Genomic DNA, 144179 nt, shown 5'->3' on the forward strand with positions numbered 1-144179 from the left:
ATGGCTCCAGGAATGACAGAATGCTTTGCTGAAGCACCTAGTTTCTACATTCATATGAAGAAAATTGTTCTTCCTGACTATAACAGGAAGACTGTAGAATTTGTCATCAACAGTAGTTAGGATATCAACAAACCTATTCTGTTTTAAGGATCAGGTAAGGTCATGATTTGATGAGTGTTAAAAGATGCAAAGATGTTCAAATTCTGCACTATCAAATACATTGTAACTAATGAATGTTGCTAGTGGAAAAGGTATGTAGGAAATTACAATACAGCAGGCTGACATTACATGAATTGTACAGCTGGTTCTGAGCATAACAGGAATAAGAACCAGGCTATCTACACCCAGAATATTCCCTTGTGTTATAGGCATATCTTGGCATTGATAATGTTTTTAAGTATTTTGCAGAAAATCTTTAACCTTCGTGTCACAGCAAGCAGCCTGCTTCTTTAAGATTGTGTTCTGCGTTGTGCATGTGAGTTACTCTTGCTGGTCTGGTTCTTAGTGTCCAGAAGAAACACTATAAACTGAACAAATCTGCTTCAAACTCATTGCTGACCAGTTATCTGAGGTGACCTGCAAAACCTATGGAAATACAGTCAGGATAGATGCTGCCATAGGAAAAAGTGTTGTGATGTTTTCTACAATGAGGAGTTATTTGCCTTTTGTACATATTTATTTATTGATTGATTGACTGATTGACTGATTGATTGATTGATTGATTGATTGATTGATTGATTGATTGATTGATTGATTGATTGATTGGCATTTGTTTACTTTATTTCAACAGGCCAGTTATCAGTGGTATTTAATATAATTTAACCAGGTAAACCCAATGGCACAGCCTCTTTTCAGGGTCAGCCCAGAAGCACTGTCTGGCTATTTGACTTGTTGAGAGTCACACAGCAATCAAATGGAGGGTGAGGGGAGTTATGTCTGTGTCGACTGTCAAGTGCTTAGCTTGTGAAGCTTTATTTTAATGATGATTTGATTACCTTATTTTAATAGTAAAGGATTTTTATCTGCTGCTAATACTTACATCTGTATTAATAAACAATTTTCTTATTTTGCATTAAGTTCTTTAGAATTTATAGCAAACACTTGCGTTTTATATTTTATGTGTTTTTATCAAACTGTGTTTGGGTTACTGCTCTCCCTTTGTAATTTTCAATTATGCTTTTCCACATTGTACTTCGTACATGCTGAGTATTCATCTAAAATAGCGTCCTGCTGTACTTAATGTGCTTTGCTTGTGGTATACCCAGCGTATTATGTTACATTTTTATTCTATATCCTGCCATAACTGCATAGACAGTGATGAAATAGAAAGATTCCAATAAACCACAAATCAAGTTATAAGTTGGTATGCTTAACATGTACACCTGTAAATGTCACATACAGTGAACATTACCTGAACATTAACTCATGTATATTGTACACACATTTAAAGTGGAAAATACACTTAGTACAAGAAATAAACAGGAAGAGTGAAATGTAGTTAAGATTTTTAAGTACCATGTATGCTTCGAAGTGACTAAGAATCAAATTCCTCCCATTTGGTGAGTATTTTATTTTGTATGCATTAGAGTATAACTGCAGATTATTTGCTTACTGGGTATAATTCAGTGTCATAACATTAGCATTGGTAATCTTTGTGCCTTAATATGACATTTTTATGATATACATATCACATGCATTATACACTGTGTGGCTTTTTCCAATATCAAATTTCAGTCTGAGTGAGTGAAAGTTAACATCTCCTAGACTTAAATAATAAGTATAACACGCAAACACTAAAGTGAACACAAAGCAATAGTTTTCTTACATTTCACAACTTGTGGGTTTTGGAATTTCTGTAAAAGAAATATCTGATCCAGTCTTGTCATAGTGTACTGGAAAGATCCCTCCAATAATGACTGTTCCATCCTTTGTGAAGTCACCAACCACTGGTGAGTCCAGACTGCAGCTCAGGCATTTAATGTGGTGGACATAACCATTTAGTAAAATTAGGATCACAGTTACCTTCATATTTACAGACTGATTAACACTTGAACTTTCATATAAACCTGCAAAAACAGTAAGGGCCAGAAAAATATTGCTATGCAGCTGCAACAAACTGGATCCCTAAAACACTCGCCTGAAAAATGTGTCAAATATATACACATGATTAAGGGCTGTGTTTTGTATAAGTGTTTATTTTCTGAAAAAAGTAATGGCTATTCCTTTGGGAATATAATCCTGTCAAGGGACAGTGCCAGGTGTGCAGTTTAATCACATTTGGAAGGCAATGATTACTGGCAGCTGTTTATGTGTTTTCTAAATTTTAGTGTTAAAAATGCTGAAGAAAAACAATGCAGTATTTGGAGCAGATTGATCTGATGCAGACATTTACATTAAAGTATTTTGCTGTTAATTTGAACATGAATACACATGAAGCTTTTTTCTAATTGGGAATTTTATTTTTGCCAGTCTGTTAAACAAATTAACAAGACCTATGAAATAACTGCAGCACTGTAAAGACATTATTCAGTCTCAGAATTTAAACATAGACATTTACATTAAGGTAATTTGCTGTTAATTTGTAAATTAATACATATGAAGTTTTTTTTCTAATTGTGAACCTTATTTTTATGGTCAGTTAAACTAATTAACAAGACCTATGAAATAATTGCACCACTGTATAAAAATTATTCAGTCTCAGGACTTTAAACATTTGATTTAATTCATTTTCTTTAGACTTTTGACTGATTAGTTTCACAAATAATTGGCACTCAAAGTAAGTTTGGTTCAAGCAAGAAGTCAACTTTTGCAGAAAACTGGTATAAAATGCATATGTGTTTATATTTATAATTTAATAGTAAATTAATAAGCCTTTCCCTACAAAATACAGCCAAAGGTTGACAGCATCCATATTTTATCATCATGCAGAACTGTAGCTAGATAATTTCAGGATTAAATTGCCCCTATAAGTGCTCATTTAATCCAGGAGATAAAAGGGCACCTAGTGCTGTTACTTCCTTGTTAAAAACAACTTGCCAGCCTAATTTAATTCTGTGCTGCTTATATTATAGGTCCATATGTTCATAGGAGATTACTAGGCTAATGTCTTAAGGGCCCCTACAAACCTAGCCAATATAACCCGATTTTACCCAATATATGGCCCCTGGGGGCAAGAGGATGGAATGGATTTGTGCCTGTGCATTGAGTATCTTACAGATTGCCCCAGCCCATAAGGGACATAGACACTACCCCATGTGTGAATTTATGATTCTCTATCCACTGATGCAAACTACATTTGAAGAGGGCCATGGAAGGGCTCTGCTTAATGTGAATAGGAAGCCTGTTCCAAAGAAGGCACACTCTCTGAGACACATATCTGTTTCTTCAGCATGTTTTGTTTGAGTTACTGACTAAGTTTCCCTAGATTGGGTGACCCTCATGCTGATAGACCTGTGGATGTATAGAAGCTCTGTCTTGGCTGGATTTTTGAGAGCCTTGTATGTCAGACATAGGTCACCCCTTAATAGTTGGCAGGAGACATAGTAAAGGGATAGGGCTTTTAGTTTATCTACACAGTTCATGTTGTTTACACCCTGCATTTTCTTTGTGGGGAAGCTCTGAGGGCACTCCAGCTGCTGATAAGTGCCTAGTGAAGTACATGCCAAATGGCACATTGTAGTCAATTATTTCTCTAATGAGGGCTGAGTACAGCGGGACTATAATTTCCTTTGATCCGGATGCTATATTTACTTATAAGTTATGCCACGTAAAAGGACATCCTCACCACTGTGGACACATGGTGGTCAAAGTTCAAGCTACTATCTGTGTATCTAGATCTCTCACCTCTGAGTCTCCTCTTAGGGGAATGCTATCAATGGTGTAATTTGCAGGGATATTTGACTTCCCAAATGGTATGATAATGGATTTTTTCACATTTAGATTTAGGCCATGGTTCTGGAACTAATCATTTGTCTGATTTAGATCCTGTTGAAGGACATCTGCATTATTGGGGGATTCAGTGATTGCCCCCAGCTTGCAGTTGTTGGCAGACATTATCGTCCAGTGGCTTTCCACATTAGCCATGACTTCAGAGAAGTATATTCCATGCAGGAGTGGTCCCAGCACTGACCCTTGTGGCACACCACTAGTAACTGACCACTTGCTGGATCTGGATTCACCCACTTTAACCATGTGTCCTGTCTATGAGCCAGTTGGATATCCATTTGGTGATGTAGGGATTTATGTCCAGTTTTGTGAGTTTATTTATAATACTCGAGTGGGGAATTTTGTCAGATGTCTTGGCCAGGTTGAGGGAGGTTGCATGTACTGGTTTACCCTCATCCATGGCCTTACTGACTTTGTCAAAGAAATCCACCAGATTTAGTAGGCATGACCTGCCCTTGACAAAAGCCAAAGTGGGTCAGGTCCAGTGTTTGGTGGTTTCCTGTTTCATTATTTATCAGGTCTATGATTATTCTTTCCATGGCCTTATATATGAAACTAGTCAAACTTATGGGTCTGTAATTTCCTGGGTCAATAAATGGTCTCCCCTTTATGCAGAGGGATGACTGTTGCTGTGCTCTACTCTATCAGGACAAAGCCAGTCCAGAGGCTGTGGTTAAACAGAGATCCTTATAGGCCTGATAAGTCCTGATTTAAGCTGTTTATGAGGCAACCTGGTATATCATCAGGCCCTATTGAAGCCATGTTTTTAGCTGTGACAACCTGTGCTTTGGTGATAATTGGCAGTGTAGTGGTGAAGGGTATTTCTTGTTGGAGAGTTGGGAGTGATGGGGAGGTGAAATCTGAGCTGAATTTGTCAGCCAGCGGATTTGCTATATTTTTCAGCTGAGTATAGATTACGCCATCTACAAGTAATTCCACATATTGTTGGGTGTAGCCCTTAAGACTGTGGACATAACTGAAAAATGCCTTATGGTAATCCCTTACTTTGGAGGCTATTTTTACCTCAATGTCTGCTTCAGAGACTTGACTAGCTCCCTGATTCACTTTAGACTAATGAGGAACTTTTTGCTCTGCTGTGCACATCCCTGTTTACTTATTGACAAGATTTTCTTTCTTTTGTTGTACAACCTGTTATTATCATGAGTCCACCAGGGTGGCTTGCTTTTTGCAGTTTGACCTGGGTTTATTTTAGTCTGGTACTGCTTTTTCTATGCAGTTGTTTATATGGTCATACAGAGCTTTTGTGTATGCCTCTGCATATGTTTCTGTGTTTTCTGGATTTGGTAGAGCTTGGAAACTAGTTATGTCGGCCCTTAATGGGGGGTAATTTACCTTAGAGAAGTTCATAAAGGTTTTGGGATTAGGTAGGGGGGTAGTTTTACCTTTATTTTAAGGGAGACCACTTTGTGATCTGATCTTACCAGAGAGTACATCACACAAGAGGGGTACTGCACTGTCCCATATTTGTGGATACCAGATCTAGGATATTTGTTCCCCTACTGGGGATGCAAACTAGCTGCTCGAGGACATTTGAATTTATAAAGTCAAGAAATCTTTGGGCCTGCATGTTAGTAGTCATGTTTGCCTCCATCACCCATGAGTGTGGTATTGAGATGGATGTTGAATGATTCTAGTAACTTCAGGTATGATGTATGAGTTTCCTGGTTCATGGTGGGGGACCTGTAGCTGGCAAGAATATGGTAATGGGTTTTTCCCATGGTTAGTTGGATATAGAGTAGCTCAAGCATGTAATATTGCTTGAAAAGCATGGAGATGTGCTTGTCCTTTATGCAGATAGATGCACCTCTACCTTTTTTTCTTTAATGTTCAGTGAGTGGTCAGAATGTATGAAAGGCATTATAGGTATGCAGCAGCGAATGCTTTCCATGGCTCTGAACCACATTTCAGTAACTACACAGATGTCAGCATTCTGCAGGGTGAGAAAAAGCTTCCAGGGAGTGCAGTTTCTTGTTGAGGGTCCTAGCACTGAGCAGCAACACCTTTAGCTTGTTCGGAGTAGCTTTTGTTATGTTGGAAGTTTTGTCTATTTGGCAATGCCTAAAAAAAGGCACTATAGGGGTGGATAATGTTTAGGCCAATATCTGAAAGCCTAGAGGTGACAGGTGATGACTATCCCTGGCAAAGCAATGTGGCATGTCAACCATGTCCTCCCAGGCTGATAAGAATTTGACCCCTTTGGAATGAACCAGTAACTAGGCCAATTGTTAAAGTCGATCATTTTCTGCTGGTATTGTGGCATCATCCTTGGAGATGGCAGAATGCTGTTCAGTGTTATTCTGATACCTGCCTGTGACACATATTCAGGAGAGCTCAGTCATGTCTCTCTTCATGTAGTGCAAGAAGATGCATCTCAGATACTTCATGCCCACATGGGCTAGGACTGAACCATACTGCTACTTAAGGTAAGTGACTTGAGTGCTTGCGTGCTCTGGCAAATCCTGGTACCTGACAGGCAACTAACTGCAATCGTTCTCTTATCCAGCCTGGTAAGAGGAACACCAGTGTGTCTCACAATGGACTTTCCTATGACCAGAATATTGGGTTGTGGAGTGTTTCACCTTATGGGCTTGGAGGGTGAGGTACAATGAGTTGTGGGTTATGTCTTGTGATGGGAATTGTCTTGTTTATGTACATGGACTGTGTCTGAGAAGCCTTTGAGGTTTGGGTAAGTTACATGTAAGCACCTCCATATATGTGGGTGTATTTGTGTGGTCCTTTGTGGGTGTGGTGAGCAATGTGTGTGAGTCACTGACAACCTATGTCCAGAAACATCACTCAATCTGGTAGGAGATTAACAATGTTCCCATTAGGAAGTTTTTTTTCCTACATATCCACAATGCTGAAAATTTTGCTAGAAAAGTACTCTGCTTGAAAAGGTTTAGCATCATTTTCAACAAATGAGAGAGAAATTGATTTAGGTGTTCGTATGCTATCTAGTATTGTTGATATGGTATTATGGTTTAGGTTTCTCAAGCAGGTTTTGGCTTTACTATTAGTTCTTCTTAGACAAAGATAATAAAAAGAGTGCTGGATCATTCAAAGCATAGAAGGATAAGCAGATATCAACCCTCAGGAGTGTGTATGACACACAATGAGTAGAGAGATAAGGCTTTCAGGCTATCGGAGTAGAGAACATAGATCTTTTTGGTGAGGAAATATTGAGACTGTTAAACTAAATTAGATGCTTAGTGAGGTAGATGCCAAGGGTGTATTACATTCAATGCTGGTTCTAAAGACAGACAAATAAAGTGGTAATTGTAACCTTTTTGGGCCACGTGGACATTACATGAAAGATATGCTCTCAGCACAGGATTTTATAATCTCCACAGAGATGTGATAGTTAAAACAGAGTCGGTTAACATTTATTACCAAGTCCCTGATGAATGTATCAAATTTAAGTGGAAGGCTATCTATATGATAAATAGTAGTGATGCTGGATATACCAAAGGAAATGATGCTGCATTTTTTGGTGTTGAGAATAAGCACATGATTAAAACAACAAACACTTGTTTGGTATAGCCCTCTATGGAGAATTTGTGTTGATTGTCAGAACAGGATTTGATAACTGTCCCCAGTATGCAGTCATCAACAAATTTGGGTAACCCTAGTCCTTTCTTATCAACTTTTATATTACAGAAACATATACTAAAGAAGAGGGAGACATGGACAAAGCTCTATGGGACCACAGTGGTGACATTTCTCTGTCTAGAGCACATAACACCACCCTTAATGTTATAGGTTCTGCCAGACAACCAATAACCTATCCAGTGAGCTGCATGTGGCTTAATGTTGAATTGGAAGGGAGTCAATAATGCCAGCATGAGGAGAGCATCCAAGGTCTAGAGTACTGCAGTGGATTATGTGCCCCCTTATCCAGATCCTCAATAATCCTTTCAAAGATCTTAAATCAGTGAGCAGGCATGATATGCATTTTACAAAGCCAAACTGGTGTGTATCCAGGGATCCAAAGTCACCTATATAACTGTCTATGGTTTCATCTGTAATACTCACCATATCCTTGCATTGGTGTAATTCCCAGGGTTAGTTGAAAGACCTTATTTATGTAAGAGCACTACAACTGCCATTCTCTCAAACTTGGTAGCATAACCAGTACAGAGACTAGTGTTGAAGAGATGATGGAGGGCTTTTGATAGGCAGAGTTTTACATTTCTCAGCAGGCATTCAGTGATATTGACAGAAACCATGAAAGTAGTGCTTTTAATTTTGCAAAGTGTGAGGTGCAATAGAGACAAAAGAAGGGAAAATGGGTGGAATGAAACTGGAAGAGAATCTGTCCACAAAATATTATCAATGTCCTTGGTGTAAGAGATGATACTGTAACAGATGAATTCAGTCTGAATTATTTTTATTTCTAAGCTGCCTAATATTGCTGAGAAAGGTATTATGGTTGTCTTTTTAAATTAGTTGCAATCCTAAGTTCATAGCTGGCTTTACATTTCCTAATGATACGTTTGAAAGACTTACCAATTTTAAATCCCTGTTATAGTGATGACATGGCATACCTCTCAATAATACAGCTTTTCACAGAATATCCAGATTTTTGTCTCATATTCTTGGTCTGTTTTTCATAAAATTGTGGTTTTCTGGCAAACCACTGAAGATTGAAGTCAGAAAATGATGACACAGATTTGAGTTTCAGACTTCATATCCTTCAGAACATTCATACTAACGCAAAACTTGCTATTCTATTAACTTTAAGCAATATTTAAAAATTGTCCCTATTTATGGTCCTTTGCCCCCCCCCCATTATTTATGGCTTTGTCCAGATTTCTTGCTCAAACAGGTTGAGAGGTATGTGACATGGACATCTTGTAGTGATGGCCAGGAGGTTTTTTTTTCTTTTTTCTCTTCTTGATGTGGTAGTTTCTGAGAATGGTTTTAGTTTTAATCTTGTCATTATACTCTTGCTTGATGGATATGGATAGCACAATACATCTATTCAAGAGGAAATAAAATGCAGAGTAGGTAGCAGCCTAGGTTTCAAAGTTGGCTGGACAGCTGTACTATTTAATTAGTAAACAAGTGGATTTGGACTAATACCTGATTATAAAAGAGTTATTAGGGGTCAAAAAGCAAGTTTTCATGTAGAAATCCCAATCCGTCCAAGCAACCTAGGGACCTAAACCTTGTCACCACAATAAACAGGACATGCTAGAGAAATAGATTCCTGTCCCAGAGACTTCCCATACTCTGGAACAGGCTACCCATCTATGTCAAGCAAAGTTCTTCAATAGCACTCTTTAAGAAAAATCTTGATGAGTGGATGGGAAATAGGAAATACACCCCGGGGATTACTTCTGTGTCTCTGCTCGACAGTGGCACAGGAAAATAACTTTCGTGGGTGGCGTAAGCCAGGGAACCTTGTTGGCTAGGCTTATGTAGGCCCTTGGGCCGATAGCCTAGTACCTACCTATGAACCTATAAGATCACAGCAGGGTAAAAGTACTTGAGGAATTTCTGAGTTTATAATAGTTTATTCTTATCTGCAGTTTGCTCTTACATGGGAGATAATATTATAGATTTAATGTAGTATTTTAAAAGGAAGAGAATGTAAAAAGAAGCTTATACTGTGATGGGTAACCAATTTATTATTTCTTAAATTTATGCAGTAGTGTTCTGTAATGGGGCTTAAGGGGATATTATTTCATTTTTTTTTGTAAAATATTTGAGCTGTGATGACAAAGTGAAGATGTAACTAAAGGAATATTTAAACCCTGGCAGGAGTATATTAATTGTAATGGCTTGTCTGTGATCTGTTGTGAGAAGTTGGAGATTTTATATGCTGATTTTAATTGGAATAGTACTGCATCGCACTCAGCTTCAGAGTATGATAGAAAAGATATGGTGAGCCAGGATCAGGCCAAAATATCTTTGTTATCTGCTCCACGTAGTATTTGTCCAATTGGGTATGGTACATAAACTGGTATGCTACTGGCAAGTCTTTGGTAGCTAAAATCATGAGTGTTCACAGACAGCTTATGCTTTTTCAAACAGTTCACACCAGCACTAAATCACTTTGCAAGATAGTGTTTGCTTTTGCCTGATTTTTCTGATGCAGCATATATTAAACAACTTATGCTAGCTATTTCTCATGGCATATCATTAATAAACAGTACAAGTAACAGTGGGCCAAGAACAGTGCCATGTGGGACATATGTTAAAGGTAGTGGTATTAGTTTGCAAGTTATTAGGTGAGACAGTACAGGTTCTGCTAACTAGTTATAGACCTCAGTAGCAAAGCCACATTGTTTTTTAACACTGTTATTAAATTATCACTTATAACATAGCCACACATGCATTAATAGGAAAGAAAACAATACATAGTAATGTTTTTTCATGCATTTTGTATTACATATATATTTTATAACAACTAGCATTAATTCCAGCATTACATAAATTGTTTGGTTTCTGCTTTCCCTTAACCTCATTCCTCCTCTTGAACATTATTCATTCTATATTGTTCCCACAAATTCTATTTATTTCCATGCAATTTACAACTTACCCTTTCTAAAGATGCAGCATCCAGTTATTTTATCTCTTTAACAATATTTAATTACAGTTGGTTTAGATTTTCATTTCCATTTTTAAGTAAATGTTTCTTTGGAAGTCGATGGCATTAAACAAGAAAACCTTACTGAGTCCAGACAATACAGATGTGGTGTCTCAGCTCAAAAGGATCATCTCTTTTGTTACAGCAGTTTGATCCCCCCAATATTTCTGACAGCATACTCTCTAAAAAAGCTTTAAAATCTACCAGCTGATTTTATTCTGAAAAAAAAAAGTTCCAACTTACCTAACTCTTTCCTATCAAACACTTCCAGGAACTATTATCCCTCTAAGGAAAAATCCTTTGAAGTCTGCTTGAGGTATAAAAATATTTTCTCAAATACTTCCAAGCAAAAATCTCCAATACTCTGAACTTTCTTGCATACTTGGGAGCCATACATATGTCCTTCCTATGTTCCTTTACAAATTGTTTTTACAGTCTTTCTTGCCAGTATTTTCTAACCTTCTCTAACTGATTCATATAATTATAATGCTGTATTTTATATGCCCTCCTACTTATCCATTTTTATCAGCAGCTTCTGTTCTAGACCCTACTAAAACTTTGTCAAAGGAGACCTTTTACTAAGGACTCCCCTTCTTCTTTTCACCTTTACTCTGATATCAAACCCTGGTAGGAAAAGAAATGTCTACCTGCAGTCTAAATTTCTTCTTGGCCTCATCTCACTCTGTTACATTTCTCTCTCTTGTTATTTGGTCTCAGTAACCTTGGTTCCTTTGCACAGTTTTCTCCAGTAAATTCTAGACCATTCTTGCTTACTTTCTGTACTCTTATTTCCAGTCATACCTGGTGGCAAAAATCTCTTTTCTCCATTCTCGAGTTGACTTAGTTCATTGAATACCCTTTGCGACTTTAACAACCACTATACAGATTATTATATTTATATTCTCCTTAAAGATCTACATCCAATATTTAACTCTCTCCTTATATGTTGAACTTCCTGTGCTTCATCATTGTCCCTTTACAGTTTGATTTATAGCCTTCTGCTCATGTTATGTATACGAGTCTTAACTGCATAGCTCTAAAATATCAATACAAACCATGTAATCCTAAACCACCTTATTCTATGGAGATAATCAACCCATCCAATTTAACTATCAGGGTCTTCCCTCACTAAATAAATTCTTTCAATTCTTTAAAAAAGGACAGAGAAGCCCAGTTGTAGAGTATAGGAGTGAACAAAACAAAGCAAATATCCAGAACAAGAAACGTAAACTCCTAACACTGCAGAAACCACACTGAAGGAGCAAGAACCAATGTAAAGTCCAATGTAAAATCCAATGTAAAGTCCAATGTAAAGTCCAATGTAAAATCCAATGTAAAATCCAATGCTCTTTATTGTAGGTAAGCACTTTCGCAACCAGCCCTGGTTGCTTCCTCAGAGCAAAAATTACAAAAATACATCTATCCAAACTTTAAAAACTGTAGATCCTGTGTCACATGACTATAACCAATTAATTAATTAAGACTTCTCACACAAGAATGTTCCTACAGGTAAAGCAGTGCACGGCTAAAACGGGTAAACATCCAAAAACACAGCCAACACTTGGAGAGTATGTTAGACTCAATTTTAATTATAAACTAGCAAGACAAGCAAGACAAACCAGTTTCAGCATAAACACCAAAGCCTTCATCAGTGTAAATGAAGTGAACACCAAATCATGTTTAAATAGGTACCAAGATAACAAACAGTAGTTGTAATTGGCTGATCATAATTGACCATTAAGTCCAGGTGGGAACAATCCCCCCAGTCTAACTATCCATTTTTTTCTCCTTATTATTTAAAATTGTATGTCAGCCAATAACATTATTTCTTATGCCCTTAATAATATCAATAATAGTGAACTTAAACCTGGCAGAGGAACGTACTGAAACATGTTTATACAAGGCATTGCTAATCCTTTGATGTTTAATATCACTAAAATGATGACTAACCCAAAATTTAAAAGGCCTAGATGTTTGACCCACATAAAAAGCCCCACAGGAGCAGGTAGCAAGATATACCACCCAATCTGAGGAGCAATTAACAAAAAAACAAATGTCATACACCCTGGCCGTATTGCGAGTAGTAAAACTATTAGCTCAATTGATGCTATTACAGTGGACACAATGACCACATGCATAGCATCCCATCGCAAGCTCACCTGTTAGTGTTCTCTGCATGGGCTCTCTAGTTAGTCGATACTTATAATGATTAAGGTATGCACCCACTATTTTACCTCTCCTGAAGCTAAAATGGCACCCGTCATTAACCAAGTGCCCAAGTTTGTGGTCAGCCTGCAGTATATTCCAATTCCGATGAATAACCTGACAAAACATGTCTGTGTTCATAACATATGTAGTTGTAAACTGAAGCTGAGTAGAAGCAGTAGTAGATTTAATCTTATATTCCATTAATTCTGACCTAACTTTATTATATACATGATGGCAAGCCATAGTGATAATCCCAGGCTTGTAGCCCCTACATTTAAATCTCTGAACCATATCCCTCCTGGAATTTTCATATTCTGTGGCATCAGAACAAATCCTCTTGAGCCTAATCAATTGTGATTTGGGAATGCTGTGTGTAACATGTGGTGGATGAAAGCTGGTAGCGTGTAAAATAGAATTATATTTGGGGAATTTATGGAAGACCTGAGTATTGAGGGTACCATCCAAATTCTTGGTGATCAAAACATCCAAAAAAGTTATCCTCCCTATGATCACAGATGCTGAGGTAAAAGCTGCCCTCTCCAAAGCAAAAAACACAGCATCAATGGGTCCAGACGGTGTCCCGGGCTGTGTCTTACATGAGCTTCAAGAAGAACTAAACCCTCACTTAAAGACACTGTTCAATGTCAGCCTTACTACAGGATATGTACCAAAGGAATGGTGTACAGCAACAGTGGTCCTGCTCCACAAAGGTGGTGCCACAACGGACCTCAGAAACTATCACCCTATAAGCCTGACCAGCCTAGTCTGTAAGGCTATGGAGCGCATCATCATGGAAATCATAAACATGGACATTGGGAACCTCCAGACACTGCATAGTACCCAATACGGCTTTGTTAAGGGCAGATCTTGCCTCTTGAACCTGGTTGACATCTTTGGAACTGTTATCACAGCCATAGATGAAGGGAAGGTTGTCCACACAGCCTACCTGGACCTTGCAAAAGCCTTCGACACAATACCCCACTCGGGCATCATAAATAAGCTCACCAGCTTAAATATCAACCCCTATGTCACAAGATGGGTTGCAAACTGGTTTAGGGATAGAACCCACATGGTCAGAATTGCAGGTGCCATGTCAGACTCTAAACCAGTTACAAGGGGCATCCCACAAGGCTCAGTCCTGGGACCTCTCTTGTTCGGTATATATTTCTCCGAGGGACAGGCTAATATGGGTGGACTATGGCTGACAAAGTTCGCAGACGACTGCAAACTGGGTGCCATAATTGACTCTCTGGCTGACACGAGCATCCTCCAAAAGGGTCTCACAGAGATGGATAACTGGTGCCAGAGCCATGGCCTAAAGCTAAATGCCAAAAAGTGCATTGTCATCCCCTTTGGGAAAAACAAAGTACCCCCAAATTACCACATAGGTGGTAATCCATTAAGTACGGAAGAAGTAATTAGGGACCGGGGACCCAAGTAGATAGTAATCTCTCCTTTGACAATCCCGTTGCCAAAGTTGTTAGAAAGACCTTCTATATAGCCCACCTTATCATGAAAGGGTTCGCATCTAGATCAAGAGAGGTCATTGTGCCCCTCTACTCATCACTTATCAGACCCATAATTGAATACAATGCCCCATTTGGGATGTACCTTACCCGACACCTGCAGCAACTGGAAAGACCCCAAAGGTACCTCATCAAGAGGATCAAGGGACTCAAACAGATGCCCTATGCACTTTGGCTAAAGAGACTCCAGCTCTACTCAATTGCATACCACCTACTCAGAGGCGATCTGTGTCTGATGTATAAAGCCATGTCAAACCCAGAATTAATGGACATGCTCCACCTCAAGAAATCCAAGTCCCTTAGAGCTACATGCTCCAGGGACCTGAACCTCAGCACAGAAATAAACAGGACATGCTGGAGGGACAGATTCATATCTCAGAGGCTCCCCTCACTCTGGAACAAAATCCCAATCCATATTAGCAGAGCCCCTCACTGACCCTATTCAAGAGAAATCTTGACGAGTGGATGGGAGACTGTAAGTTTACTCCTGAGATCTCTTCTGTGTCCTTGCTAGACAGAGGTACAGTAAACTAATTAATATGGCTACCTTCTGTGACTTACTATACAGAGACACAGTCAACTAATCTAAAAGAGTGGCAAAAGCCAAACACACTCTGGCTAGGCTTATTAGTGCCCTAGGGCAGATAGACTAGTATCAACCTATGAACCTATGAACCTATAAGATTAAATCTAGTAATGCTTCTATTCAGCTTCAGTTTACAACTACATATTGTAGGAAAACAGACATGTTTTGTCAGGTTATTCATCAGAATTGGAATATACTGCAGGCTGACCACAAACTTGGGCACTTGGTTAATGACAGTTGCCATTTTAACTTCAGGAGAGGTAGAACAGTGGGTGCATACCTTAATCATTATAAGCATCGACTAACTAGGGACAGAGAGCCCATGCAAAGAACACTAACAGGGGAGCTTGTGATGGGATGCTATGCATGTGGTCATTGTGTCCACTGTAATAGCATCAATTGAACTAATAGTTTTACTACTCATAATACAGCCAGGGTGTATGACATTTGGTTTTTTTTTTTTTGCTAATTGCTCCTTGGATTCGATGGTATATCTTGCTACCTGCTCCTGTGGGGCTTTTTATGTGGGCCAAACATCTAGGCCTTTTACATTTTGGGTTAGTCATCATTTTAGTGATATTAAACATCAAAGAATTAGCAATGCCTTGTATAAACATGTTTCAGTACGTTCCTTTGCCAGGTTTAGGTAAACTATTATTGATATTATTAAGGACATAAGAAATAATGTTATTGGCTGGTATACAATTTTAAATAATAAGGAGAAAAAATGGATAGTCAGACTGGGGGGATTGTTCCCACCTGGACTTAATGGTCAATTATTATCAGCCAGTTACAACTACTGTTTGTTATCTTGCTACCTATTTAAACATGATTTGGGGTTGGCTTCATTTACACTGATGAAGGGTTTGGTGTTTATGCCGAAACCAGTTTGTCTTGCTTGTCTTGCTAATTTATAATTAAAATTGGGTCTAACATACTCTCCAAATGCTGGCTGTGTTTTATGAAAATTAATTAGGACCAGCAAGCATTTTTAGTTGATAATGCTATATAATAAAGTAGGTTATTTATCCATGTATATAGTATTTTAATGCTTTTTGAATTATATATATATTTTTATTATATTATATGCTGTTTCTCTATATATTGCCTTGAATGAACTTCTGTGTATTTTGAATATACCTGTTCCTTTTATTCACTTAATTAAATAATTGTTTATAGTCATGTGACACAGGATCTACAGTTTTTAAAGTTGGATAGATGTCTTTTTGTAATTTTTGGTCTGAGGAAGCAACCAGGGCTGGTTGCGAAAGCGTTTACCTACAATAAAGAGCATTGGATTTTACATTGGATTTTACATTCGATTTTACACTGGATTTTACATTGGACTTTACATTGGACTTTACATTGGATTTTACATTGGATTTTACATTGGACATTGCACTGGATTTTACATTGGATTTTACATTGGACTTTACATTGGATTTTACACTGGATTTTACACTGGACTTTACATTGGACTTTACATTGGTTCTTGCTCCTTCAGTGTGGTTTCTGCAGTATTAGGAGTTTACGTTTCTCTTTCAATTCTTTATTAATTTTTGTCCACTACATTTCCTGTGGTTGATAAAAAATATGCCTGACCTGTATATAAAACTGTGGAACTAAAATATTTCCACTGCTTGTATTTTATTACCTGTATCCAGAAACAAGAGCTTCCAGTTTCTCAGTTTTGCTATTATCTTTTTAGTTTCTTCCCACATATCCTTAGCTGCCATAACAGAACCATTTTTATTCTATACACCTAAATACTTCATCTTATCATATCTCCATAAAGATGGGTATTGTTGAACCAATTCATGTGTGAATGCATAATTTACCATGGTTCCCTATTAGTAAGTCGAACGCTTACTTTATTGAATCCCTAAACGTCGACCCGTCCTTATCGAAATGCAAAATCATCGAATGCCCAGAAGAGCGAAACCGGAAATGTCGAATTGCCATGGTTGGCCTTCTGCGGTATAGCTCCGTAAGGTAAGTGTACAATAGTTACAGACCTTAGCGTTAGAGCATGGGTTAAGGTAAGTGCATGGATGGTAATTTATGTTAGATTTAGTGTAGGGTTTTGTTAAGTGTATGTGTGTCAATTATTTACTTTGTTTGGGTTTAGCTTTTTAAGGTAAGTGTGCGATAGTTACAGACCTCAGGGTTAGGGTGCGGGTTAAGTTAAGTGCATACTTGGTGGTATATGTAAGATTTAGTGTAGGGTTAGAAGTAGGGTTTAGTTTAGGGTAAGATGTAGGGATTTGGTTCGTGTATGTATGTGGTTTATTTAGTTTGTTTGTGTAGGTAGTATGTAGCGGGCGGTGGGGTGGGACAAGTATGATAGTTCAATGTTTTGAATTTCGTGGTTTAGGGCATTCAGTGTTTTTGCAGTTCGATGAGGACAGGTCAACGTTCAGGGATTCGACAAGTTAAGTGTTTGTGTATATGATATAGATCCATTAACCACTATATATAGCCTTATATCCCCAAAAGATTAGAAACTGTCTCAAAATTTTCAACAACACCAAAATGTCATTTTCTGGATTTATCCAGTATAAAATCATAGCTACAAATAAATTTTCATTTTTCAATGTCATTTTTGATTACCATACTATTATAATCTTGAATTTCTGAGTCCATTATTTTCTCTGCCAGTGGCTTAAAAGCAAATAACAAAGGAGAAAGAGGACACTCTTGACAGGTTCCTCTGTTCAAACACAGTTTATCAGAGAGGTAGCCCCACCTTAATTCTTGCTGTCAGTCCTTCATATATCCTCCAAATTGACCCCTATTATTTCATCAGGGAATGCAAATGCTTCTACTGCTCTGCTCATAAAATCCAATCTTAGTCTGTCAAATGCTTTTTCTACTGCAAGACCCGACAACAAAAGCAGTATTTTCTTACATTCTACTTCCCTTTAGATTGTCATAATTATTTTAATGTCAGTACATTTTTATCTCACCTCCACAAAACTACATTAATCCACATCCTTCAACTTCAGAAACACCTTTGCCATTGTCTTAGCTAGTATAGACATAAACATCTTGTAATCATGGTTTGAAAATGAATTGGGTCTTTATTTATTTATTTTACTTATCCTTTGTTAGACAGATTAGTCCCATTAGGCCGATAGCCTCTTTTCAGGGGAGGCCTGAGGTAGTATTTATACTACTTAGGAAAATTTGGTCAGGGCATCAGTGACCTTCCCCTACTCTCTGGAGCCACTATATAAAGCCAGTGGGGTCCTACAGTAGCAAGGAAGAGGTCTAGGGGAAGCAGTAGTATGGAGAAGGAGCAGAGAAAAGCTATGGAGAGTGACATTTTGGAGAAAAACTTGTTTAATATGGAGCTTCACAATGTAAACAGAGATTCCTGTGAGATGGACATTACAAATGAGCAACGTTTAGATGTCTCCATGCAGAAAGATGTAAGCAAGAACATGACGTTGTTGTTTTTCTTTCTGCTTTTCCCGGTTAGGGGTCACCACAGCGGAACTCCTGTCTGCTAATGACTGGCAGTAGATTTTTACGGTGCTAAGGTGCCAGCTCGATGCCCAACCTTCAATGAAGGCATGCCTATTCACACATGTCTTTCCAATGCTACTCAACCATGGGGAGGACATGCAGACTCCACACAGAAGGTGCTCCAGCCAAGAATCGAATGGGAGAACCTCTTGCTGTGAGATGACAATGCTACCGCTGCACCACCATGGCTTACAGGTAAGCAAGAACATGATGTTCTGTTAAAAATAATCTAGCAGGGTAATTCAGGTGACAGTTCTGCTGTTTCATGGTGTGAAATGGCTGATAACTTTTTAAGAAGTGTGGATGATGTGGAAAAGGAGCCAGGGAAAGTGGCAGCAGAGAAAGTAGCAGTGACAGAAAGTAAAAGAAAAAAGCATCAACAAACAGATAACGGAGTAAGTAAAACATAAGCAACAATGATGGCAAGCAAGAAAGGAGAGCCACAACAAACTATAATAAAATTATTTTTTAATGTAGGGTCTCTGTGAAACTGTTGATAATACTAGGAAAGTTAGAGATGAGCAAAACTTATGGAATGGAGGGTGGAGGTTGGAAATTGTTATGAAATGTGAAAACAACATGGTGAAAACACTTGCCAAGTGCTTTATATTTGTGCCTGTTCATAGAGGGACATAAAGATATGCTGACCCACCTAAATCACATTTCTTTTGTGTGGACTTTCCTTATTTAATGATTATGAGAAGGTAAAATGTAACTAGTGTGGTAAGAAAGGACACACTGTAAGAAGGTGTGTGCCTGAATGCAGGTTGTGAAAAAGGGACACATTTGGATGGATTGTCAAGAGCAAACAGAAAATAATGAAAAAAGAAGGGGAAGGGAAGAAAACATGCATGAGCAGGGACAACAAGAGCATAGAGAGAGAGAGGGTAAAGTAGGTAAAGATGAAACTGTAGAAGACAAAAAAAATTGGAGGGGAAATATGAGGGGAGAGTGTGCATGCAGACAGAGAGGTCAAGACAAGGGATTTATACTAATATTTTTGAATTCTAACTCAATGAAAAATCTGATTATTTGTACACAAATCCCAGAAGAAATATTCATTTGGAGAAATGGTAAAAATAAGAAAACGAAAATTTAAAAATACTTCCCCTAAACTTAAAAAGAAGGAAAATCAAAAATGTTAAAGTATTTTAAGTAAATGTGAACAGTATTTATTATCACTGTTAAAATGATAGGGATACTGGAATGGTATGCTAAATGTGATGTGGATGTCATTCTGTTAAAAGATGTCAGATTCCTGACAAGTGAAGAATATAAACAGAAAACATGTGGTGGAAATATAATATGGTACTTAGGATGCAAATGTTGTACTAGAGTGGCTGTTTGTGTAACAAAACAGTTACAATACTAAATGTAACATTGGTAAAGAGGAGAAATGCTTTATCCCATGCATAGGTCCCCTCGAATTATCTATGGTATGATCCCAGTTATTCTCATTAGGGGTAATATATCGACAATGGAATGGATATGGCCAATCTCTGACTAAAAGGAATAGGTTAATTCAAACACAAAAAGGGAGGCTGGTTAGGCTTGACATGGCCTGCAAGGGCAGTTAGCTTAGTACTTAACTATGAACCTATGAACCTATGTAAGGTGAAGGGAACCTGTTTATAGAATTATAGCATTACATGCACATATGACTAGCAAGGAAAGAGAAAACCTGTGTCATCAAATATTAGACTATGTAGTGGTCAACATGAAAATTATAATTCCCTGGGACTTTAATTGGGATTTAGTGGAAAAATGTAGAAAGAAATGTAAAGATGTTACAAAATACAGGAAGTGATAAAATGTGACAAATCAGCTCCGTGGAACAAAAGTCAAAGACTTACAGAACAGGGGCACTTGGATCTGAAACTGATTATTGTGTATTATCAGAAGGCTTGGGGTAGCAGTTGGTGATACAATTGTGACATGTTTTTCAGACAATTTAGCAATATGGGTGGAGATCATGAAAGAAAGAGTGCGAGTAATACCAGGAGTCTTTCAAAATCACCTGCAGTGCTGACTGATAATGATATTGCTATGAACATTTTCAATATTTAAAGTCACAACATAAACCCCAAGGGATAGTCAAGACACTTGATTCAGCTTTGGCAACTACATTGTTGTGGCCAAGACTATGGGGGGAATTCAGTAATCCTCCGTGTAGGATGAACAAAGTCCTACTCAGAGACTGCCGTCTAAGAGTTAGATGTCAGCGCGTCATGCATATGCATGAGGGCACGCTGACTCAACTCCCAGGCTAACACGGAGCGTGTAGGAGTGCAGGGAGCGTGTCAGACTGCCGGGCAGTCCAAATATCCACGCCCCTGCAAGTGCCTAACTCTGCAAATGTCAGCAGATATGAGCGAGTCCACTCAAATGTGTATACCCCCAAAACTACACTCCCCCACATTAAAAAGCCCTGTATAAATGAAATAAAATGTAAAACAATTATTTTTTATTATTCACGATATAGCTGCCCATATTTGCGCGTGTGTGCATGGGTGTGCCCATTGCTTAGCTACAGTTAGCAGTTTAGACATCGAAGAGGATAATAAACCACTAATATGCAAATTAAGCTGATTAGCAATAGTGTAGTGGTAGAGCCTTCGCCCAAAGAGGAGGCATTCCCGGTTCGAGTCCCACCACTCCCCTCTCCTATTTCAGTAGGAAATCCATGCATAAAAATAAATCCTGACATTTACCTTTTAAATCGTATTAAAATACATCAAAATGGCCTATGTAGTAGTGAATGATATTATTAATATATATATATAAGAAAGTGAAACGTTCATGCATAATAATGAATGCATAAGTAACCTATCTTAAGCAATGTGAAGCACTGCTAAGCAACATTTACCAGTATTAAGCACATTTAAGAATAATTGCCCATAGCTAAGCACTGCTTTAACTAGCGCAATATAATTGCCCATAGCTAAGCACTGCTTTAACTAGCGCAATAGCTTTATGTGAGCTGCATTCCAACTAGCGAAAACCAAACATGTTTGCACGGAGGTGCGCACAGCGCTAACTAGCACAAAGTCGGGCAACGTACAGCAATGTAGAGCAACGTTGAGCAACATTGGGCAAAGCTGAGCAAAGTCGGCTAAACACAGCCACAGCCCCTACTGGTCATGCCAGTTGTAAAATAAAAAAGCAATGATAGGTCTTGAACCCGGGATAGTGTGCACCATAATCATAGTACTAATACACTAAGCCATGACAGGATTTGATGTTCATAGACTGTCAACACACATACACATATGAAATAAAGTTTACCCAGTGCTAAGCAGGTGTGCACTCAGTTGAGAACTTTCAAATCAGGCCAATCACAAATAAGTGCAGGAAATGAGGCATATTTAAGCTCCATAGGCAGGAATACTCACCAAAACTGGTGGCAGCTCCTATCTGCAGGCAGCAATGGCTGGTGTTGGAGAGGGCTCTCACTTCCAAGTGCAACGATGGGGCATTGAGGAGTCAAAACTGATGGTTTGGCTCTTCGTCCATCGTCATGATGCTAGACTCCTGCAGGACCAGTTCCAGAGCATGGAATACAAAGCGGAGGCCTGGAACCGTCTTGCACATGAACTCACCAGTGCCACAGGCATCCCTTGGACTGGTGAGCAGGTCAGACATCACCATGCAGACCTGAAGAGGCGCAAGCAGGACCTACTGAACCAATGGATAGAGGAGGCCCATGGGATGCAAAATGCCCCACTACTGAGTAGGTAGCCATGGACTGAAGTATGTAAAAATTGCTAGTGTAGTGGATAGTATGGATAGGTATATGTCTCAATATCACTTCATTTACTTCACAGCTGCAGGTGTCTGTGCTGCGAATCAGCAAGCCTATGCAGATAGGCTGCTAAGGCTGCACCACCAGGCAGGTTAGTAATTTTTCTCCCTGGCTAAAAGTGTCTCAGCCCAATAATAAAGGTATAATAAGGGTTGAATAACCTCTCTGCATGAACTGTTATGTAAAATAAGTGAGAGAGCCTGAAAAAGAGTGTTGTAACCCATTAATAAAGGTATAAGTCCTGAATTATTTCCCTGCCTGTATTGTTATATAGAATAAGTAGGAGAGCCAGGAAAAGAGTGTTGTAAACCATAAATGAAGGTATAATACATCCTGAATAAGATGTCTGCATGCACTGTAATAACAAATAAATGAGAGAGCCACTAGAAAAGTGTGTAATGTAATTAATAAAGACATAACAGCTGTAGTGTGTCCATGTCACTTTCTTTGAAATGTTGATGTACTCTTGCAGTATAGAACCAGTAGTGTTGTATTAAGCGCTGTCAACCCACACTTGGCTAGGCCCATAGAAAGAGTACGAAGGGAGTGCCAGTATCCCTTAAGCATATATACAGTCCTTAACTGTAGTTTCAAGCCTGGCATGTATAGGTAAATCTGGCACATGAGTAGCTTGTAATTGTGTGCACCAGAAATGTCAGTGTGCTGCAAAAAATGTAGGGGGCTGTTAAAATTTAACTGGTAATGTCACCTGAACACATCCAGATATGTAGACATATGAATATAAATAAAAAATATAAATACGTAGCAGTAACATCTGCATCCTGGACAGTTTGTATATTAGATACAGGTCAGGTACATAATGAACTAGCAAAACACATCCCACAACTTACTGGACATTGCCCAGTGTAATAATACATGTAGTGGATATATACCTGCAGTCAATAGCAATGTAGTGTAAACTATAAGTTCATATAAATTGTTAATGGAGGTATATTTTTACACCCTACTCTATGTGCATAAACAATGCAATTCCACACCTCAATGGGTATGTGTAATCTCAAAACATTTGTTGGGACATATGTCCAATTGGTTTATAAATATCTGCATAACTTTGATGCATGTGCCCTGTTCAAACACCACAATCTTGGTGGCCTGTTGCCACCAATCATTCCTGCATGCTGTTGGAATGTCCACTGTAGTTTAATATATGCATGTGTTATGCTTGCTGTTCAACAGTTGGAACTCTGGTGTGTTGGGTTAATGGGAATATTACTACATGCTGTTACAACCAATTTGGAATGCTGTTGGCTATGTTGTCATTAAATACACCTAAACACAGAACGTATGGGAAGGCCAGTCCCAGCGGACCCACCTGTCCCACCTCAGCTGACAATTGCACCTGGCACCAGCAGGTCTGGATTCCAGCCCGGGACCCCCTCCTCCATTGGTCCTGTGCCACCTTCAGGTGGAAGCACTGCAGGGGATGGGGTTCATCCTCACGTGCAAGCGTGGCCGGAGGAGGGCCACCTGTCACTGTCCGAAGGGTCCGGGCTGTGGTGCATAGGGAGATCCAGCGTTCAGTCGCTGATCCCTGATGCCAGCTCGAGGCAAGAGTGGCGCGACTCACAGGTGAGCCTGACCCTCCTATGCAGCCCCCAGCACAGCCACCCTCCGGGCTGTGAAGGTGAAGTGGTGACTGCCCATGAGTGGGAATCTCAGTTCCACTGTTACCATCTGTGGGCTCATGGGCTTGTAATTTCCAAACATCCTTCTCCATCAATTGTGTTCACCCATCCCATGTGTCATATTCCACCCCTGTATGCATCTTGTTTGTCTTGTCTGTTTACTTCCCCAACCTACCTCCCACAACGTACCTACTTCCCCTACCTCACATTCCACTCTCACCTGAAAAAAAAAATGGGCAATCTGCTTCCACAAAAAAATTTACGCCCCATACATAGCTGCCCATTTTACACAAATGTCCTCTGGACACAGACACTGAAATTCAATTGGCAGTACAACATACTTCGTTGGCCTCACCCCTCTCTCAGGGGTGGAAGGTTTCAAAATTCCCTCCAAATTACTATTATATGCACAGCTGTTGCTGTTAAAGAAATGGGCAGCTATGGACCTTCCTTACACCCATCCTGCACATCCCGTGCTGTTTTCCCTACTGTCTTTCCCTCTTTGTGCCCCTTTTTCATCACTTTCCTATCTCCCCATTTTCTTTTATTTCAAAGAAATGAGCGTGGGGGTTAGTGGGAGTAAGCTCTTGTAAGCAGTAGTAAGCGGGTTTGAGCGGGTGTGCGCATGTGTGCGCTTAGCTAAGTATTGCTAAGCTTCATGCAAACCCACGAAAACCCGCTTACAACTGCTTAAAAGTGCCTTAGTTACCCTGCATATGAGGGGCCTTGTTCAGCTCAGCAGCAAAATAAAACACCGCTGACAGTCTCGAACCCCGGACCTTGGACACACTAGACTGCATGAAGTGCCACTAGGCCACAGTAGATATACAGTAAGATGTTGCTGAAATATATATATATATCATGCATCAGAATGTGTGAATATAAAGGAAAGGTAGGAATGCCATAACACAAAACCTGTTCTGTGGAACTATACCAGCAGTTGTTGTGGAATTGCATTACATGACTGTGATAACAGAACCAGACATTCTATCAGTAAATAATGTTACAGCAGCACTTCACAACCCCCACACAGTATCATAGCAGGACAATCCCCACACAAACGTACAAAATACCAGTGTGTTCAAGGTACAGCAAGGATGTAGGTAGGCATACTCAATACTGGAACTGTCCAGTGTCATGAGCATCCTGTGATAATGTCAACAAAATAAAAAGCACAAACAGTGCAGAAATGAGTACATTAATATCCACAGTATAGATGTTCCCAAACAGTTCATGTGCCAAATGTAAACATCACAATAACTACATATGTATGGCAGCTAATTGTAGATGTTGTAAAGAAACCCCATACTCCCATATATCTTGTGTTAGCATTTCTAGGGGTGAGTACAATTCTACACTGTCAACTGAAAATTGGAAGAGGCAACATTCAGGTCTGAGTACAACATACAAATAACTGGCTACACCTTTAGCAACAGTAAGAAGAAGTATACCAACCTTCTGACTTACACTACGGTGTCCACATCAAACAAGCATGGGCCCCACTTTGGAAAGCTTAAAGGCCTATGCCTACCTGACCTAGCAATTTATAGCATTGGGTTGCTATGACAGTGAGTACTGCAATTACCACACAGCAGGCTGCATGCAATTACCAAATGGTGGCCACCAATTGGTGCAGAGGCCATCACATGTACATGTGCAGATACCTCAAAAGCAGGCTGTACTTGCTGTCCACACATGCAATCATTTCAATGCAGCCACGGAGAGAGAGAGAGAGAGAGAGAGAGTGAGAGCGAGCAAGCAAGAAAGAGAGACACAGAGACACACACAGACAGACAGATACCAGCAACAACAGCAACAGCCATAGCAACAGCAAAAAAAAAAATCAACATAAAAAATTATATATATATATATATATATATATATATATATATATATATATATATATATATATATATATATATATCAATAAAAAATATATTACTGCACACACGGAACGTAATAATACAAACTCATACAAAGTAAAGATATATAACGGATATGTATTTACTGGCATGTAGTGGATGTTTTTGAAGAGTACTCTACATACTTTGAATCATACATATGTGGCAGCAGTACGTATCTATGCACAGATGCCCTGCATAACTACTGCCATGGAGAAATCAGTGTGTAGGTGTGTGCAGTGGGAAATGACTGTGATATATGTAGTTCAGCATTAAATGTCAAACATCTGATCCATGTTATCTTTGTTCTGTACAGTAGTGTGTACAATGGCTGTTTGGGGGAGTATCGCATACAGTTATATAAACAAAGATGTGACAGAGTAACAAATGCATGATAGTCATATTAATGTATAGCTTAGCATTGGCAACTGTACCAGGCTAGTATGTCTAGCATTTGCAGCTACATATATATATATATATATATATATATATATATATATATATATATATATATATATACATATATACACCCTCTAATATTACTGTGTGCTCACATATGTCAACCGTGAGGTCCATGGTCTGGACCTTGTTTGTGTATGGCACACACATATGGAGAGATCTGTCTGTGTCACATATATTAGCATCTGTACATGAGAATAGAGCAAGGGACATACTGCAACTGTTTGTGAAGGGTGGACATATATCTGTTGCTGAAGGTTGTTATGTGCATACTTATATGTAGGTTGTAGTGTGTGGCAAACAAGACAGCATACAGTGCTGGATTATGACATGTGGTAGTTAAATGCTGTGAGTATGAATTGTGAGGTTTGCAGTGTTGCAGCCAGTGAGGCCTGCCAAAGCTACATGTGCTAAGAACACCTTCAATGCATTCCGCACAACACTGTGCAATATTAGTACATAACAGTATACCTCACAACCTTTGCATAATTGATATTCCTACCATGAAAGGTGGACCGTATATGTGCCTATATGTATATCTATATGTACACCAATGTGTTAGTTTATATTTCTGTGTGTGTGTGTGTGTGTGTGTGTGTGTGTGTGTGTGTGTGTGTGTGTGTGTGTATATATATATATATATATATATGTATATATATATATATATATATATATATATATATATATAAAGAGAGAGAGAGAGACAGGGTCATATTTACTGTGGCAGATGCCTGGTGACAAAGCCATGGACTCAAGCTCAATGTTGAAACTGCATTGGCATCCCTTCTGGCAAAAACTCTGTACCCATGAACTACCACATAAGTGGTAGTCTACTTAACACCAAAAGTGTGATAAGAGACCATGGGACACAGGTGGACAGTAGTCTCCCCTTTGATAATCACAATGACACACTAGTCATGTAATCTGTTTACCTGCCACACCTCATCTCACAAAAGGTGTGTCATCCAGGGAAATATAGGTCGGTGTTCCCCTCTACTCATCACACATATAGCCCATTATAGAGTATAATGCCCCATGTGGTATGTACCTCACAAGACATCCACAGCAACTGGAAGCGACAAAGACATACCTCACAAAGAGTAATACCAGCCTCAAACAGATGCCCTAAGCAGACCATCTCACAAACCCACAACTACACTGTGTCACATACCACCTACCCAGAGGTGACCTCTGCCTAACATACTAAGCTATGTAAAAACCAGAGCTGTTGGACATGCTGCACGTAAATAGATCACAATCTCTATGACCTACATGCTCTAGGGACCCAAACCTTTTGACCACAATAAACAGCACATGCTGGAGAGATAGATTCCCATCTCAGAGACATCCCATACTCTGGAACAAACCAACTATCCATAGCAAACAAAGCTCCTAATTAGCAGTCGTTATAAATAATCATGAAGATTGTATGGGAGATAGTGAATACACCCAGGAAATCACCTCTGTGTCTCTGCTTGACAAGGCCATGTGAAATGCAATGGCCTGTGTGTCAAAGGCCAGGGTAGCGTATGGCTAGGCTTCTATAGGCCCTATGGCCAATAGCCTCTTACCTACCTATGAAGTGATGCACACCCACATGTACTTGTTGCAATAATTGCTAAGTGAGTTTGACTGAGTGTGATGGTCAATGTGTTGGTGAATGTGTCAGAATTTGGTTTACATGTGATAGCTTAGTGGGAAACTGTTTCTGTCATGGTATTATGTGTCCTAGCTGTGATCCCAGCAAAAGATGTGTATACAATTGCTAGGCTGAAAAAGCAGTATGCCATACATTCTAACATAGTCCCTTGTTGTCGACTGGGGTGCCCATTGTAGGCTAAAGCAGTACATGCATGCTTATTGAGTGTTACTGCTGGTGTATCCAACCCCTGTATGAACTGTAGTACTACCTGAAGCTGTATGCCTAAACAGCACAGTATGGTGTGCATCCACATTTATTGGAACCACTGTTCCGTGTGTTCCCTGTAGTTCTCACAGATTACATACCTCAGGCATATGGTCTCATAACTACTGACACACAGTACTGGAAGGTACACAGGTAAAGGACCTGTGTTACCATACCTATGTGTCTGGTATGTATATCTGGTGTGTGTGTGTGTGTGTGTGTGTGTGTGTGTGTGTGTGTGTGTGTGTGTGTGTGTGTGTGTGTGTATGCCTGTACCATGGCCTCAGTCATATGTGTGTTACAAGATATAACTGCATATCTAGCAACATGTATAGTGTAGTACAGCAGTCTGCCACCTATATTCACGAATGTGCACATATGTTAGGCAGGGGTCTGCCATCAACAACTAGTGTGGTATACTGGTGATACTGTCACTGGACTTTACAATCATTGCAATGGATTGCACTTTTCATGATGCATTAGCATGATATATACCTCCTGTAGCTAGGTTGTGCATTGTGTCACACACAGTGTGGCATGTACTGCTGTATAGTATTACAGACTGTTGTAAGTTTGTTGCTGTGCAAAACATGGTTTGATATATAGAATTTGCCAGGCACTGTCAGTCAGTTGTGGGTTGAGTACTGACATGTGGTATTGAAAGTGTGCATCTTCTGACAGCCAATAGGTTGCTATATATGGCACTTAATTGATATATGTACATTAGAAATATACGTGTGCCTCATGACTTGCTCACACATATTGTTTCATTGTCTTCCAGGGTTATGTCCCACCATCGTAATCCCGCCTATAGCATGGCAGAGGAAGAAGTTATAGCATCCAGCCTGGTGCAGCAGTATGCCCTGCTGTTCTCTAGAACCAGCCAGGACCAGCATGAGCAGACTGCACTGTGGCAAAAGCTTGTTCGTTGGGTATATGACATAGGCATGCATAACCAGACATATGAGCAGGTACGTCATCACTGCAGTGATTTAATTAGACATGTTTGGCAGCATGCATCTAATATCTGCAGACATCAGCTTGCCACAGGTGGGGGGTAGCCATCTATCCCCCCCTCACCAGAGTGGAGGAGCTGCTCCTGAGCCAGGTGGCTCTTGGCCAACAACAACCCCAACAACTAATGTATGTCATCACGGAGGCCGGAGTCACCTAGCTAGCTGACATGGAGTGTGCAGGTAACATGGCATGGCTGTAGACTATTGTTACCTCTATTGTTAGAGCATGCTTATGTGAGATGTGTACTGTGTAGTTAGATGATGTGGTACCAAGTGTTGTGCAATAGTAATAATTAGGAATAGAATCTGTAGGCCTGTGAATGTCAACCGGTGTACTACTGTACGATTGCAAACACACAGTAGCAATGCCACAGTTGTTGCCACTGACAAAGTGTCTCATATCCTTGTAGGTCCCTCTGGTGTGAGAGCAAGGCAGCCGACCCATGCTGGTAAGTGTGTTCTACCTTTAATACTGCTAATTAAATGTGCATGTCATAGGTGAGGTGTAGGCCATGTACACGTAACACACATACGTATAATGCATGCTGTGCATGTTTGCTGTGAGACTATGCACATCCCAGTAACGTGGGTAGCTGCCTAAAACATATACAATACACAGAGCATTCCACACAATTGTGGCAACACTAATGTGGATATTGGATAGGCAGAGTTGATACACATGCACACAACATACACAACACTGTCATACGCAGTACACGTTAACATGCTACACATGGTGTATTCAGACGCCCGCTGTAAGGTCACACTACAGTATCCCACGCTTCATCCACACAGCACACATAATATACCTGAGGGGTAGATGCCTTACATGTGGCTGTGCAAACCTCTTCAACACATTACACATTCATGGCAGGCAATGTCCCCTATTGTGCACCTTACAAACCCATGTAACAACTGGCTGTGAAATGGTGAATGTAGCCATGGTACTGCAGTTCTGGTACAGCATGATACATGCCGGTCTGGCACACATTAGTAGCCTTGAGTGACCACATGATGCTGCATGATGATGGCTCATGGTAGTACACCCCTTCCAGTTACAGTGACCACAGTACTACACATAGCATTACCTGCTATGCACCTCAGTGTTGTGTGTGTGCAAACATAGGCACCTATACACAATATGCATAGCAATCACTAATTGTACAAAGTGACACATATATGTTTAGTAATGCTATTGAGTTTATAGGTCACATGAAACACACTGTGTCTGTGTGATGTTTAATGTTGCAGTTGTGTTGTAGCATGCCATGTCATGTCTGGCACTGGCATGTCCACAATATGTCCTACACTCACCATAACCACTGTACAATGGCCATTTTGAGCAATGGTATTCCATCAGGTAAACATGCACCACTCATCCTGTGTGTATACATAGCATGCATGTGCTAATCCTGTGTCCACAATTATCTGCTGAAGACACAGATGCTCTAATCAGAAATGGATATCTATGTGACACACAGATACACATCCAGCCATGGTATGTATACCTGTGAGAGATGGTGCACAGGACATTGCAGAGCTTATAATACTTGCACAGCACTGTCGTGTCCATGTACACAGTGTGTTCCAGGGTGAGGCCAATCACTGAACAACAACACACATGCATCAAAGACATGTATAGCGTTATTGCCAAGGGCTATCAACACCCGCACTGTATGCTGTTGTGAAACACACATCCTATATGCTGACACATGTGATATAACTGTTTGCCTTGTGATACTGTACCCCACCATCACCCGCTATTGAGTATGTTCTGGATTGATGGTGGTGTGTGTGTGTGTGTGTGTGTGTGTGTGTGTGTGTGTGTGTGTGTGTGTGTGTGTGTGTGTTTTAGTGATGAGTGCATTTGTGTGCATGTGTGCATGTGTGCCAACATCATGTACAGGTCGTAAAGTGTGTTTCCTGTCTTCCTCTCACAGGTACTGACTTTGGGCTGGTTCACTGCAGCAGGGAAACTGATGTCACTGAGCAAAACAGTGATACTGATGATAGGTGTGTTGAGGCACAGGCATGTTTGCTAGAGTCTGTCATTGGGCCACCAATCGACAGTACACAGCTGTCCACCCCATCCATGCATACAGCCATACTGCCAATGCATCCATCACCAATGTCCAAAGCTGAGGGACAGCGTACAGTTGGCATTGGCCAGAACAGTGTGGTATCCATGGCACATGCATCCCAACACAGCAGCCATACCCAGATGTCTGGAAGGGTACTACATAGGCAGATGTCCAGGGGTTCTCGTAGGAGCACTGCTGCTCATCATGCCACTGACAGACGTGCCACAGGTCTGACAATGTCACGCATGTTCCAGACTGTTATGGAGGCACAGGCACATATGGAATGGTACACCAGACAGGGACTAAGGGCACAGAGGGCACATACCACCGTCATTGACAGTATCCATGACCTAGCAGGTGCCATCCGTCATTACACCGAGGTCACTGACAGACGTTGGGGAGAGACATTAGATATCCTCCGCAATGTCATGTCTATGTGTCAGGACAGTGCATGATGGTTGAGTCATTGATGTGGATGAATGCCAGCAACATCAGCAGCTGGCAGTCACCACGGATATCCCTCAAGCCACAGCCACTCCCGTAGTGCCAGTACCAGCCCCAGCAATGTTGGGGGTGGGCTGTCCATAGAACATCCTAGAAGACCACGTGCACATGGCTCTGGACAGTCCCAGCAGGGACATGTGTCCAGTGTACATCCATCCACCTCTGGGGATAGTACCCAGTCTGGCTTAGTACCTGATAGTGTCAGTAGCACCCCTGCCAGGCACAGGTACCGTATCCATGGCCAGAGATGGTGATCTGTAAAACCTTGCAGGTACAGTCTGTGGCTGTCCCACAAATACCCGTATATGGTAGCCACATGGTGGAACTGTGTGCATGCAGACACACACACACACACACACACATACTCCAGACACCTAGGGCTAACACATACCCACACACATTACATCAACATTGGCCCATTCCAGTATTCTTGCCCCTCACACACACACACACACACACACACACACACACACACACACACACACACACACGCACACACACATACATGTCGATTGGATGGCTCACTGTAGGCCTCTGGCAAACCAACACACCCTGTGCATATGATGAAACCTGTGCCTCCTACTGTCATCTGTAACATCGATGCAGGAACAGGCTACCATGGTGCTGATGCACAGGGTGTCTTTATAGCAGTATAGCAATGTTAGCATGTTGTCAGCAGTACAGTGTAATGATATGCTTGAAGGTGTAGCTGAGCATGCATGATGCATTAATGCTATGATTGTCATTGTAGTGTCGTTTACACCAGTGTTGGTTCCAATTGTGTATTGTCCGGCCATGTGCCACTTGGCTGATGTGTGCAGTATTGGCAGCATGTGTTAGAGAGTGGACAGTATGTGTGGGATGTGTGTAGCACAGATTTGCAGGTGTACAGTTGTGAACATGGTGGAGGTGCACTGTCTGCATGTATGTGCATAGTGGACACATGGTCAGGGTGACATGCTCTGTATTACACAGTAACACTCCATAGTTTCTACTGGTGGCCAGTATGTGTTGTACTACACACATTTTGGAACCTGACTACACATGTGTGTATGACATGGTTTGACACTGTGCTGTGGGTGATACTGTTACTATCTGTCATTGTTTTACATTCTGGTAGTATACATCACTTCCACAGCCTGACCATAACCAATCATTATATGATGTCTTGACAACCAACACACAGATGTAGGACACACAGCAACATTTGGATCCTTCAGGTAATCCGTCATAGTAATGCCAGTAACCACTGGTATTCACCTGCACCCATTACTGACACCACTCCTCTTTGGCATATAGCTCTCTTAGGTGCAAGCAATCACAGTATGGATATATCAGTCCACATCTGGTAATGCATACTGTGGCCTATAATGCATTCTCCAGATGACACACACATCCTCCACAAGGGTATCATGCAGACAGATGCCTGTTGTCAAACCCATGCTGGAAAGCTATAAGCCAAACTAAGCATAGTCATCCACCTTTATGGAACATATTATCCCCACAGTACCACATAGTTAGTAGCCATCAACATGATGAACAGGTACCGATGTGTACATGCAACCAAGTGTTCATAGGTTCATAGGTTGGTACTAGGCTATCAGCCCTAGGGCCTATGCAAGCCTAGCCATAACAATTCCCTGGATATTTCTTCCCACAATATTTACTTTTCCAGGCCCCTGTCTAGCAGGGCTACCGACATGATCCCTGGGGTGAATTTCCTAACTCCCATCCAATCATCAAGGTTCCTTTTGAAGAGGGCCAAAGAGGCACTCTGCTTGATATGTATGGGCAGTCTATCCAGAGTATGGGGAGTCCCTGGGTCAGGAACCTATCCCTCCAGCATGTTTTGTTCATTGTGATGACAAGGTTTATATTCCTGGAGCATGTGGCTCTGAGGGATTGGGATTTCTTTAAATGGAGCATGTCCAACAGCTCAGGGTTTGACATGGCCTTGTATGTTAAGCAGAGATCGCCTCTGAGTAAACGATATGTCACAGAGTATAGCCGGAGTTTTTTTAGACAGTCAGTATATGGCATCTGTTTTAGGCCTGTGATTCTTTTAGTGAGGTATTTCTGTGGCCTTTCAAGCTGTTGCAGATGTCTTGTGAGGTACATACCAAACGGGGCATTATACTCTATAATGGGTCTAATGAGGGATGAGTACAGTGGGACAATGACCTCCTTTTTTCTGGATGAAAAGCCCTTAGTGATGAGGTGTGCCACATAGAAGGATTTCCTGACTGTTGTGGCAATGTGGTTATCGAAAGTGAGACCACTGTCCACCTGTGTCCCTAAGTCTCTCATCACACTTTTGATGTTTAGTGTCCTGCCACCTATGTGGTAATTCATGGGTACATGTTTTTTTCCATAGGGGATAACTATACATTTCTTGGCATTAAGCTTGAGACCATGACTCTGGCACCAGACATCTGTTTCTGTAAGGCCCTTTTGTAGAATATCCACATCATTTGGGGATTCAATAATGGCTCCCAATTTGCAGCCATCTGCAAACTTTGTTAGCCAGAGTCCTTTAGTGTTGGCCTGTACTTCAGAGAAGTAGATGCCAAACAAGAGTGGTCCCAGGACTGAACCCTGAGGTACTCCACTTGTCACTTGTCTGGAGCTGGATTTGGAGTCGGCTACTTTTACTGTCTGGGTTCTGTCAGTAAGCCAGTTAGCAAACCATCGAGTGACATAGGGATTTATGCCTAGCTTAGTAAGTTTATCTATGATTCCAGAGTGGGGGATGGTGTCAAAGGCCTTGGCGAGGTCCAGATAGGCTGTGTGGACTGCCTTACCTCGTCCACAGCTCTGGAGACGGATTTGAAAAAGTCAATCAGATTCAGGAGACAAGATCGGCCCTTCACAAACCCAAACTAGGTGGGGTCTAATGTTTGAAGGTTGCCAATGTCTTTGTTTATAAGTTCCATGATAATGCATTCCATGCCCTTGCAAATCAGATTTGTCAGACTGATGGGACAGTAGTTCCCGGGATCCAATGTGGATCCTCCCTTGTGAAGCGGGATAACTGTAGCTGTGTGCCACTCAGTGGGCATGAAGCCTGAGGTGAGGCTATGATTAAACAATGCACTTAGGTGAGGTGCCAGTTCATTTTGTAGTTCATGTAGTACACAGCCTGGGATGTCATCTGGTCCCATGGATGCTGTATTCTTAGCTTTGGAGAGTGTGGTTTCTACCTGTGGGGCCATGATTATCGGAATTTGGCAGTCTTTTGGTATTAAGATGGGCCCTTTAGCGGGTAAGAGTGGGGTGAAGTTGGCACTAAATCAATCTGCCAGGATATTGGCAATATCCTTGGGATCAGTATATTTAATGCCATTCTGTTGTAACTTAGAGCAGATCTAAGCATTGCCATTTAGATTCTTGACATAACTATAGAATGCCTCGTGGTTGTCTTTGGAATCTTTGGCAATTTTATTTTCATAACTAGCTTTTGAGGATTTTATGAGGGATCTCAGCTTCTTACTGAGGCTGGTAATGGAGTTTTTTACATCTTGGGATTTTCCTCTTTTCTGCAACAGTTTCTTCCTTCTGTTGCACATTTTGTTTATGGCTGGGGACCACCAGATTGGCTTCCTTTTTTTGGAAGAGAGCATCTTGGTTCTGTTAGGGATGGCATGATTCATGCACAAGTGGATGTGCTCGTACAGTGACTTAGTGTAGGATTCTGTAGTCGAACTTCCAGATCCCGTCTGCGTGGGTGTTGTGAAGTTTGTCACTTCTGACTTCAGTAGCTTGAAGTTGGTTTTGGAGAAGTTTTTTAAGGAGGTTTCCTTACTGGGGGGGGGGGGGTGTGATGTGGATGTTAAGGGTGATTTGCTTATGGTCAGACCTGACCAATGAGGGGCTGACCACTGGTGTGGAGCATCTATCTCCCATGTTGGTAATGACCAGGTCTAGGATATTGGAGCCCTTGGTGGGACAATGGATTAGTTGATCCAGGGCATTGGAATTTATGAATTCCAAGAACCATTGGGAAAAGGAGTTGGTACCTGAGTAGTTTTTCCAATTAATGGCAGGGTAGTTGAAATCACCCAGTATAAGGGTGTTTGGTTGTATCTTAATATTTTCCAGTATGTTTAGAAAGGTGTAGTGAGAATCTTGGGGCATGGATGGAGATCTGTAGCAAGCTACACTTTGGATTGCAGTCTTACCTAGTGTTAGTTGCACCTGGAGAATTTCAGATGCATTGTGTTGGGCAACTAGCCTGGAGGTGTGAATATCTTTGGTGAATATGGACACTCCTCCACCTTTAGTGTTTCGGTCCTGGTTTTGTGGCCAAAATGTGTGGTAAGAATTGTAGCCTGGTATTGCAGGGGTGCTCTCTGGAGCCTTGAACCAGGTCTCAGTTACTGCACAGATATCAATGTTCTCCATTTTTAGGAGTGCCTCGAGAGAGTGCATTTTGAGATTTAGACTTCTAGCATTGAGTAGCATAACCTTCAGATTTTGCCTGCTTCTATTTGTTACGGTGGTGTTTTACCTTTTGAACCCTGCCTAAAAAGGGCACTACAGGGGTGGCAAGAGCTTTAGCCAGTAACCTGAATCCCAGGGGTGACAGGTGCAGACCATCTCTGGCAAAGCATTGTGGTTTGTCGATCATGTCTTCCCAGGCAGACAAATACTGGATCCCCTTTGAATGACACCAGTAGCTTAGCCAATTGTTGAAGTCAATCATTTTGTCCTTATACTGTGTTACGTCATCTGTCCTTTGTTAATCACATTTCCAAAGGTATTTTGAAATCCCTCGGTGGATCACATAAGCAATAAGGGGTCTGCATGCATATCCACAAAGGTTGTTCAACACCTGTTATGAATAGTCATCATTGACAGACTTTGCTGCGTTTGAACAGGTCTGACATATACCTCGGCCATAGACCCTCACACACACATTCCAATAGGATCCGTAATTACTTTGTGTGACACAGATGACCTAGGCCAGGGATCACTGCAGTGGTTGGGCTTGTCACAAACATACAGATGTGACCTAAGGTCTGGGAAGCAGCAGCACAGTCTGGCAAGGATGACAGCTGTGTTCTTGGAGGAAACAGGGTTCCACACATGGAATCATTGAGGTAACATGTACGTATATGTATTTGCCACACAGCTAGCTCATATGTGCAATGCATACTGATATGTCATGCAGTAGTAAAAACAAAACCCACAAGACATTGACACAAACATACAACACACACTCACAAAGTGCAGGATTCAAGCCCCTACCTAACTACTTCATGATATCAGCAGAGTACGCATTAACACGACACACTATACATATTACTGGGCAACCTCTCTTCCACAGGTATATTTGTAGGATAGTGACATCATCAAACTTGACAAAGGTTAGTTTACCACTTTTGAGGTGTTTTACTACTCTCCTAAAAGGTTGCTTTTTCCCAAGGAGACCACACACAAACAGTTGTCCAGTGTAGGATTCAAACCCCTACTTAATCACTTCATGATATTAGAGGAGTACACATTAACACAACACGCTGTGCATATTACTGGGAATTCTCTTTTCCACAGGTATATTTGTAGGATGGTGACATCATCAGACTTGACAAAGGTTAGTTTACTGTTTTTGAGGTGTTTCACTACTCTCTTAAAAGGTTGCTCTTTCCCAAGGAAACCACACACACACAGTTGTCCAGTGCAGGATTCAAACCCCTACCTAACTACTTCATGATAGTGCAGGAGTACGCATTAATACAATGTGCTATACACATACATATACATACATCAGGAGTTATCCTTTCCACAGGTATATTTGTAAGATGGTGACATCATCAGACTATACGAAGTGGGTTACATTAGGTGACATTAGATGGCCTACATTGAAGGAATGTCTAAACACTTTGGCCATGTGATCATCAAAGGTGAGTTTACTATCTACCTGTGTCCCCAGGGCCATAATGACTTTCTCCGTACAAGCTGGATTACCACCTATGTGGTAATTTGTGTGCACTTTGTTTTACCCAAAGGGGATGACTATGCATTCTTTGCCATTCAGCTTGAGGGCATTATTTTGACACCAGGTATCTGTCTCTGTAAGACACTTCTGGAGGATGTCTGTTTCAGCTGTACAGTCAATTATGGACCACAGTTACCATTCATCTTCAAACCTGTTCAGCCATACACCTGCAGTGCTTGCCTGTACCTCTGAGTAGTATCTACTGAACAGGTGGGGTCCCAGGACCAAGACCTTTGTGATGCCATTTGTGACTGGCTTAGAGTTGGACATGGCACCCACAACTATGAACATGCGTGTTTGATTTCTGAGCCACTTGGCCACCCATCCTGAGACATAGCTGTTAATGTTCAAGCTGGTACACTTGTCCATGATGACAGAGTGGGGAATGGTGTGGTAAGCCCTTAGTGACGTCCAGGTGGGCTGTGTGGACTACTTTCACCTCCATCTATGTTCATGGTAAGTGTTTTAAATAAGTCAACTAGGTTTGGGAGCCAGGCTCTGCCTTTAACAAGGCAAAGTTGTGTAGAGTCCAGTGTCTGGAAATCTCCAATGTCTCAGTGTATGGGTTCTATGGCAATTTGCTCAATAACTCTGTAGACCCAGCTGAGTAGACATATTGGGCAATGGCTTCCAGGTTCTGTTTTGGCACACCCTTTGTGGAGCTGGATGACTGTTAGTGTATGCCATTCTTTGGGTACATAGCCTGTGGTACGCTTGAGTCTGGACAGTGAATGTAGGTGAGGGTGTAGTTCCTTATGGGCCTAGTGAATGACGCAGTCTGGGACAACATACTTTCACATTGCTGCTATGTTCTTAGCTTTGGTGAGGGCTGTCTTTACCTGCATGTCCAGGACGTCTGGGTCTCTGCATCCTTCTTTGATGGACACAGGCCCTTTTGGGGGTGATGGGGGAGTTTACACTGAACATGTCCCCCTGGATGTGGGCAATGAAAGTTGGTTTGGTGTATCTCATTTCCTTTTTTCAGTAGCTGACAGCATATTTGGAAGTTGACACCTACATGTCTGGTATAGCTACCGAAGGTTTTGTCATTGTTATTCTTACATTCCTTGGCTATTTGTCTTTAGAAACCACTCTTGGATTATTTTATGAGCGATCATTGTTTCTTCCTGATAATGATGAGTGATGCCTTTCCTTTAGTGAAGTTGGATCTATCATGTATTCGTTTCCTCCTTCTCTTGTGTAGCTTATTTATGGACAACAAACACCTGCTTGTTGTCCTATTTTTGGAGGAGTGCATCTTGGTTTTATTTGTGATGTCTCATTCCATGCATCCCTGTACATGCTCATACGATGCACTTGTAAATGATTCTGCAGATTGCATACCATTATTCTATAGCAAGAGGTCTTTGGAATGTTCCACTTTGGTCTTGGGAAGTGTGCAGTTTGCTTTTGCAAATGTCTTCACAGTGGTTTCATTGACTGGGTGTGGGATGTGGATGGCCAGTGTGATTACTTAATGATCTGATATTACCAGTGAGGGGTTTATCTCTGTTGTGGAACAATGGTACACCATGTTGGTGATGATCATGTCCAGTATGTTGTCACCTCTAGTGGGCATGCTGACCAGATGTTCCAGGGTGTTATAGTTTCTTAACTCTAGGACACATTGGGAAATGCATGTTATATATGAGTAAGTCACCCACTCAATGTTTGGGTAGTTGTAATCTTCTCATATAATGGTGTTTGATAGGACATAGGACCTTTATATTTGCCATTGTTCTCCAGAATACTGAGCGAGGTTCCTGAGACAATGTAAATGATCTGTAGCAGGCTACAATCTGATGGGCAGCTTTGCCCAATGTTAGTTGCACTTGCATGTTCTCCAAGGCCTCATGCTGCACCAGTAACCCGAAGGTGTGGATATCCATAAGGTAAATGGCTACACCCCTTCCTTTTGTATTTCACTCGTGGTCTTGGGTCCAAAGGTTAGAGTGATTGTGTGTTTTACGTGGATCATATCCAACAGCTCTATGTTTGAGATAGCTTTGTATGTTAGGCAGTGAACACCTCTAAGTAGGCAATATGCAAGGGAGTATGGATGGAGCATTTTGCGATGGTCTGTGTATGGCATGTATTTCAGGCTACTAATGCTCTTTGTGAGGTATTGCTGCTGGCTTTCCAGTTATTGTAGTTGAATTGTGAGGTACATAGCAACAGTGGCATTGTACTCTTTTATAGTTCTAGTGAGTGGTGAGTAGAGTGGAACAATGTCCTCTTCTATTCTGCATGAGACAGATTTTGTGATGAGGTGTGCCACATAAGACGGTTTCCTGAAAACTGTGGGAATGTGCTTATCACAGTTGTATCCACTGTCCTAGTCACAGGCCTTCCATGTTAATGTTTACTTCAGGGAAGTAGATACTACACAGCCTGGGAAGTTATCTAGTCCCATGGCTGCTGTGATACTGGTTTTGGAGAGTGTTTTTTACCTGTGCAGCCTTGATGACAGCAACTTTGCAGTCTTCCATTATAGACATGTGCTCTTTCATGGGTGAGAGGGGGTAAAGTTAACACTGATCCTATCTTCCAGGATGTTGGCAATATCAGTTGGCTCTGTACATTTAGTGCCATTGAGCTGTAACTCAGAACAGATCTGAGTGTAACCATGACATGGACCTGTCTGTTGGGCAGAGATCTCCTGAGTAGACAGTATACAACAGAGTACAGATTGGGTTACATTCAGTCTTGTTGCATGGGGCAACTATTTGAGGCCAGTAATCCTCTTGTTAAGGTACTTCATTGGTCTTTCTAGCTGCTGAACGTGCCTAGTCAGATTCATCGCAAGTGTGTTGTGGTACTCTCTGACAGGTCTGATGACTGCTGAGTAGTGGCAACCTCCTTTGACATGCACAGACCTTGGCAGTTTGTGTGAACACATATCAGGATTTTCAGACCACTTTGTGAATGTGTTTCTGGAAGTAGAGATGACTATACACATTTGTCCATAGATCCCTTACTATCACATCCGTATTTAGCCTAAGTGTGTGAGAATGCCCAGTATGACCTTTCAGTATCTTCTTTAAGTGTGTGAGAATGCCCAGTATGACCTTTCAGTGTGATGCTGAATGAAATCCACTACATTTGTTGGAGTGTGTGAGCACGCACAGTATACACATTTATACTATATGTATATGGTAAATCAAGTTGTATTTTTACAATAGGGCTCATCTTTGTGTTATAGATCAACAGGGATCATGCTGTGCCTGCAGGGCTTCCATGAGACACTTTGCATAGACTTATCAACATTTCTACATACTGGGGGACAGCTATTCTTTGTACATTTCTACCCGTGGGCACACTGGATTGTTACTGTGGGTGCACATAGGATGTGGGTTTCACCTGACACTTATACACATTTGCTGTGCCTACACTGCTATGTACAGGACATCATTACAGTCTGTACTGTTGCCTATCATACTGGCTTGAGGCATACTACTGTACTACAGATCTTAGCATCCAATGTCACGTATATTAGCTTACGACTTCATAGCTTACACAACCCACATCACAACGCCTGGCCTGATGTTCTCTGTTTGCATAGGCATGTGGGGAAGGTTACCCATTTGCCTCTGTAGGGGTATGATACAGCACTGCTTTGTGTTTGCATTAGTGTACAATTGCCCTGCTGTGTCTGTGCCACTGAAATGCTATCATGGCTTAGTGGTTCAGTACTATGATTATAGTGCACAGTATCCTTGGTTCAAGGCCTGTCACTGCTTTTTATTTTCATGCTGGCCAGACCAGACTGCTTAAGGAACAGTAAAGCAGATATGAGCATGTTTAACTGACTTTGCTCAACTTGCCCTGACCTTGCCCAACATTGCACAAGCAATTTTGTTTACATATACTAGATATTGGTGAAAGCTGCTTAGCACTGCTTTATATTGCTTAAAACATGGCAATCATGCCTCAGGTGGTGCTGCAGGGCTGCCTATGTTGGATGCACATACTACACTGCCTATACATTTTTGGAAACAGGTAGTGTCATGTTAGGCATCCCTTTTATTTTACATGCGAGTCAGAGAGAGGTATCATTTCCAGGGTTCCTACTGAGCCAGTGTATGTGCTATGCGTTGCCTCTTTGTCAAGGACAAGGCATACTGGGCACGCCTCCTTCTGTCTAATGGGGCAGGCTCAGGTTGTTCCTCCTCTGAGTCACGCTGTGCCTGTGCAGGCCTTGGCAATGGTGGGGGGCTGTCTGGCCCTGCCCCATGCTGTTCCTGCTACAGCTGTTTTTGCAGGATCATATTGTGTAGCATGGCACATACCATGACAATTTGGGTACATGTAGTTGGTGAGTACTGCAAGACTCCACCAGATGTGTCCAGGCACCGGAACCATGACTTAAGCATCCCAAACACACACTCAATTACATTTTGTGTTTGTGCGTGTGCCTCATTATGGAGTTCTTGTTCAGGTATGTGTGCATTTCTGATGGGTGTCATCAGCCACGGCTCCAGTGCATATCCAGCATCCCCCACTAGGTGACCGTCAGGGATGTCCCCATTAGAAAATGTCTGTTACAGCTGTGACAGATGCCAGATATGGGAATCGTGGTAGCTTCCAGGGCAGCTAGCACACACATTCAGTATTATGCCCTGGGCATCACACACGACCTGGCAGTTGATGGAGTGGAAGCCCTTGCGGTTGATGTAGGCCCTACCCCGCTCACCAACTAGTGCTTTGATGTGTATGTGCATGCAGTCAGTTGCACCCACTACCTCAGGGTATTCCGCTCTTTGCTGAAAGAGGCGCATAATGCTGGCCAATACCTCATGGGAATTGGGGAAATATACATGATCACTGACATGTGCTGACATGGCATTCAGGAACTGGTGCAGTACCCTTGATACTGATGCCTGTGAAATCCCCATCATATCACCAGTTGGTTTCTGGAAGGTACCTGTTGCTAGTATTCTTAGGCCAACACATACCTTGGTTTCCAATGGGATGGGTTCCCCTTTGTTGGTTCTGTGTGTGAGGCGTGGTCTGCACAGCTCAACAATTTGCTGCAGGAGCTTTCTGTCCACTCTATAGCACTCCACTATCTCCAGCTCATGTAGCCCCTGGTAGGTTACCCTGGGTCTGTACACTCTTCTCTGTCACCTCATTGTGGGTTGCTCAGCAGCATTCGCAATGGCACCACCCTCAGCATCTTGCACATGTTGCTTTATAACAGCAATGGCAACCCCTAACATTTTTATGTCTCAGTTTAAGCTTTTTCAGTTTTCACTTCTCTTTGTTGACTGCAGTGTTGCAGTGTTTCTGAGAAAAACATGGGGGAATGTTGTTTGCAGAGTTTTAAGTGCTGGGCTGGGCTAGTGTACTGCCTGTGTAATTGGCTGATTCTGATTGATTTCACCTGGCAGCTCTGCTAGTTCTCCTTGGTTAACTTCCTATTACTTATTTTCCTTCCTTTTCCCTTTCTGTTTCCACAGGGGGCTGCGCCGTGCAAACAAGTGCAAACACATGCACACTAGCACACACATGCGCACACAGACTTACACAAGCTTACACAGGCTTAGGCGGGTGCACATTCATGTATACAAGCTTAGATGGCCTTACACAGGCTTACACGGGTGCACACATGTGCACCCAGGCTTAGACGGGTTTACACGCTTGCACACACATGCACACATGTGCACTCAGTGTAAGCAGCTTTGCAATAAACTTTAGTAATAGCCACAGCATACACCTTCGGTTTCTGGGTTTCAGTTTAGACAACTGTAGACACACCTCTTTTAGTTCTGAGTAACTCACAGCAAACACATGCCACTCTGCTCCAATAAGCTTACAGTCTTTTTGATACATACCCCCTCATGATGTCACCCATCTTCTACTCTGTTACTCCCCTTATCTTACTCTTACACTCTAGGGACATGGTTCACATAGCAGGAAAATTGGGATTCACTATCCTTATCCTCATTTGCATAGGATTGCCTACTAATGCTTGGTTACATCTCTCAGACTGAGTTTCCCCCCTTAGCAACCACTACTCAGTAGCCATGTTGTCTTCAGCCTGCCATTCACTTGCATGGCAGATGAATATTTTGAATTATATCCATATTTGTGGCTTTTAAATTTTGATTTTCTGATTTTTAGTGCACCGCACGTTTGCGCGGTGCTGCGCTACGCTTAAACATCGGAGACTGAGGAAAAAATATATATTTTTTATTATTTTGCAACACATAAAAATGCCAATGGCCATATATTTGGCCACTGGCATGCTTCACCAACTGGATGCATCCTTTATTTGGAGCCGTCATGGCTCGGTTTTGCTATTTGCAGAACAGTACTCAGTTGCCAACCGAGTACATTTTTACAAATAACACTACTCTTACTCGGACAGGTTCATGTTTCCTGGATCACAAATTTACCTCATTTGCATAGCTTTCAGCAGCAAATGAGGTAATTTGCATAAACTAACCCTGCCCATGCAAGAGTCGTTTTAGGAGCTCTCTTGCACGCCCCTGCTGGCTGTTCATTCCTGGATCGCTCGGCAGACATGTTGGCTGCATGGAGTCTTACTCTACTCTTAGACTCCATGCAAGCCTTCGTGAATCCGGCCCTATATCAAATTGATGATGCCCTTCGCTCCAAATTTGTTTACTCTTTATATCTTAGTTCCAACTATCTTAAGAATAATTTTTGGCCTTACAGATCTTGTGAACCCTGTAGATTTTAGAAAACCTCCCTGGCTTCAAGTTAGAAATGACCTATATCTGCATGTCTAATTCTAAATTAGGAAAGCTGGTGTCATGTCAAGGTCAAACAGAGGTCATCTACAATGGCTAGGATCTTTTCATTAGATCCTTTCAGTAGATTCTATAGCGAAATCTGTCTCTGATAATAACCCCTAACAGTACAGTGTGATTCACTGATACAAAAAAAAAAACCTTAATGCTAATTTTCATCCTGTTACTGTTAGGATGCTTTTACAGTGCTGTTTGAAATTCAACAACTAATTTGGAAAACACAGCAGTGGTTTTTAGATTAGGAAAGGTGAATTTATATTTCAGTCAAAAAAGGTGCACTTCTAAAGAGTACAAATTATTGAACAATTGCACTTGTTTAACATCCTAGCAAGTTATTGCTCAAGATCCTGCAAGCTAGACTCCAGCAAAACATGGACTAAGAACAATTGGATATGTACCGACTGGTTTTAGAAGGGGCAGGTGCATAACTTTCCTTCTAGGTGCTAATCCTGTTTAAATGTAATTCCATAGCATTTCCACATCTTTGCTCAAAGTTCTTCCCATTTTTTATATTTATTGCATTCAGCACATTCCACTACCTGTATATTGAATAAACTAACATTTGTTTTATTTTTCAGCTCAGTTCTTTAAAATGATCTTTTCTGTGCCTCTTCTATTCTGTTTTTCAGCCAGTTTTCTATACATGTGCATAGCATTCTCTTCTTTAAACAAACCATTTCAAACCAGCCACTCTCCTTGCCCATTTTCCGGTATTATTCCTTACACCTGTCAGACTCTGTGCACTGCTTACATATTTATAGAAAAAAATCTTTCTGGGGTGGGGTGGTATTCACATCCAAGTCTATGTCTGCTTCTTGCTTGTCCACTTCATTGGTGCTGGTCTCTTTAGTTCTTTGAAATGCTCAGCCCAGTGTACTTCTTGCACTTTCACCATTGTGAGTAGTCTGCCTTGCTTGTCCACAATAGGGAAGTTATATGTTCCACTTAATTTACCATAGACTATCCTCATGTTCTTGAAGACCTTCCCCTGTCCTCTACTGTCTGCCTACTCTGCTTGGCTGGTAAGGTTATCCATGCACACCCACATGTCTGCTCTTGTCCATCCTTTGACTACTCTGTTTGTAAAAGACAATGTAAGGATGGAATATTTTCTTTTCATTACTTTTCTTTTAGAGACAGAAGTCAAGCTTATTGGAGACAAGCCACTCTAGCTGGCCGCACATCTCTCTGAAGGCTTATAAGTATCAAATCTCAAGAGACCATTTTATTTGCAGTGATTGAAGGGACAGACATTGTCTTACTGGTGCCATATGAGGTGATGGAAGAACTTCAATAAGCAGATGTGTTTTTTTTTCATAGCTGTTGCTACGATTTTCCTTTATCCCACAATATTTTTTTGCAGTTTTAAGATGGAGGGCTTTATTAGTTTGTTAATGGCCATCAAGCAAGCAATAATTATCCTTCATCTCTTATAAACTACTTGAAGTGTTCCTAATTTTGGTATCAAAAAGATAAGACACTGTCATAAGCTGCTTACCAAATTCAAAGAGATATGTGTATGTTACTTATTCATCATTTACTGAAATGTTTTTGTAGTTTCTCTGTTACAATGCCTGTCTTATGGGCTTTTCCATCTGGCTTAGTTCAATGTAACATTTTCTAACTGTGGAGTCTATCCATTGCAATATTACAGTAATTTACTATGTTTTCTTCTAAACAAACTCAACAAAATATTTTTCTGTATTTAGTGCTTTTTTATGTTTAAGATTTCACAAGGGTTCTGATAGTCTTCTGACATTAAAAGTGTCTTGCATTTCCATTTTTCAATATATTCATTAGAACTGGTAGCATTTTGCACACACTTGGACACTGTGTGGGGGTGTTTGAGATTCTGTATGTTTGCTTTATTGCAGTCAGTAGAGCACTGTGCAGTATGTCACATGTATAAACTGAGGTTCTGCTTGTAGTGAGTTTGTGGCTTCTTCACATACAGACAAGGCTTTTGTGAATGTAGTCTTCAGAACCTCTGCAAATGTAGTGGTGCATATGTGTTTGTGTGAGTTTGTGCATGTCAGTAAGTGGATGTGTGTGTGCGTGTGTGTGTGTGTGTGTGTGTGTGTGTGTGTGTGTGTGTGTGTGTGTGTGTGTGTGTGTGCGCGCGCGTGTGTGTGTGTGTGTGCGTGTGCTCACAGGGAGTGGCTGTGGTTGACAGTTTAGCCTCAGTACTCTAGATGTACATAAATCTCTCATTCTCATAAATATTTACGATCTTATCAAATTGTAATGTATTTTTTGTGAGCATAGATAGCTATGCTTTTGTGGGACCCAAATAGAGAGATGAAGCAGGCCTGAATGGAGAGATGAAGTTGGCAATAAAAGGAATGTATTATTGTTGAATTGCTGAAACTGACTTCATCCTTAATTCTTGTGAGGACCTTCATGTGGTAGATCCTATCTTTACAAACACTTAGCAAGACAATACTGATATATAAACTGTATTTTATATACCATGAAGAAAGATAGATTGGGAGAACTGGTCCCAGGACAAAAGAGTGCCCACTGCTGATGTGGAGTCACATGTGTAAACTGAGGTTCTGATTTTATTTTGTTTGTGGCTTCTTCACATACAACTGAGGTTTTTGTGAATATAGTCTTCTTTCAAGACTGGAAAAAAGGCGGTGTAGGATCCTTAGGATATGGAAACATTCCTATCATGGGGTTAAACCAGGCTCAAGTGTGTTAGAAGGAATAAAAAAATCATTTGCCAAGAAAGAGGCCTAGAGATGACAAAGTGGAAAGAAGGAATTATGCATTCTTACTCTTATGAAAAAAGCCCAGAATTTCCAGACAAAGGAAAGCAAGAGAAATGGAAATTAGAAGAAAGAAAAATACTTCCCGAGAAAAACTGTCAAAAGCTATAGACAATTTATATTAGTTAACAGAACAGATAAACAAAAAAGAGAAAACATTATGCAGTCAAAGAAATACAGGGCCACCTAGAAAAAGAAGGGACAGAGAAAGTGAGAAAATATAAAGAACAAAAAGCAGCATTTTTGAAAGTTATAAAAAGGTGCTCTCTCTCTCGCTCTCTCTCTCTCTCTCTCTCTATATATATATATATATATATATATATATATATATATATATAAACTAATCAATACAAAAAATGCAGCTCCAAAAATATTTGAAGAGAAATCCAGATATGGAAAATTTTGCAGTATAAAAAATAAAATCACAATGCAGAAAACATGATCAATGTGATAGAGATTAAACAAATAGAAACTAAACTGATGGACTATCTGTGACACAGTAAAAGGTTTAGTGTGGAGACTCCAACACAGGCAGTGTCACAATACAATGAAACAATGAGTCCCCAGATTAAGTAGCAGCAGGTGGAGTGGAAGGCATCTGAAAAAGATCTGCCACATTGTGATGCTCTGGTGCTTTCTGTGTAGACCGGTATAAAAGTTCAGTTGAAGCTGTGCAGCATAGGAAGGAGCAGGAAACAGTGGCAACTCTGATACAGGTCAGGTAGCTACATGACAGGCCAATGGTTTCCCATCTGCAGAAGTAGCAACTGAAGCAGAATGCATCTGAAGATATGTCACAGGAAGATGTTCCAGAATTTTCTGGAGAATACTCGCAGGAAACAGAGAGCAAGAAGATGGTCTTACTTCAGAAGAAAATAATCTCAGGGAAGTGTTGCTTGATTTAATAGAGATGGATAAACATATTAAGGTACATGAAATAAATAGTTTCCAGAAAGTAACTAAGACCAAAAATGTTACACAATTAATAAAACAGTGTGAGGTCCTCACTCTGGGCCAGTAATCAAGGAGCCTGAATCCCGATCATTGACAGTGGAAAAGATCATTAACTTGGAATACAAATGGATATACTCAGTATTTCCAGATGCAGACCTCTCTGCAATAAGCGCAATTTCCCTTAAGAGCACCCAGGGAACATGCTCAATCCTGGGCTGGTTCCTGTTTATATCTGTCCAAACCCCCCAAAAGACTCCCCACTGGCTCAGCTTAGAGCTGAGTCCTTAGCTGGAGTTCCGAGCTAAGTCCTCCCACACCCTCTCTGTGAAACCAGTGCTTTGTGTCCCTGCTTGAAGCAACTGACATAGATACTCTTTAAGATTTGATTTGCACACACACACACACACACACACACACACACACACACACACACACACACACACACACATACACTTTTGAAAGGCTATCACAGATTCACCTGCTATGCCCCCTTCTGCCCAGACTACAAGGTAGTTATCACTGTCACCAGAATCCCTGTCAGCTACTTTAAGGCTCTTTCAAGGGTATCCAATCATATTGAGTGAAATTAGCATTGGTACAAATGGTAATGTTGACCAAACATCAAGATTTTCAGAAGTGGCCAGTGTTATCACCAAATAAATACATGCAAGTACTCGCAAAGCTTAATATTTTTTAAAAATGGACCAGTCACAATGAAAAGTTTTAATATATTTAATAATAAATAACAAAAGAACAAAAAATACTAAATATCTATTTACAGGTAACACCAGAGTTTCAGACACAGGGAATATTAAAAATAATACAGATGGAAAGTTTCACACAGTTGCAGAAAAAAGTATTTAGCTAGCCTTGCTATCTATTTGTGACTGACTAAAAGAATTACTATTCCTACTTACTAAATAGAGCAAGACAAGATGGGTGAGTGGTCCTTGTTGGTCTGGCTTGAGGGTATTTTACTGGATTTTGATTGGAATTAGATCTAAGGGTGATTTCATTTATTTCTGCACAGCCATGGTCTGGTAGTTTATTCAGTTTCTTTGTGGAGTTTGGGTTTTTGTTGTGCAGTCATGGAGTCCCCTTCTTCAGTTATGCTGTTGTCTTTGGAAACTTCCATTGGCAAATTGACTATTTTAATTCAACAACTCAACCAGAGAATGGACAAACTTGAACAACTTTCAGTATTCTCGCAAGCCTTACAATCCTCGCATCTGTCACAACTTTCTACTTATAACTTCCTCAGCTCATCATCTCAGGCAGTAAGTAATACTTCTACTGAGCCAGTAATTGAACTTTCTCAACTTTTAACTTCAGGCAATGGAATTTGCACAAGGGCAAGGACGGATGTTCACCATAGCCATCCTAACCATGATATGCATCCTACTGCTGTTCCATCCCTAGATCCTGGTAATTTAAAAAAATTTTTAAAATGTCCCACTACATTTAATTAGGACTCAGCTATTGCTAACAAAGGGTTGTATGACAAACTGTCTGAATTTGATCACTGTCTGCTTAAAATTAAGAAGCTACAGATGGATTCTGGGTAGTACCGAAAGGCCTGCATTTATGGCACTTTCCTACTGGCCTGGTTGAAAATTCATCTTTCCATAAAGAACTTATTCAGCTATTCGATAAGCATGGCTTTGAGTAAATGGACTTAGTAATTAAATTCAATAATAATATGATTGAAGCTCTTACTAAGGACATTTTGGTGCTTGTTAACTCTATTACTCAAGATGTAGCATTTGCGGACAACCAGTTTGAGTATGCTCGCATTTTACGGTCTATAGAAGAACAAATGAGTTCTATTAAATCCAGAAAGCTGAAGAAGCTGACCAGAGATGTGGTGGCAAACAACAATAATACAGCGTTTCCTGCTCCCCCCATTTCACAGGCCTGGATTAATAGAGCTAACGGTGGGTCTAATGACACTGACAATCACCAGGCAGATAATGACTGGTTTGATGAAAATTTTGAAGAAAACAACATCGATGATGGAGAAGACATTTTAGAGAATTCACATGCTCCCCCTCCAAGGCACTCAGAGCGTGTGAGGAACCGGAATATCCAGAGCAAGGTAGAGTCAGTTCATCCCCAGAGGGGTTTGCAGTCCACCAGAGGCTCTTGCAGAAATTCCTGAGGGTATGGGTGCCAGAATTGGAAAGGGAAGAACTGAGCCTATTAAATACAGATGTGCAGGTCCCTGTGGAATTGCTGCCAACATTACATATTTCTACTAACACAAAAGGTGACTTTAAATTCTACAATTTTTCATTTTTAGATGTTTCTACTGAGATGCGTGACTTATTTTCTAAAGGGTGGATGTTTGTCCCCTCTAGATGAATGAATTGTGTTCAAATATTAATGGATTTGAGATTATATGTTCGTAAGTTGAATTTACATCTGTTATGTTTGAATGAAGTTTATGCTGATAATCCATTAAGAATAGCTAGTACATATAACCCCCCTTCATCCTGCTCTTAGTTTATTTCAAAATATGTGTGCATTTAATATTAGGGCAGCATCTAACAATAGGAACAAACATTTTCATGATGATCTTAATGAAAATGAAAGGGCTATGTTTGAATTTTTGAAAAGTAATCCATTTGTGGGTTTTATTAAACCGGATAAAGGTGGAGGGCTTGTTGCAATTGATCAATGTGACTATGTTAGGAAAATGAAGTTTCTTCTTAATACAGCTGCCTACCAAAATGTTCTATTAATGAAATGAATGTGCTGTATGGTAGGATTCGAAGTTTCATTTATGATCTTTTTTTAGAAGGATCACTTGATATTCATCAATATAATTTTCTTAATGTTGCTTTTCTCAGAATACCTACTATCTTTGGTTTGCCTAAGTTTCACAAGGATATGCAGCAACCCCCTATGTGTCCCATTGTGAACACGAAGGGTTCTATTACACATTCATTGGCTAAATTTTTATATGCAGAATTGAAGAGTATTGTGTATACTGAACCTTATGTATGCATTGACTCCTGCGACTTTCTCAAATGTTTGAATGGTCTCCCCCTTAAAAAAGATTGGGTGTTTCTTACAATTGACATTAAAGACCTATACACTGTGATTCCACACTCTATAGGGGAAGAATGATTCAGTGAGTTTCTGTTTAACAAAGGTTTTTCACAAAACCTTATTAACACATATGAACTCTTGTTGGATTTAGTTTTAAAACCCAACTTTATTTTGTTTGAGAAGGAAATTTATCTCCAGAAGGATGGTATTGTGATGGGTTCAGCATGTGGGGGGGTTATATGCCAACATCATCATGTTGATGTGGGAACAAAAGTATCTGTTGGCCTCCCCATATTTTTCTTTCTGTGATCTTTATGTCAGATATCAGGATGATATTTTCATTTTGTGGTCTGGCGACATCAACTTGACTGATTCCTTTATTTCTTACATCGATTATACTACCAGTTTTCTTAAACTTACTCATGATGCTGATGTTGTGAAATTCCCTATCTTGATGTGTTAGTAATCAAAGATGTGGTAATTTTAGGCTGATGGCCAAGATATATCATAATAAGTCCAAAATAATATCCAGCACAAGGGGAAGATGAAAAAAATCTTTAAGAATTTATTGTGGCAAACGCCATAGATACAGTAAAAGCAAACCGGTTTTGGCTAGAAAGTTGTAGCCTTCTTCAGTGCATCAGACATTGGAATGTTTTTTCATCTTTCCCTTGTGCTGGATATTTTTTTGGACTTAATATTACATTGGTTTGATCCGTGCACATTGTCTTCCTAGTGTATTTTTGGTTTGGTCCCAAGATATGTCATAAGCCTACTTACTCAAACTAATTTCTACACTTCCATAGTAACCACCCTTTATGTCAAAAACTGGCCATTGCAAAAGGGCAGCTAGTTAGAGCTGCCCGTATGGTCACGGATTGGTGTCATTTTGTGGAGGAGTGTGCGTTATCGAAAACAATGTTTTTAAATAGGGGTTATCCTGAATTGCTTATTAATGAGCTTGTTGCTGAAGTTAAAGTAAAAAGAGCTAATGGCCATTTTCAACCCCTTTTGAACAGTCAGTCATTACTTACATTACATTGTGGGTTTGTTTGGTATGTCTCATGTGAGTTTCAACATTGAGAATGAACTCAATACATATTTGCAAGTTCCAGGCATCAGTATTAAATCTGAGGTTATATCTGGTACTAATATGTTTGCCAGTGCTTTTATTAGACCTTTTAGTGAAGACGGTCATGCTATTAAAGAAATTTTAATGAAAAATTGGAATGTTCTGGCTAATGATGTTGATGTGAGGGAAAGAACTGGAGAGAAGCCCACAGTAGTTTTTTAAAAAAGGCTTGAATTTGAAGTGCATATTTGGACATTCTAAATCCTTTAGTAACAAGGGGTATATGAGGAAGTGTGGCACTTGTGTTTTTTGAAAATACATTTTAGAAGCAAGTCAAGTTAAGATTAATCGCCAAACCATCCAAATTTATGGTAAACTGAGTTGTAATACTAAGAAGGTGGTTTATTGTGCTATCTGCTCGGTCTGCCCCTGTTTTTATGTGGGCAGGACCGAGCGGAAGCTTAAAAAACGGATTGGTGAACACCTTTCCAATATTCGTACAATTAAAACCACCAATGCTCTCTTTAGGCATATAAATGCCTATAATGACCATTCTTTTAAATTTATAGTTTTGCAAACCTTAACTGAGTCTGATAGAGGGGGAGCATGGCCATTGTTTTTTGAGAAAGCCGAGCTTTCCTGGTAATTGCGTTTAGCGGCTCATTGCTGTCCAGGTTTAAATGAAGCTGCTTCAGTTTTATGCTTATTTAAACTTAAAGCCATATCTAGGTGAAGTTTGGTTTTATATAGGTATTTTTGTTTATACCATTAAACAGGAAAGTAGTCCTTTTCTGTTGTTTTATTTTTGCTTTATTTTTATTAGGAGAAGTTGGTTTAGGCATGGACTTCATGCTGGGGGTGTGTCTTTTTTAGACAGTTTCACTGGGTATGTTAGATAACCCTATTGGTTGTTTAGCAAAGGTGTGTATGATTATTTGTTTCAATTATACAGTTACTTTTTTAAATATTTTTACACAATATTACTGTTTTATCTGATGTAGTTTCGGTCTTGTAGCGGGACAAAATCCTGCGTAAGTTTTAAAAAAAAGGATACATTTTTATTAAGCTGTTTGGTCTGGCTTGAGGTTATTTTGCTGGATTTTGATCAGAATTACATCTAAGGGTGATTTCATTCATTTCTGCACGTTCGTGGTCTGGTAGTATATTCAGTTTCTTTGTGGTGAGTGGTCCTTCTTGTCAGATCCAAGACAGAATACAGAATGCTCCAGAGACTTCAGTCTCCTTTAATATTAAAACATTATTTCTGTACAGAATGACATCACATACATCTGGTCATCTGATTCTCTTTCCAGCACTATACCTCATCACTAGAAGCTACCAGGGTTTAGCACCTAAGTGCTACTATACACACAGATAGAGCTTTGCTCAGATGTGATTCATCTGCTGAAGTCATAAAACAATAAACCCATTTCACTCTTCCTACCAGAGCTGTCAAATATTCTCTAGTACAGACATTGTATCTCTGGCTCCCTTCAGAACTGTGGGCTAACCTCACTACCTCACACAGAACAAGATGTTGTCCACCTTTCAGCATGGCTTTATGCCACAACACTGCCCTCCTCTCTTTCTCTAACGTCATTCACCACAACCACAATAATTACAAACTATCCTCAGCACTCTTTCTAGATCTATCCAAGGCTTCTCACATGCTTGATGACAGAATACTTATAAATACCTTGAAGGTCTTGTCCTTAAACAACCATGCACTCTGATGGTTTCAATCCTACCTGCAGACTATGCTGGCAACAGGCAGTCCTATGGCAGAACAAGCTATCATCTCACCTATCTCTCACATTAGGAGTCACCCAGGGCTCAATACTAGGACCCCTTCTTTTCTCCATCTTTATCAATGACCTTCATTCAGTCATCCCAGATGCTACCTGCATTCAATATGCTGATGACTCCACCTTGATTTGTTCTGACACCTCACCAACTACTTTATTCACATTAACCCAAAATACCTTCAATACAGTAGAAAAATGGCTCTCCAATCAACATCTAATCCTAAACCCCAACAAAATTAAGCTGCTCCTCTTCTCCCCCACATGCAGGACCCCCTTGCCATCCTTCAACATAACTGCTAACAATGGCACTGTCATCTCCCAAGAAGCCCAACTAAACTACTGGGTGTCATAGTTGATAACAACCTGAAGTTTGATGTGCATATCAATCAAACTATCAAAACAATTAATAAAAAACTTGGCTCTCTTTACAGAATCAAACATTTCCTTACCCCACTTGCTAGAGCTGCAATTGCCTGTTCCCATTTACTGTCACTCTACGCCTCACCTCTATTCTCCAACTTAAACAAAACAGATTTTAATAAACTATCATCCTGCTATAACCACATTGTCAGATTTGCTACTGCCACAGACTACCGAACACACCACTGTCACAACCTAAATCGCCTAGGATGGCTTGAACTGCCTAGCCTACTGCAGTTCAACCAGTTAATAGTGGCACATAAAGTCCTTTACCAACCAGAAAATACATCTGCACTAAAAAATATTATCAGCCCCTATACCAGCACCCGGCCACTGCAATCATCCACTACAAATCCAACTACTCAGCTGGGGACTCTCTGTTTGCCAACTCTGTTGGAAAAACATGGAACAGACTCCCAGCTGACTTTACCCTAGAACCCTCACTAACTCAATTCAAAAACAAACTCAAGCAATACTTCAAAACTCATTGGTTATGTTCTTGCACTAACCTCGACTGGTGACCTCTCTACTACTTAGGTGCCTTACCTTCAATTACGTCTAACTTTTTTCTACCACACCATTTCAGGAAGGGTCAATTGCATAACTGCTGCTCAATGTGTCTTAAACCTGAATGTAATGTTATGTATATATAACTTTGAAAATAATGCTATGTTTTGTAAAGTGTTTTATAATAAGTTAGTACAATATGTGGTAAATGTTGGTATTGCTTATGACTGTAATCTGCTTGAAACTAGCATTTACTAGATTTTCAATGTGTATTATTATCGTGGAGCTTTTCTCCCCGAGCCTCTGCTGAAAATGGACATATATCCAGTCAGACTATCCCAGTCAACAAAAGTAAAATAAATAAAATAAATAAATAACATCTTTATGGCTTAACCCATAAAGTAATTCAATTTCAAGAATATTTTGCAAAGGCAGATGGATTATGATTAACCTCTTTACTTCCGATATATGTTGTTACAATGTATGCATTTAATTCAGTTAAAATAATACATCTGCATTTCTTTTCCTTCCAGCAGGGCACACTGTTGATACACTTTAATGCTAGTTATTTCCAAAAACAAGCCCCAAATCATGGAAACAGGCACAGGAATAAAATCCACAAATATGTTTATTGTGTAAGTGCTTTTGTAATCAAATATTAATTCTTCAGACACATAGCAAAAACACAAAATACTATCCATTTATATATCATTTAGGTTAAATAATCAAGTCAGTTTCCCTCCAAAATATTTAAAGACCCAGACTATATTAACAAGTAATAGTTCCCTACTGTGTAACAAATATTATTAAATCCCTTAATGGATCAAATTCTACAATATATATTAATTCTGTTACATCAAATATTCAATGACCATGTAAACAACACAAAAAAATATACAAAAAATAAAAATGTCCACGTATGTGAACTATTTTTTGATATTCCTATTCCTTAAAACTGGTTTAAGGGGTACTGAATCATTCAGTCCATACCCCCTTATTGGCCCCAAGTCTAAAAATCCATCTTAATTCTGTTAACTCTGTGCTGTTCACTACATCACTTAACCTCTCATTAACTGTCTGTACTTGAAGTACTTGAAACAAAAAGGTATGTTCTGTCCCCAAGATACTAATGTTTATCAGACTGTTTCACCTGAAATTGTTTATACTATGCAAGAACGTATTAGTAGAACTCTACACAAAAGTATGCAATTGCGTCATATAAACAAGGATTTTTAAATTTTTTTTCTAGAAGTGAAACCTTTAATTCCCAGAATGCATGGGCTACCTAAAATACATAAAAAATCCCATATATCCTAAGTTTAGACCTATAGCAGCAGGAGCAGGCAGACTTACTGAGCCGATTTCAGTGTACATGGATAAACAGTTGAAATCAGTATTAGAAGAGTGTCCTACTATACTTAAGGACACCCAACACTTTCTAACAGACCTATATGATCTATGTGGAGGCCTGAGTGATGAAAAGTTTGACTACCTGGTAATATTAGATGTAACATCTCTTTTTACCTGTATACCTAATCCTGAGGGATTGGCTACGGTGAAAGCCTCTGTTGAGAGACATGGGAAACATGAAAAAGGTCAGGTTGACTTTCTATGTATGTTATTAGAAATAGTGCTGGAACATAATATTTTTTTCTTTAAGGATGTATGCTATTGCCAAGTGCCTGGAGTGGCAATGAATACTAGTTGTGCCAATTCATACGCAAATTTGGTCATGGATGAGTGGGAACATCATTATATACACTCGAAAGAGAACACACATGTTAGGATATATACGCAATTTGTAGATGACCTGTTTATTGGTTGGAGGGGCAGTGAAGAAGCATTGGATAACTTTTTTCAACAACTGAATAGAAGTAGTAATTTCTTGCAATTCACAATTAAAAAATCTAAAATAGAAATGTATTTCTTGGACGTAACAGTGATACAGAGTAGTGCAGGGGATACAACGAGAATGCACAGGAAAGAATGTTATCATCCCTCATACTTGGGCATAAACAGTATGCATCCACCCCACATTTTTTCCAATAGACTAAAGGGGCAAGCACTAAGGCTATCTCGCCTCAACTAATTGTGATGATGATTTTTTGCAATTTTGTTGGATTTAAGAAAAGAATTTGAAGGGAGAAGGTATACTGAAAAGGAAATGGATATAGCATATGAACAGGTTAAGGCAGAAAGGAAAAGAAGAGGCAAGTCCTATTTTTCAGATCCTGTTGGGATGATGGATAGACATGAAAGGGACACAAAGATACCTTTGGTGATCTCTTATACACAAGATATAGGTATTGTGAGGAACATTATAAATAGGAATTGGTACATTTTATTGGTGAATGAACAAACTGAAAGGTACATAGGGCAACGTCCTAAATTCACTTATAAAAATAAGAGAAATCTTAAACAGCAACTGTGCTATCTGAGACCTAACTCCTCATATACTCAATTGGAAATGGGTACATAGCCGGCCTTAGGCATATGCCAACTAGGTGGCCGTCTAGGGTGCCGCTCTAGTAGGGGGGCTTTTCCAGTATTTATTTGGTGTAGGTAGACCAGGATGGGGGCACCGGGTGGTGTGATGGGGGCACCTTAGAGCCTTTTTGCCTAGGGCACCAATTGACCTAAGGCCGCTCCTGAATGGGTACCAAAGTTGTGGCAACTGTAACTATTGTGAACATATAGATCAGTCTAGATTTTTTAGACACCCTGATACTGGTTACCTCTGGGAGATTAGAACTAGGGCCAACTGTAACACTAAGAACCTGATTTATTTAGCCTATTGTGTTATATGCTTCAGGTTCTATGTTGGTAAAATAAATCGTCAACTAAAAGAACACATCAGAGATCACTTATATTGTACTAGAAGGGGAGAAGAATATAGTGCACTAGCTAAACATACTTTATCTATGGGCACAGACCATACTTTTTTGTTTCAAGTACTTCAAGTACATACAGTTAATGAGAGGTTAGGTGATGTAGTGAACAGCACAGAGGTAGCAGAATTAAGATGGATTTTTAGACTTGGGGCCCATAGGGGGTATGGACTGAATGATTCAGTACCCCTTAAACCAGTTTTAAGGAATAGGAGTATCAAGAAATAGTTCACCTATGTGGACATTTCTATTTTATTTTTTTATATATTTTTATGTTGTTTACATGGTCATTGAATATTTGATGTAACAGAATTAATATATAGTGTAGAATCTGATCCATTAAGGGATTTAGTAATATTTGTTACACTGTAGGGAACTATTACTTGTTAATGTAGTCTGGGTCTTTAAATATTTTGGAGGGAAACTGACTTGATTATTTAACCTAAATGATATATAAATGGATTGTATTTTGTGTTTTTACTATGTGTCTGAATATTTGATTACAAAAGCACTTACACAATAAACATATTTGTGGATTTTAGTCCTGTGCCTAGTTTCATGATTTGGGGCTTGTTTTTGGAAATAACTGATTTGGACTTTGCTCACATTGCTCTGGGATGTTTCTTTACATTTTAATACAAGCAAACCTCACAAATGCATTTTCAGTGCAAGCATCTGTACAAATCAGTTTGATATACAGATGACATAATTATTTACAAAATTCCAGCTAGCTGTACTTCCATATGTTACAAATCCACTGCCCTAGTTCTCCTGGCATGGCTGGCAGTACTTCCTATTGTCACAGCTCTTCCCCTTTGAAGACGCAAGCTAGTTATTCAAATGCCCCTTGAGAAACATTCTTTGAGAGGAATGAACCTATCGGGGAATACATTATGGCATACCCTGTCTTAAGATTTAATCTGCCTTGGCATTGCTGACCCCCACCAGAGTGTTGCACTGTCATATCATATGCCTGCAACCCTAGGCTCCATCATAGTAACTTGGGATTTTAGCCATAGATTCCACTCAGACTCCTCCTGCCTCCCACTGTAAATACTTAGCACCAGGGCCTCCCTATCATGGTAAGGTTTCATCATGTTAACACGGTACAATTTGTGCCCCTGCCTCCTGATTAGCAGTTGTACCATGTAGTTAACATCACTGACCTTCCTTACCACTTTGAAAGGTCCATTCCAAGCTGCATGCAGCTTATTGTGTCTGATAGGAATGAGAATCATATCCTGATCCCCCACAGTATACTCTGTGGTTCGAGCATTCCTATCATATCAGACCTATTTCTGATGTTGGTCTCCTGACGGGTTCTCCTGGGCAAAGCCCATGAACTCCCTGAGCCTTGTCCTGAGGTTTAGGACATATGCCACAACAGACTCCTTGTGGGATTCACACTCACCCTCCCACTCATCATGAAATAAATATAAAGGTCCCCTCACCCTATGCCCCATACAGCAACTCAAAGGGTGAAAAACCTGTGGGGTACCTCTCTGTAAGCAAACAGCAGATTGGGGCAAATTTTTGTCCCACTCTATCTTAAACTGGTCTGAAAATACCCATATCATAGTCTTTAGTATAAAGTTTAATCTCTCCATAGGATCATTAGTCTGGGGGATGGTAGGGGATGGTCTTTAGGTGCTTCAACCCACAGTGCTTCCACAGACAAGGACAAGAAAATGTCCCTCAGTGGAACCAGAGGTAAATCCCAAAGATGAAATAAGAAATCCAAACCAACGTGTAGCTAGACAAAACAATCCTTTAATGACACATAAAAAATCAACATGCAAAAAACACCTCACACTGAGCGCTTTCGCCTGCTAACAGTCAGCCATCATCAGAGTCATATTGTTGCAGTTCAAAATGCATTTAAATGAGAAACCAAATACTGACATCATATTTTGCTACTTTAACATGTAAAAAAGACTTAAGTATTTAAATCCTTAGAAATGTTTTTATAAAAATGCTGACTGTTAAAATACACATAAAATACTTTGAATAAGGTAAAATTAGCTACTATGTTTATACACAAACATAATGCCCTAAAACCACAATTCTTACTACTGAGACACTTGTGAATTAAAATGCATTTTTCAGCTGATGTTGAAATACACAGCATGTATCATATACACATTTCAAAAATATTTCTTTGATGTCTTTTAAATATTTTGCAAATGCTTTAAGCATGCTAAAACACACTTATACTTATACACACTTATACACATTGGGCCCTCATTTTTAATACCCCAGCCATGGAAATGGACTCATTAATGCCCGGTTTAACCTTGGCATTTAACCTTAGTTGCCATTCCATTTCCTTCACCTGTAAACACAAATCCTGGTCACCTACCCTGGTATCGATGTATACTCTGTCTATTACAAAGAAAATAAACTTTTTTTAATTAGCACAAACAAGACTATGTGCGTATAAAGCACTAGTTGTTTTTTGCATTTCTAATGTCTCTATTGTGCTCCATAATTCTCACATGCAACCTCCTAACTGTCTTCCCCACATAAAACGAGGGGCATGAGGTGCATGTAGCCAGGTATACCACTAACTTGGTGTTACAGTTGCATGCCCTGGACTCCTCAAAGTCTTATCATAAGAATCTACATGAACATATGGTCCATCGTTAATGAACCTACATGTTGAACAGCTACCACACTTGTGCATCTTGGATACTAACAAATTCCTAGTCATACCAGTGTCCTTTTCTAAAATCTTTTTGATATTCCTGCCCTTGCAATAAACCACTTTGGGCTCAAGGCCAAATCTGTTCTGAACGTCAGCATCAAATACACCTTTCCAGGCTCTTCTGATACTTTGCCTTAGATCAGGGGCATCATGATTGTATGAAACAACCATAGCATCAAACTTGTTTGCATCATACAAGCTGGTATCCAAATCTGACCTACCAACACAACCGTTCCCAGGATTATCCACAACAATCTTCAGAAAAGATCTAAATTTAGTGGTCCGATTTCTAATGACCTCCTTTCGAGTGTCAAGCAAGAGCTTAGTAGGGTATCCTCTTTCCTTAAACATTCCTATAAGTTTGTAAAGTTCCTTGCCAAAATCTAAATCACAACTCACCAATCTGGATAGTCGAACCATCTGACCCTTCACTATGCTCTTACGTTGATGTTCCAGGTGGCAACTATCATAATGTAAAAGTGTATTACTGTGTGTTTCATTTCTAAATATGCTTGAAATTAATTCTCCTGTGTTGTTGGCTTTAGTTAATAGAATATCAAGGAAATCTATTTTGTGGGCATGAACCCTATAAGTAAATTTCAAATAACTAGACACTCCATTAATATAATTCCACAACTTCATCTTGTGTACCTTTCCAAACCACAAGTATGTCATTCAAAAATCTATAATACACTTTTTTGGACATGAAGGGAGATTAAAAAATATTATTCCTTTCCCATTCAGCCAAAAATAAATTTGCAAATACTGGGGTGCATTTTGCCTCCATCGCCACACCTGTCTTTTGGCAAAAATATTCCCCCTGAAACATGAAAAAGTCATTTTTGAGTACTATCTCTAACAATTCTGTCAGTAAATTGATCTTTGCTTGGTTAATTATCCCATTATTTGTCATACACTCCATAAAATATTCCAAACCAATGTCATGGGTGATCACTGTGAATAAACTCACTACATCAATAGCCACAAACCAATCATCTTATTCTATGTGAATCTCTCTTAACAATTCAAGGCAATGCCAAGAATCTGGCAAAACATATTAAAAATTACCCATCACAGTTTTGCAAAAATGATCAATAAAGACTGCTAGTAGTTCAGTTTTAGAATTGTGTGCTGCAACACTAGGTCTAAATGGAAGGTCACTAACATTCTTATATATCTTAAGTATTCCAAAAATAATCGGAATCCTAGGTACATCCACTTTCAAAAATCATATTCATCAGGGGTAATTGCATCTTGCATGAGGGCATCAAATAACATGATGTAAATTTTGGAATATGCCCTATGTATTTCATTTAAAGACACCCTTTCATAATTTTCTTTGCTGTTCAGCAAAAGATACATTTCCATAGATAATCAATCTGCTTCATAATCACGATGCCCCCCCCCCCTTGTCTGGCTTCATCACCCTGTAATTCCTGTTAGCTGATAATTCTTTCAATGCCAAACTATCGTCTTTAGTGAGATTGTTACATCTACATCTGCTATTCTTTACAATTTCCCTAAAGTTATTCTTGACAAGCAATTCAAACAAACATACCATTGGGTTGCTGGGAGGTAGAAAAGTGCTTCTGCATTTTAATGTAAATGGTTCACTAATTGGACCTTGATTTTTATGAGAAAAAAAATAATCTTAAGTTTAACTGACTCGTAAACAGTTTTAAATTAACAAGTAATTTTGCAATGTCTGTTCTAAATACAGGCAGAAAGTTGAAACCTTTTCCTAAAACTCTAGTATGTTCATCTGTTAAAGTGAAATCACTTAAATAATAAATTGTGCCAGTTTTACATCTCAGAGTAGGCCCATTCAAAACATTTCATTGATACCAGATCCAGCAACATTTATTGAAGTATTCACATTGTCAAAATAGCTACTGCATGAAAAAGCAGTGTCATTTTCAAATGCAGTTGTATTTAAATGCATTTTGAACTGCACCAATATGACTCTAATGATGAATGACTGCTAGCAGGCAAAAGCATTCAGTCTGAGGTGTTTTGTGCATGTTGATTTTTTATGTCATTAAAGGATCATTTTGTCTAGCTACACATTGGTTTGGATTGCTTCCACAGACAAGCCAGCAAGCCTGACATAAAACTGGCACCTCTGTCTGTCAGTATTTCTCTTGGGAAACCTACCTTGCTGAAAATCTCTAACAAATCATTTGCCACCTTTTCTGCCTCAATGGAGGAAAGAGCCACTGCTTCAGGGAATCTAGTAGCATGATCTACTACCGCCAGAATATACTTCTTCCCTGTGGAGCTTGAGGTACTCAGAGGCTTTACAATATCCATAACTACCCTCTGAAATGGCTTCTCAACCACAGGCAAAGGCATCAAAGGATGTTTGACATTGTCTCTTGCCTTGTCTACTTTTTGGCACTGCTCAAAGGCCCTGCAGTACCCTGTTACATCCCTCCCAATCCCAGGCCAATAAAAGTTCTGCATAATATGTCTGTTGGTGTACTTTATGCCCATATGATCTGCAAAAGGAATGTCATGTGCCATAGCTAGAAGTGCCAGATGGTAGGCTCTAGGCACTACCAACTGCTGTGCCCTCCCTCAAGGTTCCACTCTCTATAAAGGAATCTTTTGTTTCAGTATACAGACTCCCCTTTTCCTTAAGAATCAGGTGCCTCCCTACCTACCTCCCTCAAGCCTCTCAGTATAGGGTCTGAGAGTGGAGCCTGACTCACCTCTACTTCTGTGACTCTTCCTAGCTCCCCTTCCACAGACAGTCTGGTATCGTCCGACAGCTGTGCCTAGCTGTCAGCCTGGGTGCTACCACTCATCTCTGCCCTTGCAGTCACTCTGTCCAAGGGAACATTCAAACCTACCAACAGCTGTGGTTCACCTTCAGGATCACTGCTACAGGGTAGCTCCCTCCCTGAAATAACCACACCACCAACCCTGGCTTCAGGTGTGGTGTCTGTCTGGGTCTCCCCCAGGCTACCAGATCCACATGCCTGTCTCTAAGCTTGACTGAGTGCAACTGCATGCACACAAGGTACTGCATTATCAAAATCATTGCCTATCAAGACATCTGCAGGGATATCTTCAAATACACCTACTTGCTTGCTTCCTTTTCCACCCTCCCAGTCAAGGTGAACTCTGGCCAAAGGCATTTGGAATGGGGTCCCTCCTAAAGCTCTGACTGGAGTGGACTGACAAGCAAGTACTGTTCCTCTTTAACCACTACAGACTTCACAATGGTTATGTCTGAGGCTGTGTCTCTCTTAGTAATGTCCTGTTTTCCATCCACTAAGATAGGGTATAACATATTGTGGTAGTTTGGTACCCCTGTTGTTTGCAGATAAGTTACCACTGGCATACTTTTATTTCCACTTGCTGGCTCCCCCACCTTTTTTCCCCACCTTGCCTCCATGGACATCTATTTGCTACATGGCCCCATTGGTTACATTTAAAACATTCAACCCTTTATCCTGACCATGAAGCTGAACTAGTGGCTTCCCCTGTTACTGGCAGACTCTTTTGGGGTGCTTTAGGCTGCCACCATGGGTTCCCTTATATCCTTGTGCAGCACTGGGTATCCCTTTCCTGTGCAGTGATGCCCTGTTTGCTAAGTAGAGATCCCCCTTTTTACTCAGCTCATCTGCAAAGTTGCACTCTCTGTCTGCCAACCAGATTCTCATGTCCTCAGGCAAACACTAAGGGTTTGTTCCCTCACCAAAAGGTCTGCCAGCCCTTCAGAAGTGGTGACCTGATACCCACTCACTCACCTATGAAAGTAAGTGTTTAAATCACCAATATAATCATACACACATTCATTTGCCTTGTGTCTATGTTCATGAAACTTTTTTTCTGTAAGCTTCAGGTATTAACTTAAAGTATTCACTTAAACATTTCTTGACTTTTTCATAGTTTACACAATCAATATCAGACAATTTAGAAACAGTATTTACAGCTTTACCATGGAGTAAGGGGGTCAGGAAGCATACCCAGAGCCCATTGTCATCATTATATTGTTTATATATTCTTTCAAATATATGAATAGAACTATCAAAATTATCACCCTCTGTAAATTGTGGAAGAAAGTTACTGACCTTTATTGCTTTTGGGGTTTGGTTATTCCCTTCTCCATTACCTCCATGACCCTGGCGGACAGTAAGCATCTCCCTCTCATGGTGACACTGCTTCTCATTTTCTTCAGCCTCCAAATGCCTCAGTCTCTGCTGATTCTAATTCTAAAAGTTTGGCCTTCAGTTCAAGTCTCTTTAACTCCAGATGGATTTTTAAGTCCTCTGAGGAAAAGTTGAACTGTCCTGTTTCTGAGGGATACAAATTCCCATCATCAGACTGGTTATCCTCCTGGTTGCTGGTCTGAACTGCGACTAAGGCTGAAATCAGCTCTTCTTTAGTCAGGTTGGCATACACCAGTCATTTGGCTTCATACCCTTGGCCAACTGGTTCTTTGTCACCTTGCCATAATCCTCTGCTGACATTTTTGCCTGCTCTCCCTGACTATACTTAACTAACAAAAGTAAACAAATAAATAAATAAATAAAACTCTTGTGAAATGAAACTATAAATGTTCACCTTGTGGTTGCTTGAGAGAACACCTTTAGTGACAACTGCTTACAGGCTACAGAAGTTCAGTATCCATACCACTGCTCACCAGTATGTGAGGTCCCCACTTTGGACCAGTAATCAAGGAGCCTGAATCCTCACCACTGACACTGGAATGGGTTGTTCACTTGGAATACAAATGGATACACTCAATATTTCCAGATACAGACCTCTCTGCATGAAGCACAATTTCCCTTAAGAGCACACAGGGAACACGCTCAGTCTGGGACTGGTTCTTCTCTATATCTGTCCAGACCCCCAGTAAGACTCCCCACTGGCTGAGCTTAGAGTTTAGTCCTTAGCTGGGGTTACAAGCTAAGTCCTCCCATATGCTGTCTGTGAAACCAATGCTCTGTGTCCCTGCTCCAGGCAACTGACATACACAATCTTTGAGATTTGATTTGTGCACACACACACACACACACACACACACACACACACACACACACACACACACACACACGCACGCACGCACGCACACACACACACACACACACACACACACACACACACCTGAAAAAGGCTGGCACAGGCTCACCTGCTGTGCCCCCTTCTGGTCAGACTACAAGGTCATTATCATTGCCACCAGAACCCCTGCCAGCTACTTTAAGACTCTTACAAGGGTACCCAATTATACTGAGGCAAATTAATATTAATACAAACAGTAATGCTGACCTAACAACAAGGCTTTCAGGAGTAGCCAGAGTAATCACCAAATAAATGCATGCAAATACTCTCAAAGCTTAAATATTTTCTGAAAAGGACCAGCCACAATGAAAAGTTTAAATATATTTAATATTAAATAATAAAAGAACAACAAAATACTAAATATCTATTTACAGTAAACACCAGAGTTTCAGCCACATGGATTTGTTTGTTTTTTAGTTGAATTGTACAGGTTATAAGTCACATTAAAGGTGGGAAAAGTTTTGAAATGATTTACTGTGGTGTCATTTTTTTATATCACAAAAACCTGGCATTTTAGCAGGGGTGTGTACACTTTTTATATCCACTGTATGTGTGTGTGTATATATATATATATATATATATATATATATATATATATATATATATAAAACAAGATTATATGTTCCTCCTCGAAACTGACTACATGTGTGGACCTGCAGTCATGGGACTGCATACATATCTGCTGACCTCATAAGATCCAAAAATAGTAAAAGTTTGTGAACATGAGCAGAACTCTAAGATGTCATCTTTGCTTAGTTTAGTGAAATCATTTTGGATTAAAGTGAGAACAGAAATCAAACCATAAATAAATGAAAATCAGACAGTAATGAATGTTACAAAAAAAACAAAAGAAAGGATATAAGAAGGATTAGATGAAATAAAAAAAAAATCAACATCTGTTAATATAGTGGCAACTGCAGAGATCTTCTGGAATAACCTCATTTTGACCAAGATTTGACATGGGAATGGTTAAATAGAAGTGAACTGAAACCAAAAGATGAAATGCTAATAGTTGCGGACCAGGATAGAGGACTTATGTATGTGCTTGTTTACAAAGTCTATTGAAAACACTGGAGAAACAGACAAATGCAGGATTTGTAAAACAGAACTTGAAACAGTTGCACATCTTGTTACTGGATGAGATACACTCATGGCAGAGGGCCAATACACCAAACTGCACAATAATGTGGCAAGACTGTTGCACTGGGGATTATGCAAGCACTACAGTAGAAAAGTAAATGAGAAGCATTAGAAACATGAAGCACAAAGCATTATAGAGAATGATGAAGTCTATATCACAGGGGATCAGCAATTAAGAACACTTCAAAAAATAATGTGAGAAAAAATACAGTAGTTGCTGAAAAAAAGGCAAAAGTAGCATTGATCAACAAAATTGCTACAACCACTCATTACAGTGTCATAGGTACAGAGAAACATAAAATACCAGGATTTACAAGCAGAAACTAGAGCAATGTGAAAGAAAGATACCCAGATAGTTCCAATACAAGTAGGATCAACAAGTCTAATAAAAAAAAAAGCATTTACAATTGTACTTAAGTATGATACCAATATATTTAGCCCCATATGAATTACAGAAGGAGGCAATTTTGGACACATTGCGGGTGCTGAGAATAGCATTCTTGGATAGTATAAAAGGCTGAAATAATACTAATTTCATAAACCCCAATTATACCTTGACTTAGGAATAGAATCCCAAAGCTCTGGGAGAAATTAAACCCATGCTTTCATTCTATGATTAGGAAAATGTAAAATTCACCACTAAAGTAGCAGTAAGTAGAGAACACAAATGCAGAAAAGATCAAACTGCTACTCCACGGCTGATAGTTCAAAAACCGCAAGAAGCTAAACTTCTTTTAAAAAAATTTTTATTTAAAAGACCATTTATGCTTGCAAAATTCACATAGTCTGCCCCAGCAGCTTATAAAAACATAAATTGCTTCTATAGAAGCGTGAAACCTTTTGGTTTTAAATAATAGTATGCAGCGTGTTCAAAGCACTTCTCAAAGTGGAATTAAATCGCTCCTCAAAATGTAATCAAATCAGTGATGGTTGACCGCCATATTAAAGTCCTTTAAAAAAGTCCTCTTATATGAAAGACAATGTAGTTAAATAGGTATCAAATACACCAGTTGGCTTACAATGTTGCCAACACTCACAGTATGCTTCCAACGTTGCTGATATGAACAGTTACAAAAGATAACAAGTACACCAGTTGATTTAAAACTGTTGCCGAAGCTCACTTTCATTGTTGCTGTACTATTCAGTTAACAGCAAGAGAAATGTTACCAACACTCACAGTGTGCTTTCAACATTGCTAATACAAACAGTTATGGAGGTAACAAGTATGCCAATCAACTTAAAACTGTTGCCAAAACTCACAGTCCACTTTCTGCGTTGTTATACTTCTCGGTCAACAGCAAAAGGAATTCAGACATGTCAAGTACACCAATTAACTCACACTGTTGCCACCACTCATAGTGTACTTTCAGTGTCGCTGGTTTATACAATTGCGAGGGTAACAATTATGCCAGTTGACTGATACTGTTGCTGGAACTCACAGTATACTTTCAGCGTTGCTGTGCCCCTCAATGAAAAGAACAAAGAATTTCCATTAAATTCTTGAGTAATACTGGTATTGTAGAGCTGAGTAGTATCACAAAAATGATAAAACACCAAGTAGTCATCCCAAATAACATACGATAAGCGCTTTTGGTAAAACCTTCTTCAGATCATAATAACTAGGGACTCCATTAGTTGAATTTACATGCTTGGAACAGTCAGTAAGAAATCTTAATACAGACAACTCCTTCTTCATGGAAGTCTATAGCCCATCAGAATGGGATATTATTAACACACCTTCCATTCAGCCAATAGTAGGCCTCCTCGCCTTTAGTAATGGTTTCAGAGGAATAACCGCATTCAATCCAGGAGGGCGATCAGCTCGCAGATTTATTATCCATTTAGTCTCACATGACTCAGTTTTATTACTAATATCTCCTCTTTCATAGACTTTTTCAATGACTTTGAATAAAAAAACTATGATAAGGAAATTTCAAGATATGCATCGCTAAAGCATTGTGTACATCTCCTCTACGGATGTCACCCAAATGCCGTAGCAGTCATTTTCTAAATATCTGGTTGGTCTTGCCAACATAAAAGGACGTGCAATTTTTGCAAGTAGCTAAGTAAACAAGATTCTTAGAAACACATGTGGCTTTACAGCTAAAAGTGAATGTTTTGTCCATATTAGGATGCTTAAAAGTATTGCTACTATCCATATAATTGCAAGCAGAACAATTTCCACAACAAAATGTTCCTTTATGTCCTATTACTGCAGGTTTCGAGAATCCATCCTTCTTACATAAGAGTCGCTTTATGTTCTTTTTGTTCTTGAAAGTGAAATGTGGACTATCACCAACTATAGCTCGAAGTTTAGGATCTTGTGTCAGGATTGGTCAAAATCTACTGACTGTATCCTTGATCTGTTTATTATCAGTCATCATTATCCATAATGGAGTAGTAGTTTGATTCATCTCCTTTGATATAAATCGACTTTTATAACACTTATTAGCATGTAAGCTGATGTCAGTTTCAGTATAGCCCCATGCCCATAGGCATTTCTGTAAATTAGTCACTTCTTGCTGGATTATTGCTTCCTGTGTGCATCTCCTATTAATCCTTGAAATTTCATTTTTCATTATATTATCCATAACATATCTTGGATGCATGCTACTCTTATGGAGATAATGATTTCTCCAAGTTAACTTTCTATAAAGTGACGTCTCCACTAAGCCTTCTCTATTGACTCGAATTGTCAGGTCCAAAAACTAATAGACTCTCTTGAAAATTGGCTTGTAAGTTTCAAAAAAGATGTTGTTCCATTCAAATATTGCAAGAACAGCAAAAATTGTGTTTCATCCCCATCCCAGAGCAGAAAAAGGTCATCCACAAAACGACCATAAAATTTGAATTGTTGAAACCACAGATTTAAACTGCTTAGGATGTACTTATTTTCCCAATCTGACAAAACAATGTTCGCATAACTATTGGTGCAGGGGGTGCCCATGGCAACCCCCCACCACTGCCAGTATATAGATGGACCATAAACAAAGAAATTTGTATCTAATACAATCTCCAACAGTGAGCATATTAAATTAGCATCTTTAACTGATTCTCTTATTACTTTTCTTACTGTCTCTGTTCCATGCTCATTAGGTATAGAAGTGAACAGACTTGTAACATCCATCGTAGTTAAGTACACATTATCCGTTTTTGTTAGTAATTCCATGGCTGCTTTTAACTTCTATAAAAAGTCATCTGTGTCCCTAAGGACAAATTTCTTTGTTTATGGTCCATCTGTAGACAGTTAACAGAACTGAAATGGCTGAGTATAAATGGATTAATTATTTTAGAGCAGATTTGCCACCTGGACTAAATGTTAAGAATAGTATAAAATCTATCTTAAAATACAAACAGAGCTATGTATAAGCTTTTAACACAGGCTATGCTAATTATTATATCCCCATATTTTATAATTTATTTTATTTTAATTTTTGTATTGAATTAAAGAGACATACATGCACATATTATTATGTTGATATATTTATATGCAGATATATTTTATATTTCTTTAAAAGTTTATTAGATTATGTCGTGATGTGAAGTTAGGTTGTGATAGGCTGGCATTTATATTAAAAAGCTTTATCGGAAGTGATGCAATGAACTATTTTTATGCATCGATAAAGAGTATGTATGACTTGAAAGCTTTGCTTGTTGTGTTTTTGTAAAATAAAAGTGTTACTTTTAAGATGGTCAGATTCCTGTTTTTTTGCTGTTGGGTTTATTAACTTATCCGTAGTAATATCTGCATCTGGTTCTATTTTACCTCTTTTATTGGGAAGGCAAAGCAGGTGAATTCACTCACTATAACCCTTGCAGTCATTGCACAGATATCTTTCCCTACACATTAATATCTCATGCCAAACACTTACCAAGCTAGTATATTAGAGTATGAGCTAGTAGAGCGTATAGCGGGAGTCATGTGGCAGTTTTTATTTATTTATTTATTTTACATTTGTTGACCGGGCTAGTCTAACTGGATATATGTCCATTTTCAGTAGAGGCCCGGGGAGAAAAGCTCCAAGCATTAGCAGTGACAAAGAATGCAGTATTTAGTAAATAGTCATGTTACAGTACATTGTCTGTGTTGGCAAGAACAAAAATAGTAATAATTCATTTAGTAGGTTGAAGTTAATATCAATAACAGGGAGATAAACAGACAATAATATACATATATATATTTTTTTTAGATTACAAAGTAAGCGTCAAAGAATAGTATGGAAGAGAAGTGTAGAGAGAGCAAGAAGGGGAATAAGATGTCAGTCAGGGTTAGAGCATGGACAAAGCCAGTGAGATTTAAGATGTTCTTTAAGATGTTTTTTTTTAAATTGGAAAGTAGAAGCAAGCGTGGATAGTTTAGTAGGAAGCTGGTTCCAGTTTTTACCTACTGTGTTGGAGAAAGGTGAGTTCCCAGCTTTGTTTTTTGACTTAGTAGTGGCAACAAGGAGCTTGTTTGCTGAGCATAGTGTTTCAAGATTTTTGTATGGTGTGATCAGATTAGTGAGGATAGGGGTATTGTTAGGGTGATAAAGGATCTTTTGGGTGATAACTAGTTGTTGACGGAGTAGTTGATTTTGCAGTTCTAGCCATCCCAATTGTTTAAGGCTGAGACAGTGATGAGTTCTAAATGGGGTACCAGTGGCAAATCTGGCTATATTATTATAACTGGTGGAAAGTTTGGTAAGGTTGTTCTTAGATAGATTGGTGTATATCACAGAAGCATAGAACAGGGTAGAGATTAGATGGGTCTGGGCAATAGTCATTCTGGCTGATGGGGTGAGGAAGGGTTTGATTCTGTAAAGGGTGCCTAGTTTTTTGTTAACAGACTTTATTGTAGAACTAATGTGGCCATCATAGCTAAGGGTGTTATCAATTGCTACTCCTAGTAGACGGGTTGTTGTGTCAGGGTTTATGTTAATACCATTGTTTGAGGTAATTGTGACGTACAGTTGAGGTGATTTTAGAGTTGGAGCAAAGAGCAGTAATTTTGTTTTTTTGGGGTTCAGGAGGAGGCAGTGTTGTGTAAACCAATTTTCAACACTGCTGAATACGGTTTGAGTGAGGGATTGGAGAGAGGCTATATTCTTGGCTGAAAAAATTAAAATAGAGTCATCTGCATATTGTATGCAGGTGGCTTGAGGAATTTGGGTATGAAGATCGTTAATAAATAAGGAAAAGAGTAGGGGTCCTAAGATGGAGCCTTGGGGTACTCCAATATTTACTGGGAGGGATGTAGAAAGATTGTTATCCCAAAGTTCTGCTTGCTGTCTGTTTTACAGGTAGGACTTAAACCATTGTAATGCTTGTGGGTCAAGTGACTGGGCTTTTAGTATGTCTATAAGTATATTGTGGTTTACTATATCAAAGGCTTTTGAAAGGTCAATAAATAGTGCAGAGGAGAAAGTGTTATTGTTACAATTTTTGTTTATGGAGTCAGAAAAGGACAACAGGGCAGTGGTTGTGTTATGGAATGGCCTGAAGCCATGGTGGCAGTTGGCAAGTAGGTTATTTTGGAGGAGGTGGTCAAGTAGTTGTCTGTGAATGCATTTTTCCATTATCTTAGCTATTGGAGAGAGTAAGGAAATAGGCCGAAAGTTGGTGAGTTCAGTAGATGACCCACCTTTATGTAATGGGATGATGTGGGATACTTTCCATATGGTAGGAATTTTGCTTTCTAAAATAGTTCTATTGATAAGGATGGAGATGGGGTAGGCTATGGCTTTTGCAGCAATTTTCAGGTATTCAGCTGGCAGATAGTCAGTAGATGGGGTGCAAGGTTTTAGTTTTTGAAGGAGATTACAGATTAGGGATGTAGGTACAGGTTGTATTTGAAAGGTGGGAGAAGGAGTCCTAGTGGAATTTAATGGGCAAGTGGTCATAGGTGGCAGAGTATTGGCTAGGGTTTGAATGGCTTCAGTAAAGTAGGTATTAAAGGTGTCGGGAATCTGGTTGGAGTTATTATGGTTGAATCCTGCTGGGGCAGGAGTTGAAGAGTGTCCTGGCTGAAGAAGTTTGTTTATACTTGTCCAGAATTTTTGTGGACTTTGTGGATGGGTTTGTTAGAGATGAATGAAATACTCTTTTTTGTCTCTAAGAATAGCTTTCTTGGTGGCATTTCTTAACTGTTTAAAGTAAAGGTGATCTGATGGACATTTGGAGGCTCTCCATTTTGCCCAGATTCTATTTCTAAGGAGGATGTTTTGCCTAGTTTGTTTTGTGAGCCAGGGGGCAATTTTGGTTTTAATACGTGAAGAGAGATAGGGGGTGTGGAAGTCTAAGATTTGAAGAAATTTAGTGTTAAAAAAGGTCACTGCTTTATCAAGTTCAAGATGAGACATTGGTGACCAGTCACATGCTTTCAGTTCATTTCGGAAGCTGTCTGGATTAAAAAACTTTTTGGAGTGTGAGGTTTTAAAGTTGTTACTAGTTGGGATATGAACTCTTTGTTTTATAATGTAGGTTAGCATGTGATCACTGATATCGTCAGGAAGGGTTCCTGATTTTTAGGTATCAAGGTGGTTGTTGATAAGTATCCAGTCTAGGATGGTTGCTTTACTGCTTGGCTTATGGATTCCAGTTGGAGTGGTTATAATTTGTGAGAGTCCATAGAGATTTATGTGGTTAGTTGGATTAGGGGAACTGCAGGTAACCCAGTCTATATTAAAGTCACCGAATACTATGGTCTCCTGAGGTAGATGGGTAGAGAGGTAACTAAGTATGTTTTCAAGAGTATTTGTATTATTTCCAGGGGAGATATGCGCAAATTAGACAGATTGGTTTGGAGTTGTTGATTTGATGTTTGGCAGTAACAACAGAACCACGGCGTTGATTCCTGCTGCTAAACGCCAAATGCATAAACAGTGATACTCCAAACTGCAAAAATGATCCACTATACGAAAAAACTGACTTAGTTTAAAACCATTTATTGAACACAAATGATTTAGCGCTTTCACCTACGACCATAGTAGGCTTCTTCAGAATAAAAAACATTTACTACACAAAACTTAAATAGTTAAAATTGTTAAAATTGGCGCCAAAAAAACTCTATTCCTTAAAGAAATATACACTTGTAATATACTGATGTTTACTCTCATACTATAAACAGTCAAACTAAATTTTACATATAAAATCTTACAATATGTGCTAAAACTTAGTAATAAATTAAATTAGATATATAGGTAATACATCTTAGATTCCTGTTATATCATTAACAGAATTCTATAATACTTTTAGTAGATATACTGTCATTCAAACCTGGTGGAGTCGTGGCATCTGTTAAGATCTGCCAATAAGTTTCCCTAAATGATAGTATATTTTTTAAATTGCACCCTTTTGGATCAGATGTCACTGACTCCACTATAGCAAATTTAAATGAATGCTCTACTCCCTTATTTATAATGTGCCTAGCAAGAGCATTTTTGTCGTCACTTTTTCTTATACTATAATTGTGTGCATATATTCTTTTTTTAAATTTCTGCTCCGTTTTACCAATATAGTAAGACGGGCACTTTGTACACTTCAAATAAACTATGAAACTGCTGTTGCAGTTCCCTTTTTTAAAAAAGATTTTACTCCTATTGTAATTTGCTAACCTAATGAATGGCTCTTCCAAAATCATTGAACACTGTCTACAACATCCACATCTACTAGTATGTTGTGTATCACCTCTGTACCTATTCCTGTCAGTGTTGTGTCTTTCCAATATATACTTTAAATTAGGGGCCATTTTGTACACAAAAATTGGTTTTTTACCTAGAATGACTTCCATCTCCTGATCTGTCAACATAGTATACCAGTGTTTGTACAGAATGTTTTTTACTTTGTTGTGATATGTGTTGTACTCTATTATACAAGCTCTGACAGGAATAGGTACAGAGGTGATACACAACATACTAGTAGTGGATCATTTTTGCAGTTTGGAGTATCACTGTTTATGCATTTGGCGTTTAGCAGCAGGAATCAACGCCGTGGTTCTGTTGTTATAGTTTCATTTGGCTGCTACAGTGGTTGTTATGTTTGGCAGTAAGGGTTTCTGAATTGTTGTCTGGAGGTTGGAGTATATTGAAGGGTGATACTTGGAGTTTAGATTTGTACAGAATTGCTATACCTCCACCTTTTTTGGTTTTACGGTCACATCTAAGGATGTTGTAACCAGGAGGGGTAATCTCTTGGTCCAGGGTTGAGGGCTTTAGCCATGTCTCTGTAATACAGAGAATATCAAATGAGTGAACATCTAAGAGTGCATGTAGGTGGGTTATTTTGTTGTTTATGCTACGAATGTTAAGGTGAGCTATGAGGAGGGAGTTAGGTGATTTAGATAAGGTAGTGATAACAGGCACTGTTTGGTTTTGTAGGTCATTGGCATTATCAATAATAGGACCTGGGTTTGGGTGAATATCACCATCTAATAGAGGGTGTAGATGAGGATATTCTACAAATTTAAGGAATTTGTCATAATTGTTTGAGGTTTTTTTCATAAGGGAGTAAGTAAGATGGGTAGCTCTATGATATTTTGGTAATATATAGCTAGAGGTGGAGGTTACATTACTGTGGCTGAGAGGGTTGAAGAAAGAAGATGGTAGTCATCATTCCTGCTCATGAATGTAGGAGGGCCACAAGGTTCCATACTTGGACCCCCTCCTGGGTCTCTCCCTCTACTCCCTCTTCTGGTTTACCAGCTACCTGACAGATACATTCCAAGCAGTCCAATTTAGCTGTTAAAATTCAGAACAGTGATTAATTTTAATGGTATGATTTGCAACAAAGTGAGCTATTTTATTGTAGCTTTGTTTGTATGGACATTTGTAGGTTAGTAAAGAGTGAGGAGGCATACAGTACGGTAGATATTAGGTAGACTTTAGCTTTGGGTTCTTTAGTTCTGTCTGTTATGTAGGGTTTTGGTCTATACAAGAGGCTGAGTGTTTGATGTTTATATTTTAATAACAGTTTGGAAGTATCGATCAAATTTCAAGTTGTCATCAATTATGATGCCTAAGAGTTTGGTTTTAGAGACCTGTACTATCAGGGTGGTATTTAATTAAATAATTTTGTCAAGAGTTTTGCTATGAAAAGAATGTGAATGTTTTGGAGGTAAAAAGTAGTAATTTTATTATTTGGGGGTTAAGGAGGAGTCATGAGTTGTCTAGCCAAGATTATATGGGCATAAAGGATTCTTGAGTAATTTCTTGAAGTTTCTGCAGGTTAGAGGCTGTTTAGATGAGTGTGGAGTCATCTGCATATTTCACAAGAGTGGCATGCTTGGAAGCAGTGTGCAGATCATTTAAAATATGTTAATCAGGTGAGGTCCAAGTATGGAACCTTGTGGCCCTCCTACATTAATGAGTAGGAATGATGACTATTCTTGCTGCCATATGACTGCTTGGAATGTATCTGTCAGGTAGCTGGTAAACCAGAAGAGGGAGTAGAGGGAGCGACCCAGGAGGGGAGCTTTAGTGATAATTTATGGTGAGAGATAGTGTTCAATGCTTTGGACATGTCTAGGTATAATGACAATACTAGGATCCTGTATTTTTGTTTTTATTAATGGTATCAGCAAAGTGAAGTAGGGCAGTAAGTGTTGCTATTGTTGAAATGAAAACCATGTTGTGTGGGTGAGAGAAGATTGTGATTGTTTATGGTAAGTTATTGGAGTAATTGGGAATGGATACACTTTTCTAATACTTTAGATAATGGTGACTGGATAGTAATTAATCTAAAGTTGGAGAAGTCAGCAGAGGTCCTCCTTTTTGAAGAGGAAGTATGTATGCCTTCTTCCAAATGACTAGAACATGATATTCTATAATGAATCTGTTTATTAGACTGGACATGACATAGCCTTAGCTGCAATTGTTGGGAATTCAGGAGGAAGGTTCTAACAGAACTTGTAGTTTTTAGTTTCCGAGATAGTTTCTTATGGTGGAAGTAAGGACAGGTTTGAGTGAGAAGCGAGCTTCCATGGGGTTTTATTGGTGGCAGTTGGTTTATGGTGGGGTTGTGTTTGATAAGTAAGGCTACAGCTTGAAGGAAGTATTTGTTAAAGTTATTAGTGACTGTTAAAAGTGTCTTCTGGGGAGGGATTGGGCTGTTGACTTTGACCTAAATTTAGTAAAATTTGGACTGATGACTAAATCTTTTTAGGATTATTTTGGTGTGCTTGCTGGAAGTTAAAGCAGTGACAAGTTTTTTGTCATGCGTTATTCTGTGTTTGGTTTTATTTCTTATCTGTCTGTAGTGTAGAAGTTTTTCCTGGGATTTGTTGGCATGCCATGCTTTCCAAGCCTTCTCTCTAACCACCATTAGTTGCCTACTGTTTTTATATAGCCATGTAGCTTGATTAAGTTTAACACTTTCTCTTTTTCTCCTAATAGGACCATGTTTGTTCAGTATATTGGTAAAGATTTTATTAAATTCAATGCAGCTCCATCTAATGGAAGATTTTTTTAAATATCCTAGTTGTATTGCTTGACAGTGGAGATGGCTGTCTACATCAAAACTTGATAGGTTATGCACATCCTTGTGTGCATTATGTTCTGCTAGATTGTATGCAAACCTGTTCACAAAACTGGGCAGGTGGCCACTTAGGTTATTAGATAGTCTGCCATCGTTATAGATATTACTGGGTTTAGTTGTGAGAATCCAGTCTAGAGTAGAGGTCTTAGAGGAGGGCTTGTTATATCTTGTTGGTGTAATGATGTGCTGAGAGAAATCATACAAGTTAATACTGGCAGTAGGGGTATCATATACAATTTGGGCCCAGTCTATGTTAAGGATCCCAATGTGATGGTCTTTTGAGGTATATTGGTATATACCCAGGATAGTATGTCCTCTACTATGCTGATGTTATTGCCAGGAGGAATATGTTAAGCTATAGTACATATGGTCTTATAAGAGTTTAGCTTGAGTAAGGCAATAAGAATCTCTGCATTATTAAATGAGGAATGCTCTTTCTGATAGTGATATGTTTGGGTGTTTTGGGTATATAATAGCTACCCCACCTGCTTTTTTGGATATATATGGTCTGCTTGAAGGATACTATATCCTAGAAGGAGGATTTCAGTATCTTTGACTTTGGGTTTTAGCCATGTTTCTATGATACTGTGGATGTCAGAGTTGTAATAAGATATGAAAGCATGCAGTTCAGTTACTTTGTTACAGATGCTTCTAAGGTTAATGTCTAAAAATTTTAGACTTGTTTTACTCCAGTTGCAGAAGTGAGGTGTTATATTATTAATGGTTATGTGGGCCATTATGGGAGAGGCTATTATGGCTGGATGTGGGTTAGGTGAGTGTAGCCACTTGTCACTGCATAGTTGCAGAATGGGTAAGGGACAGCTGGAATATACAATGCTGTTTGGTTTTAAATTTGTTCTCTGTGACTAATTTGTTGGTTGGGATACTTACATTTATAAATGTTTGTTTAAAAAGATGAATGTGAGATAGGTTGTAAAGTTTGGCAGCTATATTGAATGAAATATGTGAATAATTGCCATCAAGAGCAGTGAACTGAGCATTGGACATAAGACGTGTTGAGAGGTATATGATAGTTGGTTATGTGTGCAAGAAAGAGGAGAGAAGTGAACTGTAGTACTTTGAATAGCATGCTGATAATTATGTGGGTGTTCAGTTAGTAAAAATGTAAACATTATACTGACAGAAGGCTGGTTTGGGTTTGACTGGTTGTGGGTGGAGGAAGTGGGAGAGGTTGTTGAGTTATAATGTAAAAGAAATCCAGCTGAAAGAAAGAAAAAAGGGCAGAAATAGTGGGTGTGTGAGGGAGGGGTAAAAGTATATATTGTAAACTATTTTGTGATTGATGGTAAGGAAGTGGGTGAAGATTAGCTTAGGATAAGTGTAGATGATGTGTGGGTGAGTGAGAAATGGGAAAGTGGCCTCAACCACTCAGGTACTTCAATGGAATGCAGTTACTCCCACAACAGATGACTTTCCACCAAAAACAATCAATGACTTATAATGTTTCTGGATACAAAGACAAGTTCCTTGAATTCTACTTGAGGTGAGTTACAGCATTTAATTTTATTGTATGATGTGTATTTACTTTCTCCAGAGAAATTTTGCACTATGCTAATTTAGCCTCAACTTAAGTAGTACAAGGCCTGTGGGTGGGGATGGGGAGTCCTTCCAGCAGATTCAACACTACAGTACAGAACACACTGATGCAGAAATGAGGGAAAACAATATATTTCCTGAGTTGAATTTGATTCTTGAAATCTGCCTTACATTGTTTTTAACTGAAGGTATTTCTCCTTTTGTGCTTTTGCAACTAAAGTGAAATTCAGCTGTAGATGTTCCCTTAATAGTGAGATTGTCTTAATTTTGTAGCAGACATCATCAGAGATACTATGTGCTCAGTAGCCTGGAACAGAGATTGTTTGATTGTTGAACTGGGTAGATAAAGTACTATTTGCCTATGCTCTGCTGCATTAAGTAGTGTTTGGCCAACACAGGTAATGCAATATATTTCACAATTGTACATTTCTGCTTTATAACCTTTCAACTGAAAAAATAAGGCAACTAACAGGTGATATACCTTGGGATGCAAGTTTGAGATTACTAAAATGGAGGCCTCCAGAGTTTAGAAGGATGGATGAAAAATTAAGCAGCTAACAAGAGATATGTGTTGATATGCAAATCTGGGATTACTGAGGTGGAGGTTTCTAGATTTTAGAAAGAAAGGTAGAACGCCTATATCAGTTCCCATTCTCTACTCCACAACATACAGTCAGCAAATGTGACATTTGAACACTTTAGATTAAGCAGACTGAATTTTAACAGACATGGAAGCAATACGCAGTGACCTAACTTTTCACAAACAGTACTGTCTCAGATTATTAACAAATGACTACATTACCAGTAACTGTGTTGTTCCTGAAATATACAATCAAGCAGTACAACTGAACTCAGCAGCAGAAGGTAGGAGAAACATGGTAATGTATACATGCTAGAGAGTAGCAGAAAAAAGAAAATAACACTTAACAAGATAGAACATACTAGTAGCTTACTTGCTGTAACAGTGTAGTTCATAAAGTAAAAAGTCAGGTGCTATCAGTAAATCCAATAGCACAAGCCAGTAGAAACTTGCTAATACATTTGGTAGATATTAACATGTCAAATTATAATATCAAATGATTATGCCCTGTCTCTTCTAACTCATTTTCTCAATTTCTAGGTTGAATCCCACCACGTCTGGTTTCCTTAATGAAATTGATAACCTGGGGTGTAAACTGTTGGCACATGGATATACTCCCTCTGAGATTGATAGGCAGTGGTCAGATTTAGATTCATTGAGACTGACTACAGGTAGTCCATATTTTGGACCTCCATCAGATGTTTGTGCTGATTCTGAGGAAAAGTCCTCTACCCTGGATGTTAGGGTTCCTTTGTTCTACACTAGTGATCACAGGGATGTTACTCAGTTATTTAGTCAGTATTGGCCCATTCTGCAAATTGATGAGGATGTGCGCAGGGTTGTAGGTGATAAACTCAGTTTTCGGTTTAGGAACTGCAAGAATTTGAAAAGACTTTTATGCTATGAGAAGAATTATTATGACAGTTCCTTACATCCGGGTTTGACTTTACCTTGTGGCAGTTGTAGTTTTTGTGCTTTCATTAATACTACTGCCACCTTTTCTCATCCTGATTTATGTAAGGACTTTGTTTTTCATGCTTCTGCACATTGTATGATCCCCCATGTGATATATTTGGCTGAGTGCACCATATGCCATTCTTTTTACATTGGTAAAACCAATAGGGCCCTACGTGATATGATGCGTGAACATATATATCACATTAGGAAAGGTTCTGTGCATAATGCACTGTCTAAACATGTTTTAGAGATTGATATGTCACACACTTTTAGTTTCAGGGTGATTGAGACTATCAATCCTAGTATTAGGGGAGGTGATTTATGCACACATACTGAGTATAAAAAGGCCTGCTGGATCATCATGCTCTGTGCTGATAGAGGCAGGGGTCTGAATGAAAGGGCCTCTATAAAGCCTGTTCTGAAGAATAGAAGGCTACACAAATGACTTGGTTTATATTGTCTTATGTTGTGATTTTATTTATATGCATTTGTACATGTATATTTGTTTTTTTATATATGTGCATCCATATATGTACAGATTGTGTCAGTTAATATAGAGGTTTTTACATAGAGGTCTGTAAAGTGTTTGTATCCATTGTTTTATCTCCCTCTTTAAATGAATGGCTTGATTGTAATGATTATGTCATTGGCTGCTGCTTAATTGATGTAAGTTTATATATGGTGCTGTTTTAGTAGTTGTTTTATGGTCTGATGAAGCTGTATTGTGATAGCGCTTACCAATGGTCGACTACATTAAAAGAGAGTTTTTATGGTATTTAATCTAGCTGTGTCTCTGAGTTTATAAGTTGGATTGTTGCTTGAAATGCCTTATATTTTGTTTGGATTCACTTGGATTTGGGACTTAAGTACTGCCTGCCTGCCTTCCATTGCTGCTTTTTATTATTTACCAGTACATTTATTTTTATTTTGCAACGGAGGACATACCGCCTGTTTTTTACCACTCTGCTTTCACTATTCTCATTTTCTCAATACCCTAATCTCTAACCCCCAAGAATTATATCAAAGTCCCTCATTCGTACTTGCTTACAAATTCTACAAAACGTTGACCAGTAAGAGTACTTATGTGCTCTGCCTAGCCATTTAAATCAGTTTCATTAGCTCCTCCTCTAACTCCTCCCATCCCACTCTTTCTCTGTGGCATACAGGGATGTTTTCCAGTTATACTGTACATTAAAGTTGCATGTGATTTTGTAAAGCTGTTTACACAGTTTACTCAGAGTTTGTCTATAATTATACTCACAAAATGATGTCTTAGCAGGTATTAGACAATGATTTACATATAACTGTAAAATAATCTGGGTAATCACAAACAACTTCTTTAGAAGAGCAGCTTTTTCCCTGCTTTATAGTTTCACTATGATGTCATAATGTTTAATAATCTGAAATGTAAGGTGTTTCACCTGCAGCACCTAGTACAGCACTTGTCTGTATAGGAAGAAAGAAATACCTTGGGCATAGACAATACTTCTTATCTAGTATTATACCGGGATTTAACAGCGAGGCTTATAAAGACACTGGGGTCAATAGTCTAGTAACATCCTATGAACCTATGAACCTATGATACATAACCTCTCAACTCTACAGATTTTCACAGAATGTCCAGATTTTTCTCTAATATTTTTGGTCCATTTTTCATAACATTCCAGTTTTCCGCCAAATTACTGGTAAATCATTAAAGATTAAAGTCAGGAAATAATGGAAGACATTTGAGTTTCAGAATTCATACCCTTCAGAAAATGCATGCACTTGCACAACCTGTTATTCTATCAACTTTCTAAGTTTACAAGAGCAATATTTTAAAAATTGTCCCTATTTTGGGGTCCTTGTCCCACTTTTATATATGGCTTTGTCCAGATTTCTTGCTCTAAAAGGATGAGAGGTATGCCTATGAATCTACTGGTGCATTTTTCATGTCAGTGGTCTATACATTAATTTACGTAGTGAGGCATTTTGGGCTCAGTCTTTCATGATGTCATAGCAGACGTTTTCAGCACCAACAGAAATATCAGAAAGCCATCATTATGAAAAAGAGCAAAAACAACAACTTTTTTTTCCACGAAAATAATATATTTCAATATTGCATATAGTAAGGAGGTCATGTCTAATTCCACTGGTTTATTTACACTTCTTTCAGAAAGGAACCAATGTACTTTAAGCTGTTTCAGTATTTTCTTGGCTTAGGGATCTTGTTTGAATTGTTTGGGAAAGACCATTTATCAACTACAAAGGGTACATGTGTGTGTGTGTGTGTGTGTGTGTGTGTATCTATATCTATATAACACACACACACACACACACACACACATATATATATATATATATATATATATATATATATATATATATAAAATGTATATTATTCAGAGATGGAAAAAGATCTGCTACATGAATTCCAAACTGGTAAAAAAAAAAACATTGACACCCTAACACATGTACTCTGAGGTACAACTTTGGATCATGCAAAATAAATAAATCTATTGTTTTTTTTGCAGGTGAGGAAGTTGCATACCCTCTGCTAATAATATATATATATATATATATATATATATATATATATATATATATATATATATATATATATATATATATATACATATATATATATATATATATATATATATATATATATACTAATTCCTAAATCCCTCAATCCCTGGAAATTGCCAATTTTATATACCTGTAGATCAAACTGTGTCAACAAAATAGATGTTGACATTTGGAAGTTTTGCTTATTCAATATATATCTATATCTATATATCTATATATATATATATATATATATATATATATATATATATATATATATGTGTGTGGGTCCGATTTGTTTTGTCGACAGTACAGTTCATCGAACCATACTTTGTCAAAATTACTTTAGTGAAAGTGTATTTTGTCGAAAATGCACTGTCGCTAAAGATAACAAGGCAAAACAAAAAAAAAACATGCCATTTGCATGTACCATTAGTTGTACATCAATGTATAATGTTGATGTACAACTAAGGAAACTCTTGTTGAGATTGTAGTACAGTGGGGATAAGGGAATATTCCCTTTTCCCCACTGTAGTACGATCTTGGAGTGAGAATATTAAAGTGGGGGTGTGGAGGGCTTGCCCCCTTGCATAGTACTGTGTAGTGTGTTATTTTTTTTAGTTAGTTTTATTTGTTTATTTCATGAAAGTGCATTTTCGATAGAATGCACTTTTGCGAAAGTGAGTTCGACAAAGTACGGTTCAATGAACCATACTTTCGATTTAACAACATAGACCCATATATATATATATATATATATATATATATATATATATATATATATATATGTGTGTGTGTGTGTGTGTGTGTGTGTATGGGTGTACTTTAGTTTATCAAAGTACCATAACACTGAAATTCATATCATTGAGACAAAAACATCGAAAGTGCAAAAGAATGAGAATGCAGAAGATTGCAACTTACAAGACTGGACTATGTTTATGTTTTGAATGCAGATTACGGTATAGTCATGATCTGGAAATCTACACTTTTTATCACTTTAGTGCGATCTCAAAGTTGATATATATAATTTGCAGGGGGTGTGGGGGGGGGCTTGTCCCCCTGCATAAACGTAAAAAACAGTAGTCATACATGGAAAAAAATTAGTTGCAGATCTTATACATCTCTACCAACACCATTTATAGTTTTTCAAAACAAACAGAAGTACACCTGCCTTATATTTTTAAAATCAGAAAAACACCTTCCTTTTACCTGTGAAAACATAGTTATCACCTGAAAATTGCTGTAAGCATATCAAATTTTCGGCATGAACCACAGTGTACGTTAAAGGAATAGAATTGTATTTTTCCTTAACTTTCCATACGACATCTTAAAATTCTTGCTCTACCTTTTATTAAATGTATGTAACAATCATGTTAGATTTTTCAAGTTTCTTGGATTTATACACAACACCACAGTGACAGGTGCGTTATATGTCACATCTGGCATTATGTTTCACTGAACATGAAATGAAAATATATATTTGACACAATTATGCATGTTTCAACCTTGCAAATTTCATTATTGTAAATTATCTTTCAAATAATTTAAGAAAATAATTTGTAAATTCATAAATGAGAACCTCATTACAAGAATAAAACTCTGACTCTCTAACTGTTTAAGATTCTGTGCATCACCCACCTACTGGAAAGATTTAAAGTTAACCCTACACCATGTATGATAACCACCTTAATATATGTGTTTTCCTTTTTCAGACGAAATCTTTAACTATTTCTTTCTCATCTACTTGCTTCCAACCTTTGCTGTGTGTATGTGAGAAAAACATGTACGTGTGTAGATATTGTTAAACAAATCTCAGTTTTGTGATAACTCACTGTAATCATTTCACTGTATTTACACTTGTTTTTGTACATTTTGAGCTTTTCTTCCCTGCCCTCCGCTGAAAATGGACCTGTATCCAATTGGACCTTCCCGGTTAGCAAATGTAAAATAAAACAAAATAAATAAATAAATTGTGCAGTTTTCATGTTTTCGGTTAATTTCAGTGTTATGGTAATTTGATAAACTAAAGCAGATCCATATATATATATATATATATATATATATATATATATATATATATATATATATATATATATACATATATATATATATATATATATATATATATATATATATATATATATGTGCATGTGTGTGTGTGTGTGTGTGTGTGTGTGTGTGTGTGTGTGTGTGTGTAGATATGTAAGGAGATAATGAATTAACATGTCATCATCAATGTACACCTTCTTATTTTGTCTTAACAACTTGCTCGAGTAACTGTCAATTGGTCTTTTAGTTATGAGAGCAGGACAGGATGCAGAAAAATTTGGTAACCATCTTATTTCTTACTATATTTTTTTACTTCTTAATATATTTTCATTTAGCTGTTTATTTTTCTCTTCTTTTTGTTTAAGTTCAGCGCTATTAAAATATCTGATTACTTTTGTCAGATATAGATGGAAGGACCTAACCAAAATGATGTTTTGGGTGTAAAACTACTTGTAACATACTCAGAGCACTGAAAAGCTGTACTTCCATTATGATTTGTATTACCCCTCTTAAAACGTTCTTATATATTGTACCTAAAACAATAAATTAAGGGCTGGGAGGGTGGCCTAATGGTTAAAGTGTTTTCCTTACAGGCACAAGATGCAGGGTTTGAGTCTCACAAGGGATAATTAGCTAGGCATATAAAGGCTCCCAAAGGCAGTTAGCTTAGTATTGACCTATATTAGTACTCAACTGCTTTCTAATGACATGGGTGCGGGGATACTAAATGACATATTTTTTATTTTTGTCATATCCAAGCTATTTCTTTCTATCTGTGGATATCATAAGTAACTGGTGGAGTACAGCTGATGACAGTGAGGTAAGGCCAGACCAGCACTTAGTTAAAATGATGCCTAGCCTTGGTATAATTTATTTTTGACCTTTGAACCACTCACTCCCATTCACTGGGAGTGATTGATGCCATTGATGTTGTAGTCCAGTTAAACAATATTGGAAATTTCAACTGTGATAAGTGTTAACATCCTTTTCAACTTTAGCCCTTAAACTATTTTCCTATTGCACCATAAAAGCATAATGTGCTACAAAATTGTAGCTGGTTCAAGTTTAGATGGTGCATATTTGGATTTCAACAGGTGAAGTGTAGACAGGAAGGTGTCATTTTTTTCTTCTCAGAGATTTCATGTCCAAATAAAAATGTAAATAAGATTGACTTTTACAAAAGTACCATTTACCTTTTCATTAACAGTTCACATATTTCAGTTTTGCTTTTCATCCTGGTATCTTACTGAATGGGATTCACAAAGCAGTAATGTTATACATGAAGTATAAATATTTTAAACAGATTTACTCACATATTGTGTAGGTCTAGTCTTTAGGTAATTCAAGGCAATAATATTAGAGTACATGGAATGTTCAGCTATTTTTGTATTCTAGCAAGTCTACCAGTTTTCTCAGACAAAGCATTTCATATATTTAGCTATATCTGGGCATCTCTTGCTTTTACTTGAAATAACAGTCTCATGATTTCATCAATAATGTTGTATGCAGTTGGGTAACTTGTACTCATTGTCTGTTAGTGTAACTGTGTGAAAATGTGAGAATATTAGTCAGTGCATCATTGCTTGTGCACCCTTTCAGATTTTTGCAGAGATGTAATCTGCCGTGGTCATACTGCATTCATTATTTGTCTCCAGTAATTTTTAAGTACTGACTCAAAGCAGGACCCTGAATTTGTGAATTGAAATGTCATTAGATTTTACTGGAAGCATAAATTCTAAAAATTACTTGGGTTTGGAATGACATGCTGTGCCAAGCAGTTATTCAATGTTGGAGTTCAAACTCTATGGCACTGCCAGTCCTCATTCAACACATGCTAATGGGTATTACCAGTGCCTTACACCCAATTCTGAAAGGGAACTTTGATTTCTACTCAGAAACAATTCAGAGTTGCCACCATTCATCAACCAACAAAGCAACTGAGTAGCCCACAGAAGTCAGTAAGCTGTTTTGGTGAAGCAACAGCTCCATGTGTGTGTGTAAGGGACTTGGCAGACACTGATCATGATCAAATTGGGCCCTACCATGCCAATACCCCCTTGATAGGATAGTTGTTTTGAAATAGTTATATTAATAAATCTGTCAGTATGTATACCATTTTCTTCTTTACATTTGCAAAGATTACAGATATAGGTTTGTTTATTCAGCTTTCACAATGGAAACACTGTTACCATAGACATATTTTTTGGGAACCAGGTTTGTTTTTGCCACACAGATTGTCAACTTTCATAGGAGTGGTTGTTAGTGTGTGACTGCTGTTTTTCTTTCACTAAAGATCAAGGCTGTAGTGCCTCGGGGCGTTCTCTTCCCAAGATGGTGCACCCTCAGAACTGGTATACATGTGACCAGTGTGGGGGTGCAGCACCTCATATTGTGGGCCCAGGACCGTTGTTTCCTTGCAATTTTTTGCTAAAGGTTTTTCTCTTTGAACACTGTTTGCATTCCAGTGAGCTTGCTCCTTTATGATCACAGTTTTAATGGCTGATAAAGGAAGGAGTTAAAGCACCTTGACAACAGAAGTTCAAGTTTTCATAGTTGAAAATGTTTCAAGAAACAAGTACTCGGATAATAATTTGTTACCATCAATTCACACCTGCTGAACAAACATGCAAAATTATGAACATTCAGGAAAATATCATTTGGATTTTTCAGCATTATAATATCTTAAAGTATTGTACTACCCAGATGTTATAATTGTAAATAAGGTTTTTGCTGAAGACAAGCTGGCATGCCCTTCTTAAATACAATTTACTGTTCACAAGATATTAGCATTTGTTTGGCTTTTGTTGTTTAATCGGATTTATCAGAAGATGCTCCCATTTAACTGGTTTCAATCAATGATGTTTAATGTTGTAAGACAGAGATCAATAAAAAAGCAAAAGCTATCCACAAGTGGCATAGTAGGAGTTACTTGGAAACCTCACAAAACATAGTATGTGAAAACCTTGCAGTGTCTTACATTTTGTGAGTAAGATGCCACTGAACTGTACCTACATAACAGGCGAAAGATTTGTCATGTTCTAAGGGTGGTAAGAAAGTATATGTGCATAGTGCTGACATAAGAATAACTAATGACATTACTATTTAGCATCCCCGTTCAGCCATGTGTGCTGGCAAATGGGCAAAAGGTAAATATTTTCTTTTTACATTCCTGGTGGGAATTACTATATTGCAAACAGCTAAGCTTAAGCATTTGTTGTCAGACATATTTTCACTGCTTCTGTATATAAACTCGGCAAAAAATGCTACTGTGAACTAGAAGATGAAAAGGGAATTTGCAGCTTAGTTATCACATTATAATGATGATATGCAGAATTTCACAACACAAGGCTGACCATGCAATGTTATTAATTTTATTTGTTGATATTTGACTACCGGGAAGATCTGACTAGGTAGGAACCCATTTTCAGCAGAGGCCCAGAGAAAAACTATCCGAAGTATTACAAAAAACATTGTAAGAACAATAATTTTACAAGCTTTAAAAATAATGCAAAAACTTCTACAATTTAAATAATTATACCAAATCAGACATAAATGTGACAATATTGGTTAAAAATAGATAAACCTTATCTGACAAAAATTGAATATGTAGAAAATACATTTCCTGAGGTATATATATGTTACAGAAGTACTTTTCAGGCTGACAAGCCTACTTCCACTTCTCAAGTTCCATCCTGTTTCTTATTTTTTCTGTCTATGAGAATGTACAACCATGAAGACAGAGGAAGGAAGTATTTCTCTTTGTCTTTCTCTGACATAGTATTACTCTCTCAAAGTTGGACTTAATTTACTGTGGTACAAGAAGTGCAGGCAGGGCTTACCAGTCCCAGCACTAATAGGCTATGGTGTTCAGCAGACTAACTGTAGTCTTTATTTAAAGCTTCATCATATTATTACTTCCCATATACTTAGACATGTTGTCGTGCTGTGATACAGCTGGCTTTTCTAACTTCGGAGCATTTTTACTTCATAATGGAAAGAAGCAATGCTCTTCTCTTGAAGCCGTATGTGAAATAAAGTTTCTGGTAACACACTTACACACACACACACACACACACACACACACACACACACACACACACACACACACACACACACACATATATATATATATATATATACATGTGTGTACTTTGTGTGTGTGTGTGAGTGTGCGTGTGTGTGTGTGTGTGTGTGTGTGTGTGTGTGTGTGTGTGTGTGTGTGTGTGTGTGTGTGTGTGTGTGTGTGTGTGTGTGTGTATCTGTGTGTGGAGTGTACAGATAGATACAGCATACCAATTCAGTGAGCTGCATATTTTTTTCCTCAGAAAGATGCAACTCTAAACATGTCATGAAATGGCAATCATAGCTCACAACATGTTCACCTAGAAATGAGCCACAATGGCAGCAAACGTAGTGGTACATTTTATTCATTGATTTTACTGACATAGGAAGGTATTTAAGTAGCATATGTAATAGCATGCATTTCCTGATGAAAAAAAAATCTTTGCAACTATAATTACTGGTGCTGCTTAGAGATTTTGATGCATACTGCTTTGTCACATAAAACACATTTTTGGAATATAGGCAAAATCAAGGGTGGCCCAGTGAAAATAAGGGTTATTTAAGAGCTATGGTAGCTAGAAACCATATATCTTCTCCTCCCATATAGTGGACACATACTTTAAAAAATAACTTGGCTAAAATTTCACCTACCTGTCAAGGTCACTCTAGCCAAGTAAAGAGAAAGATGTCTTTTTTAAAATCAAAAATTCTTCAAGTTTGTTAAACAAAAGCTGTGTACTTAACCTTAGTTCTACATCTGTGTTGTCTTCTTCTGTCTATCTCAAACTGTAAGTTATTGGATCTGAAGCTGGCATTTCAAAATCTTTAGCTCCAAAGCTTCATTTCCTCTCCCACAATGCTTTGCTTGCCTACATCCCCTCAGACTGAAGTTGCCCTACCATACCTGACCTAAAAAGACTTAAAAAAGCCCCCTAAACAAAACTGTGGGCTAGACCAAAGGGTCTTAACAATATACTTCGGACCATCCAGCAAGGTCCACCAATAGCCACAAAATGGTGACAATTTATAAGGGTGATGGAGGGATGTTTGAGACAAATGAAAGAAGACAAAACATATTATGGAAAATGCATAACGTTTGTATCAAGTGTTGTCTTTTCCATTCACCTCAACCTGTAGGGCTGATCCTAGTCAAATAAAATAGATAGTATTAGGAGATAATTTTATGCAAAATGGTTTAGCCAAAAGAAGCCCTAGCTCTGGATGGAATGTGCAGTTTGTAATCGAACACAAAGATATGAGTGTCTGACCAGGTAGCCACTGTACAAATCTGTCAAAAGACGAACAACCAAAAAAGGCCGGGAAGTAGATACCACCCTAGCAGAATGGGCTTTTGGTTTGAGAAGTAGGGATATACACTTCATGGTTTAAATAAATGATATGAAATCAGAAAGCCATCTGGACAAGGTTACCTTGGACACTGTTTTCCCAAGCTTAGCTCTAGAGAAGAACTCCAAAAGATGGCCTGATTTCCTAATATGTTTAGTCCTGTCCAAATAAAATATCAATGGATGATGAAGGTCTAGGCAATGATGCATGTATTCATCCTTATTAATGAAGTTTGGGGAAAAAAATGGCAATTGAATTGACTGGTTCAGACTAGACTCAGAAGACACCTTACGCAAAAAGGAAGGAAGGATTTGTTTTCAATGAAATCCCATCTTTGTGAAAAATAAGGTAAGATGGAGTACAGGATAAAGCCTGAAGTTCGGAAACTCATCTTGCGGAGTTACTGCAATTAAGAAAACTGTTTTCCAAGAGAGAAACTTCTAAGTCCTCAGTAACAGCTGGCATGAAAGGGGCTTATTGAGGAGGCAAGTCCAAGGTGGAATCTGGTCCCTTATCGGAGGCCTGACAAGGAAGTTATTCTTCAAAAAGCCACCAACTTGTTGGAATACACACGGCAAAACAACACTTTAATAAAAAATAGTAAAAATATATAAAACGTGAGCGCTTTCACAGAGTCCTCTCTGCTTCCTCAGACATATTACAGTAACTGCTGCTCTTGTTTAAATAATGATACATCTGTGTCAAATCCAATCAGTTGACAGTATCTTGAAAATAAAAATTAAAAAGACATACACTATATAAACAATCAAATCATATAAATAATGGACTAAAAATGTATGTAAAAAACTGTAAAACTTGCTCTATAGAGTTAGATAGTGTTAAAACTGTAGAATATATGTATAGGTGTTAAAAGATGTAACTAAACATAATAATCAATGTTTCAAAGCCCTGTTCCTGAGAAAAGGTTTCAGTGAAACCTTACTATTTAGTCCAGGTGGTCTGTCAGCCTGAAATCCAATTATCCATTCTTGTTCTGAGGCTTCGGTCTTATTGTTCATGTTCCCACCTCTTTTATTTTCTTGTATAATGTGTAACACTAGAAATTTGAAGGTGTGTGTGGCTCCCTCCTTTATAGCATGTATCGCTAATGCACTTGTCTCTATTTTATTTTTAATGTCCATTACATGTTCTAGGACTCTATCTTTGAGCAGCCGATTAGTTTTGCCTACATAGTAGGCTGGGCGTTTTGTACAGAGCCTTTTGTACAGAGACCAAAATATACGGCATTCTTACTATGACAGTCTGTATAAAAGCATGTATTAATGCTGAACTTTCTAGTCGGGTGTGTATACTGCCCCCCTCCAAATATGAATGGGCAGGCTGTACACCTTCTATACGGAAAGGTACCTAGCCTATCAGACCTTGCATAGTGGTCTCCATCTAACTTCTTGTAGCACAACTGTCTTTTTAATGACATATTGTTTTTAAAGGTAAAATATGGTGTAGCCCCTATAACACCTTCTAGTTCATCCACATTTAACAATATGCCCCAATTATTTTTAATTATATCACAGACTGTACTGATATTACTTGCAAATGTTAATGGAATACGTAATATATCATTCTCTAGGTTCCTGGTTACTGTGGTACTGGTGGCATAGTTACTTTGGTTATCCTGGTTGATTCTCGAACTGTCATAATAGGGGCTGATCCTAGTCAAATAAAATAGATAGTATTAGGAGAGAATTTTATGCAAAATGGTTTAGCCAAAAGAAGCCCTAGCTCTGGACGGAATGTGCAGTTTTTAATAGAACACAAAGGTATGAGTGTCTGACCAGGTAGCCACTGTACAAATCTGTCTAAAGAAGAACAACCAAAAAAGGCTGTGAAGTAGATACCACCCTAGCAGAATGGGCTTTTGGTTTGAGAAGTAGGGATATACCCTTCATAGTTTAAATAAATGATATGAAATCAGAAAGCCATCTGGACAAGGTTACCTTGGACACTGTTTTCCCAAGCTTAGCTCTAGAGAAGAACTCCAAAAGATGGCCTGATTTCCTAATATGTTTAGTCCTGTCCAAATAAAATATCAATGGATGATGAAGGTCTAGGCAATGATGCATGTATTCACCCTTATTAATGAAGTTTGGGGAAAAAATGGCAATTGAATTGACTGGTTCAGACTAGACTCAGAAGACACCTTATGCAAAAAGGAAGGAAGGATTGGTTTTCAATGAAATTCCATCTTTGTGAAAAATAAGGTAAGGTGGAGTACAGGATAAAGCCTGAAGTTCAGAAACTCATCTTGCGGAGTTACTGCAATTAAGAAAACTGTTTTCCAAGAGAGAAACTTCTAAGTCCTCAGTAACAGCTGGCATGAAACGGGCTTAGAGAGAAGACAAGTCCAGGGAGGAATCTGGTCTTTTATTGGAGGCCTGAGAAGGAAGTTATTATTTAAAAAGGCTTTGGATAATTTGAAGCAGTTGGCAAATGTTCTTGACCCACATGGAAATTTGAAATGTTTGCCAGCTGAACTTCACTAGTAGAGTATCTCACTCCAGACTGAAAAACACCAATCAGAAAATCTAGGATTGTATCTAATTGAGCAAAGAATGGATCCAAGCCCTATGCAAAGGTTTGAGAAGAGGGCAGAATATGGACAACTCTATGAACTTGGGAACTCTGGCCATCACTGGATAGAGAGTAACCAAGGTATCAGCCTGAGAGACTTCAGATTTGGGTAAGGCTGAGCCAAAGGCTGGGCAATCAAATCTGGAGTGGGATCCAGAAATGAAGGAGGATACAATAGATGAGGCCCTAGGAAGGGGAACCAAACTTGTCTGGGCCAGAAGGGAGATTTGAAAGTTAGATTTGCTCTGTAATGGGCTGTTTTCTAAAGACACTTGATTATCAGGGGTATTAAAGGGTAAGTGTAAAGGATACCCTGGGCCAAGAATGCAGAAAGCCTCCCTCAGTGACTGCCCCTTAGGAGGGAGCAGGGCAAAAAAGCTGCTGCATTTGGTGGTGAAGGGGGGGGGTCACTAATAGATTACAGCATGGGTGGCTGGAAATCTGTGCAGCCACTGATGGATTGAGGGACTGCTTGTGAGGCATCAGAATGTTCTTGCTCAATTTGTCTGCTAGAATGCTGGATATTCACAATGAAAAGTTCTTGCAAGTACGGTAAGTGCACGGCCCCAAAAAAGCGTAAATGCAATCAATAACAAAGACCAGCACACAAAAGTATAAGGTGCCTATACTATACATATATATATATATATATGGTTCTACCTGACTTCACCGACACGCCGGAACATCGACAGCGAAATCGAGAGCCGCAGAAGAGCGAAAGTGCAGAAGACCGACGCGACGGGACCCAGAAGATCGACAGTGCAGAAGACCGACCCGACGGATGAAAGCACCGGCGCTGAGGATGCCGAAATGGGAAAAGGCTGTGTAAGTATGCGGTAGTGACGGACGTTAGGGTGCGAGTAAGGTAAGTGTGGATAGGGGTGGGTTAAGTGAGTTAGGGTTAGGAGCGGTCAGGTAAGTGTGCGTAGTGAATGTGTTTGGGTTAGGCGGATAAGTGAGTTAGGGTTAGGGAGCGGGTCAGGTAAGTGTCGGTAGTGAATGTGTTTGGGTTAGATAAGTGAGTTAGGGTTAGAGCGGTCAGGTAAGTGTGCGGTAGTGATTGTGTTTGGGTTAAGTGGATAAGTGAGTTAGGGTTAGGGAGCGGGTCAGGTAAGTGCGGTAGTGATTGTGTTTGGGTTAGGGGCGGATAAGTGAGTTAGGGTTAGGAGCGGGTCAGGTAAGTGTCTGTAGTGACGGACCTTAGGGTTAGGGTTTGGGTCAGGGTTGTAGGTAGTTGTGTATGTGAGGTTTAGTGTGGGTTTGCAGGGATTTTGGTGTGCTTGTGTTGTGTATGTGGTTTTTGGATGGGGAATGTGTTTTGTTTGTTGATTGTGGTGTGTGAAGTGTATAAGGTTTCGTGTTTGTGTACCGTCGGTTATTTCGTTGTCGGGCATGTGGATTTTCGTGTTTTTGTACTGTCGGTTATGTGGTTTCGGTGATTGCGTTGTCGGTGTTGTGGTGTTTCGGTGAAGTCAGGTAGAACCATATATATATATATATATATAATTTATTTATTTTTTTTATTTCAACATCAATTAGGCAAAACAGACCGGTTTCGGCTCTTCTTCTTCTTTCGGCTGCTCCCATTAGGGGTTGCCACAGCAGATCAACTGTTTCCATTTCTTCCTGTCCTCTGCATCTTGCTCTGTCACACCAACCACCTGCATGTCCTCTCTCACCACATCCATAAACTTTATCTTAGGCCTCCCTCTTTTCCTGTTACCTGGCAGCTTCATCCTTAGAATCTTTTTCCCAATATACTCTGCATCCCTCCTCATATCCAAACCAATGTAATCTTGCCTCTCTGGCTTTGTCTCCAAACCTTCCAACCTGGGCTGACCCTCTAATATACTTATTCCTAATCCTGTCCATCCTCATCACACCCAGTGCAAATCTTAACATCTTCAACTCTGCCACGTCAAGCTCTGACTCTTGTCTTTTTGTCAATGCCACTGTCTCCAACCCATATAACATAGCTAGTCTCGCTACCCTCTTGTTGACCTTCCCTTTCACTCTTACTGGTACTCGTCTGTCACAAATCACTCCTGACCCTCTTCTCCACCCACTCCATCCTGCCTGTACTCTCTTCTTCACTGCTCTTCCACACTCACTACTACTCTGAACTGTTGATCCCAAGTACTTAAACTGATCCACCTTCGCCAACTCTACTCCCTGCATCCTCACCATTCCTCTATCCTCCCTCTCATTCACACACATATATTTTGTCTTAGTCCTGCTGACCTTCATTCTTCTTCTCTCTAGAGCATATCTCCACCTCTCTAGTGTCTCTTCCACCTGTTCCCTACTCTCACTACAGATCACAATGTCATCTGCAAACTTCATAGTCCACGGGGACTCCTGTCTGATCTCGTCTGTCAACCTGTCCATCACCATTGCAAATAAGAAAGGGCTCAGAGCTGATCCTTGATGCAATCCCACCTTCACCTTAAATGCATCCGTCACTCCCACCGCAGACCTCAACGCTGTCACACTACCCTCGTACATATCCTGTACAACTCTTACATACTTCTCTGACACTCCTGACTTTCTCATACAATACCACACCTCCTCTCTAGGCACCCTGTCATATGCTTTCTCTAAATCCACAAAGACACAATGCAACTCCTTCTGACCTTCTCTGTACTTCTCCATCAACACTCTCAGAGCAAACATCACATCTGTAGTGCTCTTTCCTGGCATGAAACCATACTTCTGATCACTAATCATCACCTCCCTTCTTAACCTAGCTTCCACTACTCTTTCCCATAACTTCATGCTGTGACTGATCAGTTTAATCCCTCTGTAGTTACTACAGCTCTGCACATCACCCTTATTCTTAAAAATCGGTACCAAAACACTTTTTCTCCAATCCTCAGGCATCCTCTCACTTTCCAAGATTTCATTAAACAATCTAGTTAAAAACTCCGCTGCCATTTCACCTAAACCCGGTTTCAGCCCAAAGTTACTAAGCCCGCTTAGTAACTTTGTGCTGAAACTGGTCTGTTTTGCCTAATTTATGCTGAAATAAATATATATATATATATATATATATATATATATATATATATATATATATATATGCCTGACCCCATTTGACTGAAATTTCATTTGCCTGACACTTCATTTGCCCGACACTTCATTTGACTGACAAGTATTATTAGCAAGAAAATGGAATATGCCCCCTTCCCCACTGTAGTGCGACCCTGGAGTTAGAATATATAGTTAGGGGGTGTGGGGGGCACAGCCCCCCACAATGGGGGGTGTGGTGGGCGATGCCCCCCACTTCATTTCATATGATATTGTTAACTTTTGATGTAATATTGCTTAGTAAAAGAAAAGTAAGTAGGGGCTTCGCCCTCCACACCCCCGTTGTGGGGGGCTGTGCCCCCCACCCCCCAACTATATATTCTAAGTCCAGGGTCGCACTACAGTGGGGAAGGGGGCATATTCCATTTTCTTGCTAATAATACTTGTCAGTCAAATGAAGTGTCAGGCAAATGAAATTTCAGTCATTTGGTCTCAGGCAAATGGGTGTCAGGCAAATGGGAGTTAGGTCAAAAGAAGTAGACCCATATATATACATATATATATATATATATATATATATATATATATATATATATATATATATATATATATATACACACATACTATAGGCACCTTTGTCATTGATTGCATAGAATGCTGGATATATATATATATATATATATATATATATATATATATATATATATATATATATATATATATATATATATATACCAGAATGAGCATTGCTTTCAGAAAGTGTTGCTAGGTCATCACCCACTACCACACCCTCCTGGACTCTTGATATAGGGAATAGGATCTGGTCCCCCCATTTATTTATCTACCAGACTACTGACATGTTTTCAGTCTAGATCAAAATCACACCTTTGGGGAGGCAGTCATGGAAAGCCTACAATGTTAGGAGGACTGCTCTCAAATCCAAAACACTGATGTGCAAACAGTCTTTGACTGGGACCAAGTACCTTGAGCCATCTTTGGTTCATAATGTGCCCCCCCCCCTTCAGTGGGAACCATCCTTGGTCACCATGGCCATGAGCTGGGGAAGAACAAATGCATTGCCTGCAGAAATATGATATGATGTTGGCCACCATAAGAAGTGAAAATGACAAATGTTGGCGAGACAAACAGGAAACTTCATCAGTTGAGTTGTCATGGGCCAGTACACTGAAAGAGTCCACTAAATAACCCTTATGAAATAACTGGTTAGAGGAACAAGAGAAAGAATGCAGTGGTAATCAGAATGTGAAGATGAAAAACCAAAGAATCAGGTGGTCTCTGAAACAGTAGAAGTTTATTGACCTGAATTTGTAGGGATAACAGTCTTCAGGAAGGAATTCTGGCAATCTGAGTAATGGTGTGCAGATGGCAATGAATAACTAGAGCTTGTATAGGTTCCAGATTCATTTTATCAAAATTGACTATATGTGCCCATGGACAAGCATAGATTGGGTAAAGAGAATTTTGCCTAGACCAGCAATGCCCTTGAAGTTGCCAAAGGAGACAGTCATCCAGGTACTGAAAGACCTGGAATCCTTGCAGTGTAAGCCCAGCTGCTACCAATGCCTCACATTTGGCGAACATAGAGTGAGCTGTGGTGAGGCCAAATGGCAGGGCTCACAATTGGTACTGACTAGCTACCAACCTCTTGCTATCTTTATATGGTAGTTGGCATCTTTGAAGTCAAATGAGTCCATCCAATCATCCTTCCTCAGTAGAGGTAGAATGGACTCCATCGTGACCATCTGGAACTTTGTTTGTTTAACAAAGACATTTAATTTTCTTAGGTCCAAAATGGGACAGAGGTCTTTGTTTCCCTTGGGGCACTTAAAAGAATCTTGAATAGACTCTGGATCCTCTCTGATCTTGGTGGGACCTCTTGAATGACTCATTTTTAAGAGCAGCTTTCGATCTCCATTGCTGCTTCCCTTCATTTGTTGGGTGGTACATCTGGAAGGGATTTTTACTTTAAACCTGGGATAAACTGGAAAGGAATGGTGTAGCCTCTAGAAATGACACTCAACACCCAGGCATCTGACATGATGGCAACTAAAGTTGCAGGACACTGGAAGTTGTAACATCATCAAATAAAACGATTCAGCAAGCAATGCTCCATAATGCTTAAATCTTTCTAAAACTCTGCAGTCATGATTCCTGAAATCAAGAAATTCTAGTACTATAATGTTCTTTCAACTAAAAAGTGAAAATAATGTTGAAAACAAAATTATTATGCTGCACACCTGTGTAATTTTTCTAATATTTTGAATTGTGCACTCAGAAATGTAATTAGGGTGGCCTCTCTCTCCCTCAGATTCTAACAAATATGGATGGACAATTTCCTATGGTTTCTCCTGCCACCTTGGCTGATATGGGCATCATGAGACAGTGTAGAAACTGCCTCATGTACACAGACAACCATCTACTATTACCACCTAGGAACACAATTTGTGAGAGATGCAGTTACATAAAGAAGCTACAGTATATGGTCTCTCCCTCACAAGCCAGTATATCTGGCACTGAGAAGGTTGTCAACACAATCACTGCACCTCAAACACCACCCACAACTACACACTCACATATGCAGAGGTTCTCAACAAAAATAAACCCAAACAAACGAAACCTCAGAGGCAAAAACACATGCAAACTTCACAACCTTCCACACCACATACCATACATAGTCCATACACTATTGTCTCGCAACCACTAAGGCCTAACCATAAACCCAACATATTAGTTATAGGAGACTCCATTGTGAGACACACGGATGCGCCTCTCACCAGGCTGGATAAGGAGAATATCATTGTTAGTTGTTTGTCAGGTGCCAGAATCCACCATATCATACACGCAGTCAAGTGTCTCAACAACAGGTACTGTTATGACTCTGTCATTGTCCATGTTGGCATGAATGACTTGAGACATGCCTCCCTGGACTATATGAAGAGAGACATGATTAAGTTTGTTGAATGTATGTCCCTAGCCTTAAGCAGCATTCTATCGTCATCCAGAATGATGCCTCAATGCAAACAGAGACTGACCGACCTTAACAATTGGCTTAGTTTCTGGTGTCATCCCAGGGGGATCCAGTACCAGACAACCTGGGAAGATATGATCAACAGACTATGATGCTTTGCTAGAGATGGCCTGCATCTATCTCACTTAGGCTTCAGGCTTACTGGCAAAGGCCATTGCCTCCCCCATAGTGCATTTTGTAGGAAAAGTCATGAGGTCGATACTACCAAAATAAAAATTTCAACAAAATGCAAATTAAAGGTCATGTTGCTAAACACTAGGAGTCTAAACATGAAACTGCACTCATTGCAAGCATTCTTAACCCTGCAAGATGCTGACATTTCTGCACTCACAGAATCCCAGTTCAAAGCTGCAGAGAGCACCCCACCCTTACCTGGTTCCTCATCTTATCATACATTCAGACCCCAAACTGTGGGCAGCAAAGCCAAAGGAGGTGGAGTTTCAGGCTGCTCAAACAGTATGACACACAGGAGACATTCCAGGTGCAGTTAACCATTGATAAGACCCCTATTCAAATTATAGCTAGCTACAGGCCCCCAAATTTGACACAAGATGCCCACTCCACCTATCTGGACCTCTTCAAATCTATCAAGAGTCAACCCTTTACTCTGATCCTGGGTGACTTTAATTACCCAACCACAGATTAGAAAAACTATTCATGCCAGAACACAAATGTCCTTGGAACAGCTAATCGATACCCCCACAAGAGGTGATAATATCTTGGACTTGGTATTAACCAACATGAGTAACCACTGCAGCACCCGTACAGTATCATCCTTCCTGGTAAGATCCAACTATAAAGTGGTTACTTTCAAAGTCACTATCTCCTGACCCCCCCCCCCCCCTAGCTAGGAGCAAACAAAAAAACTCCAAAGCTGATTAAAACCTCCTGAGGGATAGTGTAAACAGCTTCACAGCCCCTTCCCCCTCTGTAGGAACTGGCACCAATGTCCAAATCTACACCAAAGTACTACACAAGCATTTATACAGAAGTATGGAATCAGGAATACCTGACAGGACAAAATCATCCTCCGCAAGGAAGAGTAAACCTGTCTGGTGAACATCTGCAAAAATAAACTATATAACAAAAGGAAAAAAATTGCTATCCAGGACCAAGAAGGAGCAGGTGCCCAATCGGAAGCAATCTCTTCTTAGCCTGAACAAGCAAATAAGAGCACTAGTGAAATCCTCTAAGCCAACTTTGAGTCCAAATTCATCACATCTACTAGAGACAATCATTAGGTCTTCTTAACATATGGTTGCAATCTCAAAGGAAGCATCCAGATCTGTTCAGAACTAGTCATCAAGGACACCACATATACAAATGCTGAAGATATAGCCAATCTACTGGCTGACAGATTCAGTGAAAACTTCTCCCCTCTGCCCCACCATCAGTAAATCAGGACATCCCAAGTACCTGCTCCCCACCCCTTATCTCTAGGGAACAGGTCATCACTGCCCTCTCAAAGGCAAAAGATACAGCCTCCTTGGGACCCAATAACATCCCAGGCTGCATCATATTCATACATGAACTTAGGTATGAACTTGTAGCACCATTAGGCACCCTATTCAACTAAAGTCTGAGTATCGGCTTTGTCCCAGCCACTATCATCCCTTTACACAAAGGTGGAGTGTCCACCGATCCGGGAAATTATAGACCCATCAGCCTAACAAACCTGATCTGCAAGGCCATGGAATGGATTATCATGGACCTCATAAACATAGACAGTGGCAACCTCCAAACACCTGACCCCACACAGTTTGGCTTTGTCAAGGGGAGGTAATGTCTGTTAAATCTGGTTGACTTCTTTGAGACAGTCACCATAGCCATGGACGAGGGGAAGACGGAGCACACCATCTACCTTGACCTGGCCAAAGCCTTTGACACTATTCCCCACTCGGGCATAACAGATAAACTCTCTCAACTAGGCATCAGTCCATATTTTACCAGATGAGTAGCAAACTGGCTCACTGATAGAACCCACCTAATCAAAACAGGGGAAGCCACCTCAAGCAGTAAACCCATAACAAGCAGCGTACCCCAAGGATCAGTCTTGGGGCCTCTGTTATTCGGGATATACGTCTCTGAGGTGAAGGCTAAAACCAGTGGGTTATGGCTGACTAAGTTTGCAGATGACCATAAGCTGGGTGTTGTTATCGATTCCCCAAGTGATGCAGATGTCCGCCAAGAGGGTCTCACCCAAACAAATGACTGGTGCCAGAAACATGGCCTCAAGCCGAATGCCAAAAACTGCATCATCATCCCCTTTGGGGAGAGTGACGTTCCTACATAAATTATCACATTGATAAAAACATCCTAAGTACACAATTAGTAGTGAGTAATTTGGGTACCCAGGTTGATAACAACCTAACTTTTGACGACCATGTTGCTTTCGTTGTATGGAAAGCTTTCTACATGGCCAACCTTATAAGTAAGGGTATCTCATCCAGGGACAAAGAGGTCATAACATCCCTGTATTCTTCCATTATAAGGCAAATTATTGAGTACAACGCCCTCTTTGGCATGTACCTCACAAAGCACATGCAGCAGCTAGAGAGACTACAGAGGTTTCTCACCAGGAGAACGCAGGGACTCAAACATCTACCCAATACATAAAGGTTAAAAGCCCTGTCCCTCTACTCAGTTTCATTCACACTCCCCAGAGGTGACCTCTGTCTGGCATACAAAGCAATCTCAGACCCCGCCTTGATGGGACTGCTACATATCCTTAAATCAAGCTCCACTCGAGTAACCAATACGCATGACCTCAACCTGGTCTGTGACATCAATAAGACTTGTTGGTGGAACAGATGTGTGTCACAGAGACTCCCCCATCTGTGGAATAGACTCCCTCTCCACATCAGGCAGAGTACCTCATTATCCCCTTTTAAGCGCAACCTAGATAACTGGATGGAAAACAGAAAAGTTTGTCATTGCTGGACAGGGGCTTTGGGTGCTGACTTGTCTAAACATGGGCTAAACTCTTGGCTAGGCTTATAAGGGCCTCATGGTGAATAGCCTAGTATCCTCCTATGAACCTATAAAGCAAGATGGCAGCCCTGGGTGCAAAGTGTTGGGAGGCATAATTGACAGGTGCCAGTGCAGGACTGTACCTACTGGCATTGATTTACTCAGCTGCAAGGATATCACAGCTGCATAAATTAATTGTGATACTGCATTTGCTGTCATAACTGCAGCCATTGCATTTTTTTTCTTTGTAACAACCATGGCATTCAGTTAGATTCTACTACTGCTACTGAGATGTGCCATCATTTTCCAAAGTATAATGCAAAGATAAAAGATTCAGGCAAACTCCAAATACTACTAAATATGATACTGAACAATGCAACAATTATAATGTTTGTGTGCATGTGTGCGTGCATTTATTATAAATGTTTTTTATGACATTTGATCGAAGGTACCTTTGACTGAAAGAAAAATTAGTAGGTACAAATAACTGAAAGTACATTTGACTGAATGGCCATTTTATCAAAAACATTCTAAAGAACATATATACCATAAAAAGCTCTTTTGCAGGGGACAAGTTCCCCTGCACCTCCCCTAATTATATACTTTAACTCCATGGTTGCACACCTGTGAAAAAAGAGAAAACAACACATACAGTAAATCAAACATCTACAAATCTACAGGTATAACCTGCCAATGAACATTACCAATCGCCACAAAAATCTTCTGAATTACCCTCATCTGTAGACTTTAACAGTTTTCAACAAAATTACTTTTCAGTTAAATGTACTTCCAATCATTTCTGACCATATGTCATTCAGTTAAAAGCACATTTGATCATAATTCACATAACTATATATATATATATATATATATATATATATATATATATATATATATATATATATATATATATATAGCCACTATGAGTAGAAGGAGGCAAATGCACCAAGAATCATTCGCCAAACTCCATGACCCCCCCCCCCCACATCTCCCAAACCTATATACAGTAGAGAGTTGATTATTCAAACTAATTGGAACCTAGGATAGTTCAGATAATCAAACTTTTCAGATAATCAAACATATAATTGAACCGGATTAAAAAAAACTTCTAAAATCTTTTTTTCTGCATTTAGGAATACACTTTTCAGCCATTCAGAGATTTCAGTGGACAATACAGAATATTTTTCACACAAGAGCTGGCTACAAGCTCAAAAAACATGCTGAAGCGAGTACGTATAATGTTTACATATTTAGACTTTATGATTTTTCTTACCTGAAAACTTTTGAAGGCTGGTTCAGATAACCGACATTTCGGATACTCGACTCTCTACTGTATACTGACTCCGAGTTCGCACTTACTCAAAGAAGGGGGGAAATTTCCCCCAAAAGGGAATCACATCTTGCACAACTCACCAGCTGTGATTTCCTATGGAGAAAGGCCAGTCATTGGCTAGCTGAAGCTCAAGCAGTCTAGGCTCCAGAGGTCAAGAATTGTCCACCACTAGGATAACGTATTCGCACAGACATACACACTGATAGATATACCAGTATTTTTTTTTCTTTTTCTTTGGGTACACTACAGAAATTCTGCAACAATGGATTAGTATTAAGATTGCTTTTACAGAATGGATTTCAGTTTGATTTTGAGAACTATTCAGTATGCCGTGAATGAGGGGGTGGTGGGGCTATTGCTTACTTCAGCACTGTTTTATGCCTTCCTGCACAATGTATTTCCTCTTACTGCATTCTGTCTCTCTTTTTTTTTTGCCTATCGAAAAAACACATGAAACTCGTACTTCACTCACGGACTTGTTTATGGAATGTCTATTTTTGATCCCATGTCTCTCAGACTTTCAAATCAAGGAATGCAAAAAAAGAGCTGAATCCTGACTGCCTGGGTTGAACCCGTTCTATTTAAGTCATTTTTGATTCTAACTGATGAGATCTGGAAAAGGTGAGCCCCACAGAAACAACAACAATATTTAGTAAAATTATCTCTGATTATTTTAAATGCTGAAAAGCATGAGCACCAATCTGAGTTACATGGAAAACCATGAACTGGTTTGTGCAACTGCCAGTTTGTGTTTGGGGGAACAAAATCATTAAGTACAAGGGTTAACATTAAACAACAAATTAACTGAAAGAGCAAAGTAAGGGTCAGACTACAGGCAATTCTGAAAAAACAGAAAAAAATGAAAAAAAAAACTACAGAAAGATTATATTTCTGACTCCGAGTTCGCACTTACTGAAAGAAGGGGGGAAATTTCCCCCAAAAGGGAATCACATCTTGCACAACTCACCAGCTGTGATTTCCTATGGAGAAAGGCCATTTTTAGCACCCAAGAATCTTTGTTATAGAATCTCTGGCATCTGGGTGCAAAGACAAAACTCTGATGACTGCCTCCAGAGGTGAGCAGTCAAGCAACCCTTCGGGACTGCTGAAAGGGTTTTTTTGAAAAAGAATCTCAGAAACTCTGGTTTTGTGGGCCTCAATGCCACAAGGACAGTATTTTTCAATTTGAACTCCACCCCTCTGTCTCTGGAGGTAGTTGTCCCCACATGAATCCTGGAAAGATCCATGGGACTTATGGAACCACATTTTCTTGCATCATCTTTGATTCCGGGTAAATATTTTCTTTCACAATAGGGCCAAACAAAGGTATTCCATCAAAAAGAGCAATGATGACTCTGCAAAATCACATAAATGTATCCAAGCATGTCTCCCATAGGCTATGCCTGAATCAGCATCCGGTGAGGTACTCTCTACAGCATGGGATATTAACCTCATGGACACATTGTAAAGGGATAATAGAGTGGACAGATACCTCTTGTAGTCCTCCATGGACATGGACTCCGAGAGGTATTTGAAGAGTTCCTTGGTCAAACCCCATTGTAGTCTTGTGAAATGTGCTAAGTAATTTAGGGACCTCAAAGCAAAGATCACTGAAGCAAAAATGAGCTTTCCAAACCTTTCTAATGCCCTAGACTCTCCATTAGGGGAATGGACCGAGGAGCTCTATTCCACTAGCTCCTTTTTATGGCTACCACCACAACCATAGCATCAAAAGGGACTCATTTGCTCCAAAGTAATGTATCCTTTGGTGGTGCCAAAATTTTATCTGGGCATTAAAGAATGGGTTCAACAGAATCTGGTTCCTTCCATGCTCAGTGAGATGTTAGATAGATAAGTTTATCCACTGGGGGAGTCACCCAAGACGAAGATTTTTCAGACCTATAAGCTTTCAGAAAAACTGACGGCTCTGTGGAGGGAGTATCTGAAGACCATCCACCTTTTTTAAGGATCTCTAGGATGTCTCCAAAGGAGATGTCATTCAGTGGAGATCTGGGGGACCCTTCCTCTTTATCAAAGTTAGTATCTTCAGTGAGAGATGCCACAGGAGAATGTATGTCTCTACTTTTGCATGTTCTCTTTCAGGTATCCTTTTCAGTGGATTGGTTTGGAGAGGTATCTGAAGATAGAGAAGTTCCTCAATGGGGACTCTTTGGATACTAGATGGTACCAGCTATCCCTGTGGAGTAGGCTGAAAGGCTCATATCTCAGACCCAAACGAGGAAGGCATGTAATAATCAATGATGAGAGATAAGTCAAATCTCTTAGATGAGGAAACACCCTCTTCACTACCTCACAGGCAGATAGATGGGGAGAAGAGGTGGCTGGCCACACTGGAGCCAAATCCTCTGAAGTTACTAAGCCCCATCCCTGCCCAGAACCATGCCTCAAGGAGGGAGTTAGACCAGAGCTGGACAACTCTGAGGCTGCAAGGGTTAAGGATGGCTACAATAACATTGGAGTGGAACCTAGCCACCCGGATTTGGTGCCAATGCTTCAGCTCCAAGACTCATCCTGATCCAAAGGAATCGGAGTTGAAGACCTAGTTGTCTTCAGATCTGACACCTACACTCTTGGGACTCTCAGATCTGAGGGCTCTGAAACCTTGAGACAGATTGGAGAAGGAGAGATCACTACATGAGAAGAGGATGGGAGGCTCATGGATTCAATGTGAGATAGAGAAGGAATAACCCCATCTGAATCTTTGCTCTGAAGAATTTTCTGATCATCCTATCCACTTTCGCCTCTGAAAAACTGTGGGAGGACCTGATGGAAGAAGTGGTTGATTGTAGCCTGGACTCTTTCCTTGGCATCCCCTGGAGAAAAGGGTAATGTCGCCAAGGAGAAACTGGATCAATAGAGAACCAGGGACAGTGGGTTCGATGAGACTAAGTTAGGAGAAGAGTCTGATCTGAGGGCGTGGGTTCTGAGTGCTTTCTCTTAGGATCTGAAGAAGTCAGATTCTATGTTTTTTGAATGTTCTGATTTTTTGTGGAGCGCTAAAGAAGACAAATTGTATGTAGTATCTTAAAAGAATGGGTGAGGGATCTTTTTTGAGACTCCTTCACCTCCAAAGAGGAATTTGCAGATTTACCTGAGCTTTGAGCCCCTAAGAGGAAGTGGAAGAAGGGAGCAGCATACGCTTAAGCACTAACGCATTGTATCTATCACTAAGTGCCCTAGAATTAAAGGCAGCAAAGACAGCACAAATGGAGCAGTCAATTCTGATGTGTGACATTGCACTCCCTGTAGGCATCAGAGTTAGGAACCTTATGCCCACAGGAAGTGCACTTTTTGAAACCTGTCAGTTTTTTGCCATGTCCTAAGAAAAATAGTAACAGCTTAGAAAAAGAAAAATGGCAAAATAATAAGTAAAGCTTTTTTTTTTAATTAAGTAAACTACCGAGAAACAAGTAGACTATCAGGAAATAACTAGATTACCAGGAAATAAGTAGGCTCTCAGGAAATAACTGGATTACCAGGAAATAAGTAGACTTCCAGCAATGGTAGAAAAGAATACCCTCTAAAGGGTAGGAAAAATTGGGGAAGAAATGGCAAGAACCAACTATGGTACAGCAGAAACTACCAAAGTGCAGAAAAAAGGAAGAAAATGTTATTGGAAGGAAAACTCCAAATATATATAAATTAGAAGAAGGAGGTGGGAACTTAGAAGATAGATGAACAGTTTTAATATAATTTTCTACTCACAAAAACTCAAAAAAGCTCTCAAAGAAAGAATTGCGCCTGTGCGCTATGGGGGGAAATGAGACACGAGGTAATGCTGGCTGACTGGGGCGTTATGGGTAGAGCGAGGAACTTATGAGTTGGATCTGAAAGTCTAGTGTATGCATGTGAGTCAGATCCTAGGTCAGATCTGATATCCAATCATTACAGAATGAATGAAAAGGACAACATCAGACCACATTTAATACAGTGAGTAATGATCTGAGAAATGGAAGAAGCTAAAGTACATAATGTAGAATACCAGTGGCATTGGCCCTTGAAGTGGTATCTAGAGAGTCATAAAAACATGTCAAACAATGAGTCGGGACATGAGGAATAGAAGAAACTAAACCAGAGTATGCAGAATAACAGTCTCAGCAGCCCTGCAAGTACTGTCTAAAGAATCAAAAACACATTTCAAAGAATGAGGAGTGACCTGAGAAGGAGACAAAACTAAACTACATAGTATCTTCAGCATCATAAACACATTTTATACATTGAGTAGTGACCTGAGAAATACAAGAATCTACACTACATAATGAAGAATACCAGTGGCAGTAACCTTGGAAGTAGTATCTACCAAGTCATAAACACACACACATAATTCAATAAATTTTTTTTTAGGAGAAAAAAACACAATGTTGTGACATGAGAAATAGAATGAATTAAAGTATATAAAGCAGACTAGCAACTGTAGTAGACATGCATGTATTATCTACAGAGTTATAAACACATTTTAAACAATGAGTAGTGACCTGGGAAGTAGAAGAAACTAAACTACATAATGCAAATTTTTCCTCACAAGAGGAGACTGATGCCAAAACATTCATAATGCAGGATAAAGTTCAACATATGACACTGACAGTTTAGAATTCTAAAAATCTAAGTTCCAAAAACATATGCTTTTTCCCAAACTTATTAAAAGTTTTCCTATCCTTATCAGAAGGAGAAGGATTAGACTAAAAAAATTTTTTTAGCAGCAGATAGATTTACTAAAGCTACAACTACTGAGTCAAGTCTGGATTGGTGTCTAAAGACTGAGGAACTTTATACAGTGAAGAACCCTCTTAGGGGTAGCAGGCTGGCTGTTAGGGAAACTTAGACTGAAGCAAAAACATCCAGCAGGACTGACAGAACTGGAGGAACTGTAAAAGGTTCCACAAATTCCAGTTCAAACAACTCATATAGCTTTCTTAGGGACTGAGAGATCCCTCAAGAGAATAACACACCACACACCTTAGAATCTGAATTAGAAACCTAAGGAAAAAAGCTACGTCTCTCCCTTCGTGATTCCAAAATATTTCAATTTTAACAACTTCAGAGAAAGAGAAATCCTCCTTTCTTTTACCAAAAACTGCCTTATAAAAATAGTCAAGAGCAGTTACAAGACCCTAAGCCAAGCCCAATAAATTATTCCTGTCTAGAGTAACTGACACAGGAAAAGCTAAATAGAAGATAAATGCTTAGTTTTCTCTTTTGATGGGAAATTGAAAAAAAAAGAAAAGGAAAAAGGCCCCTTATTAACACAACAGTTTCCGTGGAGATGGGCACAGCATTCTTGCTAAGCAGTGGTACATTCACTGATCCTTCTCCCATTAGTTACAAGACTGACCCACCCTTGTCCACTGGGAAGATGCCAATGGCTGCACAGGACATGGATAACCACCAGTCTATGCTGGCTGTATGGACTACACCAGACAAATCTGAAGAAAAAGAGAAGTGGTCTGAGGAACTATCTTTGGTCACAACAGTCACCCTCTTGCAGCTAAGGCAAATTGCCAGCCTGCAGTGCTGGTAAAGGCTGCTTAACAATCTTTTTCTTTACACTGCTGGAAGAAGATGTGGCTGAGGGACTGGTACTTTGTTCCATGGTCAAGCTGAAAAAGGTGCTTCTTTCGCAGGAAAGCTCAGGAGCAATAGGTGGCAAAACAGGAAAGGACCAAAAGTATTTTTTCCTAGATATGTCATAGTAAAATGCACTTAACACTTTTCCCAGCCCTGAAACATAAAATAAGTACAGCTTTTCCAGAGAAAAAGTAGCATTCAACATTTTTTAATAATTTTATACCACAAAACTAAAAAAGTGATCAGCATCATCCCCCTTTTCCTATTCTCTACATGGGGTCAGGTTATCATGTCATGGGGCCAGGGTAACATGTCAATTCTCGCCATCAATCTCTATTCAGTGCCACCTTCCTATCTTCTTTGACACTCATGCTTGACTGCTGCAGATATTCTCTCAGACAGTGGATGCCCTCATTTCCTCTTGCCTTCTTCCTGCTTGTCCCAAATCATCTTCACCAGATTATTTTCTGCACATGTGCCAGGACCACTGTAATCTATTCTCTTTGACCTTTTCTGGAAATGGGGCTTCTTTGGCTTTTGCTCTAATGCTTGATTTCTTTAGCTGAACCACTGTATGCATCCTACCACCTGCCTCAGCCATCTCATCTCCATCACCTGTAGTTCCTCAACTGCTCTGCCTTTACTGCCCAGGTTTCTGCACCATACAGTAGTATAGGTCATTGTTTTGTATACCTTACTCTTCAGCTTTTTTTTGACATTCTTCTGTCATACACTACACTTGACACTCTGTGCCAGTTGGCTACAGCCCCTCTGATACTAGCTTTGACTCCTCATTCAGACTTCCCTTGTTCTCAACCACCCCTCCCAGATACTTGAAGCTGTTAACCTGTTTTAGTATTTTCACTTCTATCTCAATTCTCAGCTTCTTCTGATTTCCCCAATTTGTTGCTGTTACAACTGTCTTATCTGTACTCAGTCTGATCCCATTTGCCTTCAGTTTTTCTTTCCATTATCCTGTCCTTTACCAAAGTTCTTGCTCACAATCTGCCCGTAATGCCACATCATCTGCATACAGCAACTTTGTTAATCTGTCCCCTCTGACCAGTTTGCTAATGTAGTCCATAACCAGTATGGACAGTAGTGGGTTCAGAACTGAACCCTGATGCACACCTACTCCCACTTGGAACTCCTCTGTGAGAACGAACACTGTTTGCACGTCAGTCACTGGGTCCTTCTACATAGCTTGTACTAATTCTACCAATGTTTCTGGGACTTCGAGCCACAGCAGGACTGCCTGAATCAGCTTTCTTGGGACCCTGTCATATGCTTTCTCCAAGTCTAGGAAAGCCCAGTTGGATCATTTCCTTATTTTTATCTTCTTTTTCTCAAGTATCACTGCAAACATTGGGCCAGTTGTGCTGCATCCTGATCTGAATCTGAACTGTTTACCTCTCGTCTTACTTTCTACTACCCTGTGTATTCTTTTAAGAATCACCCTCTCCAGCACTTGCATGCAATGTGACAGGAGTTTTATACCTCTGTATTGCCCACAGTTGTGAATATCCACTTTGTTCTTAAACATTGGCACTAGCATGTTTATTCTGCTGTCATGTGGGATAAGCCTTTCTCTCCATACTACAATGAGTACCCTCAGGAGCCATTTCTTCCTTGTCTGACCCAACATCTTTATCATATCTGCTGTAACATCATCTGAGCCTGCTGCTTTCCCTGACTTCATTTTCCTTAGTGCTTTTCTTACTTTTTCTATGGTGGACTCCTGCTCTCATTGTAAGCTGTGTCTGGGGAAGTACAGCTTCTGTGGGTTTTTCTTCATTCAGAAGCTGCTGAAAATATTCCTTCCATCTGCCTTTGATGTACTGTGGACTGGTGAGCAAGTTTTTGCTGGCATTCATTAGGAAGGGTGTTTCCTTGTACCATCTACTGAGTCACTTTCCAGAAGCTGGTAGAGTGCCTCTGATGCCTTGGTCTTTGCAATTGCAACTCCTCTCTTAGCCTGTTTGTTAGCCAACCAGTATTCCTTCCTAGCCAGGTCCATCTTTTCTATCTCCCACTTTTTCCTGCTCACCTCCTTTCTTTTCATGACTTCCTGGATTTCTGCATTCCATCACCAGCTGGCTTTATGTACCTTATTTCCATACCTGGCTCACTCGCATATCTGTTCTGTAGTCCTCACACATGCTGGTTTGAGGTGTTGCCATTCTCCTTCCACTACATCAATTTCCTCTTCTTCTTGGGGTGCTGGAGCCCTGAGTAATTACTTGAATAGTTGTGCTTTCTCTCCAGTCATCTTCCAAGTCTTCAGCCTGGTCTCGGTTGACGTTAGAGAATTCTCTGACTACTGCTTGCAGCTGATTGTGGCAACCAGTGGTTTATGCTGTGGGCTGACTTTGCAATCTCTGATTCTACCCAGCTACCCTTTCCTTACTAGGAGGAAGTCTACCTGAGCTGCATGTTGGCCACTTTTGTATGTGATCTTGTGACACTTCTCTTTTTGAACCGTGTGTTGGCTACTGTCAAACCATTTAACAGACAGAAGTCTAAAATGCCTTCTCCTTCTTTATTCCAGCTGTCCCACCCATGTGGACCCAGGCAGTCCTCATACCATTTTATGTCTGTCCCGATATGTGCATTGGGGTCACCCATTATCAACACCAATTTTTGTTGTCCTGCTTTATCTAGTAGGTCCTGCAACTGTTGTATGAGTACATGATTTCCCCCACTATTACAACCTTGCTGTGGGGCATAGGCTGAGATTATGAATACTGCCCTATCATTACACTGGACTCTTAATGCCATGACTAATTCTGATAACATCCCTCACTGCCTTCTGAAGGCTCTCCCTCACCACAATTCCCACACCATTTCTAGTCTGTCCTCCTCCTGAGTAGTACTCTGGATTCCAAGCCAAGTGGCTTTGCTGCCCTGCCATCTTGTGTCCTGCATACATAAGATGTCAAGCCAGCTCCCTACTGAAATGCTGGCATTTGAAATGCTGAGTGCTGACAAGCTAAAAAGAAAAAAGACTGAAAACACAGAAGAGTGAATCACAGAAATAGTGCTTATGCTTTAAACGTCTCTTTGCTTTGAAAGCTAGCTGGCTGTTGTATCCTATCCAGAATATAATCCCCATAACTATGGATACTATGGCAGTGATCACAATGATGAGCATTACTGGATTTTGTGTCGCATCCAAGGTTGTAGAGTGGTAATGATCTAGATCTGCACCCAGGAAAGGACTCTGCATATCTAGGACTCAGAACTGATGCACATCCAACATTGTGCAGAAAAAGGCAAGGATCAGGAACATAGTAGTGCCAATGGTGGATTCAAGGTGGGATCTGATGACAAGAAAACCTGGGGGTCTCCTGTACTGGCTCATAAGAAACTGAAAACTCAGCAGACTTTTTTCTTGATTTTTTTTTCTTTACTTTTGTCATTTTCCTCCTTTTTTCTGTTTCTGTCCTTATCCCACTTTTTCTTAGCCTTCTCCAAGGATTTTTAGCCAGAGAAGAAATGGAGGAGGGAGACACTGCAGCAGTGGAAGTGGAAAGGAGAACTTACAATACTAGCTTATTGTACCTGTCAGTCTAGGCCCCCAATCCAAAGAGGGTACAGGCCTCAAAATCCTGATCAAAATGAGCTGCCCCTGGACAGTACAAGCACTAGCTGTGCAAGTCCAATGGGGGTCAACTTGTGACCACAATCTATACAATTTCTGAAACCTGAAGTCTTCTCTGACACAATGAAAAAACACTAACTGGACACCACATAGGAAACACAAAGAGTGGGATAAGGCCCATATACACAGACACAACAATATAGAAACACATCACAAGATAAAGACTCAAGAGTTACTAACATCAAGACAATACAAGAAAAAAACCTAAACCTAATGAAGAAACATGGGAGATGAATGAGATGTAAGAGAAAGTTTTGACACCAAACTATGCTATGAATCACTGAAAAGCACTTACTTGAAATCACGTATATCCTCAAGCTCTAGAAATGACTTGTGATTAGATGGTGCAGGTGCGTTATGGGAGATGAGTTTGAGCTTTGGAGCCTGAAGTCTGATTTGCCAGCCTTTTATCCAATCAGATCTGATTACTACAGGTTGAGATGGACAGAAAAGACAACTCTGGATCTATTATTTAATTCTGTTCAACACATATACAGTATTATGTCTATATATCTCTCACAAAAAGTACAAATGTGCACGTTTCACTTAACCATAACATTAGATGTTCATATTCCTCAATGCCACACTTACCTTTAGGCTTTACGGGCTGTGTCTTGCACAAGACATAACAACCAGTCAACCTCCAAAACCTCTGGCTGCCTCTCAGAGCATCACTCTGACTGCTGATTGGTCAGCCCTGTGGATGGAAAACCAGCAGTCAGAGTAAAGAATCTTCAGAACTTTATTGTCCAAAAACTAAGAAGGAGCATAGTCATCCCAAGCCATAAAAATAAAAATAAGCAATAATTTTATATCTCAACAATAAACTATATACAAAAACTGGATATGAAAGATGGGTGGGGATACCACAGCAATGAGGAATTCATACATCTACTTTCTGGGTGACTGCAGCTAACACAACTGTACTATGTTAATCTTTCCCACTATTGCAGTGTTCACTACCAAAGCCCATTCAACCTGGAAGAGGAAAGGAAAAGAATCTAAAAGCCCCTGGAAAATGGTCCAATGCAATGCAAATAAAAATGAAGCTGGCAATGTACACCTAGCAAATGGGACATGTATTCACCTTTATTTGGAAGAAAACAGGGAGATTGATAAGACTGCATGATTCAGAAGCCACCTTGGGAAGAAAAGAAAGATGAGTTTATAGAGTAACTCTCTCCTTGTAGAAAAACAAATAATGGGGTTTACTAGACAGAGCATATAATTCTGAAACCCTTCTAGCAAGGGTGATGGCTACCAATAATACACTTTTCCATTTCAAGCATTTTAAGTCAACTGGAGCTACAGATTCAAAGGGTGTTTTTTTGTCACAGCCTCTAAAAAATGGTAATTTCCCATGAGAGGGGCACAGAATCCCTGAGGGAAGGCCAGAGAAGGAAACTACCTCAAAGAAAGACTTCAGACAATCTAAGGGAGGCAATCAAAGAAAGATTCACCCCATTATGAAAACTGGAAATGGTTGCTAGTTGAACTTTGATAGTGGAGTAGCTGGCTCCACAATGAAAGAGAGAGATGCCAAGAAGTCCAAGATAGAAGAAAGAGTGGCCAAAAAGGGATCCAATTGTATACTGAAAGCCATATAGAAAATATTTTCCACTTACTTTTTTATATCTTCCTGGTGGAAGGTCTTTGTGAAGAGGTCAAAATCTGAATGACTTGGAAAGAAAGCCTGGACTGTCTATACATAATAGGAATTACAGAAACCTTGTGTTTAGTTTGAGGGTTTGAATGTCTGGGTGAGGTGACCAAGACAGGTGAGAAAGAAGATCTGGAATAGGCTACAACATCCAGGGAAGATAAATCAGACAAGACCAGAGGAAGCGAAACCACACCTGTTGTGACCAAAAGTGGGTAATGAGGATCACTGTGGCCTTTCTTGCCAAAGCTTTCTGAAGGAATTTTGGGATGAGAGGCATAAAGGAGACCAGGAGGTCAACTGTTGATCAGAGCATCCCTTAGTGACTCCCCCCTCCTAGGGGATAAGGATAAAGTATCCGCTGCACTTGCTGTTGTTGGGAAAAGCATAGAGATTGCAGCATATTTTGGTCCAAAAGCCTGAAAATCTGATCTGTAATTGCTGGATTGTGGGACCACTCATGAGGTAAAAGGATGGACCTGCTCAACCTGTCTGCTAGAACACTGAACTTCCTTGGAATGTGCATTGCTCTCAGAAAGTGGTGAGAAGACATTGTCCATTGTCACAATATCATGGCTTCCTGAAACAATCATAAAAATTGTGTTCCTCCCATTAGTTGATGTACTAGACCACTGACATGTTGTCTGCATAGATTAAAATCACAATTGTGGGGAGAGCATACTGGAAGGCCTGCAATGATAGAAGGAATGGGAAGACTGGCCTCTGCAGAGGGCTACATGCCTTGGGCTGTCTTTCCCAAGAATTGCTTCACCAGTCTTAAGTGACAAGTCTCTGTGGTCAGTGTGGCTTGGGGAGAGGGTAGTACAAAAAGATGGCCCTGGGAGACTATCAGGAACTCTAGCCACCACTGAATCTGAGTTCTATATACTTTGGTTAGGGAGATCTGAAACCACATGGGCTGGCATCTGACTGACCACTGAACCAATAGGGTCCACTGAAGCACCATCATATGATATCTTGCCATAGGGATCAAGGTGATGGCAGCTGCCATTGAGCCAAGAAGGTATCAAATTTGAAGGTGGATTCTGAAAGGAAAGGGCAGCCAGTGTCTGTTTATGAAGAGTGGAAGTCCTGGTCTGTGGGCATCTGAAAATGTATAGTTTCATGTTCAAAACAGCTCCAATGAACTCCAAGATCTGCACAGGGTGAAGTATGGACTCAGCTATTTTCACTATGATGCCTAGTGTTGAGCAAAGATGGAGCAAGGAGTTCCTGGCTTGGAGGAGAATATTCTTGGTGAGGTCAGTAATGAGCCAATCATCCAGGTAAGGAAACACTTGGAACCCCTGCAGCCTGAGATGAGCAGTAACCACTGCCATGCACTTGGTGAACACCTGGGTGGCTGTTGGGAGACCAAAGGGCAGGCCTCTGAACTGGAAATAACTGTCTCCTAGCCAGAAGTGGAGAAATCTTCTGGATCATCTGTTCATCCTTATGTGGTAGTATGCATCCTGAAGGTCTTTCAAGCACATCCAGTCATCATTCCTTAGCAGTAGAAGGGATGGACTGCACAGTGGCCATCCAGAATTTCATTTGCTTCACAAACCTGCTCAAATGACTTAAGTCCAAAACTAGCCTGACTTTCCCATTCTTATTTTGCACTGAAAAGAATCTTGAGTAAACTCCATATCCTTGCTGGTCTGGTGGGACCTCTTGGATGACTCAATTTTTAGCAGCTTTTTTTTTCTAATGCTGCTGCTTTACATTGGGAGATTGGAATATCAGGAAGTCTCTTTAAGTGCATTGGAGGGGAGAGAAAGGAGATGAAGTAGCTTCTGGTTATAATCCTCTGCACCCAAACATCTCGAGTGATGGATGTCTAAGCTATGTGGTGCAGGGACAAGTGTCCCCAACTGCCTCCAGAGTGCAGTAGTCAGAAGCAGTGGTACAGCCTATCAGAAAAATGACCCCCAAAATCTCTAGTTTTGTGTGCTACCACTGCCATAGGGATGACATCTACCATTAGAGTTCCCCTCTCTGTCTTAATGTAGTCTCACCAGGCATGTCAGACACAAAACCTTTTTGACTTGCAAAACCACAGTTTCCTCCCTCCCTTTTGGAAAAGGTCCTCTGAGGCATAGGAAACTTAATCCTTATGTCAGTCAGGAATTTACTGTCTTGTTTACTCCTGGATAGAATTTCTTTAACTTTTACACTGAAGAGTGTCAATCCATTATGGGGGCATTAAAGAAGAACATCTTCAAATGTTCTGTAAAATCAAATATGCATATCCAGGGATGTCTCCTAATGGTTATGCCAGTGCCTGCAGCCCTAGAAACACCATCAGTCACACTGAAGATAAGGAGTATTGGGGCATTAGACAGATACTGAAAGGTGGCCAGCTGTGAGTCAACATACTTTCTTTCCTCAACAGAAAGGGGCCCTTAGAGAGAGATGGAAATCTCTTTGGCCATATCCTTCTGGAAGCATGTAATGTGTCAAATAATTATTTTCCATGAAAGCAAAAATTGCTGTTGCATAAACTTCTTCCCAAATCTGTCCAATGCCTGAGACTCCCTGTTAGGGGCCTGGACAAGGGAACTCTCTTCAGACAGTTTCTTTTTGATAGCCACCACCACCAGCATGAAATCAATGGCAGGATCTTGCTCCAATAAGTACAGTCTTTTGGGGATGCAGAAATTTGTCAGGCTTACATGGAGTTGGCTTGGCCACATCTGGTTGCTTCCATGTCACTTAGAGATTAAATCTACAGTCTTGTCTGCGAGAGGGACCACATAAGAACTACATGAGCTGGCCCCAAAAGCCTTGAGGAATACTGACTCCTCTTGTAATGGAGCTTCTAAGGACCACGCCCCTTTCTGTCTAAGTAGTTCTAGTATGTCCTAGAATGAGACATCCTCAAGGGGGAGATCTAGGGGACCCCATCCCCTCATCGAATGCAGAATCATCAGCTAGGGACTCCTGAGTGGAGTCAATGTCCATCGTACTGCACAGGTGCCTTAACAAATCTCCCCAGTGGGATGCTCTGTGCAGGACTCAGAAGAAAATTGAGGGTTCTGGATGTGAAAAGACTTAAGGCTTTGAAAGGCTGGCTATCTTGACAGGATAGAAAAAGCAGGATCAGGATCCAGGGAACTCCTGTGAAAGAGGGATGGATCTGACCCTGAGAGGGTAGTATGCTGCCTAGAATGAGAGTGCACTCTCTTGAAAGCTTCAAATGTGGAGCTCAAGACAGGACCAGGAACCATTCCCATGGCAGCCGTGGCACCCAACAAGGATTGGTCTTGAGTCCTGTTTAGCTTGGCTCCAAGGCTGATGTCAGAGCCAAGCTACCAAGCAACAATGCCATGAGATTGATCAGAGTGAAGATACATAGAAGAAGGTCTAAAGGTCCAATGGAAGAACTTCTCCTGGGGGATGGAGAGATCTCAGCCTGAGTGAGACTGGCTGCAGTGGAAAATGTGGCTCCTGTAGGGGAGTGGTGCTGAATGTATTGAGAATGCATTCTGATAAAGCAGCTGGAACCAAAGCTTTTAAAATCTTTAGATATGGAGCCAAATCATGGGAATAATCCAGAGACCACCTTTTCAATTCTTTAAATTTCTTAGCTGAAGGAGAAGCAGCTGACAAAGTAGAGGAATGAGTAGGGGGTACTTCTCCTGCAAAGCATGGAGGAGCCCCTTAATGACAAGTTTGTTCCTCCTCTCTACTAGTGAGCCATGCCCAAAGGCAACACAAATAAAACATTGCTCATCCAAGTGGGCAAACCCAAAACAACAGACACACTTGGCATGTGCTTATGAATAGAGTATTTTATGGCAGCAAGCCACATATTTTTCAAACCCTGAAGGCCTATCTGACCTTTCTCACAATGCAACCAACTGCAAAAAATATTAAAGCCATAAAACACCAATCAGTACATGGGAACAACTTCCCCAGAAAAGGGACACTAATCCTAGAAAAAGTACTAGAAATACTATGTTAGAAACGCCACCTAATTGTCAAAAATCAGCAAATACAAAACTGCAATGGGCAAAGAAGGAGTATATCCTAAAACTTTTATTTTCTTTTATATAGGCTAAGGAAAGGTACAAAAAATAAAAAGGGAATGAACAGAGGAAAATCATTAGAAAAAGACACTGAAAATCACAATGTAAAAGGCAGTTATCTAGTCAAATGAGCCTGAGAAAAGGAGACCACTTCCGTAGCAACTGAGTGATAAAGAAGATCTAGCATAATTCTCACTTTGCAGTGGTTATGGGTAAGGGGAGGAGCCTATGCACTGGATCAAAAGTTTGAGAGTGGCCAAAGTCAAATCTTAGTCAGATCTGATAACCCATCCATTGAGGAACAGAAGGTAGTGACAGCATCAGAGCCCATATTAGAGACTCTTGGCATCTAGAAAAACCTATGCAAAGATAAGTAGGTCATCTGTTGTTGTTTGTCTTTTCAGCCTTTCCCGGTTAGGGGTCACCACAGCGGAACTCCGGTCCACTACTGATTGGCAGAAGATTTTCACGAATGCCGAGGTGCCAGCTTGACGTCCAACCTTCAATGAAGGCACACCCATTTACGCATGTCTTTTGAATGCCCATCCAACCGTGGGGAGGACATGCAGACTCCACACAGAAGGCACTCCCCACACTTCAGCCGAGAATTGAATGGGAGAACCTCTTGCTGTGAGGCAACAATGCTACCACTGTACCACCGGTCATCTAAATAAGGAAAAATGCTATTTTGTCTGCATTGAGCTATGATTGGAGCTAAATACTTTATAAATACACCTGGTGCAGCAGAAAACCCAAAGGCTAATGCAGAGAACTGATAATGTGAGCCAAAGGCAGCAAATCTGAGAAATTTTGTGAAGCCTTTGACAATGAAAATGTGGTGATCTGCATTTTTTATGTCACTTGTTACCATAAAGCTTCTCTGGGGAGTGACAGGTAATAGACTGATGGGTCAACCTCTTGAATTTTTGAACTTTCACATACAGATTCAGGAAGAAAAGATCTAGAACTGGTCTCCAAGAAGACTCTTTCACTGTAGCAGCAACATAATGAAATAGAAGCCCTTGCCCTTTGATTTAATGGCACTTGTTCTGTAACTCCTAGGGAGTATAAGTGATGAACCTGGAGAAACAGTTCTGTTTGGTTCAGAGGGTGGGGGTGGAACTTCCCTGAAAGGACGTGTTTGTATTCAGTGCCAAATGTATCCCTCCTGAACCACCTGTAACATCTATGAGTCTGTCATAATCTGCTGCCAAATGTTCCTCTCTCACCAAATTATTTTAGGAACTGAATAGCAGATGGGAGAAATAAAACCTCCTTATCTAAAGCTGATTTCAAAATTTCAGACTTTAACTCATAAGGAAACTTCTGATTCTGCACCCAGGTATACCTCCTCAAAATAGTAACAGAAGCAAATACCTAGACACAGTATCTGGACCATCATGCACACTCCTTAAGTCAAGTTTAGATACTGAAGAAATGTAACAAGCAATAGAATAGAACTAGCTTCATGAGGAAGAGTGGTAGCTGGGTCTCTCAAACTGTCTATACAAAAAAGCATTAACTTCAACATATGGGTCTGATAGATAAGAATTATTTGCGCCAAAGGGGAAGATGAAAAAAGTTGTCTGAATAAATCTGTGTAAAATTTTCTCCTTGCTTCAGAGAAGGTTTGGATGATAGCAAGAAAGGGTTCTCTGCTAGCACAGATGCAGAGATTGCTGCAGGGTCAGACAAAAGGAGAAAAACATGAAAGTTATTTACTTACCATAGCGCTAGATATGTATTTTCTTCTTCCATCCCTTTTGACTATGGTTATATTGGATATGACCGGATCCAAAGGTGTCAACATTTAGACTCCAAGGCTCAGGCTCCTCCCTTCTACCCATAATTCTTCAAAATTCTTCAAATTAAGTTTGCCTATCTTTATCAAAGGCTTTTACCTATACTATATAAAAGGACAAAGGTACCTGAAATAAGCAATGTTGCAGTGCCACACTGTAAATAAGACAAGGCTCTAGATAGCTCCAGTGCAGTCATCCGAGAAACCCATATAGATTCATAGGTTCATAGGTGTGTACTAGGCTAATGACCCTGGTGCCTTTACAAGTCTAGCCCATAAGATTACCCTGGCATCATGCCACCCGACTTTAGTTCTCAGTGCCTTTGTCGAGTAGAACCACTGGAGTGATTCCCAGGGTGAATTTTCTATTTCCCATCCACTCATCAAGATTTTGCCGTGAAGAGGGCCAGTTAGAGGTACTTTTGTGGCCTCTCCAGTTGTTGTAGGTGTCTAGTGAGGTACATGTCAAATGGGGCATTGTACTTGATGATTGGCCTAATAAGGGAAGAGTAGCGGGAGACAATATGTGGCAGTTTGGCAGGGAGACAGAGGGAGGGAAGGTTCGGATGGATAGAAGAAAAGAACACAAATCTAGAATTCTGGTAACTACATAACTTTCATATCAGATGTCTTTTACTTCCATCCAAACTATTGGGACAGAGTCCTCAGTTACTACAAAACCCAAAAGTTCTCATGGAAAGATATTCCAAAGAATGTTGGAAGCAAATAAAGCCTATGACCTGTAGAGCAAGTCCAGCTTGTAAAGGGACCCAAAGATGTAGAGAGTAGACCAAGCAGCTGCAGCTCAAATAACATCAGTGGGCACTGCAGCAAAGAAGGCTTTGGAAGTTAAAACTGCTCCAGTACTAAGAGCTTTAAGTTTGTGAGCTAAAGATAATCCCCTGCATTGTACACACAAGAAATACAATCAGACAACCACCTGGACAGTGTGTCCTTGGAAACGCTACCTTCCAATTTAGCCTTGGAAAAGGAAAGAAAAAGTTTATCAGTTTTCCAGAAATTCTTGGTGGGATATAAATAAAACTGCAACTGGGAATGAACATAAAGACATGTAAGGTATACTTTCCTCAGTTTGAAAAGTTAGGGAAGAAAACTGGTAAATTTAATGGTCTGATTTATAGCAGATTTTGAAGGCAGTTTAGAAAGAAGTGAAATGTTTTTTTTTTTTTTTTTTTTTTTTTGTGGAACACCACATAAATAGGTTTACTTAACAGAGTTGAAGTTTTGAAATCCTCCTCATTGAGCTAAATACCACTGCAGAAAGCATTTTCCAAGAAAAAGAAATTGTGTTTCATTGAAGCTGCAGATTCAAATTGGGATTTTATTGAAGCCTGAAGTAAAATAGTAATATCCTGAGGTGGGACTGGGTCACTTAAAGGCAGTCGAAGGAAAGTACCCCATAAAAAAATCCATTAAACAACTTCTATGAGGAAACGGGTGTGAATTAGAAATAGCTGCCAGTTGAACCTTAACAGTGGAATAGCTGGTACCTTCTTGAAGCAAACTGGCTAAAAAATACAGATAGAAGATAAAGGAGGTGAGAAAGCATCTAGTCCCTTGCAGGAAGCCCAAATGGAAAACCCTTACCACTTATTTCTATAAACCTTTTCAGTAGCATTTTTATGGGGAAGAAGACAGAATATGGAGCACAGATAAAAAAGTGTGGAATTTGTGGCCATTACTAGAAGTGGAGAAACCAAGTGGTCAGTTAAATGACTTTGCCTAGGTGAGGCTTGCTGGACAAGTGAGAGACCATGTCTGGAAGAGGGTCCAGAACCCAGGGAAGGTGTAACAAATGAATCAATGGAAAAGGGAACTATATCTGTCAAGGATAAAAGGGGTTATGAGGATCATTTTCAACTTGCACTAGATCGCTTTCTGAAGGAATTTGGTTATGAGATGAATGGGTAGATAAGCATATAGGAGACACAGGGATCAAGTATGGACCACAGCATCCTTCTTTGACTCTCCCTCCTGAGAAATCAGGGCAAAATAGCTGCTGCACTTGGTACTGAGTGGAGCAGCAAATAGCTTGGAGCAAGGCTGGTCTCAGTGGCTGAAAATCATGACAGCCACCTACTAACAGACCACTTGTAAGGCAGAAGAATGGACCTATTCAGTTTGTCTGGTAAAACATTGGACTTCACCAGGATATGCATTACCAAAGGAAAGTGTTGGGAAGGCATCACCGATTGCCAAACCCTCATGGCTTCCTGAAACTGTAGATATGAAAGGGACTACCCTTGTTTGTTAATGTACCACATCACAAAACTGCTGTTTATCCACATAGTGAATCTCACCCCAGGGGATGGAGTGCTGAAAGGCCTGCAAGTCTAAGAAGACTGCCATCATTTCCAGCACACTGATGTGAAGATTGGCCTACTGTCAATGCTCATGTGCCTTGGGCTGTCTTCCTTGCAAAATACCCCCGGCAGCCCAGAAGGGAAGTGTCCATGCTAGCCATGGTCATTGGAGATGAGAAAATGAAGGGATGGCCTACACAAAACAGTGGATATGTTAATAATTAGAGTATAGTTTTGTAAGTAAACTTTCCATAACAGCAGATGCTTGAATAATCACTGGTGTTGTAGCCTAGACTATACTGGTGATATTCTGCATCAAACACAAGAGCTGGTCAACTTCCATAGCTTCAAGGTACCTTCCATGTGTCCAAACCATTAGTCAGTTTGATCTGAGCTGACTAAAAACAAAGGTTATGTGCTCACCATAGCAGTGCATCTGGGTTATCTGTTTTCATCCTTCCTCAACCTATGCTTCTCAGATCCCAACTCAGATCTGACTTCAGCCATTTCAGTAGACTTTAGGTCCATAGCTTGAGCTGTTCACTTTACCATGATCCTCTCTTCCCTTGAATTACCTCAGATTAAGTTTTCTTTCTAGTCAGCCTACCAATTTATATCAAAAGAGATACCAAGCAATAAGCATACTCCAAGTTAAAGCACATTTAAGTTAGAATAGGAAGGCATATAACCCCAAATCCATCTGATCTCCTACAATTTAGGCAGCTATGCAATCAAGCAAAATGACTAGTCAACAAAGAAAGAAAACCATACTATCTTGGCCTGCATAAAATCATAAACAAAACCCAAATACATTTTGGAACTCTATTTCATCTTTGTTAAACCCTGGCTCTAAAACAACCCCTGTGCACATCCTGACAAAACACCTAGTGAAATAGCCTCCCTCTTCAACACTCATTTTATCAATACAATATCAAGCCTCACAGCAACCTTTCCCCAAATTAGTAGTGACAGTAACTCCCACCCACCAAAGCCCACCTCACAGAATACTATCTCACCCCCCCACCCACCTTTTCCTTCTCTCTTATACCCACCGGTATCAACAAAAAGCTGCTTATCAAACTGAAACCATGCTCTTAACACTCCCAACAACCTGCCCCCAGAATACCTTCAGATGTCTGCTAAAGTCATTGACTATCCAGTCAGCATACTCATCAACAGATCTATCCAGGAGGCCTACGTACCTACTAACTGGAAAAATATCTTTCATTCTGCCCTGCCACAAAGGTAGCAACAACATAGTTATTTCAAACTTTAGACCCATTGCTATTCTCTCCCCCTTTCTAAAATCTTGAAGAAATGCATCCATAAACAACTTCTCAGCTATCTACTTCAAAACCGGCTTCTTTGCACCACTCAGCATAGTTTCAGGCCAGGCCACAGAACAACTACTGCATTTAAATAATTCTTGAATACAGTCAATTAAGTTCGAGATATCAGCAAAATAGTATCTTCTATATTTCTTGACCTCTCTATTTCCCACCCTCTGCTACTCACCAAACTCTCAAACTTACTTACCTCCCCTTTGACCTGTGATTGGTTTACCAGCTATGTAAATAACAGACAACAATCTACTAAATGGCAAAACTATTTCTCTCCCTTTCTTGATACATCAACAGGAGTCCCCCAAGGTTCTATATTAGGCCTCCTACTCTTTAGTATTTTCATCAACGACTTCCACTCAGTGGTGGCTGGTGACTTCAAATCAAAGGGGTGCTGCAGGAGACAGCTGAATGGGTGGGGTCAATGGGAAGTGGTGTGACCAATTAGAAAGGGGAAGATCTATGCTCAAAAAACACAAAAACTGTAACTTTAATTAAATACGCTGCCCAGGGTGCCAAACCATCATTATGAGAGTCCAATCAAGACAAAACGAAGTGTAGAAGAAAAAAAATATTTCAATGCATCGGATGCATGACAGCTTAATTAATATCTAGATGGAAGCAAAAAGGTTGTGAGGCATGAAAAAATAAATTACTTTTTAAATACATTACTGGAATGCCAGTCAAAATCAAGTATAAGAAAAACAAGCAGCACCCACTCAAACCACTTCTCCTTGCACTGCATTTCTAATTATAATTTATATTCAGCTTTATTAAATTACCAAGTTACATGCTGAAAGTCGTAATCTCTGTGATGCCCCTACTTGTAAAAATGTTTCTTATCCAAAAAAGACCTGCTGCCTGACAACAACTATCTACTTGTTTCATGGGGAAAACATGATCAATGTAAAAAATGAAAAGCAAACAAGAAACAAGCTCAAGATACATTGCTTAAAGGATTACTGCACAGGTTATGGATCACACATGATAGATTGGCATTCTATTTAGTTTACAGGTAAAGCCTGCAAAGATGACTGCAAGTCTCCAACAAATGTAATGAGCTTCTTAAAATAATGTAATCCTGTCCTTTATTACAAATACTGTCATATGCATTTCAATACCCGAGGTTCATATGTTATATAGTTATGTAAGTATTCTCTGCACGGCAACAACAGAAAGGCTTTCAATGCTGGCAGTTCATAAACAGTATACTTATTAAAGCTTACTTGCAGCTTACAATCTCAGACAAGCTTACCTGATGGTCATTAAAGCATTGCTACTTAAACACAGAGCACAGCCACTTTTTGAATAATAATGAATCATAAATCAACAGTATAAAAATATGACAGAAACCAGAACATTCTACAAAATCAAGGAGAGATGAAAAGTCACTGCAGTACTTGTGTCTACCTTGGATGGGGGGATACTCTGCACATTTACACTGCCTAACTGCTCCTTGCCTTGCTTGGACACATCCAGAGTCACTACATGGGGGAATGGGATGCAACAAGTATGTCTCAATTTGAAATGTCTCTGGCTGACTGTGATGGTCCTGACACATTTGTCATACCTCTCAACCTCAGAGCAGGAAATCTGGACAAAGCCATACATAGAAGTGGGACAAAGGCCCAAAAATAAGGACAATTTTTAAATATTGCTCTTATAAACTTAGAAAGATAATAGAATAGCAGGTCTTGCATTAGTATGAATTTTCTGAAGGGTATGAAATCTGAAACTCAAATGTCTGTCATTATTTTCTAACCAGGCTTTAATGGTTTGCCACTAATTTGGCAAAAAAACCCACAATTTTATGAAAAATGGACCAACAATGTGATGCAAAAATATAAAATAGCCAGACAATACAGCTGGGAACCTGTCAAACAAGGGACACTTTTTTAATATTAATACTGCTAACTTCAGCAACTGACAAAAATAAAAGAATCTACATGAATTTCTGAAATTAAAGTAATCTATAACTGATTATTACAGTTATTTATTAATTGTAAACCCTTCATGTTTTCTTCCAAAACTGCCATTTTGCGAAGAGATTATTAGGGGAAGAGCAACATTTTGAGCCAAAATCAGGGACAGTTTAGAGGTTTGGATATACCTAATTCTATAAAGCAATTTATTTGCATGTACTTCTCAACATGTTAATGCAGGAAATCTGGACAAGGACAAATTTATTGGGGGAACATATAAACAGTACTAAAAATTGTTCTTGTATAAACTGAGACAGTTGATAGAATAACAGGTCTTGCTTTAGCATGCATTATTCTGAAGGTTATGAAGTCTGAAATTCAGTGTCTGTCATTATTTAGTGCCTTAATTCCTAAATGATTTGCCAGAAAACCACAAATTTTATGAGGAACAAACCAAACATAAGAAGCAAAAATCTATTCATTCTGCAAATATCTGGACAGTTGAGAGGTATAGTTCAGCCGGGGCTGTCTTTGAGTTTGCCGCCCTTCCCCCCTCACAAAATCATGGTCGAATGGGCCTCCTCCCTGCAGCCATTCTAATGAACCATTATTTGGCTATTTCAACCCATTTACCATAAACACTAATGTGCATACTGCTTTACTTCTGCAATGATTTGGACTTCATTTGAAAGTTTTATTTTGCATTTTACAGCACAAACACTAATAGATATCTGCTAAACAAAGCAATGCAGTTACACAATGAAAACAGACTTAGCATTAAAACATCTCTGCCCTTGAAACTCACATTCATTGAAACAGCATTGAAACCCACATTTAAAGAAAATACATTTTGCCAGTGACAGATAAAAATGAACTTTGGGCTGTTTTCAAATTACAGGCCACTTGCACACAAAACATACACATCCTCTTTGATACACTTTCCTGATTGTATTAAATTATATTCCTTGTATAATACAGTACAGTTTTAGAGGGCATTTTAAATTTATTGTTTTGAACATTTTTCCAGTAAACAATGACACAAAATGCATGCACCAATAATGACAAAACTGCCCAGTTCGGAACATTTCCATCATAAAAGTCTACTAAAACTTCTACAGTACACCAGTATCAGTAAATATGCACAATCTCTGAAGAAGTAAAAGTCATCTAAATAGTTCCACATTAAAGAGATTTGTAACTAATGAAGAGGTTGCTGCTAGCAAACAACTTTATATTTCATTGTTTCATCTAAAAATAAAGTGTATGTTGCCCTTGAGGAATAAATTGCCTATGTTACACTAAAAAAATGATAAGTTAGTAATATTGTAAGAGGGAATGGATGGCAAACTGATAAAAGAATCATAGTTACTAGGTTCACCAAAAAGGACTGCAGCATCCACCCCCTTTGCAACACAGTATCAGCAATGCATCTACTTACTGTTGGAGTAGAACCCACAGCCTTCTGCATCAAAAGCAAGTACACTATCTGTTGTGCTTTTAACAATGCAAGCAGACTTAGCATAAGCAGCACTAAATATTTGCTCCCCTGCAGCTCTCAGCTCCTTGTAAAATCTACTCAGCACTCAGCTGTATCTCTGAACTTTGCAGCACAAGAAATATGAAAAAAAACAACATGTATTGGGGGGGGACAAAAGCCTAAGAGCCAGGGACACATTTTAAACATTGATTGTATAATGTTGGAAAGTTGCTAGAATAAAATGCTGTGTTACCACCATACATTTCACTGCAAAGTCTTGAACGCAGGACCCCATGCAAAACAGTCAGAGCAACATACCACTATGCCAAATCAGCTGTCTTGTGAAAGACTGAAACTTAAATGTCTACCATTTAGTGAATTCAGTTCTCACCATAGCTGTCAACCTCCTAGCACAAAACACCTGAACAAAGCTAATAATGGGGGAATACAGCCCCCAAACATATTCAATAAATTCAGTACTCACCATAGCTCTCAACATCTTAGCAAAAAAACACCTGGACAAAGCCAGTAATGGGGGAATACAGCCTCCAAACATATTCAGTGAATTCCTTTCTTACTATAGCTCTCAACCTTAGCACAAAAAACCTGGATGAAGCCAATAATGGGGTATTACAGTCCCACAAATAGGGACAAGTTTTAAATATCCATCTTATAAACTTAGAAAATTGCTAGAAGAAAAAAATTTGTGTTACCATGTACTTTTGAAGAATATGAAGTCTGAAATTCAAATGCTTGTCATTTTTATTTATTTAACATTTGTTAACCAGGAAAGTCTGACTTGGAACAAAAGCCAATTTTCAGTAGATGCCTAGGGAGAAACACTCCAGACACATGTCTTTGTAAGATGGGAGGGCAGCAGAGCACCCAGATGAAACCCACACAAGCAAAGGGAGGACATGCAGACTCCACACAGAAGGCACCTCAGCCAAGAATCAAACCAGAGAACCTGTAGCTGTCAGACAACAATGCTACCACTGCACTACTTACTGTGTAAAGACACAAAAATGCAGAAACCACATATTTTTATGAGGAATAGAGCAGAACAAATATGAGGGAAAAATCTGGAATTATTTTTACAAATGGTGGTGGATAGGGAATTCAGGCTCTTGCCACCTGCGCCCAAGGTACAGGGTTTAAGCCTGTGGTATTCTCTACCCCCACCATATAGCAACTGGGGCATTTTATTCTCTACCCCCCATCATATAGCAACTGGGGCATTTCACACACACACACACACACACACACACACACACACACACACACACACACACACACACACACACACACACACTCTGAGCCCAAATACAGCTCCATACCTTAATGTCAGTAAAACGAGAGAAGCCCAAATATTCCTTCCTGCAATTCCAAATGTTCGTAAAATGAGAGCAAGTGGTTCCCCTAATGTCCATAACATACAAAAGCCCCACCGAGAGCAAGTCCTTCCCGCAAGAACAGAGCAAGCTGGGTGCTACCCAGCCTGCGGACATTGCAGTCTAATCCCCTTCCAGTCACCTGCATAGGCTTCTGGGATATTGCTGCTGGATGCTGTCTTCCTAATCTGGACTGCTGGTGAGATAGTCTGGATTCTGTGTGCATGCTCCAGACTGGTTCACCAGTAGTCCAGATATTGGGAAATGCCACTCATGCATGATGTTCCACGACTCATGTTTGTTTTTATTTTCTTTTTTTCTTTTTTGTTTTTCAGCTGGGGGGGGGGGGCTGCAGTCCTGCAGCCCAATAGCACAAGCCGACCCTGCTTCCACTCCAATCTTATTAATGGTACATTAGTTCAATATGCAGATGATGCTACCATAATCTGCTCTGCTAACTCTGTTACCAAACTCCTGCATACTACCCAGAATGCTTTCAAATCCACCAAAACATGGATGACAGATAACCACCTTTCTCTAAATCCCCCCAAAAAACAAACTGCTGTTATTCACCCCAAAGAAAAGTACCTCAATAAATAAGACTGAATTCATCATATACTTCCAAAACAAGACCACCATAGAAGTAGCACCCCATACACATTTACTGGGAGTCATCTTAGATGAAAACCTTACTTTTGATCTCCACGTCCAAACATTTGTCAAAAAGACACACAAAAACTAGGATCTCTCTATATACATAAAACTTTTCTTAGCTGCTCTTCCAGACAAACTCTTACCCATACCTTCCTCCTCCCCTCACTCCTATATGGTGCTGCACTCCTCACCAATATCCAGTTATCCCTAAAAAATAAGCTAGAGTCCTGTGCAATGAAGTCACCAAATTCACAACTAATGCCAAACATTCATCCCATCACTGCTCTTCCTTACAACCACTCAATTGGCTTGAACTCCCACATCACCTAATATACCTGCAACTAACCATAGCACACAAAATTGTATACAATCCATCAGATTGCCCAGTCCTATCTCCAGTCCTAGCTCACTACCACCCAAACAGATCACTCAGATATGAAAACCAATTTCTCCTGCAAGTTGACAAACCAAAACTCCCAGCAGGTCAAATGCTCTATTCCTTCTCTATAGCCAAACTAGGGAATGCACTCTTACTAGCTATCAGGACTATCAGTAACATCTCCTCCTTCAAAACAGCTCTGAAACAGCATCTGTCCACCTTCTGGCACTGTAGATGCTCTAACTTCCATCTTCCTAAGACTTGACTTCTCTTCCCTATATCTTATCACCTTTTCCTCTACTTCCTTCCTCCAAAACTTGACTCCTATTACTTCTTTACACTCATCACTCCTAGCACTAATCTCTCCCTACTTCTAATACATATACCTTAGATAGCTATTCTAATTGTACCTATATTAATCACATCCACACTCGCTACTTCTAGCACATATACCTTTAGATAGTTATTCCTACCTATATTAATCACTTCCACACTTACAACAGAGTCTACTCTGGAGTGTACACTAACATCTGAGTGTGCTAGAATATGTTCCTTGGATTTACTTCAATGCCTTGTTTTTTTACATTATTTCTCTGTACCATCTACATTTTCATATTGTACTTTATTGTATTTATAATGTTTGTTATGACTATGCTTCTTGTTAATACAAATTGTTCCAATATTATGTAATTGTTATACTAATTACCATTGTGGAGCTTTTTTCCTCGGACCGTTCTTCTTGGCCCAGTGGACTTTCCCTGTAAACAAATGCCAATAAATAAAAAGAAATAAATAAAAAGAAGACTGGAGCTCATTCAGCAAGGTGGGCAGGAATTACTCCTCAGGACATACTAGAAGCCCAAATGAAAAACTTTCAAAACAGGAAGGGGGTTGGAGGCAAAAACCATCTCTAGAGGTAGAACATCTTGAAATGCCTTGAATGCTAAAACAGGAAGGATGAAAACAAACAACACAGATGCATTGTTATGGTGAGCACATAACTTCTGTATCTAATGTTGCCTTTTTCGTCCATTCTTCAAATGAATGGACAGAGTCCCCAGCTACAGCAAATCCTGGATGGTCCTCAAGAAGGATATTCTGGAGTACAGTGGAGCTAAAAGCTGCCCTGTTCCTAGATAAGATGTCCAATTTATAATGAGCTATAAAAGGTATGAGCCTTGGACCATGTAGCAGCTGTACAAATGTCATCTATGGAAGCTCTGGACCAGAAAGCAGATAACGTACCCAAAGATCTGGGGGAGTAAGCCTTAGGACGTTTAGGTAATGACAACCCTTTAGTGTTATAAACAGAAGGAATGCAATCAGTGAGCCATCAGGCTAAAATTACCTTTGAAAATTACTTGCCTAATTTAGCCTTAGAAAAGGAGACAAACAACCTGTCTGATTTCCTGAAAGCTTTAGTTCTACGGAGATGCAATCTAAGCTATGTATATCCAATGTGTGCAACATAAAGTCTCCCTTGTTGAAAAAGTTTGGCAGATTGATGGACTGGTTGATAGGTGTCTCCAGTGCCTGCTTAGGTAGGAGAGAAGAGTTAGTCTAATGGAACATCCTAACCTTATGAAAAAACAGATACATTGGTTGGGAAGAGAGTGCCTGGAGTTCTGATACTCATCTATCTGATGTAATCACAACGAGAAAATGGATTTCCAAGGCAAAAACTTGGTCTACTTTGGCAGAGTGATCAAAAGGAGACTGTACTGAAGAAGTACTGTTAAATCCCAAGGTCTATATTAGATTAGCAAAAACCCTTTTCAGTGAACCGCTCTTTGCTGAATGCTAACTGTCAAAATCTGACTCGAGTCCATTGAAAGGCTGTTTCAGTGACTTTTTTCCTAAGGGAAAAACACTTAGCCATCATCGGGAATTTGCCCTTTTCCCCACTGTAGCCCAATCTCAGAGTTGGTATATTTAGTTAGGGGGTATGTGGGAGGCAAAGCCCTCACTTTGGAGAGTTTTAAATTTTGTGAAGTTCTACACTGGCCAAGCATTTTTTACCCTAGGAAAAAATTCACTGTAACAGCCATTTGGCAGAGTCAGATTTTGACAGTTAGCATTTGGCAAAGAGCCGTTCACTGAAAAGGGTTTTCTCAGATCTAATAAACACCTAAATCCCATGGGGGAGTAGGATCCTTAAAAGGTGGATGAAGATTACATAATCTCAGTGATGCTAAGGAAGAATGTTTTTTGTCTGTGAAAATTAGAAATGGCAAGTTGGACCTTATTGTCGAGTAACTGGCTCAATTTTTAAAAATGAAAGCAAGAAAGTCAAGAACAGCTGGAATATGTGCTAAAATGGATCTAGTTGTCTCTGCAGCGCCCAAATGGAAACTATTTTCCATTTTCCCTTATAGATCTTTCTAGTAGAATCTTTCTGGGATAATGTAAGGATATGATGAACTGGGGAAGAAAGCACAGACTGTCTAGCAATTACTAGAAGTGAAGAAACTTTGTAGCTAACTTGAGGGTTGAAACATCTAGGTGAGGTATCCCAGATGGGTGAGATAGCAGATCTTGTGAAGGATCCAACCCCCAGGAAGGGTGAACTAGATGAGGCCACAGGAAGAGAAACCACACTTTTGAGGCCAGAATATGGTAATTAGAATTACTTTGCTCTTCTGATGAAATGCTTTCTGAAGAAACTTGGGAACGAAAGGAGTGGGAGGAAGCCATATAGGAGAATGGAGGGCCAATTGTGAATCAGAGAGTCTCTCGATGACTCCCCCTCTAGAGGAAACAGGGTAAAGCACCTGTTGCACTTGGAAGAAGCAAAGAAGTCACAACATGGTTAGTCCCATTGAAAAATTTAATTTCTGACATTGGAGGATTGAGAGATCACTTTTGAGGAAGTAAGATGAACCTGCTCAGTTTATCTGCCAGCACATTGGACTTCCCTGAATTATGTGTTGCTAGTAGGAAGCAACCAGAAGAGGTTGTCTACTACCACACTCTCACTGCTTCTCAGCATAAGTGGTAGAACTGTGCTCCCCCATTTGTTGATGTACCAGACCAACAATATGATGTCTGTCTGAATAGCAACCAGCCCTAGAGGGAGAGCATCTTAAAATGCCTGCAACACTAATATGACTACTCTGATTTCTAGGACACTGATGTGAAGACTGACTTCCAGCTGAGACTACGTGCCTTGGGCCATCCTTCCCAAGTAATTCCTCCCCAACCATAGTTGGGAGGCATCCATAGTCACTGTGGCCTTGGGTTCAGGAAGGATAAAAGGGCAGCCCTGAGAAACTTCTGCATGAATTCACCAGGATTTGTATTTTCTGCAAATATCTGTAATTCATATCGGTGCAGTCAGTGGGTGACATCATATTGACCATTGTACTGCAGGCATCCCTTGCAGTACTGTCATGTAAAACTACAGAACTATGGAAGTTGCCATAAACTAGTCTGTCTGGAGGGGAAAGAAGAGAGAGAGAATGTGCGATACTTTGCTCTACAGATCATTTAACCTTGTCTGTAGTAAACTTGTGATCTGTGTCATCATATCCAGAGGAGCACAATGAATTCCTGGGCTTGAGTGGGAGAGAGTTGAAACTTAGTGTACTTCACCATATTGGCCAGTTGGAGACTCCTTGGCTTGAAACACTAGAGGCATGGTGGAAGCAGGGAGGAGCCAATCATCAAGGTAAGGAAACACCTGGAATCCTTGCAGTCTCAGGTGAGCTAAAACTAGTGCCATGCACTTGATGGACACCCTAGGGGCTGTGCTGAGGCCAAAGGGCAGGTCCCTGAACTGATAGTGACTGGCTCCCAGCCTAAAGTGGAGCTATCTCATGGAGTGCCTATCTTGATACGGTAGTACGTGTCCTGAAAATCCAGAAATTAAGAGTGTTTTACAAATTGATTTAGATTGCTGAGATCCAAAATTGGTCTTAGGTACCTGATCTTCTTTGGCACTAAAAAGAATCTCAACTAAGTTCTGGATCCTTTCTGTTCTGGGGGACCACCTGGAAGACTCTTTTTGCCAGCAGCTTTTCTATTTCTATGGCTGCCATTTTCTTCTGACTGGAAGGACCACTGAGAATCCTTTTAGTCTATTTGGTAGGTTGAAGAGGAAAATGGTATGTAGTAACCTCTGGGTATTATACAGTGCATACAGGTATCTTTGGTGGTGGCTGCCTAAGCTTCTATGTGCTGAGATAAATGCCCCCAACTGCCTCCAGAGTGCAGCAGTTGGGCAACCTTTCAGGGGCACTGAAAGGGCTTCTCAGAGAAAGGACCCCTGTAGCGCTGATGCTGCAAGCCTCTTCTGCCATAAGGGAGACATTTGCTATAAGAGTTCTTCCCCTCTGCAGTGAGGGCAACTGTCTCTGTAGTAGTCCTAGGGCTGATCTTTGCATCTTGTGGAACTACATCTTTCTGGTTCTGTTAAAAAATCCTTTCAGGAGTAGAAAAATATAACCCTATGGCAGATAATGTCTTCCCATGCTGTTCAGTCTTGAAGAGAGTTTCCTTTACCTTCGAGCCAAACAAGATGGATTCATTAAAGAGAGCAATGATGAATGAAGTCATTATGGACTCCTCAAAGTCACAAATATGCATCCAGGTGTGTCTTCTTACAGCAATTCCTGAACCTGCAGCTCTTTAAGAACCCTCTGAGGTGTGAGAAATCAGCTTCATGGAGGCATTCAGTAGGGAATGGAGGGTGGCCAGTTACAGAGAAACCATCTTCATGCACTACACAGACATGTACCCTGAAGGGGTATTGGAAAACTCCTTGATGAATTTCCTCTGAAATCTCATAAAATGTGCCAAGTAGTTCAGTGATCTGAGGGTGAAACCTGCTGATGCATAAACATGCTTCCAAAGTCTGTCCAATGCTCTGGAAGCTGTGTTCTGGGATGGAAAGAAGAATTCTGTTTAGCAAGTTCTTTTTTAGAGGTCACTGCTACCACCATAGCATCCACTGAAGGACCCTTGCTCCAAAGAGCTCAATCTTGTGGCACAAAGACGTACTTCTCTGGTCTCTTAAGGATGGGCTTCATGACATCCAGATCCTTCCAAACTTGGAGGAAGATAAGGTCCACTATATCATCCACCAGAAGACTACCCAGGATGTAGCTGAGCCAGCTCCAAAAGCCTCAAAAAACACTGACTCCTCCTGGGAGGTGCTCAGAACACCAAACCCCTTTCTCTTTCAAGAGTTCAAGAATTTCACCAAAACAGACATCTTCAAGGGGTGAACCCTTCCCCTTCAAAGTAGAGTCTTCCATCAAAGACTCCTGTAGGAAATCTAAGTGCCTCCCTTTGCACATACACCTCCAAGGGAGCTCACCGGTGGGATGCTCTGGAGAGGACTCAGAAAAGGAAGCAGAATCATGGATGAGGACTGTCTTTAGACTTGACAGAGCCAGCTATCCTGATGGAACAAGATGAAAAGACTAAGGATACAAAGTTGACAATTGTAGAAGGGGTGGACCCAAAGGAGGCAAGCATGTCTTGTTCACAGAGGTTGACAAATCTCTCTCCACTACCTTGAAGGCAGAGGTCATGGGGGAAGCAAAAACTGACTTGGTAAGAGCCAAAGCCACCTGCTTAGGACAGGTCTGAACATCCTCAAGATGTTGCCTCAAAGCAGAGATTAGAGCCAAGTTGTCCAGCGTCAGGGCTCTGAGGAGAAGAGATGGCTCTGAAAACATTAGAGTCAAACCTAGCCCCCTGGATCCAGTGTGGATGCTACAGCTCCAAGATCCTTCTGGTTCCAGCAGAGTCAGAGCTATCTGGATGAGAGAAGGTGTCTGAGTTGATGAGGGGCAAGCGTAAGGCTCTGATACAGACAAACTCTGGGTTCTTGGGTCCAAAGGCTCTAAAACCAATGGATGGATTGGAATAGAAGTCAAACGTTGGGGTTGGAATGGTGGTAGGCATGTGGATCTGATAGAAGATTGAGCCAGAATTACTCCCAAATGATAATGGTTTCTGAGAGACTTTCTCATCATTCTGTCTACATCTACAAGTGGAGTAAGACTGGCCAAAGCAAAGTATCTCACACAAATATTTTAAACAAGTAAAACACTAGACATAAATGAGTGCTGGCTATGTTGTTAAAAACAACTAGAAAATTTTTCCTTTTGCAATTATGTGATCTCCTAGTAGCCAGCTCTCTGCTTTCATTAGTACCTGCTTCACATCCTCAGTAAACAGGCACCTAAAAGATATTACACCCTATCATCCAGGCAGACAGTTGAAGTTCTTTGGAGTCAGGATGTATCAAACAGCCCTGCTCATGTGTTAGTAGGTTCAGTCTGTGATAAAGCTTGTGGTAACTGCCCTTGGCCAAATCTAAAAGGAGAAAAAACACTACTGACTGAGCCAAAAGGGACTTACCACAATGATCTTGGGAGATTCCTTCTGAAATTTTAGAACTGCCCTGGACTGCAGCAGAAAGAGTGAAGAAGCATAAAGAAAAATTTCTATCCAGGGAAAAGAAAAGGCACCCGCTTTCCAAACTTTCTTGTGTGGAGTCCTGGAGCAGAAATTTTCCAGATTATTGCTCATAAGGGGGCAAAAATGTGTACTTAAGGAACGCCCCACAGATGGATAACATCTCCTTGATTAAATTTCTGTTGTGAGTGTTTTGCTCCTGCTCAGCTTGTCTACCACACAAATTTGCTCTGATAGATGTATGATGCCTGTATAGAGTGAGATTGTGCTGTAAAGCTACATCACAAGCTAACATGGCTAGTCTGCAGAAGTGGTAAGATCTTGTCACCCTTCCTTGTTAATGTACCACATTTTTATAACATTGTCTGTAACAACTTGAAGTGGCCCTGGGCCCCAGAGAGTTGATTGCCTAGAAAAGAGCAAGCATCTCTCTTATAGTTAAGTGCTTGTGTATATCTTTACTGTCATAGACACTTTGCACTGTTATCCTATTTGATTCTGCTCCCCAAGCAAAATTTGAGGTGCTTGAGTTGACCAACTGCTTTGCTGCAGGAGGGAAGAAGAGACTTGGATTTAGGGATGTTTGATGTTTCCACAAAGTGATTGTTGTTCTGACAAATCCCAGTACTGGAAGCTGAAAAGATAATGCATATTGGTACTGGGATGAAAGAGACTTCAGATACCATTGTATCTTTCTTATGTGGAATCTTGACGATAATATCATGAGAATCATAGATCCCATGAGACACAGCATTGTGAGGCATCTCCTTGCAGTGACAGAAGTCTGAGTGGAAAACTCCTGAAAAAGATCTAAATATACATCTATTTTTTTCCACTAGAAGAAAAGCCATAGATTAAGCCAAGGCCATGGTAGAGTGATTGATCCAAAGATTTGAAAGATTTAGTTCTGTCAAGATAGAACCTGAGTTGTCTGACGGCATCCAAGGTATGGAATATTCTTTCACTCTCACTTTTAGGCTCAGGAAAGAAAATGGAGAAATGAATAGCTTGGCTTAAAGTAAACTCAGATACCACTTTAAGCATAAAAGAAGGATTAGTTCTCAAAGATACCCTGTCCCCAACACTGAGATTTGAAATGACAGAGGATGTTGGTGCTGGGACCAAAGAGACTTCAGATATCATTGTATCAGATATTGTCTGCTCCATCTAGCTTCAAACTGTGGGACTTTGGATCCGATTCAGATCCAACACTAGCCACTTTCAAACTCTTTGGTCCACTTGGCTCTGCCTCCCTTACCCATAACTTACTGCTCCTCACTCTAATCTTCTGATCTACTTTGTTGGCATTCAGGTCAAGAGCTTGATATTGGCTCTGCCCAGCATTTTCTTTTTTCAGGGCTTTATCATAGTGTTTGCATAGTGATTGTCTTATTCTCTTGCCCTTTACTTCCTGAATGTTGGAATTCCCTCATTGTCTTTTCTCCCTAGGCTTAGTTAGTGATTTGTGTTATAATTTGTCTAGTTTTTGTGGTTATGAACAAAGGTTTAAAAAGTGTCTGTCCTGCGGACACAAGCTGCATTCCTAGGACACGGACCTTAAGTGCTTTTACTGTTTGGTAGAGGTGCATCTGGATTCGGGATTCTCCATTTGCAAGGGGTTGGGAACCAGGGCCATTAATGAGTGTAGGAAAAGTTGGTCCTCAAAGAGCTATTCCCCTCTGGTTCCCTTTCTCCTTCTGTTTCTGGGGTATTTTCTTCCTTAGCTCCGAAGACCAGGTCCAAGAAACCCCAACAGCGGGACATAAGACCTTCCAAAGGGGGATTGCAAGATATCCTCCATCTTCTTCAACTAATCTTGCCATCTTATGGTCACCAGACCCAAAGGTCCCAAGATTTTCAGGTCACCTGGCTGCCCTGGTGCTGATATCTGCCCTGATTTCTTGGAGCTGTTCCCCTTCAGTGCTACAGACTAGCAAAGCTTCATTTCTGGTGCCAAGCCTTCTAACCCCTTCCTGATCAAAAAGGCCTCTTCTGGTAGGTCAGTCTCTCCCTTTTCACTATCTACCCCAAAAGAGTGGTGACTGGAGTCTTTTCCATCCCTCCCCCAGTTCTGAGTCAATCAATTTTAGAACCAGGATATGGGGTCTTCTTCAAATCAACCTTCTAAGCCCCACTTAGTGATGTCATCCATCTGGTCATTAAGGTTAGTGGGCAGGGTTCCTATTAAAAGAACGAAAGTCCAAAATATCGAATGGCTGTATATGCGAAAATGCCATTCATCAATGTGTTTTTCTCTGAGATTGCGGTACAATAAAGATTGGGAAATTTGCCCTTTCCTCACTGCAGTGCGATCTCGGATTTGGCATATATAATTAGCAAGGAGTGTGGGGAGTGCATCCCCCCAATAAAGGGTTTGAAGTCTGCCATTTTCGCTGTTTACAGCGTTCGATTATATGAACATTTGTTCATATAATATAGACCCCAGTGGGCAGCATTAAAATTCTCAAATGGAGCAGCTGATGAGGTCTTTTTTGTAGACACAGAAGCAAATAGGCATTTTCCCTTCAGGTCTGGGTCCAGTACCAGGACCATCAGATCCATCTTTTTGGCTTCTTCCTTCAGATTTGAGGTTTTTGGGGCCAACTAAATTTTTACCCTCTGGGTCAGATCCAATGGATTGGCCATCTTTGGCACCAACCTTTTCCTTGGTTGCTTTGGCTCTGACCTTTTCAGAGCCATTGGAACCTTGGAGCAGTGGCATCAAAGCAGGAGTTTCCAGGTTGAGTTTGACAGTTCCTCCTTCAGGATTGTTGCTTACACTTGGGGCTTTGAATTTGGACAGCCCAGTGCAACTATCAACATCAGAGCTAAGTGTGGCTCCCTTGGGTTCAGGGTTGTCTCTAGTAACTTTCGATTTTTGGACCTTTATACCTGAGAAGCTAACTTCTGCCTTGGCCTTTGATGATGTAGACATCTCTCCTCTCAGGAGAAGAGTTGGATTTCCCCAGCCAGTGCCCCTTCTCCCTTTTTATCAGTGTCAGTCTGCTACTGGAAAGCCTATGTTGGTGAGCCTTCAGTCTGCCCCATGGTGGGGCTCACTGACTCTTCATCCTTCTCCCTGGTCTTGTCAGAATGGGTGGTTTTGGGAAAGAGGAAGTGTAAGAGGAAGCACCTTGACTCCCCAGAGGAGTCCCTCACTGAGGATACTGAACTCAAGGAAGGACAGGGATCCCTTAAGTCGCTGCAGGATGAAGCCTCTTTCAGCAACTTTTTGGAGCTACTTTGACAGCATGGAGGCTGGACCACTAAAGTGTCTTTTCTGGAGGAGTCAGTATTTCTGGAGTCCTTCGGGGTAGGCCAATCCACTTCTTGGATTGTTCCCTCTTCAGATGCCCTTATAGACCTGATGTGCCAGAGAGCATGGAAGGAACCCAATACAGTTGAGTCTATCCCCAAAAAGACATATAAAGTTTTCGTTCTCCTCAAGGACAGGCCTTATTGGAGTAAGGGTCCAGCCATCAATACTATTCTGGTGATTGAAGCAGCCACCAAGAAGGACATTTCTAGTTATTTGGTTCACTCCCCAAATAGGGAGTCTCAGGCCTTGGATCATTTGAGGAAGCACTTTTATGCCTCAGCAACTTTTGCTCTAAGATATCTTAATTACCTGCCACACTTGACTAGACTTCATTAAGATTCAATGTGTCTGAAATGTCAAGAACCCTCAAGACACATCAGTCTCTGGAAACATAGAAGACGCTGGATACTCAGTTGTCTACCCTGCTTTCTATTGCCAATGTTTCCATGAGGCTCATCTCAAACATGGCCGATGGAGCATCTCAGGCAACTGCTATTGCCATGAAGTGACATGCTTGGATGCATATGTGTATCTTTACAGACTGATTTGAGGTGCCTGTGTCAATGTCCCTTTTGTAGGGTCCACCTTACGTGGGCCAAAAGTTAGAGATATTCTGACAAGGAGTGAACAGGATGGGAAGAAATTGTCTAATGTTGGAGTATGCATTACTACCCCACAGAAAACCCTTTTGAGGGATCAGAAGGGGGTAGGCATCTGTTTTTTTTTTCAGAAAAGCAACACACTCTTCCTGGGATGCACCTTCAGAGAGTTCTTCCTGAGAATGGAGGGAATCATGATGGATGCCACCCTTGGGGCAGGGGCAGTCCACAGAATCAGGGATTCCATGGGGATTTCTCTGATGGGCCCTTTCAGTAACTCTGAAGGGCTGCTCAACTGGTCCACACTGGAGGCAGTCGGGGGTCATCTGGTTCTCTACCCAAAAACTTGGGAGGCCATCACCTGAGATGAATGGGTGCTGATAGTTTTATCCAGAGGTTATTACATTCCCTTTTTAGAAGTTCCATATTGTCACCAAAAATGTCTCCCAGATGTTCCGCCCCATCAGAGATGATATGCAGCTGAAGAGATAAGCAAGCTGCTTGTAAATGAAGTCATTTGATGGGTCTCAACAGACCCGAAAGGATCCAGGGTCTATTCCAGGTTCTTTTTAGTTTCAAAAAAGGCAAAGGATCTCAGACCAGTTTTAGATTTAAGCAAACTAAATCAGTTTGTCAAAAATACCAAGTTAAGAATGGTCAGGTTGCAGTCCATCTAACATTTTTTGAGGAAGGAGAATTGAATATGCTCAATAGACCTTAAGGACATCCACCATCACATCAAGATAAAAAAGCATTCCAGGGGATCTCTACACCTCTGGCTAGGGGCTGATCATTATAATTTCAGGAACCTGCTGTTTGGTCTTGCCATAGACCACCAGATGCTCACTAAGTGCATGGTAGTGATTGCAGCCTGGCTTCAGCTGCAATATGGACAATTGGCTCCTCACCACTCCCACAACATTATCACTGATCATGACCAGGGATTCTTTATTCCAACAGTGCAACACATTAGGCATCAACATCAATTATCCAAAAGTTAAGCCTCTGGCCTGTAAAACTTTTAGAATTCATAGGGTGTCATTTGGACAGGATCAGCCAAACAGCCAGACTTCCAAATTCCAAAGTTTTCAGCCTTTGGCCCCAGGCCTTGTCAATGTTTGCAACTTTAAAGCCTCCAGTGCATGTAGTTAAGAAACCTCTGGGTCATATGACAGCATCTATAGGATTGGTTTCTTTAGCCAGATATTGCATGAGAGCTCTGCAATTGACTCTGGCTGTTCAGTGGTCCTTCCTTACTCATCCTTTGGATTTTCCCATATGATTAACAAAGGTGTGTCACAACCAGATTTGTTGGTGGTTGCAGACACCTTGGTAAATGACAGGAGTTTGTTCATTATTTCTTCTCCCTCAGCTACAGTCACCACAGACACCTCCCTCCTAGGGTGGGGGGCATTTCAAAGGCAGGATGGTTCAAGGGTCTTAGTTGTCTGCAGAGTCCCACATTTACATCAATGTTCTGGAGATGATAGTGGTCCCCTTGCATTGTAGGCCCTTCAGGATCCCCTTCCCAGAGGTGTGATTGCAATACAGATGGACAATATGCCTGTTGTCTGGTATTTCAACAAACAGAGGGAACACATTCTTATCCTCTTTGTCAAAGGGCCATGAGGATTTGACAATGGGTGATCTCTTATCACTGATTTCTGGTAGCAATGCATATCCTGGGGAAATCCAACATTCTGGCTGACAGCTTCAGCAGGAACATTCTATTACTGTATGAGTGATACAAAATCCAAAATTGCAGCTTGTATTTTTCGGCATTGGGGCACTATGTGTTGTGACCTATTTGCCTCCCCATCCAACACCAGGTGCAGCAGCTATTACACCATTGTTCCCCCACCGAGCAGTTGCCCAGGAATGCCTGGTCCTTGCTTGGCTCCACAGGCTTCTTTATGCTTATTTTCCACCAGTTCCCTTGATGATAAAGTTTCTTCAGAAAGCAACCCATTAGAGAACTACGGTGATCCTCATAGTTTTCTTCTGGCCTTGTCAGGTGTGGTTTCCTTTCCTGTGACTTGTTCTGAATCCCCCTCCCCCCAAGTACTAGATCCCATTCCAGATCTCATGTCTCATCCAACAGGTCTGCATCCTTCCAATCTTCAGTCCCTCAAGCAAACTGCATGGTTCCTCCAGTTCCCTTTTTTGGCCAGAAATCCCAAGCTTTTACAGGCTGTTGTACATATATTGTCATCATCTCAAAAGCAATCTGTTAGAAAGGGGTATTCCAGTAAATGGAGAAGGTTCATTATATGGGCAGCAGTGGGTTGGATCCTGTCTCTGTATGGATTCTGCCTTAGATTTTCGCTCTGAGTTATTTCAGTTAGGTTCCATTTTTTTCTGTGACTAAAGTAAAATTGGCAGCTTTTTTTAATTTTCATATTGGCAATGATAATGTGCCTCTGGCTTCCCTCAAGATTTCCAAAGTGATCATCAGGGGGTACGTTTTTTGATACATCCTTCAGTACAGGATCCAGTCCCTCCCTGGGATTTACCCTTTGTCGTACAAGCTCTTGCAGCCCTCCACTTGAACTTTCAGCTACTTCTGACTTGAAGCTTTTATCCTGGAACACTTTGTTTTTGATAGGAATTGTTTCTACAAGGAGGTTTTGGAGTTGCAAGCTCTTGATTCTTCACTTCTTTATTTGGTGTTCCATAAAAACAGGGTTTCTCTTTGTACAAATCCTTCTTTTCTGCCAAAGGTAGCTTCCAAGAATAATCCTAACAGTTCTAGTCATCCTGATTTCTCCAGTAATGGAAAATACCTATTGCACTGTTTGGATGTGCACAGGCAATTTAGATTTTATTTGGACTGTACCAAAACCTTCAGAAAATCAAGTCAACTATTTGTCTCCTTTTCAAAATCCAGGCTGGGATCATTTATATCCAAAGTGACTTTATCCAAGTGGCTGTCAGATTGTATTTTGTTTGCATATTCTTTGAAACCAAGACCTTTCCCCTTAAGCCTATGAGTTATTCGACAAGAGCTATGACTACATCTACAGCTTTCTTTTATTCTAGATTATTAATGGATGAAGTTTTTGCAGTTACTACTTGGCTGGGTCAACACACTTTTGTGTCACATTATAAGCCAGGTATTCATTCTAGATACAGGGCTTCCTTTGGCTCCACTGTATTGTGGAATATCCTTCCTTAGTTCTTCACAAGGAATTTTTCATGGCTGTGGGCTCTGTCCCACAGGTTGAAGCCAGACAGAGTAGACAACATTGGATGCAAAGTTATGTACTTGCCATAATTAAAAGTTATATACTCAGCATAACTAGGTACCCGTGTTGTCCATTTTCATTCTTCCTCAACCGATGGGTTCTGATCTGATCCATACATTTGATGCAGCCGCATACTCTAGACTTTGAATCCAGCTCTTGAGCTCCTCCCTGTACCCATAATGCACTATTCCACCCCATTACCTCAGATTGGGTTTGTTGCCATAAATTCCTGTAGATAAATAGAGACAGGTATAGCTGACAGAGAAAGGAAGGGCTCAACCCCAAAACAGTAGATTCCAAATATAATCCAACAGGACTCTCCAGAAAAGGTGGATGGGGGATGGATGGGAGGGAAGTTGAGAAAGAATGAAAATAGACAACACAGAAGCCTAGTCATGGTGACTATATAACATTTAAATCTGATGTTGTCCTTTTCATTCTTCTTCACCCAATGGGATGGACTCCCCAAATATGTTGATTTGTGTGCCCTCATGGAGAGATATTATGGAGTACCACCAAACTCTGTTTCTAGAGATAATATCCAATTTGAAATGAGTAACAAAGGTATGAGCTTGGACTGTGTGGCTGCATGCAAATATCATTAATAAATGTTCTTGACCAAAAGGCAGATGAAGACAACATGGATTTGGTTGAATGAGCCTTGAGAGATTTAGGTAAGGTCATCCCTTGTTAAGAATAAATCCAAGAAATACAGTCTGTAAACCATTTGGCTAGAGAGAGACTTTGAAGACTGGACAACCTAACCTTTTTAATGAAAAAGAGACATGGTTGATCTGATTGTCTAATTTCTTTTGTTCTGTTAAGATAAAAATGTAACTATATGTGTACATCAAGGAGATGCAGCATGCACTCTCCTTTATTTGAAAAATTTGGAAAGAAGATTGGTAAGT

The sequence above is a fragment of the Protopterus annectens genome, chromosome 7.part0 (assembly GCF_019279795.1).
Source record: "Protopterus annectens isolate FY-2018-M chromosome 7.part0, PAN1.0, whole genome shotgun sequence".
Taxonomy (NCBI): domain Eukaryota; kingdom Metazoa; phylum Chordata; order Ceratodontiformes; family Protopteridae; genus Protopterus; species Protopterus annectens.